Genomic DNA, 144,179 nt, shown 5'->3' with positions numbered 1-144,179 from the left:
GTGCAGTGCTTCCCGGACTACAGTCTAAGAAAAACGATGTATTCTTCTTTGCAGTGTTAAACAGTGCACTGAGAAAATTAGACTTTTCTCGCACTATTAAGTTATTTTTCTAACTGCAAGCAAGATTCAGTACTTTTTTAAAACTGAATCCCTTCTGGATACTTTAATACTTCAATAAATATTTTGAATCACAAAATTGGGAAAATTAGCATACAGCCCAGCCCAAGCTAATCTGATCAGAAGGCCCTTGCTTGGAGAGCCCTGACTAATACTTCCCAGAATCATTGTTCGGCTCCTCCTGATATGAGTAATGTTTGTATAATCCATTTAAAAATCACTACAGCATTATAAGCAAGCAAATGAAATTATAACTGAATAATATTAATCTTGAGCTGAATTTGCTTTGAAAATATGTCTGTGGGGTTAGGATTCTGTGGCCCTAGACCTTCATAGTTTACATAAACTAAAATACTGCAGAGGGCCATATCCATCTGTTCTATTTTCCAACAACCTACAAAATAACATGAATTGCAGAGGAACATTCAAGTCACCTTATCTTTATAACTAAATTGTTGTAAGACCAACCTACCTAATATTGGAATATGTATACACATATACATATGTGTGTGTGTGTGTGCGTGCATACCCAAACACAGAGTACAAAACACAGAACTTTTGAGGTTTAACTTGTACATGAACCCAGACATATTAATTAACAACTTTATAACTCCCTGTAGGGAGGGGCAATTCCTGGGACAGGTTTCCTTAGCAACAGGTTGGAGCAGGGGCAGGTGATCTTGATAGGGTGGAGGAAGGGCTCTGAAGGCATTTCCGTCCCTCAGGGGGCAGTCTCCAACTTCCTGGACTCACTCAAATTGGTCTCCTTGATCCAACTTGACTTGATTTACCTATCTATACTTACTGCCTGTCTAATTCTGGTTTCATTCCCCCTCTAATTTTAGGAACTCCTTATTGCTATAAGGAGAAGGGGCTAGGACCACTCTGGCTACTTCGAGCTGAGAAGGGGTGATGTGAGGTGGGGCAAGCAGTTTAGATGCTGGGTTGGATTGAAGTCGAGTTGGGGAAGAACAGGTTGTAAAGTCATCTGGGGATGGGAGCCTTCATGAGAGATAAACAAAAAGACATGAGTACAAAATAAATGTTGCAGCATCTGGAACATGTCAATGAATATCGTGAAGATGATAGAAGTCAAAAATCTCTCACCAGGAGGTGTGGGGGCTGAGAAGTTGTTCCCATAACAAGGCTGGAGAGGACAAGGCCTATATTTAGGAATGTAACATTGCCATAGTTAGGAAGATGCGTAGGCCTTATACTAACTAAAAACTTTTGACTCTGGTAGTTTCTCTTGATAGTTATCAGGCATTCCTGCCTAAGAATCTCTCTTTTGTAGCCTCCAGTCTTACTTATTCTTGGGGGCTAACACAAGTATATATAAGTATATATAGGCTTTATTTACTTCTCAGAGTGCACCTAGAGTTTTGTTATACTGCAGGTCATTGAAAACAGAGTATAGCACACACATTATTTCAATGGAGAAAGTACATATAGTGTATAGCACTATATGTCTTATGTGCATGCACATATATCATATGTAGACATTTTGAAACATCTATGCAGTTTTCTTAACTATAAAACAAAAAGAATTAGGAAGCCAAGTAAGACAAACTTGATGGACCTTTGGTTGTTGGTCACTTCATAGTTGAAACAAGGTTTAATCACTGACAAACACACAAAAAAATGCTAGTAGTCTCTTCAATCAGTGGTATTGGATCAACCAGATATCCACACACAAAAGACTTAAATTGCTCCCTTATTAAAAATCACTTCAAAATGGATGAAAGTCCTAAGCCTAAGACCTGAGACTATAAAACTACAGGAAGAAAAAGAGGGGAAAGCTCTTAAGCATTGATCTGGGCAAAGATTTTTTGAATGAGACTTCAAAAGAACAGACACCAAAAGCAGAAATAGATATCTTGGACTGCCTCAAATCAAAAAGCATCTGCATAGCCAAGGAAACAATCCACAAAGTGAGGAGACAACCCCCAGACTGGGAGAAAGTGTTTGCCAACTCCTGATAATAGCTATTATCCAAAGTATGTAAGGAACTCAAACAACTCAACAACAGGATAACAACCTGATTTTAAAATGGGCAAAGGATCTGAGCAGAAATACAAATGGTCAATAGATACATGAGGAAAAAAAAATGCTCAACATCACCCACCATTACAGAAACACAAACTAAAATTACCATAACATCTCACACCTGTTAAAATGTCGGTTACCAAAAAAGATAAAATATAACAAGAGTGGTGAGGATATGAGGGGGAAAAAAAGGAATGTGTACACTGTTGATGGAAAATAGCATGGAGAGTCCTCAAAAAGCTGAAAATGGACTCACCGTGTGACCCAGCAACCCCACTACTGCATAAATATCCAAAGGAATTGAAGTCAGTAGGTAAATGAGACATCTGCACTTCCATGTTCATTGCAGCAAGATTTACAGTAGCCAGGATACAGAAGCAACCAAAGTGTGTATCAGCAGAGGACTGGGTAAAGAAAATGTGGAACCTATTTACAAGGGACTACTACACAGCCTTTACAAAAAAAAAGGAAATCCTGTCACTTGTGTCAACGTGGATAAAACCAAAGTCTATTGTCCTAAATGAAATAAGCCAGGAACAAAAGAAAACAAATACTTTATGAGCTCCTTCATAGGGGAACCTAAATAGGTTGATCTCCTAGAGACAGAGAATAGAGAAGGGGTTGTCAGAGCCTATCGACAAGGAAGGGAAAGATATTGATCACAGACATGAGACTAAGGATTTTTTTTTTTTTTTAGTGATCCGTTTGTTTCAATGGATGGTGGCCACTGTTTGCAACCATGTATTGTATATCTCAAAATTGTTGGGCTGGGGTTGTGGCTCAGTGGTAGAGCATTTGTCTAACATGTGTGAGGCACTGGGTTCAATCCTCAGGACCACATACAAATAAATAAATAAAACAAAGTTATAAAAAAGTTGTTAAAAGAATAGATTTTTAATGTGCTCACCACATAAAAATGATAGGTTGGTAAGGTAATGGATATATTAATTAGTTTTATTTAATTTGTCTATAATATATAACTAGATCAAAACACCACATTGTCTTCCCATAAACAAACACAATTATTTTCTGTCAATTAGAAGTTGACTCCTCAGCCTAATAAGAAGACCTATTATCAAAAAGACTAAAGGTAACAAGTGCTGAAGAAGGTGTGGAGAGAAGGGAACACTTCTACACTGTAGGTAAGACTGTAAATTAGTATACCCCTTATGGAAATTTGTAGGGAGGGTCCTCAAAAATCTAAAGTAGCTATACCACTACTAGGTGTATATCCAGAGGAAACAAAATCAATATATCAGAGACTTATCTGCCCCCCATGGTCACTGCAACACTATACACAATAGCCAAGAAACAGGAACAACTTAAGTGTCCATCAACTGATGAATGAATAAATGTGCATACATACAATGGAACACTATTCAACCATAAAACAGAACACCATGAGTGGAACCAGAGAATGTGGAAGCCAGGCACAGACAGACAAGTGCCACATGATCTCATTCACCTGTGGAATCTAAAACAGAAGATTTCATAGAAGTTGAAATAGAACGGTGGTTACCAGAGGCCAGGGAGAAAAGAGGGGAAGGTTAGGGAAAGATAGATCAGTGGGTACTAAGTTACACTTAGATAGATGCAGAAAGTACTGAAGTGCTCTTGTACAGTAGGGTTATAATAGATAATAATAATATATTTAAAAGCAGGATAAAAGAATTTTGAAAGTTTTTACCATAAAAATATTGAAAATATTTGAGAAAATAGATCGGTTTAACCTGATGTAAACATTATAAAGTATATACCTGTATAGAAACATTACATGGTACCATTAACATGTATAATTTTGTTTTTATTTTTCAGTTAAAAATAAATTATAAAATGAAAAATAAATTAATTAGCTTATCTTTAAAAACAGGAAAAGTTACAAAAAATGTAAATATCATTTCCTTAGAATTGAAGAGAAATGGATAATCCCCACATTGAAAAAGCTCTAGTAGATGTTGTACATGGGTTTTTCCAGGACTCCCTGGGCTATGGTCAGCTCTCCAATCTTTCCATAGCACAATTGTGTTCAAGTCACCCTACTTTTCAGGAGCTCCAAAATGTACCCCATAGTCTATGGAGTAAGCTATAAATCCCTAATTTACAATTATTTAAGGAGCTGGATGTCTCGGCTCCATCTATGTTTCCAGTCTTAAAAAGCTAGGATGAGAGAAGTGATTCACATTACCCAACTCTTTATAGATAAGTCATCTCCAAAGGGAGGATAGAGACACAGAGCACTCTGTATGTTCCCAACACATTTCATTTTCCTCCTGGGCACACCAACAACTCTTTCTAAGCCTCTGACATCTCACCAGAGCCATGTGAATAGTTATGGCCTATGGAGTGTGAGCAGATTTAACTTCTTGCTAGGCCTGGTCCCTAAAAGACCCTCCACACTCTGTCCCTCCTCCTCTTCCTGTGATGATGGGAGACCTACATAAGAACAATGACATCCCAAGATGGGTTCCTAAAGCACCTGTATCAGGATTCCATATCCTGTCTCCCCAGCCCTCCAAACCACACAGGACTGTGATATTAGGAAACATTTCATTTGCATTGTTTCATGCCACTGAGTTTCAGGGCTTATTTGTTATTGCAGCATAAACTAGCTTATTCTACGAACACAAGCCAGAAAGTAACTCCATCCTCTTGGACATGAAAAGGCTAAGGTTCCAAAACGTGACCTCCAACGTGCATATGATTAATAATTAGGACCACAAACTCAGATCTTCACTTTCAGATCATTTGAGCTTCCCATTTCCTTCTTCTCCCTTTCCTGCACTCCCAAAGTGATCATTTAGCACAGCTACTCTGAAACCCCAAGGGTTCCTTAAACACCCAGTGCACTTTCCCACCTCCAGCCTGGCCCTGGGTGTTGCTGCTGAGAAGGCTCTTCCCTCTGCATGCCTGGACTCCAGCCTGTCCAGCTCTGCCTCCAAGGGTCTCCACAGAAGTCCTTCCCGTGTCCCCAACAGTTGTTCCTTACCACTGTGCTCACATAGCACTTCATCTTTCCCCTTCTTATTGCTTTTTTAATATCGTGAAAATGCATCTATTCTCTCCCATTAGACCAAAGCCTCCTCAAAAAGGAAGACCATATTTATTCTCTTTGGCACAACCTGCTCTGTGTAGCACTGTATCCCACACGAGATGCTCCTTAAATATTTGCACATACTTTAATTCACATTTTAATACCTTTAGAAATTTTAACATATTTTCTACTTCTTTTAATGATTTTAAATGATCCTGGCCTCAAGACATAGTATGCAAAGTGTCATACTTTCTTGTTTCTTCTTCTTCTTCTTTTTTTAATTGGCCATGCTAGGGATTGAACCCAGGACTTTGTGCATGCTGAACAAGTGTTCTACCACTGAGCTGCACCCCAGGTCCATACCTTCTCTCTTGAAAGTGCTTCTTCAGTGGTAGTAGTTCAAAGACAAAAGAATTGACAAGGACACTATAAGCAATATTGGGTTTCATTGCTTTGCATGTAAGTCACTCAAGAATCATGTCAAATGAATGAACGTGGTGGTGTTACTGTTTAATCTCTCATTAGCAGATACATGGACTTACAGTGAATGTCAATGGAAGTCACTTCTGATAATAATGCAGAGGAATAATATATGCAAAGGATCTTCCGGACATGGTGTCCACTTTGATCTTCCTTTTAAATACAGTACTTTAGTTCTGATTTTTAAAGTACACTTTGAAATCCTCTGATCTTCTCTAATGAGCTACTAGATTATAGAAAGCCTTGCTTCGTGTTTTAGAAAGGAATTCGTGGTGTCTACATTAACCAGAGATGGACTTGGGGAATTTGAATAGTGGAGCATATTTTAACAAGCACTTGTTCTTATTTTATTTTTGTTACCACAAACCAATTTACTTCAGCAATTTTTACCTACTTAAAAAAAAAGTACACAAATTAGAGTATGCCTTTAAAAATGAATTGCTTCTAAATAAACTTTAGATGCAATTAGAATTATGATACTTATTATTGAAGGGCTGTGCCTCCTTCCATTTGGCACTAGTGACAAAGGTTAAAAATGTCCTTCTATAAAATACCACATAATTAAACAAAGCAATTTTGTAATTACCTACTACACAACTGGGTAAATTCCAAGTTTCATAATTATTTTAACCTATATATGATTTACTTGTGCAAAAGAGAAAAGAAGTTCAACATATTAAAAAACACACTTTCTCTTTAGCATAATTTAGCTTTTTTCTCATTTTTCACAATTTGTTCAGCTATTCTGTTTAAAAAAAAAATAACAAATAATAGTTTTCTCCTTCTTGTGTGTCTCTCCTCATCCTGCAGATAAAGCCCTTGAATGTCAGGCTTTCTGTTTGAGCATTGATAAAAACCCAACATGGGAAATGAAACAAAAAGTGGTGTCTGGCGTCTTGAAAACTCAACACAGGCACAGACACACACGCACCCACACACAGACATACAGAGCAACAGGTGCAAGGATAACGCCTAAGGAGAAGCTGAAGGAACTCATTATAATAATCTGATAGAGACAAACGTCTGTAAGAAGCAAATCTCTGTTTCCCAGTAGGATCACATTACAACACTATGTAGGCAAGTTTCCACCATTCCTCCAGTGTTGGATTTCCAAAGACTTCAGTCTAAACTGCACACCATCCCCACATCCTTTCAGAGTACCACGGGAACAGGGGACCCCAAGGTCCAGATAAACATCCAGCAACCTCATTTCCTTTCTGTCACACTAGATGTAGAACATTGCCTGTGAGCAGTTCCTCAGAAGGAATCTACTCTGCACAACCCACACACTTTGAGATGAGGAAGAAAAGAAAAAAAACTTTTTTAAACCATCTTCCAGAATTTCCAGGTCACTGCATGAATTTTAAAATCACAACGATGACCAAGTCCTTTCATCAAATATCCATGATTCACCTGAGGCATTTTGCTGAGTACTAATCCTAATACCTCAGCCAGGTTTCACCTCTGGGGAGTCTCCTTGTTCATTATTAGCCATTTTACTATGGAAGTAGTGCTCTTGCTCTAGGCTCAGACCACTTCTCCACGGTACATTGAGCAAATGTCCCCAGATGCCAGGAAGCTGGATGGAGTTTCCCCAGATGAAAAATCCAAAGTGATGACATCTGTTGAACTTTCATCACTCTTAGCTCTTGAAGTAACATTTCCAGATGATCACTTTTGCCTTCTGGAAAGTTGCGAAACAGAACCTGCTGACCAATGAGTTCCTGGGTCCAAGTCCAATGTCGCTCCAGGACTCACCTCCCAGACTGTGCATTCAGACCGAGGAGGAGCAAAAGTCATGACTCCAGGCAAGGCAGGCTGCATTTGTCCCAGACTCCCCTCTGTCTGAGTTTTGGATTATAAACATAGGATTAAAGTATGATCTCTGCACCCATTGGACATCTAGGGTAAGTTTCAACTAGAAAATAACTTGGAGCAATATGAAAAAGACACACATTTATTCATCACTTAATGTGCCAGACACCTGGCTAGGTATATAAAAATCATCATTTCAAAATTCATCCTGTAATTTTTTTAAGTGTAAGAAAACTAAGTTCTAATAATTTAAGTGACTTCCTCAAGGTCATCCAATAAGGAAGAAGCAAGGTGGCACCTGACTTCAATACCATAGTTTCATAATTTCACCTCCATGGATTTTAAGTTCATGATTTTTAACCTTTAAATCTTATTTTCTTTGCAGAACGGGAATGTTCCCAAGGTCACACAGCTGATAATTGTCAGCTGGATTTCTGGACATAATACATCCCAAAGAAACATTTAATCTTCCTCTGTTGACTTTCTTTTTTCTTCCTCCAGTCTCTTCCTGCTCAAAACTTGGAGATCCTCTTAAGGTCCCCTTTCCTCTCCTCTCTTCTATGCATAAAAAAAAAACCTGGTAATTCCACTTCCAGAATATAACCTCAACCCTTCGCTTCTCTCCAGCTCTGGGCTAACGGCCACAACAAGCAGCCCAGGCAGCAGCCCAGGCTGACTGCGCGCCCTCATCCTTTCTTTCTCAAGTCCTCCAACAGAGATAGGGGAATCTTCTGGAATCCCAGTTAGGCCACATTACCCCTTTTCTAAAACCTTTTATTGACTTTTTTATTCCATTGGGATTACCCCCCAATCATTTTCCCATCTTGTCCCACCCACTATTCATAGTTCCTGTCTTGCCAAAGTACAAAGATCTCTGATTTCAGGGGTTTTGTACATGCTATACCTTCAGGCGAGGGCATTCTCCCTCCAAATATTGAACCATTAAGCTTCAGTGACTTCTTTCCTGGCCCCTCCACTCCACTTAAACTGGGACCCCTCTTGCCCCCTCCTATGGGCTGAATTGTGGTTCCCCCCACCCCAGACTCATATGCTGAATCATATGTTGAAGTCTTAAACCTCAAAGTGATGGTGGCATTTGGAAAGGGGCCTTTGGAAGGTCATTAAGGTTAAACGAAGTAATGAAGCTGGAGCCTTCAGAATGAGGCTACTATAAGATCCTTATAAGGGGAGGCCAGAGGAATGTGTCTCTTTCTCCTTCTCAGCCATAAGTCTATGCCAGAGCCTGACCAACCACCATTACCATCATTGCTAACAATGTTGGCATCGTCTTGATCTCAGAATTACAGCACCCAGAACTGTGAGGGGGAAATAAATTGTCCTTTGAATCACTCATTCCATGGCATTCGTCACGACAGCTCAGCAAGCTAATGCACAGTCTTTGTTTCCTATGTTAGCTAAGATACCAACTAAGTAGCAAGAACAAAGAGATCCAAAGATACAGTGGTTTCAATAAAACACGGAAGCTCCTTCCTCTGCCACATGATAAGCCATTGGTCAGCGATTGTATGGGAAGGTCTGCCACCTTCAGTGCAAGGCTTTCATCTTGGAGGACAAGGCTGTTCTCAGGATTCTCAGCATCTTCCAGCTGGTAGGAAGGCATGAAGGGCCAAGGGAAGGCACCAGCATACCAGAAGTGGCATGAATAATTATATTCATATACCATTGGCCACAACTTTGTCACTTGGACAAACTGCAAGAGTTGTTGGGTGTGTGGTCATGCTCCCAGCTGAGGTAGTCCATCATTAAGATGGACAGAATAGACACAGGTGAAGAAGAAGCAGCCACGTGCTCCCTCATCAAAAGAGGTATTTCATGTAGCAAGCACATACTCATTTGTTCTACGCCTGCTCTCCTGTTGACTGTAAGTTTGACAAGGGAGAAACTAGTCATGTTTGAATCATTGTGATGCTCCCATGCCAAGCACAGTTCCTAAAACATAACACGAAGATTCCTAACTATTGCCTGACTGAGTGAGCAAGCAAGTGTGTTCTTTACGTGTTATACAATCTGGTAAGCCCTACCTCCTCTAAATATACTCCTCAGAGGACAGAACATGTACTGTGCGGGGGGAGATATGTGTGTTTCCTTTCAACCCTGACAATTCCAACACTGCATGCATTCTTCAATGCCCATATCTTCCTTAAAAATTTCATCTGGGGGGATGGGAAGGTAGCACAGTGGTACAGTGCTTGCCTAGCATATGGAAGGCCCTGGGTTCAATCTCTAGTACTGAAAACAAAAATCTCCTCTGGGGCTAACTAACACTGCACTGAAATTTTTTTCTTGGCCAGGTTTCTGTGTCAACCTATGTCAACCTATTTGTCACTACCAATCATTTTCTTTTAGAATTTTGCCTTGTTTTCCCTCTTTTAAATAATATTACTTCTAAACACCTAACCAAACAAGCTAGGTACTTTTGAGACATGGTTTACCATGCCTTCATTATTCCATCACAATTAAACTTTACTCATTGATTCACCCTCTTCCTTCTTTTCATCCAAGAGCTATTGGAATATCTATTTTATGTTCTGTGCTAATCAGCAAGAACACAAAACTATAATATAAGGCCTCTTCCTCAGGAGAGCTCAGAGTCTACTTGTGAGACAGAGCAGCCAATAAGCAATTCAAATGCAATGTAACGGGTGCTATAACCAAGATATGTTCAGAAAATTATGGGAACATAATTATGGAGTACTTGGTTATCTTTTTTTGATCTATGATTATCATCAAATCATCTCAACTTTAAAGATAAGGATGTTGAGAATCAGAGCTAAGGAATTTGTTCAAGGTTAGACAACCAGGAAGTGAAAGGCAATTGACAATTCAATACTGATAACAATCTTTCCCCTCTGCAACGCCCTAATCCAGTTCTATTCTCCTTCAAAGCAAGTACTCTTAAGATGGCATCCAGTTCTGCTGCTTCTTCCCCATGTCCACAAGCACCCAGCTCAGGTCAGGCCTTTACAACATCCTTAACATAATGACCACTCATGCTTTTTTACCTCACTAGGATCCTTGTACACACTACTAGAGGGATACAGTGTGGAGAGGGAATTCCTTTTTATTCTGGTGTTTCCATTATGTGTTACTGCAAACTACTCCAAAACTCCACGGATTAAAACAATGATGTATTACCTGTCATTGCTCTGAGTGTTTGGCGAGCCCCATTGGGTGCCTCTTGCTCAGGATTTTCTGCAGCTGCAGTCAGATGCTGGCAGTAATCATCAGATTACTGGTTCTATTCTTGGGCTAAGATGACTGGAATAACTGGGAGCTGCTCAGATATGGCCACATGTTGAGCTTGGGCTACCTCCCAGCATCAACTCTTGGGGTAGCTGGACTTCTTACATGACCACAGGCTGCTTCCAGAACAAACTCAGTTTTCTTATCTGTAAAATGTTGAACACAATATTCTCTCATTGGGCTGGTGTGAGGATTGAGTGAAATCAATTTTGTAAAGTGTCATGAGCTAGGCAGGGGCTCAGTCCAATTCAGTTTCTTTTCCCATCATGTATCATGCTTACTCAGAAGCAGGAGATAGAATGGACTTTCATAAAAGTTTGTTAAAGGAATGAATGAGTGAAACTGTGCACATCATGGACTTCCAAAGCCATCTTCTTCGGACACATCATGCATTTTGCCTCTCTCCTGGGAATGCAGAGCATCTTCCAATTGCTAAACATAGAACTCAGCACCTCCCACTTTCTGTTGCCCCATCCCCCCCACATTCCCCAGGCAGAACTTTAATATAAAATAGATGACAATGGGTCCATACACACATAAATAAATGGTTAAAAGAATAAACTCGTAAAGGGGAAAATTTCCTTGCTGAATTCCAAATAATTTATGTAGATATTTTACCCTCTGGAGGGTGAGGCATTTTATGCTCCCCCCGCCCACCCTTTCACATAAGGCCACACATAGTAACTTCTGTACAAAAAGTACAGTATGGAAGGGATTTAAAAAAAAAAAAGAGTAACTCTTCAGTAGAGAAACCTGACAAGCATGACTTAAATCAGGCGATCAAGGTGAATATCAACAGCCATATAAGTCATGTTGACAAAATTTCCCATTATGCATGTGTTGAGAATCATATTCCAGCTCTGATTCCCCACTTTCAAAACCTGTCATCCCAATATATTGAGAAAAATATCAGACAGATCCTAGCTGAGGGATGAGTATTTGACCCATCCCTCTCAAAACTGTCAAGGTTATCCAAAACTAGGGAAATCTGAGACATGATAACACCATGCCTGCATAAAGGCCTCCCTCCCAGCCCCCTCTCCATTTCAGTCCTTCTGAGGCCACCAGAGTTAGTGTCACTAAATAGGAGAAGGTGCTTAATGGGTAAATGTTCTTAAAATCACCCACTCAGATAGATTGCAAGCTTGCTTACACTGACAGAAGACTCCTATCCTGACCCCAGCTCACACTTCGTCTGCTTCTTACCCCCATCTTCTGATGTACCTCGTGCTGCAGTCCCGCCAGTTCACCTCTGCATGTCCACAGACATGTCCTGTGTTCTCGTGACTCATGCTTCTGCATGAAGCTCCAATAGGAATGGTCTGGTCTGTGTTCCCTCACAAGATGAGCCACTCACTCCACAAACCTCATCTCAGAAGTTTCTACTCTGGAAACTTCCTTTGACTCTCTCAGGCAGAAATGGCCCATTCCTAGCTAGTGTCATTCATGTTTTGATGAGGCCGATTGCCACAAGAGTAATGTGTGAGGACCACCTAGAGCATCCACACCGTCTGTGTCTATGACACTCTTTCACATGGTGACCCAATTATAGTATGCTGGACATTCCTGTTCATCATGATAACCCTTGGAGACCCTCTGCCCCCTGTGCACCACCACCACCATCAGAACCTACTTTCTCAGATGACTGTATCCCTGGGGGATCAACTAAGGATTGGCCAAGACAATCTAAAGCAAGAAACAGCAGAGTTAGGAAAGAATGGGTACTTTGCACATCAGCCAGAGGCAGGAGCACAGAAGGCAGACCAACTGGTGGTTGTTCCTCTCCTTTTGTATAAAATGCATTTCCTGTGTCATTGATATCTCCTGCTGACTCAGGTTGAAACAGCTGTAGCCATCAAGGGCCAAGGGTAACCATTTGCTTTTCCCAGTGACTACAGTGACCCATCTCTTTCTTGATGACTAAGCAAAGACTTATGGGTTCCAACAGAGAACATGAGAGTGTCCCTGCCCAGTCCTCAAGCACATAGGCTGGTGTCCACTGGATCGACTGGCCTCTCAGAGCTCCTGGAGTCTATGAAATGCTTCCCCAGAATAGACGGCTATCCCATCAGGAACACAGATCCAAAAACGTGAATGAACGACAGACCCGATTACTAGAGGAAATGAGATAAATAAACTTCCTCAAATAAATCATACAGAACCCAACATGTTCACACACATTGCTGTTTAAAAGTGTGCCCCTGATCGCAGAATGCCAAATGAACATCAAAGCCTATCTACATTCATTCACAGATTATTTTTCCAAAGTTCTTTTGTGAAAGAATATATTTTATCACCATAAGGTTATTTCTTTACTTCTGCAAAATCTGTCTAATCCATACAAATTATAAAGCTCCTGAATTTTTTTCTCCTGGTTTTGTGTTTGTTTCTATGAAACACACGAGGACAACGATGAAGATGAGGAGAGAGGGAGACTGGCACCAAATTGTTACACCAGTGCTTGCAATTGGGCTCTACCATACTGGGGCTTCCACCCCATAAGACTGGATCCAAGCCTGTTTTCCATGATCCTGACAATACCAAATGTGGCTCTATACTTGATGTAGAAATTTAATAAATTTTAAAGATTAGGGTCATATATTGTGATTTGCTTAATACAAGTTCATTAAATTTTATATCAAAGTCAAATGAATTTTTCAATGTCAAATAACTAATGTTAATAAACATCAAAACCAGAAAGCCCACATTTTGATGCACACCTTCCCCCACTCCATGCAGTTACACACAGAAGGGCCTCATGCTTGGTTTAAAGCTCAGGTATTGCTATTCTGAAATTCTTAACACTTGTCTTTGAAGTTCGGTTTTATAAGCAGAATCCAAGGGAAAATGAAGCCTACACATGGGCATGTTCTGTCTCTGCTCTTTGCTGTCTCATTTGCATATAGTGGTCATGGTTACACAAAAGCACAGTATTTCAATGGCCCCAAGGTATGTGGACTTCTGGAGTCTCAGATCTGTGACGGAGTAAGTGGGCATGGATATGTTTTCTGTTCAAACCAGAACTTGCTTCAAATGCAGAGAGAAGGTAGTGACATTCGAAGAAAGCTGAACAATCAAGAAATCTGTTGGGTTGAATTGTGTCTCCCCACAGCGCCCAGTATACACGACTCCTACATTGAAGTCCTAACCATCGTATCTCTAAATATAACCTAACTTGCAAAGAGGATCTTTGCAGATGTTAGAAAGGACAAGTTAGGATGAAGTCATACTGGAGTACTGTAAACTCTAACAATATGACTGGTATCCTTATAAAAAGGGGGATTATGGGCACAGTCGCACAGACAGGGAGAATACCAGGTGAAGTTTAGAGTTATGTTGCCACAAGTCAAGAAACTCCCAGAGGCTTGGAAAATCCTTCCCTAGCACCTTCCAAGGGAGCAAGACCCTGCCAACATCCTGATCTCAGAGTTCTAGCCTCCAGAATATTGAGACAACACATTCCTGTTGATTAAGGGAAAAAAAATATGTTTTTTTTTCAATAGGATCTCTATATGAATGTTAGATAGCCATAATGTAAAAAGTGCCTTTTTTATTTCTTTTTTTTTCTCCAAACTGATGATATTTGCATCAGAGTTAGCAGCTGATAACAGAGATTATGAAAATTCTGGCTAAAATTAAAATGCCAAAACTAGATCTTCTGGATAATGAGAAACTGATTGGCTCTATTACTGAATCGGAAATGAAAACAGCAATAGAGAAATTTGCAAGTAACAAGCCTCCCGTGGTGATGAGTACCAGTTGGAATAGGATAAAGCTTTTGAGAGCGAATCAAAGGATCTGTTATGCAGGATTTATGAGGAATATCTACTTAGGAGACCCATGAAAGCACCAGCGCAAGGGCCTTTGTTCTTATAATCTGTCACAAGTACCAGCGTTGGTCCTGTTTGCTTAATTAATTGCACTGGGGGGAAAAAAGCCTTCCAGGTAGTAAGTGAATAGAATAAATTCAAGTTGAGATTGGCGGGGGTTCCTCGCATGGCCGCACTCACAATCTGTGCAAAACTATAATACGTGGAAAGTTACGTGTAAAATTATAATATGTGCAAATTTTCTAATTTAAAAGTGTCAGCAAACAGATTCAAACCTCCCTTCTCTGGCACTTTACAAATTTGCACAGGAAACCTTTATCATGTAGAAAAAGAATATTTACAAAGGCTCTCAAGCAAACTTCATTTCGAGAACTTGAGTAAGTGAAATATAAAGCATGAACCCCTGTGTGCCACCCCATTCACCAGGAAAGAGCTGCTTTCTGGAATAAACACCTGGGATATAGACACCTCTTCACTCCATTTAGTCTGTTGACAAAAGAAGTTTATGTTCCATTCAATAGTGCAGTGATTTAAGGGAAGCCAACCACCCTCGGTAACTTCATTTTGCAGCAGTTGGTTCATCCCCCTTTTTCAATTTACTTTTAAAATGTCACTTCATCAAAACTCACCGGAATTTGCAAGCAAACACTTAACAACAACAAAACAAAAAAAAGAAAAAAGAAAAAAATAGAGAGTAACTGTGCTTAACAGCACTTAGCAAGTGGGAAAGGACTAAAACCCAAGCCTCTTTAGCCAAGGAAAATTTTTTGACAGACAATATTCAAACATGCATTAAAAACATAGCAGTTGATCATTTATTTATTCTCTTTGGTTTTTCACAAACTATAGCCTCATACTACTTGAGTGCAAAGGAAAAGAAAAATTCCATATTATTTCAATCACTTCTGAAATCACCCTCGGAGCCAACACAAATGTACAGCACACAAGCATGCACCTGTGAAGGACTTTTTTATCTTGAGTCCAAGTTTCTGAGCACCAGTTCTGAGCACTATTTGTCTCTGTTGGACCCAAAAATCCTTGATGTAGATGAAGGATTCTGAGCATAGGTTCCAAGACAAGGTTTGCCTGACCAATCGCTTATTTAACCAAAAATATTTTTTTTCCTTTTCTTTTCTTACACATCTTAAGTTTTACTTCCCAGTGAAGTGAGAGGTGACTCTAGCATACTAAAGACAGGCATTAGTCACATCAGGTGCACTTAAGGGTACTGAGCACAAGAATTCTTTAAAACATTAAAAACTTTGTTGTAATATACACTTGACTTATAGACTGATTTTTTGACATTTTCTGACCCTCCGTTGGCATGTGAAATTAATATATCTATTTTTCAAATACTCAAACCAGGCTGACTAAAGATTATTGTAGATTTTTATGATCATAGGACGACATTGTTATTTCAATTTTCCAAAACTATTACAGATTACTGGGAGAGGCCATAACAGAAAACAAATTACTAAGGAAACTATTAACTGTTTGGTGCTTTCAGCTCATCTGGAAATACAAATGTTGTGTGTTCATGAGAATAGGGTAGGCATATTTAGCATGAAATTAATATTCTTTTGAGGTAGTGTTTTGAATTTTTGATTTTGCTTTTGTTTTAGCATGTTGTTAGACTTCCATAAAAACCAATGTCTTTCAAAATTAAGCAATGAGGTCTTTCTAGGGACACACTTCATTTTGAAGGTTGCCTTCCAGAACAATTCATTATTGTTGTGAGCATGACTTCAGCAGATTGGCTGACCCATCTGAGAGGGAGCAGGGCAGGCATAATGGCCAGGAGACGTTGCTCAAAAGGTGGTCAGCTTTTTAAAAACTTCCACAGGGTTTCACTAGAGGAGGGAATGGGACCTGGGCCCCACACCACCCAGAAATATCAGGCTCTAGAGCCTATTGAGCCAAACCCCAAATCTTAGATTTATTCCAAAAATATTCAAATGGGGCTTAAAGCTGACACAGGAGAGCCGTGGTCCAGTGAAAAGTGTCGGGGTGTGCAAAGCGCCTGAGTCTCCAGAAGCAGGCAGCAGGCAGAGGAGAAGACGAGTGAGGTCCATCTGGAAATATGGCAGGAGACCGTCCCATTAATAAGAAAAACAGGCATCCTGTAAGAGGGAGTGAGCAAAAGTGGTGCAGCTCAGAGATACCGCACAGCCCAGCCAGATGTGCACTGTGCTTCAGGTGCACAGTGAGAATCAGGGACAGTGCTGGTATGGGGTAGAGTTCAGCTATTCCAAGGAAGCATCCTCCCAGACTGGCCTAGAGCCACCAGCCAGGGCATGTGAGAGCGTAGGTTCCAGAAAGGAGACCCATATGCAGGGTATAAGAGATGGTGGGCAAGGGCCTGGACTCTGGAGCAGACTGCCCATGTTCTCATCCTGGCTCTGCCCCTTTCTAACTCTGTGACCTTAGGCATGTGGCGCACTCATCTGTGAAATAGGAATAGTCGCAGTATCTATCTTAGAGTCATCGTGAGGATTAAAGGAGTTAATTATTTGTAAGGTGTTTTGCACGCATCTGGCAAAGAGTAAGTATGACTTAAGCGCTTGGTAAACAAAATAGTGGCTGAGGCAATTAAGTATTGGGTCTTCACCAAGAACACCTGCTCTGCATGCAGACTTGAAGGAGCCGAGTTTTCAGCCAAAAAAGACACACACAGGATAGTCTGTGACTATAGACTCTTAAGCTAACAACCTGCTCTAAGGAAGAACTCCAGGCTTGGCTCCAGTATTAACTGTACCGAGTGTCACAGGGTTCCTCCTAAAGGTGGCGCCTGGTCCCCTGCAGAAACAGAAAAAGTCCTTGCTTCAGTGGACAGTTGAGAACAAAGGCAGCAGCTGATGAGTCGGAGGCACAGCCAGGAGCAGGGATGCTCCTCCTCTGGGCTCTGGTTATCCTTGGCCTCTCCGACAAGCCATCTTTCCTTTTTATAGGTTCTTCAAAAAGAAATACAAGGTTATTAAGAACGTTTTTTTAATTCGCAAAGCCCTGATAGTCTTGGGTAACTCTGTCATAACTACTGAGTTATGCATCCTGATTGTATATAAAATAAAGTGTGTATATATGAACAAATGAAAAATGAACTACAATATTCCCTATAATTGCAGCTACAATCACCTAAATGGATCATTAAAAACTTTATAGGAACATACTAGATTGTACTTTGTCTCCAGTTTAAACTTGTGTGGCCCAAGGGTCATCCAACCCCATTCACACAAATAGACAAGCTCATGCTGGATGATTCGCTGGCTAAATTCTGTGGGATTTATACTACAAACTGTTGTCTTCTACTGAAAATAACTAAAAAGAGCATTCTGCTAATTCCATCATAGTGAAATAAACACAAGATGGAAACATGGTGCAGCACAGAATGCTGACTTTTAAATTCAGCCATCCTGATCCATAATATGTCAGAATCAGAGTTTATTAAAAACTAATTACTGCTGTTAACTATTTCATGATAAAATGTTGAACGTTCACAATTTAGACACTATATTTCTCTTCAAAATGCAAATCAATCTTAATGCTTCAGTATATGTTCCCCTGACACCACTATTCTTACCCAAATGTGCCTTTACCTATGAAGGTAACAAACGAGAAGACCCAGATGAAATGTAACTTGTACTAGATGGAAATCATGAGAGTGTATTGCATTTATATGTAATTTCTTTAAAAAAAATAAAATAAACAAAGCATCCTAAAATGTTTTTTAATGAAATAATAAATTTTCTTTAAAAAAAAAAGAAAGTAGAAAATGAAGTCAGGAGAATGAAAAGAAGAAAGATTTCTAAAGAGACTAAGAAAAGGCGTCTGATGTCACAAATTACATTACCTTTCAACACAACTGTGCTCCCTGGTGGGAAGTTCTAAAAGGTTTAGTTTAAATTTTTTAGAAGTTTGTTTCACGTAAGCTTCACCACATATGCCAAATGGTCCATTAAGGGCGTTCCATTACGGCTTAAAGAGCTCCGAGTTAACACAGAGTGCTGCGGCCAGAGATGAAGACGCACAGCTCCATTTCCATTTGAGGTAACTCTGCAAGAAGATATTATCCACAGAACATTTGCTGTGTTAAAGCAAGCATTGATACGATGCCCTCAGAACTTTCCAGATGATTTGGGTGCTTCTGACCCCACTAGACCAAAGTCCATCTGTCTTAACATTTTGGAATGCTAGTCGATTCCCATCCTTCATATACAGGATCTATGTGTGTAAAGTGCACATGGCAAACATGCTCAGAGACCTAAGTTATATCTCTGTGTCTTCATAAGGACTTTGTTCCATATATTTTTGGCCCACACCCCCAAGAACTTCAGTCTTGAGTCTTTGTCAAGCTAGCAGTTTCAGAATTTAAAGTGGGGACCATTCAGACTTCTAAATTATCCTGATCTTGTATTGCTAATCATCCTGCATGTTTCTGTAGTTAAGTATCCTGGAAACATCTCTGCAGCCAGAATTATATAAGTAGCATCTACAAGGTTAGGAAAGAAAATTGATAGCTGCAAGTCATTAATAATGTCCTGGATTTAAGACCCTGGGTGTGTCCTGAGAATGTTCTACCGCATGAGCCCCTGAAGTCTTTTTAGAGTCAATGGTGCAAAAATATCCTGTAGAATCTTGAACAAACGCCATGTGGGAAGAGGGAAACACATGATCTAGAGGGCAAAATGAAAGGTGTATGTCTTAAAGTCTTTATTTCTTGGAGGAAGTTAGCTTACTTCTGGAAAGTAAGGTTGATTCACATTAGTCCTTTCTCTCTCTCTCTTCCCACTCATTCTCTCTCACCTGAAATCACCAGACTCAGCCAGGGATTTTGGAAAGTCAGGCAAGGTAGGATCTGCACATCCATCGTTAAATTTTGCACAGGTAGAGAGGAGTGACGGCTCATTCTGAGGATAAACTACACCCTAAAGTCAAGAATTGCTGTGATGCATTCAAAGACCAGAGAGGGCACCTGCTTTGCCACATCACAGATTTGCACTGGTATTGAGGAAGGAGCTTATGGCCAGATGGCAAATGTTCTTGAGTATGGACCTAAGGAGTTTCAATTTTTCCTGCAGACAATAAGAAGCCATCAAAGGCTCTTTGTATAATGGAATGCCCAGTCCATGAAGGCGTCTCTGAAAGTGCAAAAGAGAGTTGGATGAACAGGGTGAGCCATGGAAACTGGAAAACGGGAAGTGTCAGAACGCCTCTGGGCCAGCCCTCTCCCCTAGGCTCCATAGGATGCTTGATGTCCAAGAGAGTCACAGCAGCAGGGGAAAATGGAACTCCCCGCACTCCCCAGAGCTGAGCCAATCACATCCTGAGGCCCCCAGAGAACCAAGTCCACAGGAAGCCAGCGGTGTGTTCGCCCACTCCTGTTCACTTTCTGAGGAAGTGCGGCTAGATAAGGGAACGCCTTTCTTTTTAGGGAAACGCCTTTCGTTTAACTGATATGAGCTCTTTAGAACCAATAAGCCTCCACCTGGAGCAGAGCCAACTACATATATCTCTATTGCCCTGGTTAAAAGGCCCCAATCTACCATCTACTGAGGCCTTTTATCAAAGAAAATCATCTTCCAGAGCATTCTTCATGCTAGACCCAGCCCTCCTGAAGTTCTCTCCCAACTTCCATGCTAGCCTCTGCCCAAGCACAGCTCAGCTCACCCTGGGCCTCCTGGGCCTCCACCTGTGCTGAGCTCAGCCTGCCTCTCACCGGCTTGTCTCCAGGAGCCACAGTGGCCTTGAGCCACTTTCCTGTTAGGGAGGCTGCCAGAGGAAGCTGCAGAGAGACTTGATCCATGCAGGTCTGAAATGCATTACAAGAAGGAGAAGAGAGAAGAAGACAGCAAGTAAATCCAGAGGCCTGATTTCTGGTGCCAGGTCATGGAGAACAGGCTACCTGGCCATGCATTCCAGAGACAAGTCAACACATAGCCCATTTCTACGCCATCTTATATTCTCAGAAACATGCACAGAATGAAATCTTCAAATGCCTTTATGGTGCTGGTATTTGGTCCTAAGTCTAAAAATTCACAGTAATAATTTACACAAACAAACGACGAGATATAACAGGGAAAAAAGACTTCTTTGTCTCTCTTCTTTCAAAGTGATATAAATTGGGTCATTGACGATAACCTCAGAATGCTGGCTCTTAAGAATTCTTCATGACCAAATCCAGGTTATTCTTATTTCTTTCCTGTAATACAAATTTTGAATTTTTCATATCATAATCTATTTTATAAAATATTTGCATTTTAAATGAAGGTGAGAGAGGCAAAGAACACAAAGAATGAAAATGCTAATGCTTTGTAATAGACATGGGTACTGAGGGACTTGGATCTAATCAGCCACCCACAAAAAATGTTGCCACATGAAAATAAGATTTCCGCATTAGACCCAACCCAAAGTCCTAAAAATAGAGGTTTGTTTTATAGTGATACACAAGGATGTGTTGTAGGAGCTCTGAGTTTGTTCTGTCACTACACATTTAGGAAGCATGTCTTGTAATCCAAAGACTTACTGAAGTTTGAGGGGGCTGCAATTTTGTTTTAAAATTTAAACACCAGCAACAGTTTTTTCTCGCAATAAGTGTGATAAATACAAAACCCTATGGAATCACACAAGAATGGCACTAGGTTCTGAAAATGGAGTCAGGGAAGAAACTTCCTTGGGAGCTGGCTTCCAGTTGGCATGTTGGTAAGGAAGAGGACTTGACCAGGCATGGAAGTGGGCGCTGTAGGGGAAGCTGTCGCAGGCACAGGGGCACAGCACCATGGCTGGTCCTAGGACACACAAGGGACTGTAGGTCATTCCACCCATGAGAATGAGGTTCCAGGAAGCAAGTGGTAAGAAGGTGTTGTGGTTTGGATCCAGAATGTCCCCATGGGCTCCTGTGTTGAAGGCTTGGCCCCCAATACAGAGTGTTCAGAAGTGGGAAGCCATTGGCCTAGGAGTCTAGTCTCATCAATGGACCAAACTACTGATGGATTCGTGGCTGAATGGACTATTGGGAAGTGGTGGAATCCGTAGGAGTTGAGACCTAGATGAAGGGAGTGGGTTCTTGCAGGCATGCCCTTGGGGGTTATATTTTGCTCCTGACCCCTTCCTCTTTCTCTCGGCTTCCCAGCACCATGAAGTGAGGCAGCTCTGCTTCACCTGCCATGATGTTCTGCCTCACCACAAGCCCACAGAAATAGGGCCAAATGACAATCATGGATTGAAACCTCTATAACCATGAGCCAAAATAAGTCTTGCCTCACTTAAGTTGATTTCTTCAAGTATTTTATCACAGTAACAGAAAGCTGACTAACACAGAACAGAAAATAAGATGGCAAAGGCCAAATCACAAAGGACTGTGTGTCCCATTAAGGATCTTGGCTCGTATCTGGAAGGCAATGGGAAACCATGAAGGGGTTTAAAGAGAGAACTGACACCACTGGATTTATAATTAGGAACACTCACTCTGGTGTCAGGCTGGGGATAGTCTGAGCTGGGGCTGGAATGGAAGTGGGAACACTAGGCAGGATAGGGAACATTCCAGAGTGAAAGGACCAAGCCCTCAACTAGGACAGTGGGAGTGGAAATACACAGAAAGAGTGGAAAAAGATGAGAAATAGGTCAACTCAGCAGAGCTGGGCTCCTTCTAGGTGAGGAGACAATCAACGAGTTCGTAACTTTTGATTGTATAATAGGTGAACGGTGAAGCAATTCTCCAAGTTAGTGTGCACGTAGGCAGGAAAAAGTAAATTTAGGTTGGAGGACTGCTGTGGGGGTTATCCAAGTAGAAATGCCTTGGTCTTTGCTAATGTTTAACCTCAAAGACTGACATCCAAACATCTTTATTTCCCTAGTGTCAGAAAATGACGTTATCGTCCACAAAAATAATCCATCTCAGACTTTCAGATATACAATGTTTTCCAGTTACCAACTTTTGGGTTCATGTGTTCTACAAACATATTACTCACATTCAAAGTGCTTTCTGGGTTTTTTTTTTTTTTTTCTGAAAAGATCCATTGCCATACCCTTCTGGAATTTACTGAGAATCCAACTGTTGAGGATTGCTTAACCCAGAGGGGGCTAACTCATCCCCCTCTTCCCTCCTTTGTCTTCTCTGAGGGGCCTCTCCTGTCCACACACCCCTGTCTTAAAGCACAGCCCCCAGAGCTCAGAGCCTGAACTATTTTTTAATAGCATGTAACTTTTAACAAGTACACTTACTAAATCAACTGTTAATTTTTGGTCTCCTTACACTAGCATTTGCAATGTCAACTCAAAGAGGAAAGTGAGGTTTCTCCTTTTTAGTTCCTTAGTTTGGGTTCCTGAGAACCATGCCTGACACCCAACAGCCTGCAATAAACGATTCATTGAATTAATATGAGTGAATAATAAATGGTTTCTTTTTTAATATTTTTTTTAGTTGTAGAAAGACACAGTATATTTACTTTATTTATCTTTATGTGGTGCCGAGGATCGAACCCAGGGCCCCACGTGCCAGTTGAGCCCTCTACCACTGAGCTACAACCCCAGCCCAATAAGTGAATTCTTATTGCTAACAAGAGTTTCCAGAGTTCCCGTCTCGACCAGAAAGACTCAAAGCCACAGGAAGTCACTAGGTAGGTTGGTGGGAACTTTTCCTTCAAACTGTGAACTGAGCCACCTGGATGGGACTCCCCACTCACTAGTGACACTACTAGGTCTCTAGTATCAAGACATTTCTCTCCTTCTTCCTTTCACTCATTTACCCTTTTTTATGCGCACATTTTGAGAAGTCTTTGAACAAAAGGACTCATACATACTACACATTTCACTGCTGACATTGACTCATAAAATTTGAAAAAAAAAAAAAACCTGCATTAATTTTCTTTTATTCTAGACATGATGCCAGGTGGTACAGAGGGTTTTTAAAAGATAAAAAGCCATGGTCCTGTGCTCAAGAACCACACTTTCGAGGTAAGAAGATAGAAAATGACTACAGATGACTGGGTAAGGTCTATCTTTACAAAGGAGGAACATGTGAGCTGAATCTAGAGGACAAGATGCCTTTGGTGAGTGGAATAAGAAAAGAGAAACTTTCAAATTGAAAGAAGAGCAAGAATTAGGACATAGAGGCAGGAAGGGGCAGGGGCCACCTTGGCTTCCTAGTCATCTGCCTGTTTAACTCCAATGCAGTCGAGTAGCTTTGGAAACGTTAGAAATGAACAAACGTAAGAACCATTACAGTCACTTCAGAAACTGAATCAGTGTGATCTGTATTTTGTAACCAGAGATATCAAAAATAGCATAGGGGACGGGGTTTGTTTCCTTTTGGTAATCCAAGGACACTTCTCCCTACTTTCGCTATTCCATCAAGTCACAGTGACTCTTTAACTGACCTCTTGTTCAAAGAAAACTGGAGGAATACGGAGGAAGAGAGGAAGTGCAAAAGGGAAATCTGATAATGGTTCAAACCCCCCGTCCCACGCGCCATTCCCTTGACGCAGTGGTTCTGGGCTTCCATAGGCTCTGGACCCTTGAGAACTGATGAGATTGAAACAGTTTCTCCAGGAAATTGCACACGTGCACTCTTGCTCAGAATCCACCCAGAAACTGTGGTTCTTACCTTTCTACCCATTTCATGTAGACGGGAAGAGGAACTGAGTCTCAAAGGCATAGAAGGGGTTCATCACATGGCCCACACGTCCATGAGCTCCAGGATCAAAACTTCTCCATAGACGGAGAGGCCTTAGAACAGAAAGCCTGGCACCAGAGCGAAGATGAAGAACCAGACATTGCACAAGCACCACGGGGAGCAGCCTTGGCTACTCCTTCATCCCCACCCTTCAGACAATGAGGGGCCTGGGAAGCCTGAACACAGCACTAACAGGAGCCTTCACTGGGCGGGGATACAGTCGTGTGGTCTATGTCTTCAACTCCCTCATCCACAAAATGGGTCTAATGTCAGTCCTCTCCTACCCTCCTCCTGGCATTGCTGTGAGAATCCCGGTCATAGGCTGTCGAGTGCTCACAAATGATAGCTATCCTTGTTATCTGATTCTTGAATAGAGGCCACCTTTAAGGAATCAATAGCTGCTTCTACAACCCACTTCAAGGCGAAAGCTCTTACCTACCACAGTGCCCTAATCATTTCATAGTAAATAGTGTAAAATAAAATAAGCTGCTTCCTCATCAGCCCCCTGAGTATTATCAGATTGATCAAGTAGCGTTTCCACTAAAGGATCATCTGTTTAACCTGGATGAATCAGCAGTGTTATTATTGAGCAAGTAGGTAGGGAAGGCCAGGTGTGCTGGAAGATAACTCAAACAAGCTGGGAGCCTGTTCAGTTCCCCCCTTGAAATGCACTCAACACTCCAAAGTCCCCACCTGAGCTCACCATCCTCACCACCTGCCCAAACGCCTCCCCATCCTGTTTGTGCTCACCATCCAGTGCACCACTGTCCCCGGCTGGCTTTAATTATGCCCACCCCCACTGGCCCCTCCCAGATGCACACATTCTGTTAGTACAAATCTGTCGCTGTTCTGGCTCTTCCCTTTCCACCCATTGATACTGTTTCTGCCTGATCTCTCTTCGGCTCTTGAAGAAGAGATGGCACAATTCCATCTAAATGTGCATTCATGATATTGGGACCGGTTTCTCTACCCGTGAATTAGATCAAGCTTCTTAGTGTGTTGTTAACTCCATGGCAGCCCTACCAAGTTTTATTTTGCAAAATTCCACCAATTACTAACAGAAATGTGCTAAAAAATCCCCCACTGCAATGGTGGGTTTGTCGGTTCTGCCCTGTAGTTATGTCAATTTTGGTTGTTTAAATAGAAGCTGCATTATCAGGGGGTTACAAGGTTAGAATTCATACTCATATTTTCCTCCTGTATTATTCCTTTGATGAAAGTGTGGTATCCTATTCCACCTTAACAATGCTTTTTTGCCATCAGGCCCATGGTGCTGATATTAATATAGTCCAACCAGCCCTCTTTGGGTGAATATTTAGCTCATATATCTTCTTCCACCCTCTCATTTCCAGTCATCCTGTAGATCTGCCCCTTGTAAATTAGAGATAGCCGACTTGGTGTTTATTTTCCCTGTGGGCTGTAAGGAATTTTTAATCTGTTCTGATAATCTCTGGACAACAAGGGATAAATGTGGTGTGCTTCTACTGGTTGTGCCGACTGCTATCTCATTTCATGCTTTCTTTTCATCCATTTCTATGCCTTTTTCCTCCTTCATGCCTCCTGTTGGTTTTATCATGTTCCACTTTGTTCCTTTCCTCTACTTACTTGAAAGTTCTAGATCCTATTTCTATTAGTGTTTCTCGTAGTATTTAGTAGGCTGCTCTCATTTGAGGTTACACAAAAATAGGGCCATGGCAAGGGGTGTAGCTCAGCGGTAGAGTGTAGGCTCGCACGAGCAGAGCCCTGGGTTCCATCCCAGCTCTGAAAAAATAAAACAGGATCATGGTGGGCGGCAGCGATGGGAACATGGTGGGCACCAGCAGAGGAAGAGGTGGAGGTGGTGCACTCCATTCCGAGCCTGGCTCTCCTCATCCTGCAGGGTCTTCCCCATTCTCCCTCAATATGGTAAATTGTGCCATAACAAATAGTCCTTGAGCTATTACTGCCTAACTTACAAAGATATCAAACATCCATTCATTTATTTATTATATAAGAAAAGCCACTGTCGTGGTGATGAGATTATGGCAATGAATGATAAAAAGTTGCAGCTCTCATGGAGTTAGAGTTAGTTCCTACTCCAGTAGGTAGTAAAGGACAGTATATAGACCATCTGATGGAAAGATAGAATGAGGAGAAGGGGAGGGGAAGAGAAAGGAAGAGAAGAAAAGCGGGAAGGAAGGAAGGAAGGACAGACAGCTATGAGTAAGGCTTAGTCAGAAAAATTAAACCAAGGTGATGCCTTGGTGATGGTTGGGGTAAAGAGTTCAGACTTAATGGTCTTACCCTCCTGATGCTGAGCTGAAATCTGACAGATGAGATCTGAGCCCTTCAAAGGCAGGAACAAGAACATCCCAGGTACATGGAGCAATCCGTGCCAAGGCCCCAGCGAGTAAGCATTGCTCTTCCAAAAAGCCCACAGAAGCACGTATGAGTGCAATGCAGTTAGATCCTGGGAGGGAGGTCGGAAACAAGGGCAGAGAAGTAGACATGCACCAGACCATGCAGGGCTTTGTGCACCAGGTGAGCATCCTGAAGCGTATTCCACACGTGCTCAGAAGTCCCGGGAGAGTTTTAAGTAAGAAAGTGCCATCACCTGAATTCTATCTTTACACTATCACGCTGGCTGGGGAACACCTGCACACTGATGGTGGAAATGTAAATTAGGACAGCCCTATAGAAAATAGCTTGGAGTTTCCTCAAAAAGTTAAAAATCAACCCAGTCATTCCACTACTGGATACATATCCGAAGGAAGTAAAATCAGTGTGTCAAAGAGACAGCAGCACTACACTATTCTCAATAGCCAAGAAATGGAAATAATTCAAGTGTCCAACAACTGATGAATGGATAAAGGATAGGGAACAGCGGTGTGTGCACACACCTACACCCAGTGGAATGATAATTCTATCATTTGCAAAAACACAGATGGGACTGGAGATGATTATGTGAAGCAGAATAAGCCAGGCACAGAAAGACAAGGCCCGCATGATCTCACTCTTCCCCAAGGTCACACATGCATGACAGCTGGGATGAGAAACTTCCCCACTACAGCAGACTCTAAAAGAATTAGTCTTGTAGAAATTGAGAGTAGAATGGTCATTACCAGAGGCTGGGGGGGGGGAGAGATGGGGAGAGGTTGATCAGTGGGTCTGAGTGGCAGCTAGAGCCGAGCAAGAAGTAGGGTATAGGGATAACGATAATGAACCGTGTGCTTTTAAAAAGCTATAAGAAAGGATTCTGAAAATTTTCACCATAAAGAAATGCTGAATGTCTGATTAGACAGATAGGCTTAATCTGATTTTGAAATTATACAATGTATTCATGTATCAAGGCATCACATGGTACCCCATTAACATATACAAATTTTTTGTTTTTATGTATCCATCAAAAAATAAATTTTAAAAGTATATCACACTGGCAGATGCATGTTGTAAATACAGAAATTGTTGAGGAGATGCATGTAAAAATAAATTGTGGGCAGTTTCATACTTCCTGTCTGATGCCTTGTCTCCCCTAAAACCACTATCATGGCCACACACCACCCTGCGTCTACTCACCAAGCTCTGGTCTCATGGCACCATCTCGTGGTCAGAATAGGAACTGTTGATTCTGTAGCCTCTGAAATTACCCAGGTCTTTCCAGAATATTCCCCGACAACACAGTCCCTCATCAAATTTATTCAGTCCCTTTAAAAATTATCTTTTTATTCTATTTTCTTATTTTATCTTTGTTTTTCTACATATTAATATAAGATATTTTATTATTTTTTTGCATTATAAATAAAGCAACATTTGCATGAGATGCTAATGGACTAGGTTATAATCTTAAGAGTGATTACTATTAGTCCAAATAGGTTTCATGAAAAAAGGAGTATCGATTTATCTCCCCTTAAAAGCCACTTGCAACACTTCTAGAACATGACGAAGGGGTGCATAAGACAATCCACAAGGCTGCTTTGCCCAGAGGTTTGACGTCAAGCTCAGACTGTGGTCCTAAACGTGTAATCACAACATACCGAGCAGCTGGTGAATGCGGAAAGAACTACAGGGTTTTCTTTTTCCTTAAGAAAGTAGCAATTTGAAGTAGCTTTGTTTCAAAAGGGAAAGCCATTTAGAAGAGGCAATTGGCAATTGCTGAAGCTCGCTCCGGCTACTTGAGATGTATGTACGGAAACTATTGCCTTTTCCAGGATGCTTATGGTCAGATCAGACAACCCCCAACTTTTTCTCAGCTAAAAACAAAACAGCTCTTTTTATATCAATTTAAGCATGTGACACCAAGGCCATCGTGCCCTTCTGAGAGGTTTATTCTACTCACAAATGATACAGGGAGAACTAGTCTTCTCTGGTATTTTCTTGTCCGTCAAATTGAAAAGACCTTAAAAGCAATGCTAACCCACCCCACTTTATTCAGGAAACTTTGACACATTATAGCAAGTCTGTTAAAATTTTATTTCACTGGGCATAAAGATCCCCCACTGCTTTCCTAGGCAAGGCTGAGGCTGTGAATTTTCACCCCAGATGTAATTAGAGTGACTCTTACTTTGGGGATACTTCTGGATTCTTCCACATCAAAGTAAGATCTGGAGAATCAATGGCAAAATTCCTTTTTGGGGGGAAAATTAATTAAGATGTGATTTTCACTAGCTGTGGCGGGCTTTAATGAGACAGGCCTTTGCTCTTGGTAATGACGGTCCCTCTCCCAGCCCTGCTCTGCTGGCGAATTATCCCACTGTGCCTCGTCTCCTGGGCACCCTCTACATGAAATGAGTTAGGGGTCTCGGCCCTCTCCTTAGTAGAGCCTTGTCACAGAATCTTTCTCCACCATCAGCAGCAATTAGCACTAATTGGTACCCTGGGCACCCGTCGAACGGCGAGGTCAGTGATGGAGTGAACAGGCAGAACGAATTACCCTTTTGCCTCTGGAAGTGAACTTATCGGTTGTGTGTGGAGTTGCTCTCATCCTGCTACTTCGGCTGCGCTGAGGAGGTGGATTAAGGAGGAATTTATTCTCTGAGGCTGTCAAACAAGACAACTGAGGAAGGTCAGTCCACTGGCAAAACAAAGGAGCTGAGTTATGGCCACGGGACAGCCATAAATAGGCCTCCATCTTCACCCCCACATTACCTCACCCCTTCCTATCTCTCTCCCCACTTTCAGTTTCTCCCTGTAATATTATAAATCCAATCAAAGCAAGTGCTCCGTCAGCGTTTTTTCTCCCCTTCGCCTGAGAGTGCACACTGTTTATTCTCATTACTGTGAGACCCGGGTCACCCAGTGGCTGCGAATGGATGCTGTCATTTGTCTTTGCATCTCTGTGAATTCATCCTACCTACCTCACAAGAGATGAGGGAGCATCGCAAAGATGCATAAAATAAGACCTGTGCAAAAGTTAGTCCTTGCAGAACATCAATTCTGCTAATTGCCCTCATGTTTATAATCCTGATATCTTTACCGTAGCTGCTTAAGTCAGGGGGTGGAAAAATCCTTGGGAGAGTTATCAAGGAACAATTAATAATCCCTTCCTTCCCTACAAGTAGCCACTCGATGACTTGGTATCACTCACAAGACGACAGAAGGAAAAGGAATGTTGGCGTTCTGCCCCCTTATAAAGCTCACTTCTTCTTCCACTGAATTCTGATGCCAGCGCTTGTCTGAAGGTTGAGCAGAAAGGACTCAAAAAGGAAGTGGGCACTGGCTGACCAGACTCACAGCAAATAAAAAATAGTCTCCGGATATCAGTCAGTGCCCGTCTGTCTTCCTGCAGAGAGCAAAAAGTTTGAAACTCAGTGAAAGCCATTCATTTTCTGCCTTGCATTACTTAGAAATACCTTTCATCCAAGTTTTTAAGTATTCCTGGGGGAGAAGAGAACCTAGAAGTGGTTGACCTAGAAACAATTCAGCCTTACAGAGACGCCGGAGCCCAGACATTAGCCAAAGCCAAGAGGGACCTTTTAGTGCCATTTATAACTAGATCAATATGTCAACTGGTCCTGCCCTCACCTCACTCAAGCTTCTGTCGGAATTGAAAGATTAACTCAGAAACAAAAACTGCCAGAAGAAGCAGCGGCCATAGACAGTGTGAGGGAAGGATCTGTTTCTCAAGGCTTCCTTTTCCTTCTTTGAAGGGTGCAAGACAAGTAGCTGAGTATCTGCTTAAGCTTCCTTTTTATTCTCAAAGACCAGCAAAACGCCTAGCAATAGAAATACTCAACCACCGTTTGTCACATAAAAGAATGGATAAATCACCAAAGAGTCACTTAGAGGCCTAGAAGGAGTAGAATTTATAGAACTCACCCAGTCTACTCCACTCGGCCAAAGGGATGCTCTTTGCGAGCCCAGAGCAAAAGGAAAAGTGTGTACCATTAGCTGAAATGATACACTTTCATCGAGTCAGTTGACAAACATTTACTGACACCTGCGGCATGCCAGGCCCTTGGACACAAGACGAACATTGACTGTCATAAAAGTTTGGCTTAGTTGAAAGGACAGAGATGAGACCAAATACAGACAGAACAATGTGAAAAGGCTGTTTGGGGGTACCCCATGAGTGTGCGGCCGGAGGGTGTGTTTGAGCTGGTCTCCGTAGAGTGACCAGGGAACCTAGACGGGAGGCTCAGAAAGCAGACAGAAGAGCAGGGAGCCCCATGTGAGAGCCCTCGGAGCTTGACAAAGAGAAAGCAGGACAGTGAGAGCCTCCAAAGAGAAATGGAACCAGGTAGAGAAGAAAGGAGGAGAAAGGGAGGAAGGAGAGGAAGAGAAAAATGAGGGGCTGAGTAAGCTGGGATAAGACCGTTTGGCCAGGGCCTGTGGTCCACCTAGAACACAAGCCTGGACTCACCCACAGGCCACAGAGTTGAAGGCAGGGCATGAGCTCACCTGCTCATCTGGGAGGTCGGACTCCACCCTCTGGTCAGCAAGGCAGGGCTCCTTGGATCCCTATTCACGCCTGCCTTTCTGGAAGCTTTGAATGAATGAATGTTTCTAGATAGATACTGTAGGATTTGAGTTGGTTTTTTTTTTTTTTTTAGTTGTAGATGGCCATAATATCTTTATTTATTTTTATGTGGTGCTGAGGATCCAACCCAGTGCCTCACACATGCCAGGCAGGCACTCTACCACTGAGCTACAGTCCCAGCCCGGAGGGTTTGTATTTTAGAAATGGTGTCACACATGGGGAAATGCTAGCCATGGGATACAAAATTTCAGTTTATCTATCAGTTGGATAAAAAGGGATAAGTTCAAAAGATTTACTGTATACAACTATAGTTAATAACAACATATTCTTAAAAATTTCTAAGAGAAAAAATTGCCATGTTCTCACATTAAAAAGAAAAAAAGACACCTACATGAGGGTAATCCTATTTTAGTGAGCTCCATGTAGCCATCCCACAATGTGTACATATTTCAAATCAATCTACTGTACACAATAAATACAGACTATTTTCATTTGCCAATTTAAAAATATTTTACAAATTTGAAAATAGAGCAGATTAGGGAAATGTGTTGGAACAAAATAAAAATAAAGTCAGGGAGACCACTGTTCACTAAAATACTAGATTTGCTGGGCACAATGGCACATGCCTGTAATCCCAGTGACTCGAGAGGCTGAGGCAGAAGGATGACAAGTTCAAGGCTAGTCTCAGCAACTTAATGAGGCCCTAAACAATTTAGCAATACCCTGTCTCAAAATTAAAAAATAAATTAATTAGTTAAATCGGCTGCAAATGTCGTAAAGGGTCCCTGAGTTCCTAGTACAAGAAGAAAAAGAAATCCTTTAAAAAAGTAGATTCAATATTTTTAACTCCAGAAAAGAGACACGTGGCCCTCAAATAGTCTCCAGTATCTCATTGTTTCATTGAACAATTATGTGGTTAAAAGTGTGAGTGGAGATATGTTTCCTGTGTAAGAAAATAACAAGAAACACTTGAATCCTGGCGCCTCACAGAGGTCAAGTATGTGCTTGCAATATTATAATTTCACCAATGTAAATTTCATGCTTTCTGTGCCCTGAGTGTATGAGGAATAAATGCTACGTCGGAATTAAGGATGGAAGTACATTTCAACAATAAAGAAGCTACCCGCTTCTTTCACTTGCAGTCTCAATTTCACCCCACCAAGGAGAGTATGCATTTGGTTTTTTTTTAATGAAAGTCTGAGCTCAGAAACCTGTGCAGCTTCTCAGGCCGAGAAATGAACAATGACAGGCAGGTGAACAGTGCTCTCTGCCCATGTGAGGCTGCTCCCCTCCGCCCTCCCTTGATGATGGCCTTGCAGACTTCTGCCTCCTCCGCCTCAGGCTTCAGGGATCCAGACCTGTACATTATTCATTTTGCCTTTAGCACCCAGAGTGCACACTTTCAAACAGATGGACAGATGGGTGGACATAGCTATGCTAATAGCCACTTCCCCACTGCAAAAACGTACCTGAAAATCACATTTTCCCAAGCTTCCCCTCGGGCATTTTAAACACTCAAACGCAGGTAGACTTTTCAATTTTACACTGAAGTTAGCAAGTACTCTGCTATGCAGGAATTTTAGTCAATTCCAAGAGGAAAAAATAATTCTTAAAAAGTTATAAGCAGCTTAAATACAGTTTTGCACAATAAGCTGTTTCATTTTGGGTTTTAATCTGTATCAAAACTAGACAGTAAAATTTTTATTACTTCCCAACTGGTTCTAGCAAAGGTTTTACTCTATGTTCTTACTTTCTCTTTTCTCTCACAAATCCAGGAAATTAAAGATAAAATGCACATTAACAATGTTTATGTTACAAATGTAAACACAAGGAAGTCTGGGAACATTTTAATAAGGTTCTCATACTCATTTTAATTCATCCATGCTGTGCTCAGGCAAAAACTATATGTTCTTGTACTGCTCTCCATCCATATAGTTTATTGAGGAATAGATATATCTCTGCAAATTCTTGTTTACAAAGAGAATGCTCATTTTTGCCTTTATTGACTTGAATCTGTAACCCAACTAAACTGAATTACCCAGTTATTTCACAAGTCACTTACACAAAGAAAAGAGCTTAATTTTTCTTCTCATACTTCTTAGTAATCCCTATCAGGACAGCCAATCAAATAGACTTCATAATCTCCTAAGGCTCTACAAAAGCTATTTTCTTTTTTCTCTTCAGCTTGCTATCTGAGATCTACCATAGGTGATGAGAAGCATGAGAGAATTTAAATGCTACATGAATTATCCTTGGAATTTGTATTTTTCATCCAAAAAAGAAATGTTCCCAAAGAACTCTCTTGTAAATAGAGACTTTGAAGAAAACAGAGAGGTGCACTAAACTGGGCATCCTGCAGAATGCCTTCCTGAGCAGAAGATGATGCCACCTTCCTACTCAGTTCTGCCTGCACAGGATCTGTTAATGGCAAGCCATTGCCTCTTCTTGTCCCCTGCACAAAACACTTGAAGGATCTAACTCCCAATGCAACAGATTTCTTGATAGCTCATCACAGCCACCTGGTTGTACCGCTGATAGTCTTCTAGAATTCCAAATCAGCTTACCAATGTCATTATGTATTTCTACAGTAAATAAAACAAGAACTCTAACAGCACCTTTTAAAGTCAGTAAAAAGGATGGGAAGCACCAAAATGATTAGCCACAAAAACCTTGAGAATTTATCTTTAAATTGTTAGCAAAGGAAAGGAAAATAAAAAATGTAGCAGTCATTCATTCTATGGAACAACATTCTTTTTCCTAATACAAAATGAAATGCCATACATGCAGATACTGGCCAATATAAAGGAGCCAAGTTACATCTAGCAAAGATTTTTCACTAGGTGACCATTCTTGACAATATTTAGCATTGTGAGAAATAAGTCATGTTAAGGTTTGACATCTATAAGTGCCTGAATTTTCATAAAGAACTTGAAAGAGATTCAATCAGGTTACTATGGTAAGATGATCTATCAAGAGGAATAATTTAAGAGGAATTAAAGTTTTAAAAACAAAAATCTTTTTTAAATTAAAAAAGAAATAAAAATCTTTTCCCAGAAAGACCTGTGCTCTCCTTGATGCCGCTTTGTCAATGGAAACCTGGTGGTAATAGGCATTTGTAACACTGAACACAGACCCTGAGAACAGTAGCTAGGACTCCCACAGATCCTGATAGCCTGACCATAAAAAGAACCAGCAAGAACACCACCTGCCTATAGTGACACCAGAAAATTCCCTGGGGTAAAGAATCCTCTGTCGTTTTTCCTAAGACCAAGCAAGTCTCTGGAGCTCTTAAACAGTCCAGAGTCAACCCTAGTAAGACTAACTATATTCTGCTAACTAGGGAAAGTGGAGCATGCCATTTTGTTCTTAATCTTAAAAATGAAAAAACAAAAGAGAGAGGTACAATATTTTTGCACCTATGTTTTGGTTCATATATGTTTCAATAGTGAAATATAAATAAAGCTTAGGAAATTGAATTTAAATAAAAAGTGGACATAAATATGCCGACTCCAAAGGTCAGTAGAGCTGCTGTTGGCTCTGTGCTATTTTGAAATGATTAGTCTATGTTGAATGCTAAGATTTCTTTTTAAAAGGAAAGTTCCACAGCAAGTTTATTACTGTGACTTAACTTGAGCTTTCTGGAGAGAACATAAATGGTTTTAAGAAAATACTGAATATGGCTTTCAAATTCCCTAAATTAAACTACATACCTCAGAAAAAAATATCTAGTACCAAATATAAAGTTCATTTCCCTTTTGGACCCTTTCAGATGGAGCCAAGTTTAGGTAGGTACCTAAATTTCCCAGATCCTTGTGGATGACAACTCCCTTCTATTTCTTATCTCTTGTATGGGTTTGAGTAATTTCAGAAGTTATCAAAAGGGAAGCATTGGACTCTGAGCTTCTAAAGCAAATAACTGAGTTTGCAGAGGGCAGGAATTTCCACTGGAAATTCCACATTATATTAATCCTGATTGGACCCAGACAGTACACCAAAGCATTCTAATACTATGTTTCCAATGGACAAGTAAAATCCAAATCCTAGAAAGAACACTTCTTGGTTTCTAACCTATCTGTGAAATGTCTGTATTCCATTGCTAAGGTGTTAAACATGTCAGAAGTAATTCTCCCTGTCCTGATGAGACTACCTCCACAGTACTGTCTCAGATTTTGGAGACCACAATTTAAGAGGTGATATTGAATAAATGGAGTACATTCAGAATAACCATCAAGATTCTGAAAGTAATGTCAAATGACAAATGATTTTAAAAGAATTGGAGACATTTATCTCACAGTGGGGGGGGGAAGACTGCCTTATACTTTTCTCATTGCATTTTTATGGAAAATGCTTTTTTATTTTTTGTATAGAAAATACTTACTTTACAAGTTCTGAGAGGAAAAACGGATTTCAGTTCCATGTGTTTTCTCATAATTAGACTATACTTTTTTTTCAGAGATAGGGGTCCCTTCCCTAAAACAATTCCCATTAACCACATGTTAACAATGCTTTTGCACTAAATAAGAGGTTCGGCTCCTGACCTCTAAAGTAGCTTTAAATCCCAGATTCCTAATAGTCTATATATTTGGTTAACACAATGTACTAAAAATTTTTTTTTTGCATCAGAATTCTGAATTATTTCTGGAGCTGAGAGTTTCTTCTAAAGCAACACAATAAGCCAAAAATTATTTGATTTGATGCCAGTAGGAATAATTCCCATTTCCTTACAGATTGGGTTATAGATAGAACCAGGACAGCATGAACTTCAGTATTCGCTTAGGTTAAAAATCCTTCCTTTATCATGTATAACCTGTCATGACTTCAGCCAGTCTTTTAACCTTAATAAGCTTTAATTGCCTCATCTGTAAAATGGGACAATTTAACGCACATATGATACTTTGCTCATAAGATTATTGTAAGGATTAAATGAGTTGATTAATTAAAAAGCCTGGTGAAGTTCTTGGCTCAAAGAAACCCCTAAATATAGAGCAGCTCTTCAAGGACAGCTCATAAGGCCCTGTAATGCCCCCTATGAGGGCCTAGCATGTACCTTTCCCATGCACTGTCACACACACACACAGAGGAGAGGAGGAGGACACCATGTTCATATGCATCATCCACAAGTAAATATGTCAGCATGCACTCAAACACAACTCAACTTGCTTTCTTTTAACTTTTTATTTTATTGGAGATTCTCTGTAATTAAAAGATACAGAGAGAATCCTGGTACCCTTTATCTTTTTAAGTAATTCTACATTTTCATATAATTTAGGCCTTGATGTCTTTTTTTTTTTTTTTTTGGTCCTCTACCAATTTACTGATGCAAGACCTGAAAATAATAAAAGTTATCAAATTGACCTGGCTATGAAGGCACCTAGAGCCAGGGCCAGTATTCTCTCCTGGGACCTTGTGGTCACTCTGGGTTTTTCTCTTTAGCTTGAATTCTTCCTTGCCCGCTCCTGGCCACTGCAAAGCCCCTGTTCTGTGAGGCTGATGACTTGAGCTCTTGGGTGCTGTGGCTCATTGGGCAAAGCGTGCAATTTGTGTTTAACATAGTAATATTCCAATTTCTATTGATTAGATCAATTCATATTCCAGTGCTGAGGGGAGGCAAATGTTTTCTTTCCTCCAAAAACAATTACTCTGTATTGACTGAGCTCCAGGGGAATTGTATCCTAGGATGTGCCTAAGGTTGGTTTCAATACAGTTGGAGTCTCTCATGTGGAAAATTCTCTATTTAGCAATTACATGCAAAGAGAAAACTTGGAATTCATAAGAGGTTCGGTAAATCACAAGCCATGAAGAGTGCAGTAAAAGCCAATGAAAGTCTAGGCATGATTAGTCACATACACCCAACAAATATTTCCTCCCAAATGGCCAATCAACAGAATCACGAGGGAGCTTTTAAAAATACAGATTTAGGCACCAATATGCACCCATCTTCATCCCAAATTGTTCTAGCTCAGTGGTCTGAGGCATTGCTATAGAGCCTCAAGGAGCTTCCGCTATTCAGCCACAGTGAACCAGCACCTTGGCCGTCATCTTGTCAAGCAATGCCTGTGCTCAGATTAGGAGAAAGAAAATACACAACTCTCTTCACCCCCACTTCCAGAACTTCCTGATTTCTGATGTTAAAATTGTTTTCTACAATAATAATGATAAATTCCAATTTTGGAATTACTACACAGAGATGTCTATTGGAGGAATCATTAAGCTATTTCATGAGCAAATATGACTCTAATTCATCCCAAAATTGGAGTGAAAAAATATGGTGCCTACTACCAGAATATTACACTTGTAACAAACAAACAAAAAAAAAGTCTTACTGATGTTAACCATCTTCTAGCTTGTCCAGCAGGGTGAAGGTGGTTAACCATGCTTGCCTAGGTCCACATCTACATGATGAATCAAGGCTTCTTCTTGGGTGAGGTTTTCTCTGTGCCATCACAAATCCTGCTGCAACTACTTGTGTAGATCAGAAACTCCCCTCTAAAAGTATTACACCTGTGGAGAGTTGAAACTCTGGGACTAGGAGCATTAACACATTTTTTTAAATTAAGAGCCTGTCTGAGTATGAGTCTATTACATACTGTAGCAATAAAATCAAGCGTTGCCACTGTCTGTTCTTTAATAGCTTACATGCATTTTATATTCAGAGTCCCCAAGCTAAAATTCCAAGAAATACCCCCTTTAGTCTTAAGCTGTAAAATAATCTCTGCAAGGTTTTTCTCACTTCCTCTTCACTCTAGACTATAGATGACCCCACTTTAAGTGTTAGATTCAAGTGGACATAAATGGCACATAAAATAAAAGGATATAAAATGCAAGTAGAAAGGTTGGCCTCTGATCTGCTTTGTTGAATTTTCCCTGCTGTCTTAGAAGGGATGAAGGCCTCCTGGGTAAGAGTGGTCATTCCAGGAAGAAGAATGCCTTTTAAGCACATGGGTCATCAGATACAGCAGACTAGGCAACTAAAGATAGAGTCCATCAGCCAGATGCAGGTAACACCCTCATGTACAAAATGCCCCAGTCTCACATGACAAGCACTTGGTGGATAGGTGATCTATGAGAAAAATAGGCCTCAAAGTGTGGTTCCCAGCCAGGATCAGCATCCCCTGGAAAGTCGGTAGAAATGCAAATCCTTATGCCCATTCCAGACCCAATGAATCAGAAACTCTGGGCTGTGCCAACTCATGTTTGAACAAAACTTCAGGTGATTCTGATCCGAGTTCAAGGCTGAGAACCTACATGTTCTCCTGGGCTGTAAGATTCAGAACCTCCCTTCCCACCCAGCAATCTCTCCACTGGCTTCCTCTGTCCATCTTCTCCCATTCCACGGCTCTGCCCTCTCCCACCCACTCACACACCCACTCACACTCACTCATTCACAGCCACACACCAGCATGGTATTCAAAGAACAGAAACCAGCCATGATTTTTTTCCTCTCCTTGGAGTATTTATTTCATAACGTGTGCATAGAGCTGAGGTGAGGGGTAGAATTTGAACAATCCCTAATTAAGGAAGATGGCACCATGCATTTATCACATTATACTGTTGTGTATTTACCCCGTACCGCTTTTGATGCATTTGCATATAATCTTTCATAATTCAATTCGCTTGTTGAAATCATTCCTTTTATTTTCACTTGTTTATTCAGACGGGAAAGTTCATTTGGCAGATCACTGGGGCCTCCCAGTGGCCACTGTATGTAATTTCCAACTGGGATTTTATTCTGGGAGCTTTAGGAAATGGTAACCAAATCCTTGGATTTTCACCTGAGAGAAGCATAAAATAGAATCAAAGCAAGAATTTTACCAAGATAGATTATATCAGCTGAAATTTCCCCAGACGTTGGCTTTGTTACCTTGCATCTATCAAATTTGGTATGCAGTGCTTGCTTAGTAGAGATGACAGCGGCTTCAGGTTTTGCAGGTCAAGGTAAAAACCAACCGGGAACACATACAATAAAAATACTATCACAGAGCTAGGGTTCCCTCCTCTCCTCCAGCCCTTGAAGTGGGGACTGCCCAAGGTAGCCTTCACCCCAGATGTCTTCCTTGTGGCCATCAGGTCTTGCCATCGCTCCCCAGAGGCAGTGGGCACCGTGCTCTGACCCTGGCCCTCACTCTGACCTCATGGAAACAACTGAGCCACCCACAATTGCATCAGCAGACACCCATCACCTGTCAGAGGCTCCAGCCAGCATGTGAGGCTTACTCTGCAAATCAGTCTCCCAGAACAAGGTGCCTGTCATTGGAGTAGTGCAGGCTGAGGACACCAAGAGCCATTTCGCTTAGACCAGCACATTGCTTGGCAGGTGCCGTGTCCCTCCAGTCTCACTCTGAGTCCCTCAAATTCTGCCTTGGCCTGGGGAGGCTCTGCTGCCTGAGCTACCGGACTTGCCTTGAAGGACAACTGGAAGGTGGTTTCCAGGAACTGCTTGCTGTCCTCACCTCACCTCAGGACTGAAGTCTGCCGGGCGGCACCGCCTGGTGACAGACCCACACACATCAGCATCATTCACACAGCCTGGTTACAAACAGATCAGATGATGTCTTAAAGTTCAACCCCACCCCTTGGCCTTCTCCGATGAAAAGTCACCCGAGGGCACCCTACCCCTGGTTCACGTCGATATTCCTGAGCCTTCTGTCAAGAGCAGAATGGTGCTGGCTCCATCGGGACACCTCCACACAAGAGGCCCTTTTTTTGTTTACTGCACTGGCTGCTTTGAGATCACCAATATCCTTAAATGTGTTAGTCTAATCTGTGCCCAGTATTCCTTGCAAATACGTATGTAGTTAACTCTTTGGGGGTATATACACATATTTTATAAAGGCAACTATTAAAGATGTGTTGGGTAAGGGGTTCATCCTTCCAGGCCCCCTTGAGAGTATTCCACTTGAACTAATTTGTTCTCAGGAGGCAAACAATGACCACCTTTAGCTCCCAATTAAGTGGAATACAATTCAAATTCAGTATTCTCTTGCAGAACTCAAGTGCAATACCCCAAAAAGAGAACAAGCTTCAGCAGGCCCTGTAGAGGTCAAAGTTCCCATCCTCTCTGTCACAGGTGTGTGACCTTGAGGAGGACACTCCCACAAACCTCCATATCCACATAGGTACATTGCTCTAGGGGTGTTGGGAAATCTCAAAACAGGCTAAAAGCAGGGAGTATCCCATTGATTGTAGTTATTATTCTGGCAAGAGTTAATGGAAGCTGCAATTTTCCCAGCCAGTGGTTCCAACAGGTCACTGTCAGCTGCCTCTAAAGCGTGGTCCATGCTGTTTCTTCCACCCAGAACCCACCCCCCCTTCCTCCTTTGCCAGCTCCAGCTGGCTTCTCCTGGCAGCCTGCACGGTTCCCTGGCTCTGGGTTGGGTTCCCCACCATCAGGACACCCCCACACTTCCCCTACCACACTGGCAACTTCATTGCCTCTGCCCTTGGCACTGAACTCAGAGTCTCCAGGAGAACTGGCACTACCCTTTTCCCTGCCACCCATAGCTCCAGCACCTTGTGGGTTTCAATATATAGTGAATAAATGAATGACAACCACTAGGCAGCTTTCTAAACAATTAAAACTAAAATCCAAAGAAAAAAAGTAGCTATGCTGATTATTTAGCATTCATAATTGAACCTAGGTGTGTTTAACACTGAGCAACATCCTCAGCATATTTTATATTTTACTTTGAGATAGGGCCTTACTAAGTTGCTTAGGATCTAAGCTGCTGAGGCTGGCTTTGAACTCACAATCCTCCTGCCTCAGCCTCCAGAGCCACTGGGATTACAGATGTGCGCCACTGCACTCGGCCAAGTCTCTTTATTTATTTAAAAGTAAGTTGAAATCTGTTCCCAGGAGCTCTAGTACTTTGTTCCCTTCACCCCAAATGCTATGCAGAGTTATTCCTCAACTCTTCTTTTATCCATGATTATGAAATGTGTCTGCCATGTTTGGCATCCTTCTAACCATTAAGTTGCCTATTAGTCAATCAACAAAGCTTTGGTGGGAGAGTGTTAATAATTTACTAGTTGCAAACTGTACATTTACCCTGAACACCAGGTGGGTAGAAACATTACTCATGTTTTTTAATCTAAGAATTTCTCACATTTTTATGGCCTGTCCTTTGGGCTTATTTTTGATGGTTTATGACCAAAAAAACAACCCTTGCCGTTATGATTTATACTCTGCCAACAAAGGAAACAAAAAGAGATAAGAAACCCAAATTAAATCATGGACCAGGTAAGAAAACCCAAATTAAATCATCACACACACACAAAATCCAGTGAAAGCAAGGGGCTGACTCATAATTTAAAATTAAAACAAAGAAAACCATACATGTTAACAGACTTTGGACAAAGAAAATTTCAAAACCTCAACCTCAAAATGTAACACTCACCCCAAATGTGATTTTCAAATGCCCATCTTATATTTGTGACACTATGAAATAACCCCTGGCCATTAAATTATTTTCAATGGCATATCTTAATCTTATTTTGCTTGTACATTTGTTTGAAAAAACAAAAATACTTTTCAATATTGAAAATTGGTATTGATTGGCAGCAGATATTCAGTATTTTTTCTTTCTTACTTTCTTTCTTTTTTCTTTTCTCCTCCTAATGTCATTGATCACAAACTTGACCTGGACATCTGTTTTCATTTTAGTGATCCCTTAGAATTCTTTGATGGCAAGTGTCAGCTCTAAAATTTGATTGGATTTTGGAGAAAGACAATTGCCTTAGAAACAAAGAAATTGGAGAATTGAGAAGCAAGAGTCCTGCCTGTGAGCTTGCCCAATAAAAACACTGTTTGTGATAGAGGCCAAGGGTTAGTTCAATAGAATAAGCAGTCAATAGCATAGGCTCAGCAACCTAAGTACTACAGAGTAACACGCCATCCGTGCAAACACTAATGGAATCCTGAGCAAATGCAGTTAATATAACCTCAGAACTAATTGATGCTAACTAAGGCCACCTAGGACACCCTGTCTAACAAATACTACTATACAATTATTCAGAACACTGTCTTTGATTTCATGTGGAACATGGAAGCAGAGCAAATATTGACATTGGGCTTGCAGGTAATACACTAGGCTTAATTTCACATCACAGACTCAGATGACAAAAGCTATGTGTGGAACTCATTTAGGAGCCACACCAATCTTTGCAAACATGCACTCACAAAATCCCTGTACTTTAAAATTTGTTTTGTCTATATTGCCCCAAATTTTGCAAATGCATTTACCTACTCTGTTCACAATTTTGTTTCCAATTATTGCTTTATAATTTGTTTTAAAATTACACATATTTGACAATTTTTATTTTCTCCATGCACAGATTTCCATGAAAATCAAATTAAAATGAAGTAAGAAGAAGCACACTATATTAATTTTCTCATAGTTTTACCTAAGCTTACTTGCCTGATTTGCTTAATATGACCTGACTTTAATTCTTGTTTAGAACCAATTCCTGGTTTGTTTTCATAGTACATACAAATCTCATCTAGTATCAAAATTCAGCCAAGTGGACATATTTCACTTCTAATGGATATTTGTAAATTATTTATCTGCTTATATGCAAATTAACACTTAAAACCAGTTAGACATAGCCTCTAAAGACAGGGCATTCTCAGAGAACACCAACTTGCAGGAATTTGAGACCTTAGAGAACAAAAGGAATATTCCATTCTATTATGTTTACCCATCTTTTTTTTTTCTTTCACAATAATGTGTTTACACTATTGACTGTAAATCTGTTAGAAAGTTAGTTACCCAAAGCTACCCTTTCATTATCCAAAAAAGAAAAAGAAAAAAGAAAAGACATTTTTTAAAAATTCTGATTGAGCCAGGTACAGTGACTTCTGTAATCCCAGCAGTTTAAGAGGCTGAGATAGGAGAATTACAAGTTCAAGGCCAACCTGGGCAATTTATAAGACCCTGTCACAAAATGAAAAATAAAAAGGGGCTGGGCAAGTGGTTCAGTGGTAAAGTACCCCTGGGTACCAAAAAAAAAAAAAATACTAAAATCTGATCAATAAAAATTGGCTCAAATGAAAGAAGATATATCATTAAATTTTAAGACAGAGATTGTAGTGCAGCACTTAATATCCTAAAGTCAGCTGACACATCTGGGGCACAAAACTCTCCTGGTTACCTGTGTGACATCTTGAGTTGAAGAGAATCACCTGCAGGTTGGTCTGTCTTCTGTGGAGCAATAAGTATTCTGATTTAACCTCTATTACAATTTTGACTATCAGTATGAATATTCTATTGAAAATCCAGAAAGTTACTGCAAGAATTAGACCAAGGTTTTTAATAACATCATCTAACTTCTCAAAAAGCCAGATACAAAGGGGCAAAAGCTCACAATAGAACTCCTTTGGATTGAAGTTAACAAATCAATTGCTATTTGTTAAAAAAAAGAAGGAGAAATTGTAAGATAGAAAAGGTCTATTCAAATTTTATCTTCTGAAATTGAATTACTATAAAATTAACTTGAAAAGTATGGAGAAACTGCAGCAAAAAGAAAAGTAGACAAGTTCTCAGAATGAAGTAAGCAAGGAGGCATGGTGTGGGGGTGGGTGTCCACATGGGCAGGCGAGAGCTATAAACAGAATGAAACAATGGATGGGAATGTCACATTTGACAGACTGACACACAGAGAAAGAGGAACTCAAAGGACCCTATGGCTGGTTGAGTCCTCATGCTGTCTTTAAGAGGACATTTTATCTGTTCTACCTAAAAACACTACTTAGTGATATTCTAACAGCCGTTTTTCTCCTGTATTTACCTACTCCATTCACAATTTTGTTTCCAATCATTGCCTTCTAATTTGTTTTAAAAATGCACATATTTGACAATTTTTATTTTGTTCTGGCTGAGGCATCCCCAGTACTCAGGCCCCAATGACTCTGAGCAACTCTGAGGAACCCTGGAACTCTGCTGGCCACTTCTAAAACCAGCATGGATTCAATCCCTGGTATGTATAAATAAACAAACAAACAAATAAATAAAATTCATGTTTTCCAGAGCCCATGGATACTAACTCAACTGTGGAGGGGGCAGAATCTCAAAATACAACAAAACAAAATCCCCAAATCCCCCTGTCTGATCTCTTACTGTGTCAAACCTCAGGACTCAGTCCATCTTATTCTCTCTGGCTCTCTGAAGGAGCTTTACAAACCCCCAGCTGATGCTGCTGCACTGATGTCCAGTGGCTCAGACCAAGGACGGCGGTCAGCCTGACCGTCTCCCTCACGCTCCACGCTCTACTTGGCAAGAAGCCCTGCTGGCTCCAGCTTCCAAACGCATCTAGAAATGACTACTTTCCATCCCATGCAGATTCCTTGTTGCCAGCTGCCACTCTCTGGATGGCTGCCACAGCCTCCCAGCTGGTCCTCTGTCCCTACATTCCAGGTTCAAAACATCAGCCAGAGTGGCTGCTATGGTTTGGATCTTCCATGTCCCCCCAAAGCTCCAGGGTCGAAGGCTTGGTCCCCAATGCAGCAGTGTTCAGAAGTGGGGTCTTAGTTGATTGATCATGAGGGCTCTGACCTCACTGGTGGGTTAGTCCCTGGGTGAATTCATAACTTAATGGCATGTTGGGAGATAAAGAAAACTTTTGGAGACAGGACCCAGTTGGAGGAAGAAGGTCACTGAGGGCATACCCCTGAAGGGGATACTGGAACCTCAGCCTCTTTTTCTCTCTCTCATTCTACTTCACAGCCACCACGAAGTGAACAGCTCTGTCCTACCATGCATCCTCCACTGTGATGTCTGGCCTCAGGCCCAAAGTGATGGAGCCAAGTGACTGTAGGCTAAAATCTCTGAAACCATGAACCAAAATTAATCTTTCCTCCTGTAAGTCCATTGATCTCAGGTATTTTGTCACAGAAAACAGGGAAGCTGACCGTGGTCCTTACACAAAATAACATTATTTACTATTCGACTTAAAACCCTCCAGTGATTTTCCGTGTAGCCAGAGAGGAAAGAAGTCAAAGTTCTTTCAGTGACCAGTAACCTGAAAGCTCGTGGTGGACACTGTGACATGCTGCCCAGATCCTCTTCAGAATGACTGATTACCCAGCTGCTGGAAGTGCTGTTGGCAGACAGTCCACAGCTGTCACCATCTTCAAGAATGGCCACAGCTGAAGAGGGGCTCACCCAAGGTCATGCAGTCTTCCAAGGACAGCCATATCCATGACTGAGCCATGTGACACTCTCAAGGCCTGGGCACCTTGTCCCATTCGGGACTGTCCCAGAGGCCACTTGAGGTCCGGCACTCATGTCCTACTTCCTTCTGCTCCTTCCCGTAGGCCTTCAGCCCAACGGCATAGCCTAATAGGGGACCTGCAGCCTTCCCTCCCTCTCAGAGCCTCTGTGTGAAGAACACAGCCTGCAGCAAAGGCAGCCCATGGTCTGGCTCCCCCAGTGCCCCTCTGACTTCAGGGCTCATCAGTCTCCTGTGCTTGCTCATCAAGTCCAGCCTCTGAGGTGTCCTCCAGGATTGGCACCCTTCTGCCATCAGGCCCCGGCATGGTTCTCCCTCTGCCTCCAACACACTGTCCTCCTTCCTTCCAGTGCTACTCAGATGGCACCTTCTACATAAGCCTACACCGACCCACGGGCTAGGGAGCAGGAGAAGTGTTTCAAGCAGGAACTGTTTTTTTTCTCAAGTATTGGCTTATCCTTCTGGGTACACATTTCCTTTTGAATAAATGACTTTGGTTATATAAGAAAGAGTTTGACAATTGCTGTTTTAAATACATGATGACAGCGCAATGGTTAGGAACACAGGCTTCAGGCTCAAACTGAGCCTGACTTGAATGTCCCAGTACCATACTCCACAGACACCACCTGGGCCTCTTGGCCTTCTTTCTTTATCTGTGAAGCAGGGGTAATGATATTATAGTCCTCCTCAGAATGGTTCTGAGTTTAAGTGACCTCATGTGAGTAGCAGACTGTGAAAACAACAAAGATCCATGTAAATATGAGGAGATATGGAGGTGGTCCTAAGAAACCCCACCACCAAAAACTCCCCTGGAGCATACCTGCACCCTGGCTTGCAAATCAGGGTCCCAGGAAATCGTCTTCTCAGCTTTGCTCAACCCTGAGCTGATAACTTTCATCAGAGTAGAGAGGACTGATCCCAATGAGCAGTGTCACCCCAAGGACACAGAGACAGCCTAAATGCTCAGGTCAGAGCAATGGAAGGAAGAAAACTTTTCAATTCATCACATGGACAGTATCTTGACATCTATGCTTATGCTAACTGGGGACACAGCAGAGTAGTTGCCAACCAATTCCAGGTGATTACGTGGAACAAAGCCCTAATTTTTTGCTGTTTTGCACTGACTTTAATTACTTCTGAGTTTAATCTTTACGGCCCAATGTAGAAAAAAATACTCAAGATTTCAAATATCTAAGTCTATATATGTTTGTTCATCAGAAGAGCTTCAAACTGTAAAACCAGCCATATGTCTGGTTGAGATTAGAGGCCTAAACCTTTTCATGTATTTTCAACACGAAGATTTTATATTTGCTTGTTTTAATGAAACAAATTAATTTTACTTGGCTTAAAAATAAAACAATAATTCCTCCAAAACCTCAACTATTCTTTGTGCTTTCATTCATTTTTTTATTTAGTAGCATGAAACATCTTTGCCCACAACCTCAAATCCATAGGCTGATTTCAGAGGTTATGCTGGAAGCCCAAGCAAGCAGAGGAGACAGAATACCTCTAAGCTTGATCTAATGTGAACCATAAAAGTCTATCATTTTCCATTACATTATGGATTTATTTGCAGACCCCTCCTTTGTCACTTTCTTTATTTCTATGGAGAGAATCCTTTAGGCCAATGGCTAGAAGGATGAACAACAATGTCCATTTTAGCGATATCATTAAAACTATCATTTTGTAATTATACATTAAAATGTTTACAACATTTATTGAAAATGATAAGAATAATAATGCTAGAGGAATGAGGAGAGCTGACAATGAACACACAGAGACTTTGCCAAAAGTCCCTGTTACCATATGATTGTGGCTCTTAGTGCTAGTGGAGATATTGGAGGAGCAGGTTACCCCAACCCTACAGCTGCATCTCTTGTATGCAAAATCCCTGCCTGGGGTAAGGCGAATTTGGTAAGCTATCCCCTATTCTCATAGGAGAGTGTGTGTGTGTGTGTGTGTGTGTGTGTGTGTGTGTGTGTGTGAGAGAGAGAGAGAGAGAGAGAGAGAGAGAGAGAAAGAGAGAGTGTGTGTATACTGTACATTTCCCTTTGGGAAAGTAGTGGTGCAAGAGATCATTCAGGTCTTCTTTAGAGTAATAATCTGCTAGAAATCACCTGAACACTTCCATGTCTTCATTAGAGGATATTATGCATTCCTTCGATTTTTTTTCACAGCTTTATACAACTTAATATTCAGACTAGGGAAGCTGGAAACTTCCTCCAGATCAAACAGCTCCTTAAATCTATCTACAAATTTATTTTCTTTTTCCAACCTGAACTTCATGGCCCAGAGGACAATGGTCGTTTCTTTGCACAGATGGTCAAAGGTAAGGAGGAGGTCTTCTAGGAACGGGTGGGCGTAGACAACATCCGCTGCCAGGACATAGTCAAAACTACTGGAGGCCCTGGGGAAGTTTCTATCTAAAGCTACTCCCCAGGAGAGTTCCTTAACCTGAGGCAAATGCTTGCATTTCATTTTGGTGTTGCAGGAAATATTATACTGCAGGTTTCCAAGTAACTCAGGTAAGTCTGTCGCAGTCACACGAGCACCTGTAAAACAAAAGATTGGAATTAGAAAAAGTAATTCTATGGATAGGGTCCCACTATCAGCTGACAAGCTGACTCGAACTCTGCTATTCTGCTTAATTGCTAGTCCCAAAGAAAAGTCTGGCCAGCACATATTGAAAGATGATCCCTTTCAGAATGGATGCTAAGGTGGCCTCTGTCCATGATATTCTTACACACCATGGAACTTTTCTGTTCTCCTAGTTTTTTGTCTCAGTTGTTGTTGTTTTCTATTTATGTACTACATGTTAGGAGAAAAATAACTGAAAGAGATATTCAAAATCTTTAGTGCCCTGATTAGAATAATCTAAAGTCATGGATGAAAGAGAAATAAGTTCTTCCCTAAAAGATCTCTGGGCTTCAGTCATGTGAGTCCAAGTGGGTGCAAATAACATTTCCTGCAGGTATTCAGGAAATGCTCAGGTCAGAGCAATGGAGGGAAGAAAACTTTTCAATGCATCACATGGACAGTATCTTGACATCTATGCTTATGCTAAGTTTTCAACTCGACTCCATCACAAGTGTAAATCTTCCCATCATGACCTGTCTAAAACCTATCCATAACATAAATGTGATGATCATAAAGTCAAAGATCATAGATGCAGGAAAAATGTTTAGATTAGAGGGATAGAAAGAATTCCCAAGTTATAAGTATACAGCAGCGATCATTTTCAGGCAGGAATTTGGTAGGAACAAATTTATAGAAATTTCATTCTTAAAGAGAACTTTTAACAGTATCAGACCTGAAAATAATCTAAATAAAATTAAGGATGGCTAAAACAACAGCATCAGACAAGCACAGGCCGGAATACGAAACGGGAAAGCAATGCTGGAAGAGGTCGCTCAGAGAAATGATAATCCATCCCTTAGCCACAATGTCAAGTTTCTCTTAACACTGATCAGGAATGTTTTGTAAAAAGTATAAAAATGGGAGGGAAATATACACATCACTGGCAAAATCACAGAAAGATGAACCTCCACATTCTAGTGTGTATGAAATCGGTCATTTTCAACAAATATTTTTAAATCTCAAGATCGGGAACATGCCCTGCCAATGCTAAGTATAAACTACCTGTTAATTTTGAGAACTTTGTGTCTAGAGAGATAAGCACCACCGCTCTGAGAATACTGACTAAACAAGACCTCCATCTTTTGATGTTTGTTCCAAGTTAGACAAACTCACTGAAGGGATCAGTTCTTCTTAATAAAACAAATGAGTTCCCAAAACACAAATTCTGTCTCTGTACCTGGAGGCTTTCAGTATAAATCAAATAGTGTCTCTGACTCTACCCATACCAAATGGAACAGTGACTTTGGAAAGCACTGTGGACGGAGCTATTCCTTTAAAATACCTGGGAGAACTTCAAGGGTCTTACTCCTCTCCAGTGTTTAGAAAGTTGTAAATTACTAAATCTCAAATTCCTCTCAAGACTGTAGAGTGGCAGGTGTGCACTTCTGAAGATCAAGGAAATCAAGCAGATTTGGGTAGTGCACCTCAGAGAAGGCAGCTAAATTAAGGCGATGAAATAGGTAACAACAAAGAAAGACTGAACTGAAACAGGTTCTGGCAAACATGGAGATGATCACACACGTTCAGTGGGGAAGCCGCTGTTGAGAGAAGGAGGGTCATAAAAGAATGGAAGTGACCTGAGAAAATAAATCCAAACCCCTAAAAATAGAAGCAGATGTGTGACTGTTACATGATTTCCAATATCCCTCTCTATTCTAACAGGCACTTTTCATAAAAGCATAGGACTTCAAAACCCAAAAGGAATCTACAGCTACCTAAGAACATTGAAATAATGCTAAAATCTAAAGAACATCAAAATCAGCATCAATAAACCATGTAAGCCTGTTTCACAGTCTGTTCTAATAATCAGGATGATGAACTGAACCTCCACTTAGGTGTGCTTCAGCTAAGGCTTGTGGGTTAGTGCCCCATGGGAGAATTACCACAAATTCAGGAATGAAATGGTCAAGAGACATAAGGATTGGTACAGTTTATTGATGAAGTCCATTTAAACAATTAAGGTTACAAAGAGACTCAGGTCATATAGCACACTGGAGAGTAAGGACTACTTATTTTGGATCATTAAATTTTCATTCCCACATTCAATCAAAAATACCTACTTACCCAGTAAACTTGCCACAATGGAGACCAACCCTGTTCCAGCTCCAATTTCAATCACGTTTTTATCAACCATATTATACTGCTTTGCATTTGTTTCCAGGAAATAGCATAAAACAAGTGCCTACAAAAATCAAATTAAAAAGTTGGTGCTTGGCAAGTAGTAACAAAGAGCAAGATGAAACTCCAGTAGGTAAATGTGTCACTGATGTTACAGGTGAGTATCCCCATGTGAGTAGGAGAGCATCTGTGGCTGTTCATAGGCCTCATTCCAGGAAATCATCACAGAATTACATCCCCAATATGTTTAACATTTTGTCTAAAAATAGTCTTTGGGGATTATTGGGAGGAAAGAGAAATAACTAAAAGTACAGAGTTTAGTTGCTTAAGTTGGGTCACGTTTCAAGGAAGTAACTAGTAATAATACCAGTTATTTTTAGAATGTGGGCAGGGCAGGCTGCAGTGGAGGGTCTGTGTCCTTCATGCTCAGTCGTTGAAGGAGTGGGTGCCCTTTGAGAATATTCTGCATGTTAGACTCATACAGATGTCACTATAATTGTTTAACCCAAATGGAGCCAGTAAAATGGGAAATAAAAACATTAACTCTTCTAAACTCTACAGTCATAAAAAACTGAAGGAGTAAACAATGTTTTTATGTGTCTCACAAATTTTGATAAAGTTAGAAATAGAATTAATTAGTGGAAATGACTTCCCAATTGCATGATAGTTCTAAGTTTTAGTGCTGTGTGAGGTCACATAGTAGCATTATACAACCTGTTTCCTTCTTCCATGTAAAACACATCAGTGAACCAAACTGACTGGAAAACAATTGAATGTAGCAAATTTTGTGTGAAATTATACCGAGGGCCAAACAACAGCACCGTAACAGTCCATCGCTTCAGTAATCCGAATCTCATGACCAACAAAACGAAAGGCTTCCCAGGAAATGCTTGTTACCAGAGTTGGGATAAAACATCTCGCCATGATCTCTGAGACCACCTGCTTGTCGTCATGGTCTTCTCTGGCCTCTGCAAGGAAATCAAAGAGGTAGTAGGTATCTTAGAAACCCAAGACAGAAGAGAAGCAGCTAATGGAAATGCAGCATTTCCTAGCCTCAGATACTTTCAAATATTCACTGACCTTAGATGAAACTAAAAAGTAAGGTCTACTGTCAAATACTTCATAATGTAAGTTAACATTCACACATCAGGGTGTCCGTGTTTTTCTGTTTTCTAGACGTCACACTATCCATTTCTGCAACGCTAAATGCAACACAGAGTGACTGACATACTACTTAAGCAATATGTTGGGCAAGGAGTACAACTTAGAGGTAGTATGCTTGCCTAAAATGTGCAAGAGGAAGGAAAGAAGGAAGGATGGAAGGAAAGAAGAAAGGGAAGGAGGGAGGGAGGAGGAAGGAAGAAAGGAAGGAAGTTTCCAAGGACCACCAATCAGTTCTTCCTGAACAAGAGAAGACTTTGATGGGATATAAGATCCTACCTTTTTGTAGAGTCTACGCAGAATGATTACAGGTGTTTTAGTGATATATAATAGGCTGTCCTATTTAACTTGCTTTTAACCAGATAAAAGATATGTTGCAATACCACCCAACAATATGCCCTAATATTATTTTTTATATATTTATTTTTTAGTTTTCAGTGGACACAACATCTTTATTTTTATGTGGTACTGAGGATCGAACCCAACGCTCTGCACATGCCAGGTGAGTGCGCTACTGATTGAGCCACATCCCCAGCCCTATTTTTTTATTTTTATATTATCATTTTGGGGCACTCATGGAATGCTGGCATCTACAATCTTACTTATGGTTAATAAGTAACATTTAACTACTAATTATTGAGTATATAACTTAACATGCTAGAACCTGCTATATGTTATAATAATATTGCACTTAATTTTGTTGTTGTTGTTCTGGGGATTGAACCCAGGAGCACTTAACCACTGAGCCACATCCCCAGCCTGTTTTATTGTTTATTTTGAGGCAGGGTCTCACTAAGATTCTTAGGGACTCACTAAGTTGCTGAGGTTGGCTTTGAACTTATGATCCTCCTGCCTCAGCCTCCTGAGCCTCTGGGATTACAAGTGTGCACCACCACGCCTGGCTGCCCTTAATCTTTGCAACAACTGTACGGTACACACTATTAGTTTCACTTTCACTGATAACAAAGCTAAGACTCAGAGAATCATGTTAACTTGACCAGGCCCACACAGGGTATAAATTAAAGAGCCAAAATTTGAGCTCCGTTTGTGGTTGCTCCAGAGCCTCCTTTCTACAGTTTTAAAAAGCTGTGATATAATGTGTGTTTTTTTTAATCTATTTGTCTCTAAGAGTTTACAAACTTAAGTAAAATGTGAAAGAGAAATCTATATCAAATGACGATGGGAAGCAATATGTATAAAGTGCTTTGCATATTGCCTGCTACATGGTGTCTAAAAATTACTACTACCAATATCATTATTATTATTTTGAAAGTATAGCAAAGTGTATTAGAAGAGAAAGAAGAGGGGCTCCTCAAGGGAGAGAACAGGTCCTCTCACAGAAGAGACATAAAGTATGATCATTATTTTTGTAACTGTTACTATTTTGATCATGAAATTCAGACAGAACAAGATCACCAGTTAATCAAACCCTGGATGGTGTGGCACAGACTTGAAAACTCAGCAGTTCAGTAGTGCTGTGGCTGAGGTGCTTGGAGTGGTTTTATGAAAGAAGTTTGTCTTTGGTCAACATGGTTCTAACATGACTTCCATTGATAGAGAAGCTGTTTCTCTCTCACACCGGCCCTTAAAATCCACTGCTCCTTCTAGTATTTTCTGCTCTCTCAACTCTTGCCATCCACCTCCCCTTCCCCAGCACTCATGAAGTCAGGCTTAGTTTTCTCTGGAAGAGAAGATGGAAAATAAAGACCAACTGTGAATATAAGGAGGAAACAGCATGAAAAGACAAATCCAACCAAAAAACAGTTTTGAATTCCTAAGTAGGAAGAGATGAGGCAGCAAAGTCTCATTGTAACCACTTTGGCCAGAGTAATCTTTGTTCCTGGGTTAGCCCATTCACTCACTCTGGAACTCTGTGCTGAAGGCCTGGTGTACACCTGCCGCAGTCTGAGTGGTGGAAATACGGTAGCTGGCCAGAAGATGTGGTCACTCCCCTCAGAAACACTGGAAAGACAGACTTAATTCCTCTACACCTCAACAATGCATGTGCTATCTCAGGGCATCAGAGATTGGATTTAATAATGTGAGTTATAATAAAGGTGAACATAAAGCCCATATTCTGGTAGAGTTTAGCAGTACTGTTTGGGGTGGAGGCAGATATAATAGAGATGTAGGATTAACTGGGCCTAAGCTCAATATGAGTCAAAAGTATAAAACCAGTATCAATAAAAATTTGAACACTAAGGTCATGTTAAGAATATAATTTCTAAAATGAGGGCAGTAAAGGCTCTGTTCTATTTCATGCTGGTCAGATCATACTGTTAGTCCCATATGCTGCAGAAGTCTCACTATACTGGAATGCCAAGAAACTGGAGGAACCGGGAGGTGAGACATCTTGAAACTCAGCCATAGGAGGACAATTTGAAGAGACAGATCTGCTCCTCAAAAATAGTAAAGACCTGAGGGAACACAAGAGTTGCTACAACTTTAAAAAACTAATAAATAGAAGAATTGGGGGTGGGTATGCGCGTGTCAGAACCATGTGTTTCCCAAAAGAACTCCCGCTTAGCTACAGCCCATAGGAAGGGGCTTGTCCATCACCCGATTCTCCCACTATCACACTGACCCTCAGTAGAGATGCAACAAAAATAGCAAGATGAAAAATTGGTATTCTTCAGCAAGAGCCACCCCTTCTAATATATTCCACTGTACTTCTCCTTAAATAACTGCATGAATTCGCATTCAGAAGAGCTCCAAGAACCAAATAATACTGGTAATATGTTTTATTTGAACTTTAACTTTCATTCCACTACATGCACTTGGCTTGCTAAGAATGAAGGAGTGGGGGAGGAGGTTTGCTGTGGTGGCTCTTTAGGGAAAAGCAGAGAACATTAATTGCTTCCTTGACCTTTAGCTCAGAGTGTCCTCCTGGGCCTCCTTGCCTGCTCCTTGTAAATGCAGCACTCCTTTGACAAGTCACCTAAGGTACCAGGGATTAATAGATGTTAGAGTACACCAAATCCCAGGAGCATCTCCTAAAGTTCCAGCCTTTGATACAGAAACTTTGTCAGTGAATATTTACTGGTACAATTTGACACCTCTGACTTTGCACGTTCTTTTAAAGGTTAGTTGGCCAGATTAGTGCTGCTGTCTAACAAGTCGGTGATAACAAATGAATTCCTGGCTTTTGACTGTCTTTCTGAATATACTGAGCTAGTCCTTTCTTTTTGATAATGACTACATCTTTGTCCTCATGTGGAAATGAAATTTTTAAAATATACATGAGTATATTGTTATAATTGACAATTACACTCCCAAGACAAAGGACCTTGAAAAATATTTCGTGAAACAACTACAGCCACTATTAATTGCATATACACTAAAAAAAGAACAACTTTGTCTAACACATATGGCAATTCAAAACTAGTAATAAAACTATGATGATCTTGTATCATATAGAAATCATTATCAGTTTGAATAAAATTTAATTGATAATGTTTTATATTAATATTCTGTTTTGCATTTAAATGTTATATGACTACTATAGGCATTACATAAGAAGTAACCCTCATAAAATTAGCTTAATTTACATCACAAAGCCAAAATATGCTGAATATGGCTGCTTAAAACAATTTGTTAAAAGAGGAACAAGATCTTTCTAAGAGCCACACTGATAAAATAATCAAGTTTCTTTTTAAATGACTGATGAAGCTTAAAACAAAATTTCTTTATGACAATAAAAAATCACAATAATGTCTAGATGTAATATGTGAGATTTTAAAAGGAAACATACATCTCTCTATGATTATTTCCATCTTAAAACACAGGCTGTTCTTACCCTGCGTGAACTTCTACCTAAAGGTCTTGAGGTAATAGTTGTAATATAGTAGTAATTTTTTATGTAAATGAAGACACCTGTAATATTAAGTTCTAGTAATGACACCATCTACTTCCAGGTTGATAACAAGAATCTCTCACCTAGAATCTAATGGGAAGAGCAGTATCCTACACAGGCATCCTGGAGCAGCCTCCTTGCGACAGAAGGGAGGGATCTATACCCCAAAGGTAATTTACAAAGCACACATTCCTCAAGCTGCATTGTTTACTGAATACGGGATTTAGTGTTTAAAAGATTTGTGAATTAGCAGATAGTGTTTGGTTCTTAATTAATATCAGAAGAGCAATTTCCTCAAAAAGTTAATAACATTGTCATATATTGGAATTCTAGAAGCATTTTTGGACAATTTTCCCACATATATTCTCTCCTTATTTTCTAGCACTGGGACAAAAAACTAAAACTGGGTAACCTTACACAAAAGAGTAGATCTTGACTTTCCTGGGTGAAAGCCCCCAAATTCCTCATGTCTTCATCTTTAGATGAAAGCTATCTACCTATCTTAGAGTATTATTTTCTTGATGAATTTAATATTGAAACATAACCATCAAAAGATCTTAAATAAAACATAATCAAGACACAGTATTATAATTATGTTGCTATCTTGGGCTTATCTATTTTAATGCTTTTTCATACAAAAAAAATTCTAATACCATTTTCCTGCTATTAAATCTTTGCTGATTTAAAATTTACCAGGTGGCTCTTGTTCTCCTGAGAACTAAAGGGATTTCAAGTATGAAGTGAAAATTAGCAATATTCTTCCACACTATGAAGACTATTCTCCTGAGAAAAATTCAGTGGTGAATTGATTTTGGTGCTGGATTATAGCAAGCCTTCCAAAATAGCAACTCTGTCTACAGTCCTCTCTTTTATATCTTTAAGGTCAGTAAGAACAATAATAAATGAAGGGTCAGAGCACAGAAATACACTAAATAAAAAAGGAGAAAAACAGCAACTTTTTAATAGCAATGACAAGTGAATTCGAGCTTCCATTTGCAGGCTGTCATGAGAAAGTGTCAGCAAAATATCAAGTCAAGCTACTCTCCTAAATGAAAGCAACTGTCATTCAACCGAATCTTCTCTTCAAAGAGGAATGTCATGTGCTTTTTAGAAATGCCTACGGATTTTTTTAAGATGTTAAAGATATTTTCAGATAAATAAATGGGCACAGGCTAATCTGAAATGTACAATTGTGAATGTCTCAGTGATGTCGATATCTTGAGCCCTTATATTGAAATGGGTTCCTGAGAAGAGTCCACAGATATATTCTATCTGCTGGTGCACTGAGTTTCAAGAATTTAGAGTCTAGTTGAGTAGACATATTATGTCTTCACAGAAGAAGAAAATTCCTCTTTTATTGAGACTGCTCAGGATGCAAGTAGAAAACAAAGAAGAACCTCAGTTCGTTGTACTCAAAGTTCACTCCTTGAATCATGAAAGGGAAAGATTCAATTTCACTGTCAGTGGAGTTTGGGAAGTCTTGGAAAGCCCTTCTCTAAAGGCTATAGAAGTACCCAAGTTGGTGGGATCAGGAGAAGCAACCTTGAGGAGGAGACATTTGTGCTCAGGGAGCTATGAAAAGATCAAGGTGCACCTGGGATCATTGTGAGAAATGAGCCTGAAGAAGCTGAGACCAGACTTGTTGCAGTGTTGATCCTTGTTCTATAAGGGAAGGAGGAGCCAGGAACTGATGTGATCAGATGTGCTGCTCAAGAACTACCTCTGTTATGCCTTAGATGTGAGGTGTACCCCAAAAGTTCATGTGTGAGAAAATGCAAGAAGATTTAGAGGTGAAATTATAACCTATTCAGTGCATTCATCTCCTGATAGGGATTAACAGGGTGGTAACTGTAGACAGGCATGGTACGGCTGGAGGAGGTGGCCATGGGCCATGGGGTGGGGGCTGCCTTTGGGGTTGATATTTTGTGAGCTGAGTTTAATCTCTCTCTGCTTCCTGGTGCTTTTCACCTTCATGCTCCTCTGACATGTGTTACCTCAGGCCAAGATAAATGGAGTTGGCCATCTAAGGACTGAGACCTCCGAAATGATGAGCCCCAAATAAAGTTTTCCTCCTCTAAAGTGATTCTTGTCAGGTACTTTCATCACATCGGTGAAGAAGCTGACTGAAACAATCTCTGGCAGCAGTGGCTGTGGGACTGGTGAGGTCAGAAGCTAATGACAAGCCCGTTGCAAAGGCCCAGTTGACGGGAGTCTGATGAAGGCAGCAGACAGAGTCAAGGGCCGAGTCCCACCGCTGTCCTTTAAGCAGCACATGCCTCCTCTTGGGAACAACAACTGGCACCCAAACCTGACATTCAAGCCAGAGTTTTGAAGACATCTGAGGCAGACTGAGGCAGTAAACTTGAGTTATTTTTGTTAAACATGTGAAAAATTGGTTGTTTTTTAGCTGATACTTATTCGGGTTACTTTTTAAATATTTAAAATGTGTTAATGAGTGATGCTCACTTTAATAATGCTATGGTACCCCAACTATAATATCACATATTTTACCTCACACTAGTTTGGTAGGTTTCATAAACAGAGATAGAATTACTCAGGTAAACTTTTTTATTTGTGCAGTAAGGCTAATATTATTCATAAAAGCATATTACTCATTAATCCAACTCCGTAAAGATTTATGAAAGTCCTCGGGAGAGAGTTTCATGGGATACCCTGAGTAGGATGTCATACTAGGCCTGAAGGGAGTCAACTGGCTGTTGACCAGAAATATAAGACCATCTCTAATGAGCAAGCCTAAGTCCAACCAACAGCCTTGGTTATAGTTAATTCATTTATTCACTCATTTATTGAGCACCTGGGCACCATGACCATGAAGACAGACCAACATGTAAGCGCTGTAACAGAGGCTCAACCAGATAATTCAAAAATTCAAAGTTCCACTTCTCAGGAGCTCAGCAAAGAATTACCTGAACCTTCATGATTATGGGTTTGCCAGGCAAGTAAGACATGTCTTAAGAGGAGACGTGTCTCACATAGGGAACAATATGTGTCAGCCCACTGGCGAAAGGTCTCTTGATCAGTTTTACAATTCGAGGAACTCTGAGAATATATGAGGTAAGTGGAGGGGTCAGTAGCACAAGATAAGACACTTACACCATGCTTAGAAGTTTTGATTCTATCCTACAGGAAATAATGAGACACTGAATAATTTTAAGCAGAAGCCTAATGTGGCAAGGTTTGAATTTTAAAAAGATCATGCAAGCCACAGTGTGAAAAAGGAACTAGAGAGGGTGAAGAAAGTTAGTCCGGAGTGAGATAGCCAATTAAAGGCAGTTAACAACACTGGAGAGAAGAAATGATAAAGATCAGAATCAAAGCAATTGATGCTGGGAATGGAGGAGGAAGAGTAGGAGCACTCATGGAGGAGGGCTGTAATGGGGAAGGGCATGAAGGAGAGGGAGAAGGCTCCTGGGTAGCCAGGAAAGTGATTCTGCCACACACTGAGGCAGGAAATACACTGAGGGGAAAATCTGCACAGGAAACCCACAGTTAAGGCATAGTCATCTGTGATAAGATGTGCTGGCCATCGAGGGCAGCCACTCAGATGAAGGGAACCTGCTATCAGGAGCTCAGTTGCCAACAGTGCCGCCCCCTGTGTCTTTGGCTCCTTGAGAGCTTCCTCCCCCTGCGGCTGCCTACCAAAGCCAGCTCATCCCATGTTGGACGCCCCTTCAGTGGTCACCTTCAGCTCAGGGACATCCCTTGCCCACCTGAGATGACTCAGAACTGTTGGAAGCTCTTCCTCCCCTTCTTAGGTGTAGGACCTAAGCTGAGATCTGAGAATTCTGCCTACTTCTGCTCCTTGCTTCTTTATCTCCCACAAACATTTCCCCAAATAAAGTCTTTGCATATTTAATCCCATTTGGGCATTACTTCTGAAAAGACCCAAACTGACTCAAGGCAGTCTAATAAGCAACTGGAGTGATCTGAGTTGCTATGCACCAGAACCCCTAAGTCTGGGGAAGGACAGTCTCCTCCATGGCTGCAGACTCTCAGGAAGCCGTTTTTAGAAAACTATGCTACATGTGCTAAAGCTAGAGGAGGCTGCAGCAAGCGTGGGACACGTGGCATTGTTAATGTGGATGAGGTTTTAGACAGATTATAATTCCGCATCAGAAACATGTAGAAAGGAATTGCCAGCACGCGCGTTTTAATCTGTGTATAAATGAGTGACATTTTATAGTTCTTGAATCTTCGTGCTGGTGTTGAAATACAAGCTAGGAGTTCGCTCCACCCTTTCCAAGTAAGAGATACTAAGTATAAAAGAGCTGGAGTAGGACATATCAATAGCCCCTGGTGCCCGAGAACGCCGTGTTCCCCTTCTGGTTAGAGCCTTTGCCAGCAACACAACGCCTGGCTCTGCTCTAACAGCACACCCTTAATCCCCGAGCTCTGTGCTTTTGAACATATTTTTAAAGCTTTAATTGGCTATACAGATGATTATGGGGTGTGTTTGTTCATGTTGTAAAATATTTTAATACTACTTCTGTCTCAACCTTACCTTGAACTTCTTCCACTTCCTTTGTAATTTGCCAAATTATCATAAGCACAGTTGAAACCAAGAATTGTTACTAATGGTAATGATAATGATGTAATTTTATTCATAAACCACACAGAAATTGTATCTTTACTCAAATTATCTAAATGGCTGGATTCTCTAAGTGATTACAACTTAAATGTTTAGGTTTGCAAGAATCGCTACAGGAAAACCTGGTGTTTAAGCCAGGTAGGCTGCCAACCCTGGGCACGCACCCAACTCACTCAGCCTGAAGACACGCTCACCTAAGTAGAAGCCACCTGGTGTGGCCAAAAAAGGGAAAAGCAGGATGACAATTCTTAGAAAGCGCCACACCATGATAGACCAGGAGGGAGAGAAAGAAAGAAGCAAGATGATTTTATTTGTTTTGAATTGCTCAACAAAAAGTAATTGTTCTAGTCTCTGTCAAGAATATCTACAAGTCTACACTTTTAATCTAGAGATAATGGAGTACTTATATTGTGAAAACCACACAGGTTCACACTTCATACGTAAGACTATGTGAAACTTGCAGGACAATTTAAATAATTACACTGATGGCAGAACTCAAACTTAAATTCTACATCCAGAGGTCAAATTACATTAACACATACTTCATATTTAAGACCATGTAGTAATGGTGGGCTAATTTCAAATAACTACACTGGTTGTAGAACTCAAATTCTTTTTACATCTAGAGGTCAAATTACATGATGTATTTGCCTCTAATTAATAGTCAGAGGGATGGTCCATAAACACGTGTTACAGATGTTTTTATAGCCTAGATTCATCATTCATCCAAGCATTAGTAAAATCTTCAGTTTTTTCCATAAAACTATTTAGATCTCTCTTGAAAGCTTCTTATCTAAAATAACTTACAAATCACAAACATGCATTTCATGTATGGTATTGGGTAAAAATAAAATTTTCCATCTTTACAGATAAAAACTCTAAATATATAGTAAGTAAGTTCTAACTACTTAGTAACTCTATATATTTTATTTATTGTCTGCCAAAATTATCTCAAACATATCCCCAGGATCCTAGGTATTATAACAGTAGGCATAAAAAATTACTGGAGATATCTCAGGTTAGCAAACACAAGCTGAGACATAACATGCAGTAAATCAATGGCCTAGCTCCCTTCAAGACATGGATGAACACTGCAAAAGGAATATTTTATATTCTACTAATTATTTGCCTTCTTAGAATTGATCAAATGGTGAAAGAAACAAAATTATTTACCTTCTTGAACTTCTGGCTCCATCAAGTGATCAATCAATGGATGGCTATATATTGATGTTTTCTTGATCATTTCTTGAAAACTAGGCAAGTAATAAAATGTCAAATGGTATTAATGAAGTAAAAATATGTACCGAGCATACTCATGCTTACCTACTTAAGTTTAACTTCAAATATAGTTGAGGGAATATTAAAGCACCACATAATAAAAAAGCATGATTTAATCAAGACCAACTCAACACTACCTAGTACAAATCAAAACTGGAACAAAAAGGCTTCAGAGTCAGGACTTCTATAAGCTACTAGAGAAAGAACGTGTTCCTCACCAGAGACAAACAGCTGCCTCAGAGAGGCACATCATACTGCCTGGTAAGACAGCAAGGCCAAAATTTAAGAGATGACTAAAACATCGGGAAGAAATGGGTTTTGCTTGGTGCATTGAAAACCATACTATTAATCTAAAATAAAGCATCCTAGCAACCAGTGCAGAGTTCATTTGTTCCCATCTGTGCGTCATTAGCACTTCCTCAGTGTCAAACAGCACCAGGGCCAGATGATCGTCCTGGAAGCTTCTACCATCTATGCACACCATCCCAGAAGACATATAAGATTGAATAAATCAAAGTATTTCATGCCTCTCAAGTGGAGCAGATAATCAGAATTAGCTCAAATGAGCCATTACTCAAACCTCACTAAAGTTTGATTGGTATCATAGAAGCTATCACTGTACTACCATAAATTAGTAAAACACTTTCTTCCAAGGATCCCAAACTACTTATAAGTCACATTTCTTCACAGCATGCCTCAGTAAATTAGAAGCCAAATTATTTTCCCTAGAGTTTACAAACAAGGTCACAGCTCAAATAATAGCAAGACATATGTTTTGTTCCCAATTTAATCTCTTCCATTAAAGAAAGCAGTCTTCATTACACCTGTCCACATGAAAGCCAGTATTTATTAAATGTTAAGCCTAGACACACCTAAATGACTTAGCCAAGTTTACAGAAGGTTAAAAAGTATCATCCACAACTTCTGTTTTGCTGCCGAGTCCTCTGGTAGAGCCTGAAAGGCTTGCACCAAAGCAGAGTTTACTACTGTACACACTGGCAGTGGGGCAGTGCAGAAGGATTAGGATCCCGACAGCTGCAGCTTCCTCGCCTCTGGTTACACAGCAGTGAGGCTGGATACCCTTCTGAAGGGGCTGAATAGCAGAATGACTGCGGTCCATGAAAGAGCTAAAACCAATAGCTAGATGCAAACCACTCCCATGAGTAAGCAAAGATTGCACGGAGGCAGCAATCCAGTTCTCCCACGTCAATGTCAAGGCTTATTCTAATACTCCACGGCTATCATGTCCTGTGAAATGGAGGCCGCATAATTTTCATATCACCAGTCTGTCTGGGTGTGAGCAGTGTTTTCAGAATCCAACTGCATCAGAATTTACACAGCACTGCTCTGTGCCCAGGAATCAAAGCACCCCAACTCCTTCCTATTTGGGTGGAATGGCAAGCTAAGGGTGTGTTCATCTCTGTACTTACACAGGTGCACTATGTACCTATAGGCATGCATAAACATTCCCCTGTCTCTGAAAAGATCCCCTTGATACAAGTTACTTGAAGCAACAAAGCCAAGCAATATTGCAAAGTTAAACTTAGGAATGCAAGAAACACTTGACATTCCATGACTTACACAGAGCTAACCAAGGTCACTCTGATGTACCAGGCAGGCCTGCACTTCAGGAGGCTCCATTTAGTTATTCCTAACAATAATTAGCTGGTGATTTTGACCATATACTTAGCATGTTCCCTGGCTTTCTCATCTACTAAATAGGGATATAAAAGGCATATAATATACATATTTGTTGGTGAATATTATAGGTAAAAACATTCTAGAAAGTCTAAAATCCTAACCAATACAAACTAGTATTCATAGGCAGTTAATTTTGGGTAAAGGACACTCTTTTTGACTATTTTTAAAGCAAGAATAAAGAATTATTTAAAGTATAAAATTATGACTTTTTTCAAAGAGCTGTTTGAAAGATGATGCAATCCTTGGTGCTAGATTTCTTCAGAAGCAGAATCCCTAAATCAATCATCTTAGCCAACTGTTAGACATAATCATTTCAATTATACAGAACTGTTTAAAAAGCAGAGACACAGAGATTTCTGCCTCTGGCTGTATGTACCTAGAGCAGACCTCTCCTTCCTTAGGAACCAGAAAAGCAGGTTTTCAAATACAAACACACACATGCTCACGTGCTCCAGTTAGACAGCATCCAGCTGTCCCGGCAACAAGAACTCCAGGCACTGATCACCGGTGAAGAGAAAGAGGCTGAGTAGCCCAAGAGGAAACAATGGACCCAACTCAGCTTCAGGGAACCTCACAGAAGTGGGCAGACAAAAGAACAGCTGGCAAGGCATCCAGGCACTGAGGGCCTGGATCCCAAAGAAGAGACAGGGAAGCAGCCTGACATTCCTCACTGACCTTGCACTCACAGCAATGAGTAATTGTGCTGTTTAGGGCATGAGGCCAATTTTCCAAGCATGACAAGGCAAAAAGCAGAACAAAGTTCAGAAGAGAATCACCAGGCTTTCAGCTGGTACTCCTGGAGAACCTTTTAGGAATAAGGACTGAGCAGTAAAGACTGAAAACCAGACTCGAGTCCACTTTGTCCTGACATGACGTGATCAGCCCTGCTGCCTGGCAGAATACCTCTGGGATCCCTGGTTGCAGGGGAGGGGGGTCAGAACAGCCACAGTTTCTCATTCAGAAATTTTTTCAGTCAAAATTCACCAAGCACATCAACAGACAATAGAAATAAACTCACAGGTGACCCAGATAATGGAATTATTTGATATAGGCTTCAAAGCAACTGTTTATGATGATCAAAAAACATACAAGGGAAACTATACCAAAGAATTAGAATATATTTAAAAAGAGTCTACTAGAAAGAAAGGAAAAATAACAATACATGAAAAAAATTCAATGTATGGGTTTGACAGCAAATGTAGATAAAGCTGAAGAAAACATTAATAACCTAGAAGATAATTTTATAGAAAAGATGGTATCATTTAGATGTAATACGTAATCAACTTGCTCTGAATAATGATAAATTGGCTTTGCTGCTGATTATTTTCAACAGGCAACCTATTTTTATAAGTAAAACAAAACCCTGGAATTTTGAGTTAGATTTGAGTTCAGGTAAAAAATCTTTTTTTTTTTTTTTTTTTTTTAAAGAGAGAGAATTTTTTTAATATTTATTTTTTAGTTTTTGGCAGACACAACATCTTTGGTTGTATGTGGTGCTGAGGATCGAACCCGGGCCACATGCATGCCAAGCGAGCGCGCTACCGCTTGAGCCACATCCCCAGCCCCAGGTAAAAAAATCTTACTGACTAGATGGGTGGCTTTTATAGTCAGTTAATGTCTCTAAACTGTCTATTCCTTTGTAAAAGAATATCCTTTGGTCACACGGTTAAACTGAAAAAGAGGATATACTATCAAAGGGTTCTATAAATATAATTTTCAGCATGTTTCTCATGGTCCTGAATATCCATTTTCTTCTTCTTCCTAGGCACAGACCAGGTATAAATCACATTTCTGAGCATGTCTAAGTATGGCCAAATGCTCAGTTCAGGTCAATGAAATGGAAGAAAAGTGATTTTTCCATTCACCCTTAATGTAAGACATTCTGCTTGTCCTGGATTTGGTTCTTTCCCCTTCCAGGAGGGTGAAAAATTGATGCAGTGGTCACAGTCTATTCAAGCAAGACACCCCAGAGGATGGTAACCTGGGCTCTGAATAACTCAAAAGACAACAACTTCCTTTATTGACATGTGGACAGTAGAGTAAGAGAAGGAAGCTCCAGCTCACCTAGACCATGTATAGGAAGGTCTCTGTTACAGTGACAGACTTTATATCAGCTAACACAATGGAAAATAAACTTGAATTATCTATTAAAGCCAACAAAATTAAAATATTTAGCACTGTTCTACCCACATGTATATGCAAAAACTCCCAATTACCAGTACCTTTGAAAATGATATGAAAACATATTCCTGTCCTCACTGAAGTGTTCTGCTTCAAATACCTCTAGAGCAAAGAGGCATTAAGAAATGACTTGAGTTTATTGTGTAGATGTCATTGTCAATGTGAGAAGGAAGCTGCTAGAGAAGACTGAGAGAAGCAGAAGCCATATTTGAAATTAAGAAGAAACAATGAGCATAGAAAAGTAACAGCTGAAGTCCAAGTATGGAGAAGTTTGGTTGAACAGTAAACAAAGGACACCCTAAAATCCTGAGGACTCATTGAAAAGTATCTGTTTGTATCTTATTTTCTTTGGTGAAGATTTTCAATTTGAAGGCCAAATGGTGGAAACAAGGATTAAGATGGAAATATGAAAGATACCAGAAGGATTATGAACTTGGGAAGGCACATCTGAAGGTACCCTAGACTCAAAGTAGCAGGCAGTACTATCCGTACATTGTTAGTACTAAGCAATCAGGAATCCACGAGTAGCTCTTGCTGGAGATCTCCGCCTAGTAATCCTAAAGTAACCTAGGCTGACCGCTGGACAAAGAGCTGTGCCAACAGTAGTCAACACCTAAAGTGGACCCACCTACACTGGCTTGATGAACCCCTGAGCCACCCAATTTATTTACAGAGAAGTCAGCTTCTGACAACTGAAGTAGTGTGAAAGCAAACATTTCGGTGCAGAGGTTCCCATCATTAATGCTCACAGGAAGAACGAAGGCCTCAGTCAGGTTTGGTAATTAATTGCTAAAACCACAGCAATCATGTTCTTCAAATGTGCTCCAGCAGGGAGGGTCCCTCCTGCCATCATTTTAAGAAGAGCTTGAGGGAGAACAGCAAGCAGTGGGAGCAGGAATCGATTTCCTTCCTGGAGCTGCCACTGTTTATTCCTAGACTGTACAGGTGTCTTTCTTCTCACCTGGGTATGAGCCAGAGGGGGCGTTCTGAGAGGGGCGCTGGTCGTGTGGACCCTTGGTTCTCTTTTTCCTTCTGAGGTCAGAGAGCACCAGACAGTGTAAGACACGGAATCAGGAAGAGAGAAAGTCAGAGGGCAGGGGACAAACGGGACCCGGACAATCTTTACAAACCACACACTGGAGACAAGACTGTGCCGACACTTTTAATTTCATCGTGTCCCTCGCAGCCAGAGAAGGCGGACTCTGAATCAGGTTTTCCTGGCTCTTGCCCTGCCACGTCTCGGCTTCCCTTTTCTCCTCCCAAACACGGGCCTGGCCGTCACCAGGGCGGCCCTGGCGCTGCGGCCGCGGTGCCCCTCGTCCTCGCTGGAGCTGCTGGAGCTCACCGCGGCCTCCGGCACCGGGGCGCGGGGGTCCCTTGGCCGCTCTCCCCCAGCTCCTCTCCGGTGCACGCTGCTCGGCGGAGAACCCCCGGCGTCCTCACCCGACGAGGCGCCGGACTCCGAGAGGCCGCTCACCCCCAGAAACCCCCCGCATCCCGCGGGGCCTCCAGACTCCGACAGCCTCCTCTTGAGGCTCGAGGCCTCCGGCGGTTCCTCGGGGAGGCTCCTCTTCGGGGCGCCGCCCTGGGCCTGGCCCCGCACCTCGCCCTCGCCCTCCACCGGGCTGGCCGCCGCTTCCCTTTCCTTCCTCAGCATGCACGTGACGGCCCGGTGCAGCCGCTGGCTCTTCATGCGTTTGGCATCCTGCTTCTCCTGCTGAGCCAGCCTGAAGAAAGAGTCGATCCGGAGCTGGGTCTAGAATAGAATCACATGCCAATCAGACACATCTCCACACCCTATCAACAAGCTCCGCCTTGACTGCTCACGTTGGATTCCCACTTCAGAGAAGGCTAATTTACATCTTCCAATTAATGACAGTGGATCTCAGTGATGTCTAAATGACACTGGAAGCAATATCTGCACTCACTCTGTCGACTAAGTCCTCTGTCCACATCTCCAGCAACAAATCTCTTCTGAGATACTCAAAAACCATCATCTTCTCCAGCAATAAAGTTTCATTGGGCTTGTTTCTAAGTCCTACGTCTCCTTCTCCTTAAAACATTATATAATCATATAGTACCTCCAGGAGGCAAGCTCACAGGACATACTAAGAGCTGTAAAAAGTATTCACGCCCTGGGAAGATACTCTTTAAAAATACTTACATGTGAGGAAAGTTTTAGGCTTAATGTCCATCACAACATTATTTACACTTTACAAGTTTAGAAAAATAAACTTAAATATTAAGTTCAATAGTGTGAAAGGAGAAAGTTCTACAACAAAATGTGTCTCCAGCGAGGAGCAACCAGTCAGTGAGAAACAGCATCACTCTCAGCAGAGAAAGGTCTTCCAACAAACAAGAGGGATCCCCTGGAAATGCTCTTTACATCAGTTTTGCTTATTTTTTTTTTTCCAAAATTGACCAAACTTAATGGAAATTCACTCAATTATCTTAAAAGATATTTTTTTCATTTCTGCTAAACAGTGGATTTGAGAGTGTGCTTTGTGGATTGCTTCAGTGGTGGGCAAAGACTTGCTTTAAGTGAGCAAGAACACATGGACAGAGCAAGACCCACTCACCTGCCCAGAGGAAAGGGTGCTTCAAGGCCTCTCCTCCTCCAGATCCTCTCTTACTGATATGCTATATGACTGAGCTTCTACTATAAAGATCTATATAAAAATCATAAATCAAGAAGTGCTTATAATTGAGAAATCCTAATGACCAGAACTGTTCTGGATTGGACATTTCCTAAGCTTTTAAAAAATGACAATAACACCAAGAGGGTAATATTTTTAATCAGAAATGCTTAGTGTGAAATTGATTATTGTTTTTTTTTCAAAATCAGAATGAACATGAAAGGCCATCACAGTCCATCACTAAGAGAGAGATTTTGAAGTAAAGACTAAGTCTGATTATTCTTTTTCTATTTTCCTCTGTTCTTTACCTAAAATGATTGGCAGCTGTTGAAGAACAGCTAGTTAACTCTTTGGGTATGCATCATAAATGTATGTTGCGTACCCAAAGAGTTAACTAGCTGTTCTTAAACAGTTGCCAATCAAAGCCCTACTAAGTTCACCCTTCAGTGTGAAATCAGGGAAAGAGCCACCTGATTACCTGCTGGACATCCAGTTGCTTTAATACCGGAAATAGAGATTCGTCCGTTTTAGTCCTGTTCCATCCAAAATACCGCTGACAAAATATGCAGGCAGTTAAGATTATAAATGCTTTCAGAGGTACTTAACAAGTGATAAATAAAAGATCCAAAGAACTGACCCTTTATTCCCTTCCAAAAGATTTTCATATTTTAAATATTAATGATAAAAAGGTAACAAATTATTCCAACATGATCATCTTGCAGTATGTTCTTTTCAATTCTGTAAAGCAGAAGAAACTCCACCCTCATTTTAGGACATCAGCCTTTTGACTATGAAAAGTCTGACTTAGAATAAAATGTTTCAGATATCTTGTCTATGAAAGAAAAAAAATAAACTGTAGCTAGATTAATTCTACTGTAACATTTTAAACATCAACTGAAATACTTAAATTTAAGTATACAAAATAGAAAACCAGCAATAAAAAGGACAAAATTATTTGGGGCTGGGATGCAGCTCCGTGGCAGAAAGAGCACTTGCCCAGCACTCGTGAGGCCCCAGGTTCAAGCCCAGCACCACACACACACACAAAATCATCATCATCTTTCCTACTTTTTCAAAATAAATAGTACTTAAGTATGTGTTCATGTCCAAGAATGCTATCGTGGCTTATCTGAGAGAAGATCCTCTTTAATACTGAGAGGGAAAAAGGAACTAAAAGGAGGGTTTCAAGTGAATGTGATATCAGGGAAAAATGATCCCAGTTCCTGTTCAAAAGTTTAACAAGCCTCACTAGGGCTCAATGTCCCTTATGTTTGCAGAGATTCAAGGATACTCTCTAATTTTGTCAAGATCCGGTTTCCCCCACAGAAAGGAGCCCTTTGAGTCATCCACCACAGGTCTGAGGTAGGCATCCGCAACCGCTGGGTTAGGGAAACCAGGTGTGAGTTGCAATTTCCGTAGTTTTTTCTTCACTTTGGTGTCATAAGGATTGGGTCTTATCTTCTTATTTTTTTGAGCTTCATGCCACCACTCTCTATAAGGTAAAGAAAATATTTATAAAGTAATGAGACAGCGCAGTGCATACACTGGGGTAAAGAACTGAAGGTAGAGTTCAGAAATGGAAAAATCAAATCCTAACTCCAGTGCAAAGTGAATGATGTATAGAACACTCATTGTATTGCTTTCAGTATTATTAACCACGAGGAATAGTGATAGGGAACATTTATTAAATGATGTCTCTGTACTTGGTACTGTTCAATATTTTATCTACCCAATAATCAACCATACAAGCCGAGTCCTATCATCAGCCTCACCTAAAGAAGAAACTGAACTCAGAAAGAAGAAACTTGCTCAAGATTTGTAGTTGGAAGTGAAAAGCCTCTCCCAGAGCCTTCATGCATAATTACACTAACACACAATTTCTCCAGGTCTCCTTCTCGGTAGTAAAATGAAGCAACGTATCTGCATTTTCACCTCTAACAAAATGCATTGATGAATACAAGAGTATTCAATAAAAGGTGAAAATGCCAAGAACATGATAAATTTTATAGTTGAAAAACATAAGTCAACAAAAAGCATCCTATCATTTCTTTTCCCAGAGGGGAACATATAATGGGAAAAGGTCAACAGATATTAAAAATAATAAATAATAATACAAAATATTACTTTCTTGTGTGTTAAGCAATGTTCTAAGCAAAGATATGGCTATTTTTTCTTTATATTTTATCCATTTTTCAATTTTTTCCATTCTAATACTCATCTATTATTTCTTGAACTCATCCATTGTAGTTAAAGAAAGCCACATTTTTTTTTTTTACATTCTTTCCATAAAAATGTGGGACTGGGGGAGGTTCTGAGGAATTAAATTTATTGAATTATACGCATGTATGAAAATTCTACAATAAAGCCCAATATTCTGTATAATTAATATGTACCTATGAAAAGAAAGAAAGAAGTGGGGCCAGACGCTCTGGGACTGGCTGGCCAGGGTAACAGACAGGAAGTAACACTGTGCGGGGCTAGGAGGATATCCTTTCCACTTTCCTCTTCCTGCCTCTTGGAACATTTGCTCTTGGAAGCAGCCACCAGGCTTTGAGGAAGCCAGTCTCACGAGCAGGTCCAGATGGAGTGGGTGCAAAGCCCCACCCACAGCTTTGTCTGGACTCCCAGTGACAGTAAGACCACCTGGTCAACGTGTGTGTCAGCCATTTAAACAGATCCTTGAGCCCAGATGAGCTGTTCAAACAACATGGAGCAGAAACAAAACACACCCAGGAAGCTGACTAAACCTTAGATTCATGAGCAAAATCAATGACTTCTGCCATTTGAAGCCCCTGAGATTACAAGGTAGTTTGTACTGCAACAGCAGAACACCAGGAAAAATAAACAGCATAAAGTTAAAAACATAAAAATAACCCTCACCAATCCATGGACTCAATGGAACATACCTGTCCCCTGACTCACAAAAAAGCAAAACCAAAACCAAAAAACACTGCTTCTCCCACTTACTGGTGTTGGGAACTAATTCATGGAGTGGTATCAGCCTGCGTTCCACCTCATGACACACGAGTGCCATCTATTGTTGAAAAGACTAACTGCAGTCTTCGTTGAATCAAAACACACACACACACACACACACACACAAATAATTAATAATAATCGTCATCTATCTTCATCACTTTTATAACACTGTTTCCGAGGGTGTCCTAGGGAAATGCCCACGAGCCTGCCACCACTGCTTCACTTTTGAATTTTCATCATGACTGCCAGATAGGAGAATGTGCTCAGCACACTGGGCTCATGGAGCCAAAAAGACCACTACTCCTTAAACAAGAGGGCCAGACACTTAACATCTAGGACGAACTGTGGCATCTGTCAATCAGAGTGGCTGTGGGAGAAGAGCAGGGCGTAGTGACACCTGTGACGAAACTGAAGGACTGGTGTGTAGGACGGAAGCAGCTGCTGCTCCAGCTCAGCTGCTGTGGGACGATTAGGGAACCATCTCCCCAAAGAGAAGCTAAATTTTCTTGTGAAATCGCCCCAGATTCAAATGTTGGTAGCCAGTTCAAAAATTGAGGCTCTATTAAAGTACACAGAGAGTAGGCCAAACCAGAATCAGTTGACTACACACGGCCTGCTGGCCCAGAATAGCTCCACTTTAAAGAATGATTGACTAGCCAGGGTCTGGTTAGGAGATGATGAGAACAGAAAAGCATGGTCGCACACTCAGCTCCACTGGCCTCCCACCACTCCTCCTCATTAACTCTGCACCATCCTAAACCTCTGAGTCAGGCAGGGACCAGGCTGCTCCCATCTTGTCTTTAAGCAGCTAGATCAAAGAGAGAAACTGCTAAAGCTGACTCTAAGTATATAACACAGTTTCAACCTGGTTTAAAAAAGTAATTACAATGTACGTTGAGTATAATGTGCATAGAAAAGTTTAAAATATATAAAGCAAAATATTTAAAGTAGGTCCTTTTGAATCCACACTTTACAAATTGTTATGTATTTATTTCATTTGTATAATAAAGTTACTTGGCATTTTTTTCCAAGTTATTTACCTATCATGATATATGAGTGACCTAGTAACTTAACCCTGGTACATAAATTTCATCAACAATAAGAAAAATATGGGAAGAGAGATAAAGAAAGCATTAATAAGATACACTGGTGTGTGTGGTAAGTCTGAATATAGGCCAGCAGTCAGTACTACAATTTCTTATTTCATCCAGTGACTCTGATCACTGGTTCTCCAGACCAGAACATCCCACATTTTCCAACCACAGGACAGAGGAGATATAACTGTAGAGAATACAAAATCAAATTGCTACCAAGGCCAGAAGATGCCATCACGTCTTGTGATTATGCTAAACACCACAGAACTAGTCACTTCAGGGGTGACTTTTATGGTGTGTGCAAACTGTCTCTTCTTTCTTTTTTTTTTTTCTTCTTTTGCAGTGCTGGGGCCCCATGCGTGCTAGTCAAATGCTCTACCGCTGAGCTATAGCCCCAAGAAAGAACTACTTTCACAGATGTGCTGATGACTCTTACCATCTCAGAGTCACCAGAACTAATAGCTGAACGGCACGACTCTGGGCTCTAGACCAAATGAGATTCCACAACTGGACATACCACAGAATTCACAAGGAGAGGAACAGGACAGCCACCTGGAGGCCTCAGAACACTGAACACACAGTGCAAGCACCTTTGATCCTCACACCCCAAGGGCACGGGAAGCCCCTCGGGCAGTGACTTGCTCATCCTTCATATCCCCAAGGCCTGCAGCATCTAACGATTCAATAAATACTTGAATGGACAAAATGGCTTGTACACTCCTCCCCTGGGACCAGGAGAAGCCTGGTGCCACTCAAGAAGGAAACTGACTCTGATCTCATGAGGACTCCAGGGGATCAACGGGCACCTCGTGCTAGTCTCTCAGTCCACAGTGATCTGTGACAGCTCATGACTTGAGAAAAAGTTCCATTTGCTAGAATGGGTATTTATACAAACATCTGAACTAAAGAACTGTAGAAAGAACTTACGAGAATTTTAGGAGAGGTTCCAGGCCACGTCCAGGGAATTCATTGAGAATCTCCATGGCTGTCACACAGCCTACAGTCGGTATTCCTTCAGTGTAATCACTTCCAAGCAAATAGGCCAAGTTTATTAATTTGTTCCGGTCTAATCCTACAAGAGTAGCAATCTTAATTTAAATATTTATTTTATAACATTTATAAACATAATCACATAAATTACATAATTTACATAAATGTTATATAAATGTTACATACACACACATATACACACACACTCAACAGCCAAAGATATCTCCTTTTATTATCTGAAATAGATTTTTTAAAATGGCATTCTGTTCAGATTTTTAAAGTTTCTCTGTTCTCACAGCTTCAAATTCCGTCTACAAGCTAACCTTTGAATTTAACTATCTAGCTTGGCTGTCTCTGAACCACAGTTGCAAATATTCAACTACAAACTCTGTATCTCCACTTGGGGATCCCATGGGCATATCAAATTTGACACATTCCAGCCTGAACTCTCCCCTCTCCCAGTTCCACTCCTCTTCCTAGTCTCCCTCATCCTGTTGATGGTGGGTCCACACCACAGGCTGCTTGGTACCTTGTTCCTCTCCTCTCCCCTCCCACACCAGCTGGTCCACACTCCCTCCTCCAACATACCACAACGGCCTTGACCCAGGTCTCTCCATACTCTCCTACCACAGAAACTCTTCCCACTCCTGCTAGCCTCCTGGGAGGGGACTTGTGCCTCAGGGCCTCTGCACTTGCTAGTCCCTTTGAGCACTTATCACCAAGTGCTCCTCTAAAGCACTTGCAGGTCTCCTTCAGGCCCCTAAGGCTACCTATAAATACAATTTCTCCAAACTGTCAATAACTTATACATTTGCTCATTATCTGTTTCTCCTACTAGACTGCTTCATTCCATCTCCCTATCAAGAATAATTGGCATTCAGGGATCACTTGATGTGGTATTTGCAGAAAGAGTAACCAATATCAGGAACACCAGCGTGGGCCATGGGCAGGAGTCACTCCACCCGATTCCTCTCTCCTACCCTGGTTCACTCTGGAGAGCTAATGACTAGTCAACTAACCAGGTCAGATGATTAAGCTCAGAAAAAAACTAAACATACCAGGACTTTGATTGAAGTCCAGTTTGCAAAATTCTATTTCTCCACTTAAGTAAAAGATCTCTTATATGAAAACTTGTATGCACCTAACCATTTCCATTAAGGCATCAAATTAGTTCCCTGGAAAGAAAACAATGCATAAGGCAAATAGCAAAGGTAAATTTCAGAAATCTACTCTGAGGTCTTACCTAATTGGTTGTGAAAGTCCACATATTGGTAGTATTCTACATATTTGTTTTTATTGAAAAAGTTCTTATAGACATGCCGTGCTCCAAACAGCCAGATGTCACTATCATCGGTGATGGTTCCAGAAGTCTGGTCGGTGAGGTCCAAGATGGCACACTGCGCCTCTGCCTCCATGGGAGCCTCGATGTAGGGAATGCCAAACAGGCGCAGGAGCTCCTGCAATCAGACACAACAGCCCTGGGGAAATGCACCCAGGCTGCAGCCAGAGGAAGCAGTGCAACCACACGCCATCCAGCCTTCCCTGGGGTCTAAGGAAGGGATGCGGATGCCCCAGCCAAGGAACACACCTGGCTTTCCAGGAACATCTGTCCCGTCACAGTGGCAGCTATCCGCTCTTGCTGCTGCTTCTGAGCTTTGAGTGAATTCTGTTGTGCTAAGAGGTTGCTCTCCAGGGTTTCCAGCTCCTCCTATAGAATCATTTTTCATTTGCAGATAATTATATTAATAATCCAATTAAGTTCATTTGTTACAAAAAGCCTGCATTTAGTCTGACTGAAAATATCAACAACCTTCTTCTCTTCATGAAGCATTCCACATAGATTTCTGAGCAAGACTATAATACCTGAGCTCCCTCACTAAGTCACAAGAAAAGCAGAGTCTATCCCAGACAGTAATCTAGATAGAAAAGAAGTCATCAACAAGAAGATTCATTGCAATCAGCTAATAAATTTTCATCCAACAACTCTTAAAACTCAAAAGCTACTGAGGTCAGCTTCTTAGCAATAAGTTGAAACATGCTGCATTATTACCAAGTTGATATCTTGCCATTCATCCAGGGAGTCCTCTGCTTGCTTTTCAGCTTCTTTGCGTGGGTCAGTATCAGAGTCCTCGCCTTCCGAGTTGTCCTGTAGGAGGCTCTGGGTGCCACCAGGGGCTTCTTCCTCCTCAGTTCCTCTTGGCTCCTCTTCACTTTGTTCAGAGGGAGGTTCAGAAGCTTCAAGTTCATCATCACTTGTCACATTCTGCACTTCAATGAAGCTTCCTGTACCAAAATAACAGGGTCACTTTATCTGCAACCGGAACATGGAAATTATCCTGAAACCATCAACACCTTTCTGAAGAACCCTGAAAAATGTTGTCTCCAAAGAGAAAATCTGAGTTTAGTAGAATACATGCAATTAATGTTACGGTTAAACAAACTCAATCACAAATGCATGTAACTTCAAAACAAGCCTTTTCAATTAGATAGACTTGTCTTTGAAGGTAGAAATCAAACTCTAAGATTTGCATATTAGATTAATCAACTGCTATATGTCCTAAGTTAACTAATATTGTTTTTAAAATTCAAAAGGAGTCTGGGGTTGTGTCAGTGGTAGAGCACTTGCCTAGCATGTGTGAGGCACTGGGTTCGATCCCCAGCACCACATAAAAAATAAATAAACAAGATAAAGGTATAAAAAATATTTTTTAAAAAAATTCAAAAAGAAAAATTATCAAGTATAGATTGTTAAATATGACTTTATGTCATTTCACTATGAAAAGAGTAAATAAAGCTGAAAGAATCCTGGGTAATACTCAGAGAAATAGTTCTTTCTCTTCCACATTCCTTTCCTCTTCTCTTGTTATTTTTTCTTAATAAATATACATTGGTTCCATTCCTTGCTTTCAGGGGAGGGGGCTTGCACGTATTTGTGTGAGGAAACAATCAGGACAGAGAGGACCAGACCGGGGAGGAGCCAGAGGTAAGAGGAGATCATTATAGATAAAGAAAGAAATAGCAGATAGGTAAATATATTGAAGATAATGGGAGGAAGTTTCTCACTGTTAAGAAAATGATAGGGGCATGAGGCACTGGGTTCGATAACCAGCACCACATAAAAATAAACTAACAAAAAATGTCCATCTACAACTAAAAAAATATTTTAAAAAAAGAAAATTATAAAGACAGGGGAGGTTAGAATAAACCCTGGATGTTGGGAATTACAGATATCAGTGTGAACACCTGGATCTTAATACAAAGATAGACCCAGAAATAAATATAGATGTGTGCACACATGCATCTGTGTATGTATACGTAAATGTAGCTCCAGGCTCTGATACTGAGGGAAACAGTGAGCACTTTGAACCTGGCCATGCTTTCTAAACATCATGCTCCCTGAAAGAAGGAGTCTTTGGTGAGAAGATCAGGGTCAGGGCATGAGTGCAACACAGGCCTGGAACATCTAGGCCAGAAAGTAAGGAAATGCTCAAAATGTGAGGGGGGATTGTAGAAAGCCACAGGAGCCAGACTGAAGAGGCCCCACTGGCCAAAGCTGGGACAACTCAAGCAAAAAAATAAACTGTCAGAGTATCAGATTGTAATTCACTGAATAAAGCCAGAATCCAGGAGGCCACACAGAAAAAAATTAAAAATAAATGAGGGCGTAGAGACAGATCTTCCTTATAGTAGGATGCCCACTGATAAATATACAAGGAATGAGGCAGTTAGAAAGCCCCATTTGGTAACTATCATAGCTACAATTTACACAGATAAAGTTATCAATGGATACAAAAACAAGTGTCGACACGTGTGTTCAGGTGCACTGGACTTATTAATCTCAGCTGGGAAACCATGAGTTTAGAATGTAGAGGTCCAATAGACACCAGGACACAAGATGAGAGTGTATGTGTACGAAGATCTTCGTCATGCAGGGTTTGGTTTATAAAGTTACGTGAACACTAAACTGGCAAAAAGAGGGTCATTGCTCCTGCAGGGAAGTATGTGCATCTATATGAACATGTTGCACATAAACTTTGGTCCTACTAAACAACCCATCTTGGCAGATTACCTTTTCTCCATTTTACAACGAGGAACGAGGTTCAGAAGTGTTGGGTGGCTTCCCCGAGGTGGCCCTACTCACAAGTTCTGAAGTTGGGATGCAAACCCCAATGCTGCAGCTGCTTCTACTACACTGCCACCCCACTGTTCCCACCCTCTGGCCTTCTCTGCAGGAGCGCCGAATCAAGGCAGACCTCATTGGGGGATAGTGTGGCAATAGAAATCCCCACACCCTGCAATGTTGGCAAACGACACTAAGTACTGACTCTAGAGTTACAAATAATTAAGTACTGACTCTAGAGCTACAAATAATTTTATACAAATGTAGCATCTACACATAATGAGCACCAGCAGCATATAAGTGCATACAGAAATAGACACATATATCATATCCATGGGGAGAAAGCCTAACAACAGTGGCAGACAAAGTAAGAAATGATAAAACAAATACAAAGTGCTTGTCACTGAGGTACTGGCAAAGGAGCCTGAGAGCTAAAGGAAAAGCCCAGCTCTGCCTTCTCCCTCTAGGGCACTACCCCCACTTTATAGCCAACAATGATGGAGCTTTGCAAAGCAGGACGGATGAGGACGCAGTCCCAGCTGTGAGTCCCTACAAAGTCATTTCACCTCTTTCTGGTTTCTCATCTGTAAAAAGTGGGAACGGGGCTACGCTAAGGAGCCTCTCAGCTCCCACCCCACCTCTGCCGCTTGGAAATAGCACAGCGCTTACCATCAGATTCACTTTCTTCAGACTCCATCTCCACTGGTTCCAAGGAATTCAAGACTGACACTAGCTCCTGGCCCGCGGGTGTAGTTATCTCGAATTCCTGGGAGGTTTCTGGGAAATCCTCACGCTCTGCAGCATTTACGGGCACGGCATTTTCTAGGTTACCTACTGCCTCTGAAGGGACACTTACTATGTCCCTCCTTTCTTGTAAAGTGCTGATGCCAGCGACCTCAGAGGGCTTTGCTCCAGCTTCTCTTTCATCATCGCTTGACAAAGCAGAATCATATCCACTCTGGGAAGGGCCAGGACCTGCCCGCAGCTCGAGCTCCTCAGCATGTGCTTCGCTCCTGGGTTCAGAAGCTGTGCTTGTGGGAGGTGTCTGTGTCAGTTCCTGTCCCAGGGGGAGCCCAGGCCTGTCACTGTGTGGAAGGGGACCCTTCCTAGCCTTATCTGTGGACTCACTATTCATCTGAGAGACTCCCTTCTCCGTGTGAGTGAGTGGCATGTGTTCTTCTGGAACGTCAGACTTACTGTCTTGACTAACCACAGTGCTCAACAAATGAGCCGAGTCTGTCAGCTCCTCTCCACTGCCAGGGCTGGCCCCGGGCTCCTCTAGGAAGTGCACGTTGGCTGGAGGGGGGCCCGAGGTGAGCAGCCCTGCTCCCCCTTCTCTCACTTTAGGCCCTTCAGCATGCTCTTTGCCGGGGCTGTCTCTAAGCAGCGTCCTCACTCCTGGCCCTCCTGCCTGCATGCTGTCCCCGGCACTCACTCCCACATTTTCATCATCATCAAGAGCTCTCTGAATGGCCAAGAGGGTCCGTGGTGATACGGAGCCTTGGTCTGGAGCAGCACCCCTCTTGCTGTGCTGCTTTGGGGCTCCACTCTCAGGCTCCTCTTCGGAGCTACTGCCCAGCATGGCTGCTTGCAGAGCTAGCAGTGTTCTTGGAGAAGGAGGGGTGGCATCAGGTTCTTTCTTTGGCTTTGGGTTTTCACAGGGAGATGACTTCATGTCAAAAGAAATGTTGTCCATTTTGCTGGAAGAAGGAAGAGACTCCAAACCCACATCTTCCACTTTCTTAGCTTGAACACCTTAAGAAAAAGTAAAACACTTCTCACCACATAGTTCACAGTGTGACCATATACTTCTAGAAAGATGAACGAGACATCATTGGTTCCCATAAATGAAGTTACAATTTTTGCTAAGCAGCAATTAATTTTTAGCTAATAGATTAGTTAATCAGCAAATTAGTTAATTTTAAACTGGGTTGGCTTTGGGTTCATTCATTTATAGCTGCATAAGCAAGACCTCACCATCATTATCCAAGACCGGTAGTTTACTGAACTCAGAACCATTACATACCTTTTATCAAGATGTAGTGTGAAGTGTCCTCAGAGACCACTCTCCTCGATTCTACCTCCTTCAGAAAACCCCCTTCTTCTTCATACTGCTTCTGGATCTGTCCTGAGTGCTGTTGATTCATTTCTTTCTGGACATTTTCTATGTGCTGGTTTAGATAGTTTTTTTTAAGCAAGCCTTTGAGTTGGTACTGGGAAAAGTCATTGGACTCCTAGAGGCAAAATTAACAAATAAAATTTCCGTTTTACATTTAATACAGACACTATTCCACCTTTTCCCCCAAAAGGGGACAAAGAATAATTGCCCGTTTTAATTAGTGGTAGTTTCATATTATATAAACACATTGGTTTATTTTACAATATTGTAACATATTTAAAAATAAAAACTGACACTAGGACAGACTATAACTGCCTTTAAAAAATAATCTTTAAAACAAAAGAATTAAGCAAAAAAATATAGAAATTTTGGGTACTGTCACAATTTAATCAAAAATATTTATTGAGTATACACATAACAATCTTGGTCATGGCTTAACACATAATCTAGAATGCAAGTGCCCAACACTGTCCTTGGCCCATAGAAGACATACACCATAAGGCACAGCAATCACAGTTATTGAGAGTAATAGTAAAATTTACAAAGCTTTCCTGTAAAGAGCATTCTTCTATACACTTTGATATAAACCATCTCAATTTTTTCTCACAACCACCCTATGAGACATTATTTCCCTTCTGCAAATGAGGTTAAGTAACTTGCCCAGAGGCACATGGCTAATAAGTAGTAGATATGGGATCCAAAGCAGACAGATTTACAAAATTGAGCTACTACTATTACTATTAGTACTACTGCTCACCCTCACAACTAGCATCAACATCACCTTTACACAACATACAGGTGATACAAAACCCGGAAGACTCAGAACATCTCTGTTCCATCAAAATGAGAGATGGGACAAGCTGCTATTCCACACCACCTTTCAGTACTGCACCCGAGACGCTGCCCTAAGGAGGAGAGGAGGAGCAGGTAAGGAAGAACTGCGTCCTATTTCCTCAAGTACTACGGAGATCCTGTACATGAAATAAAATGCCTGATACACACAAGGGGCCCAAATATTTTTCCCTGAAATAAAAATCAATTTAGTTCTGTACACCCAAAGACCCAAGCATCTCATTTCTTGGCACCTCAGTACTTTCCCATCTTCACATCCCACATGGGAAAACAGAAGAAAGTGAAAGGAAAAGAAACATATCCTGCCCTTTTCCTACTTTTCATGTCAATTGAAGAAGTACTCAAAATCTGCAGAAAACTTTTTTTAAAAAAATTACTATGTCCCTCAGTAGGGATAATGTCACAAGATTTGCTTCTGTCCTGCAGTGGGCAAAAGAAGAACTATGGAATTGTAACTAATGCCCATTTCACCTCTGCATTGCTTCAAATAATGTTGTTCTTTGCTTGGTGAATTCATTTTTTTCCCTCAGAGATAATGTTTAATCTCATCAATTTTGCATTCTATGCCAGATAGATATTCAGGTTACATACTTAGAGAATGTACTTTCCATTAAGAGTATAAAACAAGATTATTGGTTGCAATTTACAAAGAGAAGGTAACTGTGAGAATTTACTAATCTTTCCTTCATCATTAAATATACATGTTCTTAAACAACAAAAATACTTCTGTTTTATGCTAAAACTATGGATTGAGTCACAACTGTGCAAACAGTTATAATGGATTGTGACATTTACTTTAAGATGGAAAATTTATAACACAGATGTTACTCTCAGACTCCAAACTAGCATTAGAATGGACTTCTAAACTTAATGTAACTGTTTCCCCTTAATATGTTAATTACAGAATATTTGAAGAAGCTCAAATGACAAAGGAAAAAACAATTGCCTATTGTGTCACTGCCCAGGGACAATGTCACGACAGCCTGTTGCATTTCCTTCCTGTCCTTTCCAACTCTATTACCAGAAATTAACATATAATTTCAGTATTGCTTATCAAATTTCTCTTCTTTCTAATAAAAAGTTCTGCTGATGTTTTTCTATTCTAAATATTAACATACTACTGTATACTAATATCTTTGTCACCTCTGGCATTGCTTCAAACAATGTTCTTCTCCGCTTGGTAAATTCTTTCATATCTGTCAAGATTTCATGCTTTACTTCCGGGGGTAGGCTGGTGAAGTCCTCAGACTCAATATCTATTGAGTGAGGATTATGGAAGAACTCTTCCTGAAAAGAGTAAAATGTAACACAATGAAATTTACATTTCATACACTTAGTTCAATTCACTGTTATATTCAAATGAATGTAGTTATCAAAGAATGTTATCTGCTTTACTATGAAACTTGAGAATATGTTCATTTTAAAAACTTTTATACACAGTATGACTTGAATTTATAAAAACATTATTCATTAAAATATGTGCAGTGAGAATGTTAAAACAAATCCAGATTCATTGACATTCTTGTCTAATTCTCTTCTTAAATAGGCACTGGCCCTAGGAACTGACTTCTAACTAATAGAAAGTGGTAGAAAGATACTATATAACTTCCAAAGCTTGGTTAGAAAGACAGCGAAGTTCCTGCCTGGAACATTTTTTTTTTGGGGGGGGGGGGGAATGCTTGTCCTTGGAACACAGCTACCATGCTGGGAAAAAGCCCAGGCCGTGTGGAGGCCACACATAGGTGTTCTGGTGGCCAGCCTCAGTGAGGTCTATCTGACAGCCAGCGTCAACAACTGGACATACAAGTCCAGCCCTGGCTGTAGACTGACCTTTACCTACGTGGTGGGCTCCAAGAGAACAGTACCTAAATGAGCAGATCAACACCCAGACCAAGACAGAATGTGAAAATGCCCACTTCTATACCAAATTACAGATAACAGATAACTAGAAAGTAGGCAGACATGCACACAAACAAGTGCATATACACACGTACATTTGGTGCATACTCGCTCACCCAAATACAAAGACAGGTATTCAACCAGATGGGGTGGGGAACGTGATCTACAATATACCAAAATGTTACTCCAAGTTAGTCCAGATGGTATGCTTTCTATATTCTACACAGGCACGTATTACTATTTATTGATTGGTCATTTGATTGGCTATAAAGAAAATAGCTATTTTGGACAAACAGATATATATAATGGCAATTCCATACATGTGTATATGGGCGAGTTTGTATTTATACACACACATAAATGCACAAATATGTACATATATGCATATAAATACACACAATAAAAAGGGAATCTGTATTTACTTACTTTTTTCAGGGACTTTGATTAATATACAATAACTACTCAATAGTATTTTCATGTTACTCATTTCAAATAACAAAATACATTCTGAATTTCAGAATTATTTAAATACCTGTAATGCTTGTTTCTGATCCATTCTTTCTTGCCACTCTTTTTCATCTTCTTCTTCTGAACTGAAAGTCAAACACATATTTACAAAACCTAAGATCATTTTGAAGCCTAAAGATTTACTGAGTGCAAGATGCTGCAACATCTTGGGCAACAGCAAATAAGCCACCAAGACCTGGGCGCCAGGGGCCGCCATGTCTGGTGGGGAGCACAGGTAGTCGGCAACCACAACATGACCTCAAGCCTGCTCCGTGAGGGAAGGGCAGGCTGCTGAAGGTGCCCCCAGGAGAGTCATCTCAGTCCCATCTGGGGAGCCGTGAAAACTGTCCACGTCTCCTAAATTACACTGGCTGGATTCAGCCACTAGTAAATGTGGTGTCCAGTTGTGGGGTACAGAGAGATTCATGGAGGGAAGTTTTCCAGACAGAAGAACTAAGCTTTAGAACTATCTAAAAACAAGAGAAAGAAAGCCTGCCTGTGGCCAGTGTGACGACCAGAAGATGAAGCTGGAGCAGTGTGGTTAAGGGTTGACGTTTATCCTCAAGAAATAGACAGAAGTGCTTTAAGTAAGGAAATGACCTGGGCTCAGCCCCTGCTGCCTTGTCTCTTGGGAATGGGGGCTAAGGAGTAAAATAAGCCACAAGACTACTAGTCCTCCACCTACACACCAAACACAGAAGCTGCAGGAGGCGAACAGGCTACCAGAAGAGGAGGGGCTCACAGAGAGCACTGAAAGGCACAGTCCCAGAACACAGGCCAGCAGGACAAGTGATCTGACCTCAGGGCTGAGAAGCGAGCACACCAAAGTGCACAGTGCCCCCTGGACTGAGCAGCAAGGGTGTGACATGTGGTGTCTCAGCACATGGTGAGAGACAAAGCAGTGGCGAGAGCGCATCAAGCAAAGTGTAAGAGAACCAAAATGCTTTCTTCCAACTTATAAATCCAGTGCTAGCAAAGGCTCTTCAGTATGCAAAAGAGCAACAGATCTCCAAAGCACAGAGACAAGTCAGAAAATGACAAACCTGGATTTTGGAACACATTCTGAAGGGTATAGAGAAGGTTCACTAATAAATCCCCACATGCCTTATCATGTAGGTAAAACATAAAGTTTTACTATCTCAATACCACAATCACTGAAGTAATATTCTTAAATAATTAAATACTTACCTATGTTTTTCTTCCTCTTGTAAAGGTGGCAAAACGTAGATGTCATCCTCTCTTCGAACTTGTGTAAGACTGGGTAATGCTTCATTTCTGAAAAGTAAACATAACTCTGTAAACAGAGAACATATAAAAACGTATTTTGAGTTGGTCATCTTCCCACACTGCCCCCCAAGCCTGCTCAAAGGCAGGGGCTCTCCCCCTCCTGGCGGGCTCTCCAGCATGGGGGGGAGCTAAATACAGCCCAGAGGAAAGAAGGAGACTCACAGGGGCTCTTCAGCCTTGGCCACAGCCCACCCACAGTCAGAAGATGGAGCTTTATCAAGAACCAAGTCGGGCTAGGCGGGCAGCTCTGTGACAGAGCACTTGCCCAGCACGTGAGGGGCCTGGAGCTCAACCCCCCGCACCACAAAATCAATGAATGAATGAATGAATGAAATGTAAGCCCTGCTGCCCTCCCAGCCCTTGCTCATTAGCAATGCTGATTCTCCTGGAAGGGGAAGGCTCACCAATTCAAACTCTCAGAACCAAGGACATTCTACTTATCCCTCTCATTTCACTCTCTATTTTCTGTTGAGAATTAAAGTTAGAGAATGAGAACCCTAGGAAAGCAATACAAAAGTGAAACATTTTTAATTAATCTCCCAAATCACTGTAATTCCCCTCTTGCCTTTTGCTGCGGAAGGCGGTTTTGATAGCCTGTCTTTTCAAAAATGTTTTCAGAAGCTTCTCTGTAGTTTTTCTGGAGTCACTGGTGGCCAAATCCTTCCTCTGCCTTCTTTTTGCCTATGAAAAGCAAGGACATAAGATTCGACACAGAGTTATCAGTCTATTAAGAACATTTCTGTGATTTTTTTTTCCCCATAAAATTTGGCTTGTCTGAGTTTTGAGATGACAGCTGTTCCAGTGTCTCCTCCAGTGAGCACCCTCAGGTTTCCGCTACATGAAGGGCACCCAGAGCTTCCACCTATTACTTATATAGTATATTGGGGGAATTATTTGTTACTTTCAGGCTCTTTTAAATGTCTTTTAATATGGCCCAAGAAGCCTAAAACTTGATATGTAATCAAATAATGTTTCCCAAAATGAATGACAACAGGCTGGGGATGTGGCTCAAGTGGTAGCGCGCTCGCCTGGCATGCGTGCGGCTCCGGTTCAATCCTCAGCACCACATGCAAACAAAGATGTTGTGTCTGCCAAGAACTAAGAAAAAAATAAATAAATGTTAAAATTCTCTCTCTCTCTGTCCCCCTCTCTCTCTCACTCTCTCCTTAAATAAATAAATAAATAAATAAATAAATAAAATAAAATGCTGTTATGCCAGAAACAATTTTCGATATTACTTTTTTATAAAAATGCATTACTTGTATGTAACTCTGCCCCTCAACATCCAAGATTCTGTCAGAAGAAATCCTAAAATGTACAGAAACATCTTAAAAGGAAAATCCAACTAGGGATAAATGAAACAATCTCTGTGCTTATGGTTGAAATAGGCAAGAATAGCAAAGATATCCTCTTTTCCTTTCTAATCTTTCCAAAAAAGGACTTGACACAGAGTATGGCAAACTAAAACATTCAGGTCTAGACATGTACACAGAGTTAACAAATGTGCTCAAGCATTATGAATTTATGAATCCTCACTTCTACTCTATATCCTCACTTGGATAATAATTTGTCTGACATGATTATAAACTGATGAGCTGGCATTTTCTACATATAAAAGTCATATAAATTATTATTATTATTATTTGGATTGCTTGAAATTTTTTTAAACTACTTTCAGAACAATAAGGAAAATCATTGTCAATCTTTTACATCAGGCCCAAATTCCTCCCTGGATAATCCACTTCATCACCACCTTCAACCACACCACACTGGGGCCTCCTGAGAGCCGACCCACCTCTAAAAGAAGGCGTGGTACCAATCTCACTTCCAGGGAAATCTTAAACAGGTTTTCCCTGGTAGCATAGTGGGAATAAATGTGGAATACCTAAACAGATACTCTAAAGATAAAACTCTCAAGTTCAAGAATTCTAGTAGTTCTAGTTAAATTTTATCATCCTACCATGATGTACTATAATAAACTGTCTTTAAAAAAGAAAAACTTGCTTGTTTGTTAAAGATGAATTTTAAAATGTAGTTGAAATTAAACTGGTTATGTGTCAAATTAAGTCTTGGTATTTCTAAAAAGAAAATAAAATTAGAAGATACTTACCAAAGTCTGCTTCTTCAACAGTGGAGCATCCCCATCGAACACAAAAATAGGGCGAATTCGAAAAAATAAGAGTTTGCAGAGCCGATGAAACAAAGTGAGAAGATGGGCATTCTCTATGGCGTTCCCATGGCGATCCCGGGCTCCTTTAAGCGCCTGGTTGAGCCAAATGCTGATATCTGAGAGGATTGTTAAAGGAAAGCGTTCTGGAATGTCCTCCTCATCCTCACAAATTCAGCCTCCTATACCTGGTAATACCAAGCACTGAACACCAAGATCACCACTCATCTGAGATTTTAAAACGCCTGGCTCTACGAGATCTCACAAGAACACTTAACGTTTACTTCGATCTATTACTACATACTTAATTTTTATACCATTCAAAGACAGACATGTTTTTAAAAAAGAGAAATTATATCCTTTCTGATTCAATTATATATGTCAAGATCATTGTACTATCATGTGTAACTAAGTAAAACAAATTAAAAAAAAAGAATTCCATTTCCAGGCACTCATCCTCAGGAAGCATCATGGCTTAACAAGATTCATTTGCAAGGATGCTTGTATATAGCAAGGAAAATGCGAAGAGCAATTCAAAAGCTTTCCAACAGTTTTTTTAAAAAAAAGAGTTCTTTTTAAAATCGTGACATATGGATCTGCTAAAATACCAAGGAGCTCTTAAAAATGGAAACTGAAGAAGCATGTTTAGTGACAAGAAAGACAGTTACAAATACTACTACAGGAAATGTACAGGTAACAAAAATATATGCACTATGATCCCATTTACAATACCTGTAACGTTAAACATAAAAATCTAGAAAGTCACTCACCAAAATATTAAATAGCAGCTATTGTGGCTAAAACCAAGGGTAATTTACTTTTTCTTCTTGGAGATTTCATTTAAATTTTCCAACAAATGTGCCTTTAAAAAAATTTTTTTTTTAGTTGTAGATGAACACAATACTTTTTTTATTTATATGTGATGCTAAGGATCAAACCCAGGGCTTCACACGTTAGGTGAGCGCTCTACCACTGAGCCACAACCCCACCCTCACAAATGCACCTTTGAAAATGCACTTTGTACTTGTCCATAGAGTGGCCCAGCACCCTGCCGGCCGCCTGCCTGCTCTCACTCTCTAGGCCAGCTGTCCACCTCACCATGGAGGAGCCTTCTTTGACCTTTCCTAGGCCTTCTTCCCTCTTGTGTGCACCACTCTGCAGGCCACCTCGGCCACACATCACATGCTACCCACATGCATCTGGCTTTCCTAACCACACACCAGACACCTAGGTGGCACCACTACCTGATGCCTCACAGACATTTCCAGCTGAATTCCATGTGTCCACTGGGCCACTGAGGCCCCTTCCTCGGTGACTGCCACTCCTATTCACCAGAGAGAACTCCAGGTGTCCTCCCAAGTACTCCTCCAACCATTGACAGATTCTACCAATCCCACCTTCTAGTGCACCTTCAAAGTGCATTTGGATCTCAGCAACAACAATTAAAGCCCCCCGAGGCTCCCCATTGCCTTTAGGATCCAAAGTTCTCCCCATGACCTACAAAAGGCCTGAATCTGGCCTCTGCTCATTTCTCCCATCACATTTTAAGCCACTAAGCTCCTTCCTACCTCAAGGGCCTTCTCACATACTCTTTCCTCTTCCTCTGAGTTTCCCCTTCTTGTTTTGTTACCATCTACTGAGGTCTCAGTCTACAAGTCCCCTCCCCAGCCTAGATTAAGACCTCCTGTTACACATCCCTATTTAAAAATGCATTATTATGTGGCAGAAATTCTTCTATGCAGCACTGGACAGTTTCTGCCCTTATGGAGTTTACAATGTAGTGGAGGAAAGCAGAGCCTATGAGCGCCACACTCATCTAAAGCACGCTTCTGTGCACTACACTCCCTTCCACACAGCCTATCAGAGTGACAATAAGTATCTACTATTAAATGAGCTGAGCAGTTTAGTATTTAAGTGAATGTACAGGGCCTAACTTTTACAACCATAAAAAAAAAAAAAAAACCTTAGGCTCATCAACAAATTACCTAACTAAATGCTATGCAACAAAACAGCTAGTGCCCAGCACACCATGGTTTTATTTATTCCTGTAACATCAGTGCTGCCGTGGGCTGGGCATACACAAGGCTCTAGGGAGATGCATCAAGTGATACAGTTGTGAAGAAAACAGATGTGGTCCCTATCTCTGAGAAACTTAAATCCAAACAAGGGACACAGACAAATAAATAAATAATGGACATGTAACAACTTGGGTTGTGGGTGAGCACCAAGGAAGAAACAGAGCAGAACAAATGGACATGAGTGACCAGGGCTGAGGGTTAGGATTAGAGAAGGCTTCTGAAGAAGACACAGAGACCTGAACGGAGGAGAGAACAGGCCAAACACAATGCCCTAGGACCAAAGCCACTTAAATACCCAAGGCCCACACGGCAGAAGGGATGGTGGGACTGATGTGCAAGCATCACAAACAGCCACTGGATCTCGCTGGGGAACACGAGAATGAACTCCAGGGAAACCAGTTAAATTAGCTGTGACAGCTCACCGGGACAGCAGGCAGCTGGGGCAGAGACCATGGGAAGTGGTCAGGCCTAGACTCATCTTGGAGGCAGGACTCAGTGATGTCTTAGAGCCACACTGTACTGAATAACTATGTCTGCTTGCTACACTGTTGTACGGAATTACCTGTCTGCATAGTAAGTTTATTCTCAACTTTATGATCAGACAAAATCTAATTTCAGACTATTGACTCTCATTCATGCTCTTAAAACTGGATATGAAGCTTTTGAAATATAGATTACTAAACTCCATATGCCTAAAATACTGAATCATAGAGACTAGATGGGGTTTTTTTGTACTTTTAAATTTATCAAGGATAGTGTCAATCCTCAGCCAGTGTTAAGAGCTTCAGCTGGAAATTCTTAGAGAAGAAATACATAGAATCAGACAAGCTGAAAATATTTGCATAACTTGACTTGTCTAATTTCAGAAAGCTATGTCAGGCAAAATTAAACTTCTCCAAGGAGTAGAAAAGTTAAGATCTATAGCAAATCCCAAAATCATTTCATGTTAAAAACCCAAAGAACCAATAACATTTAAAAAGAACAACAATTTTTAAAATGTCCTTAGTTATAGAGTTAGGTGAGTTAATTTTGAAGTAATCCCAATTAGTATGCATAGCATAGATTGTAGTAACTTCATAATACACTTACATGCACTTTGCAAATATTAAGGTCCACAATAAAAAAGAAAAAAAAATTAAACTGCTGATTGTATATTATTTAACAGCCATTTAAATCACATAAATAAACCAGACATTCAACTATTCAGATGGTTCAAAACCACTTTATTTAGAGACCCAAGAACAAACTACGAACCTGGTATAATTGAGAATAAGTTCTTTATTAACAAAAAATAAATAAAATATATATATCTCAGATGTCTGAATTATTCTGAAGATAAAGAAAAATCAATTATACAAGCTATCAAGTACTGTATATGAGGTTATCATTGTAACTAAGCTGACAGTCCTCTTTAGCTAAATGATTAGTTCTTCAAAAGAGCCTAAAATAAAAATGACTTCATATTCCAAATGGGCCTCTTTGAGCCATCTGCAAACATATAATCTAAATTACATGGTTTACCTTTCCTTCCTTTGATGTCCTACAAAATTAGAAATGTGACCTTGGTGTTTCATATCAGTAGTTCTAGAAAATCTTAATCTTTTAAAAGGATTTAACTATAAAATGACCTAAATCTTTGCTGACGTTTTAAGCAAAAGTGAAAACCATCACTTTTGGTGACAGTGAAAACCATCTTTTCATCCACTGACAGGCCATCTTCAGAATGCAATTATACCGAGAGACCACTGGGGGGCAGCAGAGCGCGGCTGCTTTAAAACAAAAAACTTCCTTCTCCCCAACTCGAGGGACCCTGAACCAAAGCTTTTAGGCTGAGCACTCAATGCGGATGTATTTAAATATTATCCACGAGGGAAAACGTGGTAATTATCTCGTTATGTTCTTAAAATCATCAGTGTTCCTCTTCACACAATGGCTTCTTCCCGGCCCTCCACGAGGACACTGGTCTGAGGTCTCCGCGGCTCCGGGGAGGGAACAGGGAGGGGATCAAGGCCACACTACGGAGCGAACACAGGGCCCAAATCTTAAAACCAGCATCACGTTTTCATAGTGGAAAAAAAAAATTCCAAAGACACGAAATCAGCCAAATATGCACACAAGCCACTGTCCTAACAGGTCAGTCACGGGGAGTGGGGGGGGAAGGATTCTCTGCGCACTTTCCCAAAACTTTCCCAAAGTTGAAACAGGAATTCCTGCTTCCAAAAGCCACGACTTAAGGAGCTGCCGATTCAAAAGAAAAGGGTCAGACCACCTGGTCGCACAAGCCTCCTCCTTAAGTCGCGCGGACGGAACTAGACTCACAAGAGGAGAAGACGCGAAGGGGTGGGGTGCGCCATGCCCACCTCCCACCCACGACACAGAAACTTCCGTGATCTGCAGAAACTTCGCCAAGTTCACCCGCACTTGGCACAAGAGCCACCGAGAGCGAAGGATACCCACAGCGAGGACTTTCCCCTCCAGGGCCTCGGGGCTGACCTGCCGCCCCGAGCACTCCAGCAGCTTCCAGAGCCCCTGGACTCCCATGGGGCAGGCGCGTCCGGGGTCGGCCTTCTACTCCAGCTCTTCTACAAGTCAGGTGACGCCACCTCCCGGAACCCAGGGAGCCAGCTGCCACTCAGGAGCGGAAAACCAGACGAAAGCCCACGTTTCCCGGGGAACTGGCCTGAGAGCGCACCAGAAAGGGGAACCCACGCCAGAACACTTCCTGGCGGCTGACACCTCCTCCCGGAAGAGAGCGGTCGGGGAACGTTTCGCGTTGGCGTAGAGCAGGGCCTTGACTTGTCAGGGCTTTATCCCAAATGTTTGCATTCCGATGGAAGACCGGGGTAGGCGACCAGAGACGACGTGACAAACGACAGAAGGCATAACTCGGATTCTGCTAGCTTTGCTTGGGTGGGTCTGTAATTTCACAAGAAATGGTGCCTTCTCAGCTTCCTTCTCACAGAATGCGTGGGGCGGAAGTCCCGCCCTCGTCCATGACGTCAATTCACTGCGTCCACTGCACTCCGGAAGCGAGGGAGCGTTTCCGCCCCAGTGTTTGGGTCTAGGTGCTCTCTTGGATGCCACGGTCATCAAATGTGGCCACAAAACTGTTTTTGCGGGTGGCGACTTTATGTGATTTTTCAGCACCCGTTTCTCCCCCAGTGAGCCTCCACATTCTGATTGTGCAGAATCCATGTGGTTGTGGTGTTTGGGGGCAGGATTTGTACAATAGCGTGTAGTAACTAGAGAAAAGTAGTAGAGTTCAAAGCTTCACCCAGCGTCTTAAACTTAGAATTCCACTGTTTGTGGCCAGAAATGGCAAGAAATGAATTGGCCGAGTAGCTCCAAGAAAGTCTGGCGCTCCAGCCCTCAGGCCAACATTCAAATCATGACTATACCTCATTAATAAGTTGCTGAGATTGTATTTGTTAAGAATTTTTATCTAAAGATGTACACACAGCATAAAAGTGAAGCTAGATTTACAGATAGGTAGTTAGTGTAGTTAGGTCAATATGGAGAATGAAGGCCATATTGAGAATAGAGTCCAGGAAAAGGGGTATTGAGAATGTCCCCAAGGCCCAGAGCCCATCTCAAGGAAATGTTAATGAAGCAGCTCCCAGCAAACACGGAGATGCTAATCCAAAAGTCCTTCCTACCCATAGTACTTCAGCCCTCCTGTCTCCGGCCTGGGAAAGCTGAAACACCTTAGCTATGAAAAGGGGAAGACATCACCCTTCCACAGATTCCACCTCTTGGGTTCCCTTCTTCCTGCGGGAAGAAGTCTTTTCTGCTGTCCTTTAATAAAGCTTTTATGGGGCTGGGGATGTGGCTCAAGTGGTAGTGCATTCGCCTAGCATGCATGAGGCACTGGGTTCGATTCTCAGCACCACATAAAAATAAAGATATTGTATCCACCAAAAACTTAAAAAATATATATATAAAATAAAAATAAAGCTTTTACTTTACACTCTAAACTTGCCTTGGCGTGCTTCTCTGGTGTTATACTTCAGCACTGGGGAAGCAAGGATTCATCACCAGTAAACAGCGTAACAGAAGCAGCCTTGTAGACTTGGAGAGGATAAAAGGTGATATGTGCAATGCTTTTAGCACTAGCTATCAAGTGAGAGTATTATCGTTCGCATTTGTTCAAATTTAAGTGATGTATTGAGATTCTAATCCAGTGAAAAAAGTTGGTTTAAAAGAGCAGGTAATTTCCTAAAAATATCAGAAACCAGTTTTTAGCAAAACCATTTGTGTTCAAACTTAGTTCATAGTAGCCATGTTAAGTTGACTTACAATTTTCCATCAGGAATAAACTTACAAAGTGCTTTTCACATTTCCTCCGTGGGTAAAGTAGTACCCAGAAATTGTTCAGAGTTTTTTTTTTTTTAACTGAGGGTAGTATAATTACATATTTAATTTTTGCCCCCAAACCACAGAAGACTATTAACTTAATGAAACCAAGAACTATCATACTGACTTTCACCCCCCACTTCTACTCATAGTAGGCATTCATAAATGCTGCCTAAATGACCTCTCAAGTCCCTGGTCTAAAACTCTCCATCCTTGCACCCTGTAGAAAAATATTTCCTAGAGGTCAGGCAAATGTTAGTTCAGATCTCATGTAAGCCATGTAAAAACTGTGATATGGGCTGAATTGTCCTACAAAATACATATGTTGAAGCCCTAACCTCCAGTACATCAAAATGTAGCACTATTTTAAGATCAGATCTTTAAAGGGTAATTGTTAAAATGAGAGTATTTGGGACTTGGTGGATCACTCAGTGGTAGAGCACTTGCTTAGCAAGTACAAGGCCCTAAGTTTGATCACCAGCATCATTGAAAAATAAGAGGTGAATGAAGCCTTTATGTTAACCCTTATCAAATTTGATGCTCTAGAGGGATACCCTTCACACACACACACACACACACACACACACACACACACACACACACGAAAAGCCAATGAACACAGTAAGGTGGTGGTCTACAAGTTGAAGAAAGGCTTGAGAAGACACCAAACCTGCCAAGAACTTGTCTTGGACTTCTAGACTCCACAAGCGTGATAAAACAAGTTTCTATTTTTTAAACCACACAATCTGTGGTATTTTTCTATGGTAGCTGTAGCATACCAAGACACTCTGTTGTGCTAGACAGGTTTCTTCACTCATGACCGCCTCAGTTCCTGCCAGCAAAATGGGAGTGCTATAACTTTTTTAGGATAGTTTTGAGATCACAGTTCTAAAGTGAAACGCCTAGGAGGTAATGGCACTCAAACTAGTTTTTGAGCAAATGACTGGCAGGGTGAAAATGCTGCATGTGAAGTTAAATTAAAGAATCTAACAGATCCTGGAGCACCTGATTGAGCTCCTGCAGCGTCTGAGAGAAGGCAAGTTGGGAAGAATTGTAGCTGCTGCATCAGCTTGGCCTAATGATAGGGTGTAGCTCTGTAACAATAGCAGTCTGAAAAGGAATAGTTATAGGATTTGATCTAAATCAGCTTTGTTTCTGGCTAAGAGCTAAATAAAAACAATTAGCCAGTGTGGCCATTTGAGTGCTATAAGTGCTTTTAACATCAAAGCAATGCTCTTGAGTATGAAATGCTTTTGAAGGAATAGCAACTAAGGGACATATATTGGGTTTACAAAGAATTAGTTCTTTCAGATGCTGTTGAAAAGGCTCTCTATAAAGAATCTAAATAGTAAAACAGACATATTTTAGAATAATAATAGTAAGCACTTAAATAGTATTTCCTATCCATAAGGCACTGTTTTAAACATGGCACGTATCAGGTTATTCATTCTTCCAAATCATTATTCCATTTACCAATGAAGAAATAAGCACAAAAAAATTAATCTTAATGTGCCCCAAGGCAATATATCTGGTAAGTGCAAAAACCAGTATGTAAACCTTCATTGCATCTATGGAAACTCATATGAGTTGACCAAGAAATAAAATAGAGTAGGAATGTTACTAGTTTTCAAAGAGAAGTGTACAATAGATCTCCCATTGCCAACAATCTTTGGTAAAACTATGCCACAATACCTAAGCCTCACTGTGCTCCAAATAACTGCCAGACTTGTAAACCAAGTTATTAAGTGATCACATGTATCAAGACTATTATAAAAATTATTGATTAGTATCAGACTGCATAAACTCTAATTTCCTAGGCATCACCTTGTTCTTTAATGTCTTCTTTTACTTTCCATTTTTCTCCTTTCTTCTCCTCTTTGCTCTTTCAACCTACCTCTTCTCTAAAATATTCAGTTGAACTATATGAAAGAGCCTATATTCAACCATGTTTGAAAAATTATACTTTCACTTGGTTCAAGTAATATAAGAATCACATTTTCCATTTTTCTATTATAAAGTCATCTAGACATCTAAAATTATAGTCATCATAATGCATATTATTTCATTGATTACAAAAGTAATAAGATTCAGGATGGTTTCCTATAACACACTAGTTAGGCAGAACAAATTATCATGTACATTAAAGTTATAAGGGTATTCTTTTATCTAAAACAAAAGTTTGATAACACATGATTAAAAGTAGAAAACAAAATTTTATTTGATGAAAACCCTTTAAAAGTTCCAGTATGAAGTAACAAAATCAACAACCTACAAATCTTTCAGTCCTTTGCATTTCAAGCAAAATATTCTCTTCAGAAAAATGACCATTTCATAATATATATCCCTTTCTGTAGGCTAGACATGTGTATGTGGACAAATGGATATAAAATTCAAGAGAAAAAAAATGAAACTATTTTAAAAATAAAAGTCGGAACCCTCTCCTTGAGGTGTATTGCAATGTGGTTACCAACATATCCAGCACCTTGTAATCACCAAGCTACTGTTGTAAGTCCTGGAACAAACCCCTGAAATGAAAGAACAAGAGATCCTAGTTGTTTGTGAGTCACAGGTTGGCAGCAGAAGAACTGACAGCAACTAGAGAGGAGCTCAAATACATGAAATCCACACTTCCAAAATATTTAACTCACTTCAAAAAGATAATTGGATCAAAAAAAGAAACAGCTCCGAGTTTAGAATGTGGAGAGTGCCCTCTGAGTGACCTGGGCATTCTTGATGCATCTTCAAAGCCATTATTAACATACGATGCCATTCCAGGGACCAGTCAAGTATCAGAAAATCTTCCTGCAAGGTACCTTGGGTACAGAAACTTCAGATGCCACTGTTCTTCTATTCTATCACTAAGCCAGGTTTATTCTAGACTTACAGAAGTCTTCAAAACCTAAGGTTCTTGTCAATATTTGATACTAACAGTCAGGAAAGTCAAGAAGGAATCAATTCACTAAGTCACCCTTTACACCAATAGAAAAAGACCAGGTTTTTTGAGTCTTTCCTCTTTTGCCTCTTTATTGAGAATCCTGAGACAGTTAATCAGGAGACAAATGAGGCAAGCAAAATACTGCTATTAGTGAAAGAAGTACTGGACTCAAAATAATTTTAAATGAGTTTTAACCATGAGCAAAACCTAGAAATTGGCAGCCCCCATTTTTTAAGGGTAGACAAATGCTTTACGTCTTCATCTTAGGAATAAAACTATCTGTAACAAATTATCTAGGGATCGAGTCATAAATCACTTCATGCTTAAGTATTTCAAATCTTGATGCTGTTAAGTGAATTTGTGTTTCTGTTTAGAAATAGTTGTAAATTTTGGGATTTTATGAAACTTTTTGTCCAGATTGTTTACATACTCTTAATTTTAAAAGGGCAGTAATCTGTGCTTATCTGCTTATACATCTGAAATCGCCCATGATAATCATATATAAGCTTATTTACTAAGAACTACAAGGTTATGCTTTGTACCACAAGACCTGTTCTATTAATGTAGACGTTGCAATCTTCCACTATATTACTGCAGTCCTGTAGGTAAGCTGTGTGGATGACACCATGTGGAGAGCCCAGCAGGGTCACTCATCCCCATCATAGTCGCTGTAGCCCTGGTAGCCACTGTTCCTTCTCTCATGGATGCTGGACATCTTTTTCCATGATGAGTCCTGATGGAAACTAGCACTGAAGGACCGGCCCAGACGCCCATGCTGCTTCTTGGAGATATTGTCTTCACTCTCAGATTTGGCGATGCCCTGGACATGTGCTGGAGGTTGTGAGTCTTGTCTGATGGTTCCAAATGGAAAGTTCCAAAGCCCAAATCTTTGCCAATGAAGTCTCTGGAATGCTATGAGGCAGTGCAAATTCCCCCCAACCTGAAAAGAGAAAAAAAAAAGGCAGGTCAAGAAAATATAGAAAAGTAAATTATAAAAATTTTGGGGTCCCAATGGACCCCCTTTTTTGTTTGTTGTTGTTTTGCCCTTACACATTCCTAAAAACAGTACTTCTCTGGTCAGACATCAGAGCACACTATCCTATGCATCATTCCTGACACTGTCTTTACAAAACAAAGCCCACAGGAGCCAAAACACCTCTCCCACCCCAGGTGCCTCTCTACACACACTGTCGCTGCCTCTTCTGCCTAATTCAAACACCAAGATCATCCGTCTTCCTCTCCCACTCTTCGTGTGCTCTTACATTATAGGATTACATCAGATATGTTTACGCAAATCCACACTGCAATCTACTTTTCTCTGAGAGCTTCCCCCTCAGCCTTGTTGAACACATGGCTCTGACCCATGATCATAATTAATTTGGTCCTAGTTCAGCCAAGATGATGGAACTAGACCAAGGCAGGTCAGTCTCAGTCTAGACTGGTCATCTGAAAGGGAGACATGAATTGAAAGATGATGATCTTCAAGAAATAATCAGAGGAAATGAGAGCTAAGAAAACTACGACCTCCATAAGAGTGACTACTAGCTCCGTGGGTCCTGCTATCATTCCTATACTGAGTAACATTCCCTGGTGACCCCAGGCTCTTCTCTGTCCTTGAGTTGTAAACACAGCCCTAGATCTTTAAGATAATTTTCTGTCCAATATGGTCTGAACTAACTTTCTATTATTTACCACCTAAAGAATGCTGAGTTAAAACACTGCATTTTGGTTATTTGGAAAAATGCCTTCAAATGCAATAGTGTTTTTCTTACCTTCTTTGTTTTTCGAAACTGCAGCCCTCTCTCTAAATGCCGAATATCTAGGTATTCTGGATTTTGAGTGTTTAGATCGGTAACAATATCCGCCCATCTATAGTTGAAAAGAAAGAATACAACACAGCTTTCTTTAGAACCATAATATTCTTTCACAAGATCAAGTAACTACAATATCAACAAAACAATAATTGGCAATATTTCTTGTCAGCATTGTTTCATATACTAAGCTTTAAAAACTTCCTGTTTTATGACAATTGTGTTTATCCATGTCAGCATATTAGATAACAACCTTCAGGCGAAGGCAGGAACATGTCTTATTTCTTTGGAATTATAATCAACTTTTTTTGAAATGGAGTCTTGCCATGTTGCCCAGTCTGGCCTCAAGGCACAGGCCATATGCCTGGCTAAATTTTTTAAAGAATTAAAAGATAACATTTCTCCATTAATAAACAACACGATTGTGCAGAAAATCCAAGAGCCTTACAGAACAATTCCTAAAGTTAATAAGTGAACTTGTTAAATATATAAGATTCAAGGTCTACATAGGAAAATCAGTTATTTATTTGTATAGGACCAGCAAATAATGACAAAATTAACTTTTAAAAAGTTAATTTACAATAGCATCAAAAAATATAGAACACTTGGGAAGCAATTTAACAAATGATACCTATGACTATTAAAAATTACACAACGCTGCTGAGAGAAATTAAAGTTTAAGTAGAGATATTCCACGTTCACAGATTGGAAGATTTCATATTGTTAAGATGTCAGTTCTCCTCAAACTAAACTATGAATTCTATGGATTTTATCCTAATCAAAATCTCAACAAGTTTTTTAAGTAGGAATCAACAAATTCTGAAATTTTTATAGAATAATATAGGTTCTAGATATGTTTCATAAATGAAGAAGCAGACACAGAAGAATTTTGTATCATTTCATTTATATGAAATTTAAGAAGAGGCCAGGAAAAAAATATGATGAAGAGATCTCAACTCAGGTTGCCTGTGGGAACAGACAGGAATAGAAAATGAGGGAACTTTCTATAACAATGAAAATGGACCACGCCTCCATGGGGTGATAAACTTATCATAACTCATCTGATTTACACAATTGAGGTCCATGCTTTTTATGACATCTAAATCTTATCTCCACTAAAGAAGAAAAAAAACAGGAAAGTCAACATACTTTTTACAGTGGATGGCAGGATGTTTTCTACTTGATTCTCCAATTAAGATCCAATATTCTACTTCCTGTGGTGAGAGAGGACCCCTGCTAAATATAAAACACATTTATGGTAAGCGTAATAAATGTCATTCACCCCCTCAAGTACACTGCCTCAACTATATATCAAAGGGTCTGTTAAAATGCATTTATAAATGGCGTTCATTAATCTAGAACGGATATTAGGTTTTAAGCTTGGGCAAACTTCTGAAGGCCATTAAAGACAACCTACAAATTAAATGTAAGCCTTAATTCCCTACTCAAAATCTAGGGTTCAAAGATTTTATATATCATCTTCAAATCCTAGAAGGAAAAAAAATGTCCTAGCCTGCTACAAGCATTCTTCAATCTCTCTTCTCCTCTCACAATGCAACCAAGAAATTTCAACAGGTGCGATAAAATTACAAGCCTAAAACAAAGATGCACTAATGCAACTTTAACTACACTGATTTCCTAGACATATCCCTGGAAATTCTAACTCAAACAGGTCTGGAATGGTCTTTCTTTAATAAAAGAAAGAAGCAAATATAACCATTAAGGTAATATAGTTCCTGACATTAGAAATAACAATGGGCTCTGAGTTTCCCTGCAACCAAGACAAAGGGAGAACCCTGATATACTGCATGTTTTTCAGGTGAAGAAGGGAAGATAAAATCCCATGGTTTTCACTTGAAGATGGAAGATGCTTTTCACTTTACTGAGCTGTAGCAATCCTCTTAATACATTGTTCATGTGGGACACTGGATGAGGAAACAGAGATACAGTATGGAAAGTCTTTTGGAACTATTTTAAAAGAGACATAAGAGTGAGTCTTCAAATGACTTTCTCTTATAATGGCTATACAACAGTAAAATGGATATGTGTTAAACTAAGATTAAATACAATTCTGCAAAAAAGCTATATATAATCTTTAAAGAACAGTCTAAGTTTTCAATTTCTAGGATGCCACAGTCTGGCTGGGCACAATTCACGAGCCACTTGTCAAGCAGAAACTAACTTTATTTTTAGAACACATGCCACACCACAGGAGCTCTTCAGGAATTCCCTCAGAGCCCAACTGCCACCACTGGCTTCCCATGAGCCTCTCAATCCCCCACTCCTCCTGCTCCTGAGGGGATTGGCTAGGTCGCTTGGGCGGAGCCAAAAGAGTCCCCCAATGAGCAGCTCCGTGGTCTGAAGGGCTGGGAAATAGCCCAATGAGCATCACCGCAGAGGAGCCAATCAGCTGGCAGCTGGAAGTGTGCTGGGGCCACGGTGAGCCAATCAGCTGGAAGTTTGCTGGGGCCCCTTCAGCTGTGGCTCTCAACACTAGGAGACCTACAATATTTTTTAATATTCCTTAAAACACTTTCTACAACACAATTTTCCTGTCAAAGTACCCAGATAAAATTCACAAATGCTTACCTGAAGGCCTTATTCGCTTTAACGGGAGTTGCTTCAAAGCCAATTGGACAAAAATAATGATTTTGGCAATGATAGATATAAGCCAGTGACTCATCTTTCAATCCACGCGTTAACTTCAACAAGGCTCCTGAAGCTACCAAAACAGAACCAAACACACTGAGGGCCCATAAAGCAGTGGTCATGCTTTATACAATGGACTAGTTAGGACCAAAAGACAGAAAAGACATTGCTTGGAACACACTGACATTGCTGGGGGGAATGAGAAGATATTGAAAGGTACAAAAAGATTAATGAATTTATTTTCAGTTTCACTTTTTAAGATTGAAATTCAGGCACATTGAATAGAAGAGTATGTCTTTGCTTACCCAAACCTAATAATACACAAAGTTGTCTATGAGATTGAATTCCTATATAAAACCCAGTAACTTGTGCCTACAGCAATGATCTCAACTTTTCTGGTTGTGCACATCTATCACTCAAAATTCTGAATTATCACGCCCAGTTTAATCACATTTGTTCATCCACTGCATACATACACTTTTATACTAATGAGACAAAAAGTTAAATCTTTAATTTAGATTAAAATTAAGATATATATTCTAATATGGCTGTAGTATGTTCATCCCAGATTAAAGACCACAGATATGTGTGTGTATATATATATATATATATATATATACACACACACACCTATACATATATAGATAGATAGATAGATAGATAAAAATAGATTCCAGGTAATTAGTAGGCTCCAAAAATGCCTACTTCCCCCAACAGCACACTTTCTTTCTCCACATCTTCCTTCAAAAGTTACAGACAAAGTTGTTCTTGTAACAACTCAGTCAGGCTGGAGCATGACAACAACCTCTTCTAACCATTCTTCCTCCTCTATTTCCCATAACTATAAGAGTTGTCAAGCAATTTTAAAAGCATTACCATAAGAAACAAGTTTTTACCAGCACTCAGTACCCAAAGCCATTAACTGAGGCTTCATTAACTTGCATTCCTGGAAGAAATTAAATTATTCATTAACAAATAGCCCATTAAAACTGGAAATCCTAAAAATAGTAGATAAAAGCTTGCAAATTACAGTTACAATGATCGATTTTCTGGGCCCTGAAATAGCTGAAGACCACTAAAAACAGCAGGCCAATGACTAGAGAGAGGAGCAAGAGGTCTGCTTCCCACATCTCCTCTGCCCATGAAGACAATAACGTTTCTGGCTTAAATTCTTTCTCCAAAGTTGTTTCTTCTTCTTCCTCTTTTTTTTTTTTTTGCAAGGGGGGGGGGAGTTCTAGGGATTAAACCCAGAGTCTCCCATGCTCTACAAGTGCCCTACTACGGAACCACATCCCCAGTCCCCAAAGCTTCATCTGGACCTTCTGTATAGATTTCTACCACCAGGGCATCCCTACACAGCTAAGGGATCTTTTCTACCACAATCACTATCTCATAATGACAAATGATAGTCAGTTTTTTGTGGGTTTCGCTTGTATATCCCTGATGATCTAAAGACTGATACCCGTGGACAGCTCTAAATGAAGAATTTTAAGAACTGAAGTTCAGAAAAGAGGCAACATTTCATTTCCAAAACTGAACTTGACTGTAGATAGGTTTCAGGATAGTATATAAATCTAAATGTGTGGATTTAGCCATCTTATCAGCTCAATAATTATAAAAGACATTTATACACACAACTGACTTAGAAAAAGTCCTAAAATCATTTTAAGTCTTTTTAAGGTTGCAAAACTGATAAAAAGTTTTCCAAAATAATTTAAATGTTTTTCAAAAGAACTTTCAGTAAAATTTTTTTTCCAGTGGAAATCTTTATGTATTTCATACTTTCCTTCTTTCTTAATTCAAATGTAATACAAAAGTTCAGTGATTGTGAATAGCAATACTTTAATGTCCTAAAATGTATTCAAGATGTCATGAGCAAAAAAAAAAAAAAAAAGTCATGAGCAAATGAGGTAGGTAAGAAAGTCTGCTATCCTTAATACTCACATCATTTTGTCTGCTGATGTGACGTACTTTTCTGGAAGATGGGAGGTGGTTTTTCTCCTCTGCAGTGATGTTTATGGGCTTATTATCATATATGATATGTTGAATATCTACCTACATGATGTAATATGTTAGAATGTTGATGAGTTTACGACACTCAGGGATGTTTTTCTTCTTACTTCAAGGTACGTGACATCATTCTGTGTGGCTTAAGTTAGAGATCAGTAAACCTTTCCTTCTAGGGCCACCTAGTAAACTCCTTAGGCTTACAGGTCACAGGCACTATTCACACAACTCAGCTCTGCCACTGTGGCCTGAGAGCAGCATGGGCATGTGTGAGACAATGGATAAAGCTGCGTTCCAATAAAACTTTATTGAAACATCAGGCCCTGTGAGCAGGGGCAGTAGTTTGCCAACCTCATGCCAACAAATTTGGATCAGCAATTTTCAAACTTTTCTTAAGATGCAGCCCCTTCTTCAAAGAAAATTTACATGGCAGACTAGTCCATTAAAGGAATAAAAGCAGAGCTGCTAAGGAAAAAAAAAAAAAACTGGGAGGCCTCAAGGTGCCACCCTCTCCCCTACCAGTCCAGAATCCCCAGGACACAACTAAACACAGTTTGAAATGATAGTATTTCCTACAAATGGAAAGCCATGTTCTTGATAAAGAGGCTGGATACCAACTCTTAGGAAGGCTACATCAGTGGTTCTCAAAGCTGAGAATGAAGGGCTTGACAAATGACACACTGCTGGTGCCACCCTTGGAGCAGCTGAGCCAGCAGGTCCGTGGTGGAGACCTAGAAATCTGCATTTCTAACAAGTTAGCAGGTGACACCGATGTTGGTCCAGAAATCATAGTTTGAGAGTCACCGGTCTAAAGTTAAGAGGAAGTTTTAATTTAACTCAATTCATGAGCACCTTATAAATATACCAGATACTGCGAGGAAACGATAGGGAAGGTGACACAAGTAACTTTAATAGAAGGGAGAATACAACAGGACTACAAAACAGATATAGAATTCAAAGGAGAAAGTGCACATCGGGTTTGAGGAATCAAGAAGATGTGGCATTCAAGATGGAACTTAATGAGGTGGCAGGATTTCAACAACCCACATAGAGGAAAGGGTGGGAGGAGAAAACAAAACCACAGGAGTGGGAAACATGTGTCAGGGAACAGCAAGTCTCCTGGTTTAGAACAGAAGGTACAATAGTAGAAAGAAGCCTACCGTAGGACACCCCCACAATTTCAGGACAAAGCCAGAAAAAGATCACCCTCTGAAACAAAAGACAGTAAATACAGTATTTAATACATTACAGTCTTCATCCAAGAGAGTGCTTCTGTGAATGAGAAGGCATGAATGTGTTAGTGACACGAGCCAAACCCAGAACAAAGTTCAGACTAGACCTGTATATTATCTAAAAAAATCTGGAACTTAAGTGACCAGCAAACAGAGTCATGAACTTACAGAGGAGAGAGAAGAGATTAAAACTATAGGAATTAACAGGTTTGCTGTACCATCAAGATAAGCCAGTGTTGAGCTGCCAACAAGAGAATTCATGTCCGGGAGGTAGAATGAGTCTCACCTTAGTGCATTAACATCTGACATTTTTAAGATTTGTTTAATATGAGCTTGTCATAGAGAGCCTGATCAGCTCTACAAAATCCCAGCAAACTCTAAAAGAATTTATTAGAATGTATTTTTACAATATAAAAGATAAGAGATTCTGGAACTGTGATCAGTTATTCAGTAGCATCCCATCATCCTGCAAGGGCCTCACCCTCTTGAGAGCTCTAAATACCACAGGTACACATGGGACAGCAGTGGAAGGCCAATCTGCATCAATTTGGAAAGATACCAGGGGTTTGTGCCACAGGCAGGCACCCAAGACATGCTAGGGAGGAAAGGGAAGTAAGCACTGCATGGTGAGGAGATTTATCTGGAATTGTGTTTATTATGAATTGGAGAAAACCGGTGGACAAGGAAAATGGATATTAATGCACTTTCCCCTTGGGGTATGCAGGGATGCTCAGCGAAATGGAGTTCCGGCCATGGGTAGGATATGTGTGGGTTATGTCAGGATGAGGAAGAGGTTGGTATTCTCTGTTAGGCAAAGTCATGACCTGCAATACCCACTGGAAAAAGTAGACATCTGAACAAAAGTCAAACTTCCAAGCCAGCTGATAAAAAAAAAATGAATCTGGACTTCCCTGGTATAAATTATTGTGGTTAAGCCAAGCTATCTGAATGGATGGCTAATAGTGAGACTAATTACACCTCTGAAAAAAATACTTCAACTCACATTAGCAGTTAAATTTTATCAAAATCTCTACACTTCACTTTTATTCCATGAGTACGTTCAGTTTACTGAGGGCCCACTGGAAATGAACGTGTACTCAAGCACAAGGGAATTATTGTCAAAGAAGCAGAGTACCAGGAAAACTCAAGCCCAAAGTGAAAAGTATCCATAAAAAATAATTTAAACATAAAAAGAAGAAACATTTCAGGTTATATTTTAAAAGCAAGCAGCACCAACTGACAAAGATTTTCACTACTGAATATTTAAGACACAATCAAGAAAAGCCTATCTCTGTAATTATTTATTCTACAGTGAGAGAAATCAGAAAAAAAAAAATGCTTGTACTATGGAGCCTCATTCCTCCCTGAATACAATCAGAAGCTGTAGGGAACATGTTCAAGGTCATGCATCACACATGGAATCAGAGGGCTATACAGGACCATCCCTATGGACAAGGAGCCAAACACTCAGATTGACAAGATTAACTATAAGATAGCATATACCAAATGCCAGATGACAGATGCAAATACTTAGCTCTGTAAGAGTTAAGAGGAATTCAGGCTAAAGTGGCCCGATGGTTCAGGGCTTCTGTGGGACCAGTGACAGTGTGAAACTCTCTCAGGAAGACCAGAGAGTTTCAGGGCAGTAAGCAGATTAATTAACCTTCAGGAAATGCACATAGAAAAGGTAACAGGAACAATTCAAGTGTTCTAAAATGAAAAGGAAAATAGGAATAAAAGTGGGAAAATATTTTACTAAAACTTAAAGAAATTTTCAGAAACCACCCCTGATCCTCACCTCCCTGCCAAAAAAAAAAAAAAAAAGGAAATTGGGTAGTTTATCCCATTCCTCAAATGAAATGAAAAGAGACTAGATGTATGTTGGAGGAAGTTTAAACACACAAGTTAAAATAATCAGTGCAACCCAGTACCACACATCCTGCACATCCAAGATTGTTAAGATAACTGGACAGCATGTCCATCAAATCATTACACTTAAATTTGTCATGAAGAACTTGGGATGTTCCAGACTACTGGAAAATTTCTAAAAGCATACAACTTCAAAATACTTATAAGTGAGAATTTCTAATAAAATATGGTATAAAATCTTAAAGTTGTCCAGAACATTTGGTCAAAACTCTTATAAAATACCAGAATAGCAGTTCCTTGGGGAATCAACTTTATCCAGGGCCCTTTTAGTATGTTATTAATTAAGGTTTATATTTTCTTCCTTTGAGAATTTGATTAAATTTAATATGACTCATGTTTCCCCCATACCCAGAGCTTCTTTGCTATCCTATGTTCTTTCATATTCTAGTTTTTCTGAGTGTTCATGATTCCCTTGATTCTCCTTAATTTCACTGACCCATCTTTTCATTCATTCTCCCACTCCATCTTGATGCTGCCAAAAGCTGTGAAAACCTCTGATGAAATCCTCTTATGATCAGCAGCCCAAAAGGCAAGCACATGAAAGGAGTAAGGGTCCTTATCCAGTGTCTCCCAGGATCCTACTCAGACCACAGCCTTGGGACACAGCCCAGGAAGTGTACAGCATGATTTTCCTTGCATCCTACGCGTATGTGTGACATGCCCCTCACTGATTATTTCTACTCCTACCTTTTGGTCCATGCTCCATTAAGGAAGATACATAGAGTCCCATGAAACAGTTTAGAAGTGATTTTGAGAGGTTTTAACCTTTTTCTGAACACTTATTACACAGAAGGCAATGTCCAGGGCACTGCTAAATTTAAATTTCAGGCTTTAGAAAAAAGATAACAACTAGCCGTCTGAAAAACTTCCAAGGAAGATTCAAAGAGACAGCAGAAGGATACCAGATGGGCGGGGCTAGCACTTGAGTGCAGATGCTGAGGTGTTGGGGAGGGAGGGGAGGGAGAGCAGGCTAGAGCCAGAAGAAGGGTTGCTGAAGAAAGAGGAAGCTAAGTATCTCCTTCCTATGTCAGGACAAAGAGCACTTCCAAAGGAAGAAGGCCAGATTTTTGGATGAAGAAAAAGCAAAACTCTCTTCTAGAAGCTTCCTGGCTCCATCTCCTGAGTTCCTCCTGCCTCACTGCATCATTCTAGGATTTATTAAATTTACTGCTTATGAGCAACAAAGTATCAGGATGGTAATGCATAAATGATAAGAACATGGATTTTGGCCTCAAGGAAGCTCAGGCTTTTTTGGAAGAAACTATTTTTTTTTATATTTATTTAGTTAGTTAGTTAGTTTTCGGTGGGCACAACACCTTTATTTTTTATTTTTATGTGGTGCTGAGGATCGAACCCAGTGCCCCGCACTTGCCAGGCAAGCGTGCTACCGCTTGAGCTACATCCCCAGACCTGGAAGAAAGAACATTTTTTAAGAACAATCTAGGCATGGAACAAAAGTTCTATCAGAGGCACACACAGAAAACATATTCTGGGGGATGGAGGGATTTGATCTCGTCTCGCAAGCAGAAGAAACAGTCCTTATCGAACTTGAGTCCAGGATGAGCAGCTAAATAGCAATCTGTCAAAGTAAGAAAACACTGCATTCCATGTGTTGCACAACAGGCCTTTCCATAAGCAGGGTGCAAAGAGCTAACCACGATCTGTACTTTGTGAAGAAGAGGGTAAGAGAGAGAAGCCCGACAAAGCCCCGCAAAGAGACTGGCAAGAGAGCTGCCAGTCCCTCAAGTGTCAGGTGGCGGTATATAGGCATCATCAGTTAAGGTCAGGATTGGCAAGCTCCCACCCACAGGCCAAATCAAGACTGCAGCCTGCAGCCTATTTTGAATAGTCAGGAAGCTCAATGAATCAGGGGCTTTCGAATGAAAACTATGATAGGAAAAAAAATTTAAAACACTCAAACTCAATGGACAGTATCAAAAGCAAACCAGACAAATGAACAACCTGGAAAATATATCCTTTTAAACTTTTTAATTGCCTTATTCATTACTGAGAAGGATGTGTTAATAGTCTGCCTAGAAATTTAAAAAAAAAATTGACACAACATTTCAAGCTGTCTTTTCCACAGGGACAGACAAGCCCCAGGTGAATGCACAGAACTCAGTTATAATAGAAGCTAGTGCTTTGTGGAGTCCTCACTCCACACAATACAAGGTGCTCAGTGAGTCACAAATAGGTCCCCTTTTATCTTCACCATGCCCGATAGAGTGAGTACAAATACCAAAAGACAAAAGGTTTACACAAGGACACAGTAAGTTACTTTTTTCAAGGTCACAAAGGAGCATGCATAGAAACCAACACATACTCTCCAAGTTGCCCACTTCATAACCAACTTGATAAACCCCACAGAGGTGAACAGAAATGCACCTTACTCAGTGTTCAGTCCCTGACCTTGGTAAACCATACACCTCTATTGATAACAGCTCTCTCCTAACCAATCCTTGAGCCCTCTTCTTAACCAGTCTCAACCTTGGGGTTTGTGTCCAGTTTTTGCAAGAATCTTGTTAAGGCAGCTTAAATAGAATCTTCCACTCTTGGTAGTTGATCAAGCTCCTTATCACCCCATCCTTGATGTCTAAGCCCTTGGTCTACATTAAGCAGGGAGACTGATATGCTGTTTTGATAAGAATCCTCCTAACCTTGAAGTCTCCTCTTAGTAACTGACCCTTGACTGTGAGTTCCCAGCTGTCTTTGTTGTCTTTGGATTGAGTCCAATCTCTCTTCCCTAGTGTAATAGCCTACTGCAACAATCGAGAGTTGTCTTCCTTCCATTTCACAACTGTCAGAGTCATTTTTCTTTAACATGAAATTACATTTATCAGATTTGTAAAATCAAAAGATTAATGTATAGTTTTCAAATGGACATTGTTCAATAATACAAATAGCTTAATTAGTGGCTAACTAATCTTTAAAATCAAGTCCACTTTTTTCTCTGTTGTAACCAAGACATTTTTATAATAGAGCTTTGTCACTTTCACAGTCTGTTGTCCTGTTGTTATCATGCAGGTCTGGCATCAGATATTCTTAAATCCTTTCATTCCCTTATAAGAAAAGGAACTGCAATTCTATGCTTATTCCCAAAGGTATTTCACTAGCACACACATGCACATAGCCTGGACCCAGATAACACAAACAGTGTGTCACAGTCGTGTTTATGGTAGATCTTAAAGTTCTAAAAGTTCTACATGCAAATATCAGAAAAGGTAAACATTCAACTGAATATTGAAGAGTCCCCTACAGATTACTATCATGATTTTCCATTTGGATAAACAGATATGAAAGTGACAGATTGTATTGAGGATTTACATAATGTGCCATGAATCAAATAGCCAATCTTTGAATTGGACGCTTAAGCAGGTGTGTGTGTGTGTGTGTGTACACACACATATGTTCATAAATCTTGTATATGTTCACCTACCTGTTTCTCCAGCTGTTTTGTTCTTCCCATGAGGCTTATATAGAACATAGGAGCATCCTTTTACATGGAAGTGGTCATTAATTTGTCTAAACCATCTGAAAATAACAAGAAAATTTGCTTATAGCACCAATTCTTTAACAAGGAAGGCCATTGTTTGAATTCTAGAGAAATTCAAGCCAAACCCAAGCTCAACATATCTATGACCGGTCAGAGACTAGCATCAAAGTACATGGTTTAACACACACCTACAGTATCAGTACATTGCAGAACTAGAAACAACGGATTGCTTCGAAGTAGTACTTTGTACCTCATGAGTGTTGTGTTTCCGGTGAAAGGGCCAAACCTGATATCTTCAAATGGGGGTTGAAAGCCCAAAATATGTAAAGCCTCTTCTTGGGTAATAGGTGGAAGACTATAAGAGAAACACCGCCTTTCATTTTACAGTTCCAATCACACACAAAGATCTGTCTCAATGTTAATACATATGTCTGGCTTGCACATAGTTTAGCACTATTCTTTGTTTTTATTTTATTGAAGATATGCATATGTTTTAAGTTAAAAGATTAATAATATGATTCAGCAGTTTTTTCTTAATTTATGAAAAACCTATCCCACCTTCTATTAGAGAACCAACACCAAACCACTTTCAAATTTGGAATTGGAGAAACCAATAAAGTGGCATACTTACCTTCCAGCTCCCATTGTGCTATATAAGAAATTCCAACAAGAAATTAATGAGGAGATGCCACATGAAGTCTTATATTGTGGTCGGCTTATGCAGTACCTGAAAAAATAAAAGATCACTTTCTTCATTTGAATAAATATGAAAAAAAATAACAGAAATATTCATCTAATGATGAATTAAAGTGTTAATATAAAGAAAGTTTTGATCACTGAAAGCAATATAAAACCTTTATTCATTTAAAATATTTTTGTACTTATTAAACATTATAAATGCATAATAAAAAATCATCTATTTTAATAAGGATAGCTAATATGACTATTAAAATGAATACTATCCAAACTAATGGAAAAATAGATGATATGTGAATTTAGATATCAGCTACTCAATTTCAGCTTGAATGCCTAGCGGAGCAGCAACTGCAATTATTTGCAACCTCTGAAATACTGGAGAAACAGGGCAAAGCATTGTCCCCCACATTTCAAGTTTACAGGGAGATTCTTCAACTCAAACTAAAAGACATCCATTTATCACCCACTGTGTCCTGGACAAGAATCCATTGAGCAGAACTGTCACAGAGGATTTTAAAAATGAAACACAAAACCCTTACATGGTACAATTCAGTTGTGTAACCCAGACAATTTTCCAAGCAGTCAAGTTTCAAGGGAAATGATAAAGACTCACATGGACATAAGGAAAAGAAACAGACTACAGGATTCAGTTTTAAAGAAGAAATAAGGTTAGCTTTCAAATGATGTTTTCCTAACTAATGAAGGTACTAATGAGTGGCCAAAGTAAAAAAGAAAAACAAGCCTTATTGTTGTAATTACAGTTTTACTCTTACCTGGAAAAAAGAAAAACTTTATACATATGTGTATTTGTATGTATATGTTTGTACATGAATTTATAATGCAGATATGTACACAAATCAGCAATGACCCTCAAATATATAGATCGAACTGTGAAACTTAAGACCCTGAGATACAAAAACTAATCACAGTCATTTGCTATAATATGCTAAGTTTTATGGGTTTAACAGTGTCCCCTAAAAAGATAAGCCTAACTCCTGATATCTATGAATGCAACCTTATTTGGAAAGAGGGTCTTTGCAGATATATTCAAGTTAATGATGTGAGGACATATTGAAGAAGAGTACACCCTTAATTCAATGGCTGGTGACTTCTAAGAAGGAAAAAAAAACAGATAGGTATGAAGAAACAGATGCATGGGGGAAAAGGTTGAAGTTCCACACAAATTTTAGGATTTCTTTTTCCATTTCTAAAAAAAATGCCTTTGATATTTTCATTGGAATGGCACTAAACCTGTAGATCCCTTTGGGAATTACAGCCATTTTAATGATAATTGAGCCTTCCAATCCATGAACATGAGATTGCTTTCCATTTACTTGTGTCTTTAGTTTATTTCAGTAATGTTTTGTAACTTTCAGTGAAGAAGTCTTTTACATCCTTGGTTGAGTCTAGGCTTAATTATGTAATCACTTTTGATACTATTGTAAAAGGGATTATTTTCTTAATTTCCCATATGCGTTGTTCACTAGTATATAGAAGTATAACTGATTTTTATGTGTTGATTTTGTAGTATATAACTTTGATGAACTTGTTTATTAGTTATAACAGTAATATTTTATGGAATCTTGAGTTGTCTACTTATAAAATCATGTCATCTGCTTGATAATTTTACTTTTTCTGTTCTGTTGTACTTTTCCTTTTCTTGCTTAATTTTTCTGGCTAGGACTTCCAGTACTATTTTGAATATAAGTAGTGATATTGGGCATCCTTGCCTTCTTCCTAATCTCAGAAGAAAAACTTTTTTTGTTTTTTATCTTGAGTACATTACCTGTAGGCTTTTCGAATATGGCCATCATTTTGTCGAGGTAGTTTCCTTCTAGTATGTTAAGTGTTTTTATAATGAAAATAATTTGAATGTTATTAAATGCCTTTTCTGTGTCAGTGAGTCATAAGAGCTTTGTCTGTACTTCTATTAATATGGGGTATTAGATTGATTGATTTTTTAAATAAAAATGCATAGATGAATTTATTGCTCACTGTAAAGGAGGGCTATGCTAGTCAGACAGTCTGTCCAAGAACAGCCAACTTATACACTGGTTGATTTTTATACGTTGAACCTTCCTTATATTCCAAGAGTAAGTCTCACCTGGTCATGGAGTATGATTTTTTTAATGTGCTGTTGAATCTGGATTTCTAATTTTTTGGTAAGGATTTTTGAATCAATATTCTTCAAGAATATCCATCTGTATATTTCTTTTCTTATAGTATCTTTGATTGATCTTGGTATCAGGGTAATTGGCCTCATAAAATGAACTTATAAGTATTCTTTCCTCTTTAAATTGTTGAAAGAGTTTGAGAGAAGGCTTGGTGTTAATTTGAGTCTTTCTCCAGTTTCTAATAATCAAGAGGGTCATGGTATCCTTACATCTAAAAATACAGGTGGTCTGTGTTCCACTCTTGAAATCACTATCTTCTCCATAATTAACTAGGATCTACAACTGGAAGTTAGGCAGTAAGATGATAAAGTGGTGGTTGTCAGTGTCTTCCTCTGCATTTCTGCCATGTTAAACTGAATATCCACAAAAAAAGAAAAGAAAAGAAAAGAAAAAACTCTGCAGATTCTCCCAACATTATTGCTTTCATCCCTTGACCAAAGGCTCACTGGATGGTTTAGGGGGACCATCACATTTAAGGAGACCTGCATTGCTTGAGGTCTGCAGTAGTCTGTGCTGCTCTGAGTCCTCCTTGTTGATCCAGTATGCACAGGACATGGTAAGAACATTTTAGATGCTATGGTTCAGGGATGTTGCTATTTCTTTGTTCTAAAGAAGATGGAGCTTTCCTCCTGGATTTCATTTTGCTGCTGCTGCTATTATTCATGGGTTTCCAGAAAGAAATAGAGTTTTTTTTTAAAGCCTATACTTACTCTGTCATATTGAAATCCGCCCCCCCGCCACTTCCATCTTAAACACTTCACAAATCTTGGGCATCCTAAGGCATCTCATCAAGCTAGTTTTCCTCCTCAGACATTTGACCCTCCTGAGGTTCAAAGTGACCTCTAATTCACTGGAATACCATTGATTTTTTTTAGTGAAAATAAGAAGGCCACCAGAAAGCATATCCACCATTTGCTATTGTCCTTATTCAAAGTAATCAATATGAGAATAAATTTGAATGTAAGAAATTTTTGTGAACAAAAATTTGTGGTCCACCCCGATGAAGCACTAGCAACTTATTCATTTATTGACTTTTTCTTTTTTCTATTGTGAACAATCCTGCCTCAACCTTTGGGATTATTTTACAAATCCAATAATACACGGTGTTTTATATGTCACAGAATTTATCTTTACAAATATTTGGAAGTATTATATTCCTACAAATTCTTTCTTGTAATACCACGTATGGCCTAAAGCATAAAAAATTTAATATTTTTTTTAAAAGACAGAGGGCAAGGAAAGTTTCCCTTAAAATTTTTCACACTTCTTCATCAATCCAAACTTATTAACTGGTCTTATTCTTCACCAGGTTAAAATTTTTAACAACACTTTACTATCTTTTATAGGCTTTCCTATTCCAACCCTAATCTTGCAATACTCTTAGTGGGAAATAGACCTAGAATTATTCCCCTCAAGGCATTTCTCCCATCTGTCCTTCCTAGTCTGTCTTTGTGGCCTCACATGTTATAACATTAACATTTAATTACACATACTTGTTATTAAAACAAATCATAAGTCTAAAAGGCTGGAAGCAAAAATGTACAAAGCCATTCTTCAAAGAAGTCTGAATTAATTTTTTATTTTTGTGTTTCTTCTCCAATACATACTACATATTAACTACTCCCAGATTATCTCTGTAAAATGTGCTTTCATTAAGAAATCTTCAATGGTTTATCTCTACCTTAGGAAAAAAAATCTATGGACTAGGTGTGAAGACATTTTCAGACAAATCTTGGAACTGAATTCAGCCTAGGATTTATATGTTAAAGAAATATTGCTAATTTTATTAGATCTGAGAGTAGTACCTGGTTACATAAAAACCATTTTTTAGAGATGATACTTAGGCATGTTATGTAAAATATGATTGATTTCAGTCATTTACTTTAAAAATTCTTCAGCAAAGAAAAACTAGGCATATAACTATATCAAAATATGACCATTTAGATAACCATAATGTGGAATTACACAGATGATTCTTTTTAGTTATACATGACAGTAGAATCCATTTTGACATAATTATAAAAGCATGTAATATATCTTATTCTAATTCAGGGCCCAGTACCTCTTCTTTCACATAGATTATTCTAATAACCAGGAGAGTCTGGGAAATATGGGCATGGCTCATAATTAATCTACTCCAAAAATTTGTAATACACGTTGAATATTTATAAATCCTGGATATAATCTGAGAACTAGAAATATTTATCACATATGCTTTATTAACTTATAATACCAAAGTTACTGCCAAAATATGTATTTTAAAAATTGAAAAGTAAAAATTGTAATGACAGCAGTACCATCGTCTGAGGTCTAATACTTTCCGCTGTTTAATGTCCTCAAGAGGAGAATGCTGAGGACATTCCCTCTGATGTCTTCCTTTTTTCTCAGAAGTTTTTTTCTTGGAAACTTGTTTCTTTGCATTGCCTAGAATACAAAGAATAAAATAAACAAACTGCTTGGAATGAATTAAGCTGCCATGGTAAAAATTACATGTCAAAATTTAAAAGTGAGCTAGTGATACAGTTCAGTTGGTAGAGTGCTTGCCTTGCATGCACAAGGCCCTCGGTTCAATCCTCAGCACCATAAAAAAAAAAAAAAAAAAAAAAAGCAACTACCATTAGCTCTAAACATGACATTTGCAAACACAATGAAGTAATACATGTATTTTCAAGAATAGTTCTCATGAAGAGAAAGCAAGACAGAAAAAAAAAATTATTTGATCAACCATGGTTGCTGTCTCTGATCAAGTTCTTACATTGCAAATCCAGAGCTAGTCACTTAGCTGGTGAAGAATCAATCACAATCTTTAGCTACATCTAGAAAATCAAGTTATCAACAGGAAACTATTGAACTAGACCATTTCCAGAAAATAAATTCCTTCCATAAAACAGTAAAACCACATTAATGTAAATTTGTTAAAAAGCAAAAGTGCTGTATGCAGTAATGTGATTATGGATGCTTAAAAATCCCTCGAGGCCTTCAGAGACACAAATGAATGGCAAATGATGCACATGCGCATTATTAAAATTTAACATTAGCACCAGGAACCAAAATGGTAGAAAAAGTCTCCTTTCCCTATGCATGCACATACATACGTATGCATGTATACACACAAACACATGCAAATGTGCACATACACCTCCCCAGAGACAGACAACCAACAGTGGTTTCCTACAGGGGAAGGGAGAATTATCAGCTGGACAAAGGGAGGCAAATGTGAAAATTTACCTGTTTAATTTTTATTCTTTTTAATCTCTGAACCATGCTAATCGATTTTTCGGTCACAAAATTATATAAATTAAAATATTAGCAATGTCCAAACTCATTTTGTTAAAATGCTATTAATATTTCAGGCAACTACACTCAGATACTTTAAATACATTCATAAAATTAACTGAAGGTCAGTTAAGGTTGGGAATATAGCTCAGTAAGTAGGGTGCTTGCCTTGCATGCACAAGGCACTGGGTTCAATCCCCAGCACCACACACACACACACACACACACACACAAAAAAAAAAAAAAAAAAAAAAAAAAGAACCTTAACTGAAGGCTATAAAACAGATTATATAGATACATTCCTAGAAAACAAACATGGCCAGGGAATTGCATTATTCATTCAAAATGCCTACCACAGCCAGGTGTGGTGGCACACACCTATAATTCCAGCCATTCCGGAGGATCACAAGTTCAAGGCCAACGTGGGCAACTTAGTGAGACCCTATCTCAAAATAAAAAATAAAAAGGTCTAGGTCTTTTAGGATGTTGTTCAGTGATAAAACACCCCTGAGTCCAATCCCCGGTACTGAAAAAAAGAAATTATTCACACACACACAACTTTTCTCAAAGTTCCTACAATGCAACCCTGTGACACCCAGAACAAGATGGAACTCAGAAACTATTGTAACATATGTAATATCTGTAAAGTGTCAGAATAAGGAAGACTGTACAATCAAGAAGCAATTCCCCCCTTTGTTTAAATTATTCTTAGTCTTCACAGGGAACATCGTATTTTTCACAGAGCTGAGCAACCACCAGCAAACATGAGCTAAAACCCATTGTGCCAACTTTCTCTCACTGATCAAATGGACAGTAAAGAGCCAGAAGACAGAAAAATGGCTTTCTACCATTTCCTGAAATATCTTCACTGCCTAATAATGACTGAATTCCCTTGACAGTTTTCCTAGCCACTTAGTTTCACAGCTAACAAAACATGGAAATCTGTGACCACAGCAGGCCATGGAAGGGTCTCTTCTCCCACTTTCCCCCAAGGACTGCAGGAACCTGTCTTCTGTGCACTTCTGGTTTAATCCTGAGTCAGGGAAACTATGCCTGCCCCCAATAAAAACCAGAATCCTCTTAAAATTAAGAAAGTAATTTATTGGGGGGAAATGAGATAGCCAAGCAGGCTCTCAGCCTTATGCAGTTAACAGATGCACCCGAACATTAGGAGTTAAAAATTGGACCAATCTTTGAGGCCATAAAATTAAGATAACTCACCAGGAGAAGGGAGGTTGGGAAGACAGCTCAGCCTTCTGACATCATGTTGTCAACAGTAATACCAAGAAGCCACAGCCAGACAAGGTCACTAAAATCAAACCCACTGAGACCAGACAATAGTCTTCCCTGTCCTGAAAAAAAATATTAGGGACTTTCCCAGATGACAAGGAGCAACATCAGGGGGTGAGGGGCAAATGCATGCACAGAACAGTCACTGAGGTTACCCACAGCCACCTTTACTTCTTTGGCATGGCACACCCCAATGTGAGACGGAAGATGGTAATGAGATATGTGCTGCGTGAAAAGGGCAGGTTGAAGAAGAGACAGGCCCAGCTAAAACCCTGTAGAGGTGATGGCATCAAGAGACTGGGACCCTGCCTACACTGCAGACGCCATAAAAATTCTACAACTCGGGCTGGGATTGTGGCTCAGCAGTAGAGTGCTTGCCTAGCAAGTGCAAGGCCCTGGGTTCGATCCTCAGCACCATATAGAAATAAATAAAATAAAGGTATTATGTCCAACTACAATTAAAAAATAAATATTTTTTTTTAAATTCTATAACTCTTGTATTTTGCTTTAGCCATCCTCACTCTCTCATCAGCACTGCCTCCTTTCTGGGTCAAGAAGAAGCCTCCACTGAAGAGCCTCATTCCTTTTACACATGTGCATGGCCTGATTCTTCCGGTAGAGAGCATAAGAACTCATTGAGCCCATGGGTCCTGTAGACAAAAGGAATCCACATCAAAGTGGAAGTTGGGATGGGAACAGAAAAGAGCAGCCTCTGAACACTTCTGTCTCCCCATCATATCAATTCAGTCACCTTTGCCCACTGCCCCTTGTCATCCCCATACCCTTTCTTCCCTTGCTCATCCTACCCACAACACACCATGTAGCCCCATCACCAATGTACACACACACACACACACACACACACACACACACACACTACACTGGCTTTTAGAAAAAGGTGTAAAGCTAGCATATAAAAAAGAAAATGCATCATCATTTTTACCTGAAGGAGCATAAGAGAGTTCTGAGCCATTACCATCAATGGAAAGTGGGAAGGGGCGGGCAGAAAAAAGAGGAGCCGCAAAGAAAGGGAGGCCTAGATTGTGTGTATAAACTGGGGCCAAATCTTGGGCTGACCCCTGAAGCATGCATGCATAGAGCAAGCCCCAAGCAAAACAGCTGAGGCTAAAAGGACTGAACTGAGAACGAAGCTGTCCCCAAAAAATAGAATTTACAGTTTTGGTTCAACCAAATTTATTGCTTGCTGTTACAAAAACTCAGCAGGTATTAGACTTACACATTGAGATCTATGAAATGTTCTGGTAATAAAGGACAAGATAGCAAACCTTTGCAGGCAAGAAAGAAAAGCTAAAAAGAAGTATAAATTCTAAAACTAAAATAAAAGAATGGAAAAAGACATCTACGTAAACACTAATCCAAAGAAAGCTGCAACATTTATATCGATATCAAACACACTGGCTTTCAGAACAACAAATACTGCCAGGGATGATGAGACATTTCATAATGATAAAAGGGGCCAGTTCATGAAGAAGGGATAAAGCTCATAAAGTTATGTGTATGCATCTAATATAAGCTTCAAATCACAGTTTTTAAAAATCTACAGAATGAACAGGAGAGTGGAGAGCAGCAGGAATCTATCTCCCCATATGGACAATTACACCCACAAATCTATTGTGATTATCTGGATACTCTGGAGTCTACAAAAAGGATGGTGACTTCCAGGAAAAGGCTTGCAGAGTAAATTGTTGATGGTTCTAGTCAATTTCAGCTCACAGCAAGGTACTGACTACCCAGCCCCAGGTCAGGGACAGGCAAGAATGCAAGTGGTCCTGAGCATCTTCCAGGCAGTTTGAGGAAGCCAGGCTGGGCACCACAGGGACTATGTCCTACAAAATTTGGGGATATGGGGCTGGAGATATGGCTAAAGTGGTAGCGCCCTCGCCTGGCATGTGTACAGCCCGGGTTCGATCCTCAGCACCACATACCAACAAAGATGTTGTGTCCGCCGAGAACTAAAAATAAATATTAAAAAATTCTCTCTCTCTCTCTCTCCCTTTCTCTCTCCTCTCTCACTCTCTCTTTAAAAAAAAAATGGGGATATGTGTTTTAATTGCTGGTTGCTGCTTGTGGTCTTAGAAGCACAGATGCATGGAGCGGGGCAACTACTCCTTTACCCCACTCCCACTACAGCTCTCCCCCTCCAGATGATGAAACGTCCTAATGCTTTTTGTGTCATTTTTTTTTCCTTTTTAAAATTCTCCTTCACTTTTCTTTTTTATCCTTTTTGGCAACCAAACCTTTAAGTTCTAGGATATTCAAAAGCAACAACATACATAGGGTAATTTAGAAAGTCACTATGCATACCCAGAGAAGGACGAGGGTTTTAAAAAAGATCTCAGAAGCCCTTAAGTTTAGACCTCAGTCTGATAAGCAGCACAGATACAGCCTACAGCAATCAAAAACAAAAACAAGTCAACAAGCCCTAGCAGAGAGAATAATCTGATTTCCAGATTATTAGATTACATTTGTAAGTCCAGTTTCCAACAGAAATATGAAATCACAAGACACACAAAGAAACAGGGAAATATGGCTCATTCAAAGGAAAAAATATATATATGTATATGCATATATATGTATATATCTCACACACACACACACACACACACACACACACACACACACACCCCATCTTTGCAAAAGGCCAGAAGGCAATCTGGCTACACAAAGACTTTAAAACCACTGTCTTAAAGACGCTTAAAGAATTAAAGAGAGACATTACATATATATTAACAAATGGAAATAACAATAAAGAGACAGTAAACCCAAAAAGAAGCCAAAAAGAAATTCTTCAGCTGAATAATAACAATAACGAATGAAGAATTGACTAGAGGGATTCAATAGCAGATTTGAGCAGGCAGAAGAAAAAATTAGTGGACTTGAACATACAAAACAACTGAAAATATTGAAAATTCAGAGGAACAGAAAAAGAAAGATTGAAGAAAAAGCTGAGGACACCATCACGTGGACCAACCTATGCATTATGGTGGTTCCAAAGGAGAGGAGAGAAAGAAAGGGGAAGAGATTATCCAAAATAAATAACGGCTGAAAATTTCCCAAACTTGATGAAAGATATGAATATAAACATTCCAGAATCTCAGTGACTCCAAGAGAAATGAACCCCAAAAGACCCCACTCCAAAACACATTATAAGCAAACTGTTGAAAGATAGACAAAGAATCTTGAAAACAGCAGGAGGGAAGCAACTTATCACCAACAAGGCATCCCCAAGAAGAATACCAACAGATTTCTCATCAGAAATTTTGAAGGCCAAAAGGCAGCAGACTGATGTATTCAAAGTGCTAAAAGAAGGAAGGATATCAACCAAGACTCCTAAGACTAGCAATACCGTCCTTCAAAAGTGAAGGAACAATTAAGACATTCTCTTTTTTTTTTTAATTTTTTTTTTATTGGTTGTTCACAACATTACAAAGCTCTTGACATATCATATTTCATACATTAGATTGAAGTGGGTTATGAACTCCCAATTTTACCCCAAATGCAGATTGCAGAATCACGTCGGTTACACATCCACAATTTTACATAATGCCCAATTAGTAATTGTTGTATTCTGCTACCTTTCCTATCCTCTACTATCCCCCCTCCCCTCCCCTCCCATCTTCTCTCTCTACCCCATCTACTGTAATTCATTACTCTCCTTGTTTATTTTCCCATTCCCCTCACAACCTCTTATATGTAATTTTGTATAGCAATGAGGGTCTCCCTTCATTTCCATGCAATTTCCCTTTACTCTTCCTTTCCCTCCCATCTCATGACTCAATTAAGACATTCTCTAACAAAAACTGGGGAAGTTCATTACCAGTAGATCTGCCCTGCAAGGAATGCTACAGGGAGTCCTGTAGGTTGAAATGAAAGGACACTAGACAGAAACTCAAAGCAATGGGAAGAAATAAAGATCTCAGTGAATGTACTTACATGAACATCTATTAAATTATTAGTTTATCCTTGGTTTGCAACTCCACTTCCTATGCTCCACATGACTTAAGAGACTAATACATTTTTTAAAAACTATTATTCATTTCAAAGTTTATTTTTATGTGGTACTGAGGGGCTGGGACTGTGGCTCAGCGGTAGAGCACTTGCCTAGCATGGGCAAGCCCTGGGTTCCATCCTCAGCACCACATAAAAATGAATAAATTAAATAAAGATATTGTGTCCAGTTACAACTAAAAAATAAATATTAAAAAAGCTAGTATTATTAATTTGATTTGTAACTTCACATTTTTTCTACATTATTTAAGAGGTTAATGCATCAAAATATTAGTTTATGTTCTAGAAAACACTACATATAAAGACGCAATGGTGTACCATCAATAACCTCAAGAGTGTGAGGGTAAAGCTTATAGGAACAGAATTTTTTAATGTTACTGAATTTAAGATGGTAAAAGTTCATACTGGATTGTTACAATATTAGGATGTTCCATGTAATACCCATAGACACCACCAAGAAAGTGCCTATGGAATACACATATATAAATAAAAGGAAGTAAAAAAGATTTAAAACATTGCAATACAAAAAGTAACAAAAAGCAAGACAGTAATGCAGAAAATGGGGGAAACAAAGCTGTAAGGCAGGTAGAAAACAAATAGCTCAAAGAAGTGAAGTCCTTCCTTATCATTATTTACCTTATATGCAAATGAACCAACTGCTCTGATCAAAAGACAGAGAGTGGTTGGGCTGGGGATGTGGCTCAAGTGGTACTGCGTTCACCTGGGGGCGCTGGGTTGGATCCTCAGTACCACATAAAAATAAAATAAAGATGTTGTGTCCACCAAAAACTGAAATTTAATTAATTCTCTCTCTCTCTCTCTCTCTCTCTCTCTCTCTCTCTCTCTCTCTCTCTCTCTCATTCTCTCTTTAAAAAAAAAAGAGAGTGGAAGAATGGATTTAAGGAAGCAGATCTAACTGTAGGTTCTCCATTCACTTCATTAGAGACACAAACTGGCTGACAGGGGAAGAATGGAAAAGGTATTCCAAGTAAATATTAAGCAGAAGAGAGCAGGGTGGCCACAAATAAGAGTCCCCAAAGACAAACACTGTACCACTGCACTTACACGCTGTTCCCAGAGTCATCAGATTCAGAGACAGAGTGGAATGGTGGTTGCCAGGTGTTGAGGAAAGAGGGAAGGGGGAGACATTTTTAGTGGTACTGAGTTTCAGGTTGGCAAGACGAAAAGAGACCTGGGATGGAGAGAGGGAATCACTGACAATAATAAACATACTTAGTGCCATGGAATTGTACACATAAAAAATGGCTAAGACGGTAAATTTAATGTCATTTGCTGTTTACTGCCACTTTAAAAAGTATTATTTTTAAAAGAAATTCAATGGTGAAAAGATGACCCAACCATTGTTAGGGATTATCAGCAACCCCCTTTCAGCAATGGACAGAATAAAACAAGAATTAGAGACAAAAGATGCAAACACATCCAAATACTGACCTAATCAATATTGATAGATACACCCAATAATTGCTGAGTGCATTTTTTCAAGAGCACATGGTATATTCACCAAGATAGGTCATATGTTGGCATTGTAATGGTTAATTTGAATTGTCAACTTGATTGGATTAAGAGATGTCCAGGATTAAGAGATTTACTGGCATGTCAATGAGGGTCTGTCTAAGAGTCATTGGCATGTGGGATAGCCAACTGAAATGGAGACCCTACTTAAGTGAGGGCAGCACCATCCAATAGGATGATGGCTTGGATGGAATAAAAGTTGGAAGAACAAGGAAACAGTAGCACAGCAAATTCTTCTTTAAGAGGTTCTTAATTGCTACTGCAATCACCTGAAGGTATCAGACTCTGCTTCCAAAGCGGACTCTGCCACTGATTCTCCAGAAACCTTCAGTCTCATACTAGGGTAGCACTGTTGAACCCTCCTGTTCTGAGGCTTCAGCCTCTTGGACTGCACAGCTACTGGTTCTTCCAGCTCTTCAGCCCGAAGACAGCCATTGTGGACTATCCAGCTTCTGGTCACATAAGCCAACCTAATAAATCCCCTTTTATAATTATCCTTCCTGTTGATTCTGTTCCTGTAGAGAACCCTGATTAATATAGTCACAAAACCATATTGTCTTCTGTCCACCATAGTATTACATTAGAAATCACTATTTAGGAAAAAAAAACAACCCAAATATCTGGAAGTGAAACAGCACATGTCTAAGTAATGCATGTCTTAAAAAAGAACTGCAAAGTAAATTAGAAAATACTTTAAATTAAATAATAATAATAAAGGGTATCAAAGTCTGTGGACTGCAGCTAAAGCAGCACTTGAGAACAACCCCAAGCATTACATGCATAGGGCAGAAAGTCTCCCATCCGTGATCTAAGCTTCCATCTTAAGTCAGAAAATGAAGAGCAAAGTAAGGAGAAGAAAGGAGACAATACATCAGAAATTGATGAAATAAAATATATAACCAAGAAAATAAACAAACTAAAAACTGGCTGTTCAAAAAGATGAAAAACTGGTGAATTCCTAGTTAGGCTTTACAGGCAAAAAGAAAAATGTCCATCATCAAGAGTAAAGAGCAGTTGTCACTGAAGACCGTGCCCTTAACAGAGATGAGGAGACGGTGGTATTAGATAGGATGGCCAGCCTAATAGCTTCACAAACTAACAGGAATTCAGAAGAGCCTGGAAGCCAAACACAAATCCAAGTTCTACCTCCTGATAATGTGCAACTTTTAGCAACGAACTTGTTCCTGCTAAACCTAATTCTTCATCTATAAAATAAGGATAACAGTGTCTATCTCACAAAATTCATATATTACCATGAGTTCAGAATTGAAAAGCATTAGGACCCACCACAGGACCACTCAGCTGTGATTGTGAAAAGATGTGCACTGCACTATAAGTGAACAGCATCCTCCTAAGTTGTATGGTACACAGCCTATTCAGTGGTACCTGGAGACCTCACTGGGGACTCAAAACACTTTAACAACAAAAGATATAAGGTTATTATATAATGAAAAGAAAACCAAATGTTTTCTAGTTTAGGAACTATGACTTCATGTCTGTGTGAAACTACAAAATAATAATCGCATCATTCTAGTTACATCATTAACCATGTCTAAGTTACTGTGTACTTATCTGTAATACCTGTGGTTAAAATATTCTTTTGATATTCAAAGCAAAATGCATTTCCATTGGCAACGCATAAATGAACTAACTGACCTATGTCCAAGGTTACTTTATTTTAACCACAATGACAGACAAGATGATAGCAATGTTTCTTGGTCATTGTTATAAAAGGAAAACATGCCAGGCACAGGCACACACTTATAATCCCAGCAACTCGGGAGGCTGAGTCAGGAAGATCGAGAGTTCAAAGCTAGCCTCAGCAAAATCGAGGTGTTTAGCAACTGAGACCTAAAATACAAAATAGGGCTGGGGATGTGACTCAGTGGCCAAGTGTCCCTGAGTTCCCAAGTACCAAAAAAATAAATAAAAAATTTTTTAAAAGGAAAACATGTTTAATGACAGGACTAAACAAAACACAGTGTTGGTTTTCTCATTGTTTGCACATATGAACATCAGGATCCCTTCTTACCTGATTTGTGTTTCAAATTTGTAGTCACCCCGTCAAATTCTGATTTATCGATTTCCCATGCGAGAGGTAGCTTGCCCAGACTGTTGGATAAGTTTTCCAAACTATTGTCTTCATTATAGATTATCTCTGATGTACTAGTCGGGATACCGATGTACCTTGATGAATTGTTTCCAGAAGATAACGAGGTACTATCAGGGAGGCAAGAAGAGCGGGCTGGATTGGGGGTTTTATAGATTGAGGTTGCCTGGTTGAGAAAGGCATAGTCTGAACAGATGGCATAAATTTTCTCCCGAGTATGAGTCACAGGACAACTCCATGGATAATGCCCATCTCCTCTGGGACCCAAGGGTGCTCCCGAGGCACTTGTGCAGAAAGATCTGACAGCACCTTGTAGATTTTCTTCTGGAGACTTCCTCTCAGATTTGTGTCCACCATTTCCAGAATCATTGGACCTTTCGGTTTCCACAACGTTAGGCATTGAATGCAACTGTGAAAGTTTCTATTACTAGGAAGAAGTTGCAACCCTTTCTGTTTCTTGAAAAACAACTTTGACAGTTACTTACAGCATTCTGTAAAATCTTGAGAGCCGTGGAATGGGATCCTAAGGAAAGAGGGAGGAGAAAGAGTGATCAACAACCCGCGTGACACTAAAAATTCTATTAGGTATTATTCGTATGCCTTCGTTCAATCCATTTGGATTTTCCAATGGCCATATGCCTAGAGTTAGGATCAGTAGCCATCCATATTATTTTTAAAATTAGCCTAAAATAAAAGATTAGAAAAATACAAATACCCTAGTTAAAAAAAAAAAATGGACTGAGTATCTGAATAGTCACTTCTCCAAAGAGGAATGTCCAAGGAGCACATGAAAAGATGTGCAGCATCTCTAGCCACCACAGAAATACAAATCAAAAGTGTAAGGAGGTACTAACTTAAGAGTCGGCTGCCTATAACCAAATGACAGGTGATAACCAGCACTGACAAGGATGTAAAGAAACTGGAGCCCTCACACACTGACAGAAATGTAGATGGTCCGGTCGATTTGGGAAAAAGATCTTCAGGCATTTAAATGGAGTTACCATGTGGTATCAAGTTCATTCCTAGGTACACACCCAAGTGAAAACACATCCACATGTTAACAGCAGCGTTACTCACAATAGCCAAAAAGAGGAAATGAACCAGATGCCCATCAAGTGACTTATGGTCAGTAGTATATCCAGCAATAAAAGCAATAAAAGAAGTACTGATCCACGATGCAACATGAATGAAATTTAAAAGCATTATACCAAGTGAAAGAAGACAACCACAAAGAAAAAGATACTGCATGACTCCTTTTATATAGTTTTAGCACAGACAGGTCTACAGGGACAGAATGCAGCTTAGTGGCTGTGTACAGCTGGAGGGTTGGGTGAAGGGGTTTTTGGAATAATGAAAATATTTAATAAATGATTGGCGGTGAATATACAACTTTGTGAATATATTAAAATATACTAAAAGCCATTGACGTTTACCCTTTAATGGGTGAATTGGATGGTGTGCGAATTATATCTCAACAAAGCTATCTAAAAAAATAGTGCTTTGGGCAAGATTGTTGAAAAAGTATACAGGCAACAAAGAGATATGATGTTAATGGTCATGGATCTAAATCCACAAATAATATAGAATTTTAATTTTTAAGGTTCTTCACCTGACCAAAAACAACAGTTCCAATCAGGTGTCACAACCTTCTGAATCATCTCAGAAAGGCTAAATTTCATGACCAACCTGATTCTTTTGAGGAAGAAAACAGAAAAGTTTAAATAGCACCCGAGGGCACTCAAAGCAGCTAAAGATTCATATAAAAGGAAGTCTTTAATGACTCAAACCTTCCCAGGTAATGTGGGAGACACCGTGAAGCCACCGTGAAGACACCGTGGGCAGAGAGTGCAGATTTCTCTGGGTTCTAGGGATGGAGCAGCACATAAGAGATTCAATCCACTGCGGGGGACCAGTTGGACTCTCTACAGTTAATCTCTCTCCCCTCTGCTTACATTAAAAATTAGAAACAAAAATAATTTTCATAAGTTACAGAGAAATGATTATATAAAAAGTCATACAAACACTGAATGACATAAGTCTATAACGAAGCCTGCAATGATGGATATAATTCACACAGAGCCTCTAGCTTCTCCTGATCCCTGAGCAGAAACTGGAGAGAAATAGCAATTTCTTCATGGAGTTTAGGGAAACAGATTCCATGTGAGGAGAACTCCATATGTGCTAGATGGGATGCAGTTTCTTTTATTTCTAAGGAATGCTTTCTTTCTGCCCATACCTTCAGGGAGGGCTTTTCAGTAGTCTGCAGTTTATATTTGTGCGCAAGATTGGTTTGAGAGGTGCTGCACCCCAAAACATGGAACCTGCAGAGTTTCATTTTGGAAACATCCTTTTTTTTTTTTTTTTTGATAAAGAAATTTTAAGAGCAGGTGTATCCTATCTCCAGACAGAAGCATTTAAGCTTTCTGCTTCTTCCTCTTTTTATGGTGTTGGAAGTTGCAAAGGAAAGCTGAGCCTGAGGTTTACCAACCCAATTCTGGTCTCAGAGATGTCCTAGAGTAATATTTTCTACTTCCTATCTGTCATCCTCATGCCCTTTTTGAAAAGCTAATGTGGAGAATTGGGTCTGTGGGGTTGTGTGGCTAGGCTGGATTAGGTGAGGAAGAGACCAAGTGTCACATGTAGAGCAAAGGACAGAGGCCACTGATGCTGGTTGGGTGGGAGGAGATGGAGATGTCTCACGCACTGCCCTTTCTATATCACCATCTCAAGCTTAGCTGTACTTTGTCACAGCTTCTTCCTCACTTAAATGAAATTTTGCTGGTGGGTCCGGTTCTCTGTATGGCAGTATGGTGATTTTATGAAGTACGCTCATTCGGAACATATATAGTAGATATTTGGATCAAAAATACAGGCAAAAGGAAATTAAAAGTCGGGGTTGAGCTTCCAGAAAGCTACAGCCAGAAAAGAATAAAACACTTCATTAATAAATCACAACAGTCTGGCTTCATATGTGTTAGGGGTTTATTTGCTCTTAAATAATGGTCACTGAACAAGAATGTGCTCTTTGGATGCAATTTTACAAAAAGAAAAAAGAAAGAAAAAGAGGAGGAGGAAAAGATCGTGGTCAACATGAAGATGTGTTTTACATTGTCACTAAAAACCAAGGGTATCAAAACCTTCTCACTTGAACCACTGTTTATATGTAAATTTATCTGCGAAAATTTTATGTACTATTTATAGGTTTTACTATTTGAGTAAAATATATTGCAGAAAAAAACACAAAGTACCAAAAGATATCACACAGAAAATGAAACTTATCTAAAGTGCATGACCCAAACCCACACTAGTGTTTATTTTCTTTCCACATTGTACTGATCCATGTCTACTCTCCACTGCAAGCCAGAGGGGTTTTACCATTGTGTCCTGAGAACTTTGCTCAGATCTTGGCTTTCTTACAGTGAACTAAGCACAATTTTTTGCTGATAACAGAATCATTACAGACATCTATTGTTGTATTATGCTGTAATTACAGCCTTGGGAAATACTGGACATACTTCAGTATCTAGAGGGGCAGAGTGTCCCTCCACTTAGCCTGCAGCTGTCATGGTTCTCACATGTTGGATCTCCCTTTGTCTCATTTATAAACCATCCCCAATTCCATGCTCACTCCTAGCTCCCCAGCTCACATGGTTTCTAATCTGACCTGTACCCACACATTAGAAAACAAACTTTGCTACACATTATGATCATAGAACTTCCCTGCCTAAAACCCTCTGCTCTAGGAACAAAAGGCCAACTCCCCATCTGGCCACAGATCTATTACTTTAGCTCTTCCTCACAACTCCCCCCCCCCACCAGCCACCTCCATACTTCTTTTTGGTTCTCTGTGGTGCTTTCCCCTCCCACATACCCTCCTTTATTAATTTCCATTGATCTTTCAAATGTCCATACAGGTCACTTTCTGGGGAAGCTTTTTTTGCTCCTCAAACTAGGCCAGATCACCCACTACATATTGGGGTAGTAGGTTTCCTGCACAGGTCTTCCCAGGTGTAACTATACATTAGTGCGAGAGTATATGCTTTTATGTGTGTGTGTGTTTTCATATGATAAAGGTCTGCCTAATGCAAGCCTGGTTCCTGACTGTTGTATCCCCAGAACGTAATAGCTGTAGAAGTCTGGTTCAACATATATGTTTGGAGTGCCTACATCCACCAGGCATTACTGTAAGCCTTCATTTTGATGGAGGTGCCCTCATCCAAATATGTGAGGCATAGATGTATTAAGACTTACTAATAAGAATGACTGCAGGATCTAATGATTTATTCATAATATCATGTCACAAGCAACAGAAATGTTTAATTGTATGCCAAGCAAAATTTAATGAAATGGCAAGCTGTGAATGCATCCGAAGGATAATGATTTGTAAGAGCCATGGGAACACTGTTCTTAAAATAAACATACCGTTTGTACAGCCAATATTCATTGATCAGGTTATATTCCTTTCAAGTTATATTTTAAATCCGTGTTCTTCAGTATCAAGTTTACTCGAGAACTAAACATCCCTAAAATCTCCTCCGTAAAGCCTTCCATGTACGACGACTATGATCTATATATACCCTGTATGGAAGGCAACTGGGACGCAGGGGCAGTTAAGGGACTTACTGAGGGTTGAACGTGCCCAAGGGCCAGACCAGAAGGGCCGAGACCCAGCCTTGTCTCTCCTTCCCACCTGGTGCCTTCCCCACCGCTGCAGCCCGGCGATCACACCCCGCCTCCCCACGCAGAGGCCGGCGGCCTACGAAAGGATACCGGGACTCCTTGCGCCCGCGCCGGACGGAGCCAGGCTCCCGGAGAGACCGCGCGTGTTCCGCCGCCTCCTGTGCGACGCTCGCAGCTCGGCGGGGCTGGGAGAACGCTGGGACCACGGCGACGGTCACGCAGGCCGGTGCTCGCCGCGCAGAGCCGGTGTGTGCAGAGGCAGCGCGGTGCGCCAGTGCCACCGCCCTCCCGCGGCGGCCACCGCCCGCGCGCCCCGCGCACCTACCGAGGCCGGGCGGCCCGGGTCTCCGCACCCGCGGAGGACGGCACAGGCCTCCTCGCCTCCAGGCTCCCTCCTCCCTGGCTCCGGAGCCGGAAGACGTGGTTTGCCGCAAGGGGGAGCGCGCGGAGGCCCGAACTGACCGTCACGAACCTGTCCGGGGACCCTAGGACTTTGGGACTAAAGATTCCGGGGCGGATGGGAAGCGGACAGTTACTGCCCCCGGGCGAACAGCCGAGCCCCCGGGTTCCGGATGTGAATGGGAGTTTCTGTTCCTAAGGACAATAGCGAAAAACAGAAGAACCCCCTGCCCTGGTCCCCAACCAGACCCGCCTGGGCGCATTGAGCCACCGGCCCATTTGGGTTTTCGGGTAGCTCAGAAGGGTCCAGGGAGGGAGACAGGCAGAGGGGGCGGCGCCCGGTTTCCAGCTGATCCTGAGGCCTCCCTGGTCGCGCACCCGCCACCACTTTGGCGGCCCTGGCCCGGTGCGGGCGCGCAGCGGGAGGGGACCGCCATCTCGAGCTGGGTGCCCCGGGTCCTGCCGAGCGTGGCGTGGAGACCAGAGCTGAATAGGGGTTACCGGTGTCTATTGGGCACTTCCATATTGAGCTCTGTTCCCGAGAGGACTCGTCCTTTCTACCCCTGGTGCTTCTCTCTCCCTCTGCGACCCTACTCCTTCCAGGAAGGACAGGCACCAATGCAGTCCATTCGGACGCGACAGGACTCCGGAGAGGCTAGACCTCTCTCAGCCAGGGAGGCGATGAAGGCTCCTAGAGCGTTCAGGCGGCAGCAGGCCCCGCCGTTGTACCCCGAGTAGCCCCGGGGAGTGCCAGGTGTGCGGGGCGCACTGCTGGAGGTCACCTCGGCTCCTGCCCACTCCCCCGTGTACCTCTGGTCAGTGCAGCCGGGTTGGGTCGCTGCGGCACTGGTGGAGCCCCGCGCCGGACCTGGTTCACAGCAGCCAGCGCGCCGCCAGCGATGCGCCTCGCGTTACCCTGGGGCTGGTGTCTCTGGTCCCATCGGAGCGCGCCAGGACAGCACTTTGGACTGCGACGGCCGGCCACAGGTCGTCAGACATCAGTGACAACACCTTCCTTTCACCCCTTCTTTTATATCTAACCTTTGCACGTGCTGAGGATGTGGTGACCAAAGAAATTAAAAATCTTAGCTGTGACTCCAGACCCTTGTGCGCCTCTATTGGACATCTGTAGTGTTTATCTGTTCCATGAAAGCCACGACCAAAAAGTAAAATGTGGATGAGAGTTGGTTTAAAAAAAAAAAAAAAAGCGGGGGAGGAGGGAGGAAGGGGGAGAAAAGGAAGAAAGAAAGAACCTGGCAGGATTTCCGCTAGTCCTGCCGCGAACTACATATCCCAGGGAGCCTGGGGGGCCGGGCCGCGTGTCCACTCTGCCATCCACTTGGAGAAGCCCTTACTCAGCCTGGCCCCGCGCGCAGGCCAATCCTCTCGCCTTGTATCTTAGCTGGAACCTGGAACGGATTCGCCCCCCAAATGATGCTCCAACAGCAAAAATAGCACAAGTTTATAGTTGTCCCAAGAAAGAGACGCAGCGCGGTTCTTGCCGGTCTCAGCGGAACGACTGGCATCCTTTACCTGGACATGCCAGCGCTTCGGTTGTGACTTTGTGGGGACGTGGAGAGTCCAGCAAGCGCCTGCCGTGCACATTAAAGGACAATTTCTGGAGCCGCGTTAGCCGCCGCGACCCACCAACGTGCCGCTGCCCAGGTCTCCGCTGGTGTCGTCCCCTTCTTACACGTCTGCATTTATCCGTGGATCATCTCGAGAGTCCGACTTGTAAATGTTCAGCATTTTGCTGTTTTACTGCTTTTTTCTGGGGACGGTTCCAGCACTTGCCGAGACCGGCGGAGAGAGGCGACTGAGCCCAGAGAAGAGCGAAATATGGGGACCTGGACTAAGAGCAGATGTCGTCCTTCCTGCCCGCTATTTCTATATTCAGGCGGTGGATACATCAGGGGATAAGTAAGTCAAGAAACCACTCTTCAACTATTCGGGATTGCGTTAAGACTTTTTGTTTCTTCCTTTGTTTCTCATCCACCCCAAAACTCGCTTCTCCACAGCAGTTTTACTCCAGGATATTTGGATGCTATGCACATCTGGATTCCCCTTCCCAGTCAACTTTTCTCTGTAGCTTTAGAAATAATTAAGAATTGCAATATGTAATATAATAATAGCTCTTCTCTTAACTGTTTTGATAAGTATTCCCGCATTATCAGGGCAAAACAAAGCTCCTACTCTTTGCTAGAAATGCTATTTCGAACTACTTTTTGCATAAACTGTTGTAAGGAATTAAGTTCTGTTGTTAGAAATTTGATTGGCTTCAGCTTTCTGTGGTGCTGCCCTAGAGTTTCAGGTAGACATGGGCAGGTAAGCATGTTTTAAAACCCAAGAAGAAAAACTAACTACTATCTAACATTTTAGAATTTAGAGGAAAAGTTTGGCAGTACAAAACTCCTATATGAGTGTAAAAGAAATCTGTTTCATTCCAATGAACTCTATACTTTAAACTTATATTTATGTATATTTTATAAAAAATATATTAGGAATAAAATATTTTCCAGGGGTTAGGAGTGTAGCTCAATGGTAGAGCGCTCACGTATCATGTGTGAGGCTCAGGGTTCAAACCCCAGAACTGGGGGGGGGGCGCGATTTTTCCATGGAAAAAGAAGGCTGTAAATTTTGTCATTTGGCTATAAATAGTACAGTTGGAGAAACAAATACCACCTCATCTCCAAGAGCACTCACTCCACAAACACTTTTATTTACAAAGATGGTATACTACCTACCTTGCTTTTGCCCACACCTGGGCATGATTTATAATTCTGATATTTTTTAAGAATCACTGAGAGTTATTTTTCAAAGTAAGGTCATCTTTGTAGGCACACCATTTGATCATAGATTTTCTGATGTGACAGACATGAAATAAATAGCAGACTGATACTGTTATCTATAGAATTATAAATATTTGCATGCTTTCACACATCAGTAATCTTAACATATCCCTTTGTCAATGTCTAATGAAACTTTTAAAAATTATTTTTGGTTGTAGATGGACATAATACCTTTATTTTGTTTAGTTTTTTCTTTTAATGTGGTGCTAGGAATTGAACCCTGTGCCTCACATGTGCTAGGCAAGCACTCTACCACTGAGCCACAACCCCAGCCCTAATGAAACTTATATGTTATTTGCATCATTGTCTTCCTCTTTATTTTTTAAATTGTTGATCTATCATATTCATTCTGGCACTGAAAGCATAAAAGAGAAGAAGCAAGCATGTTAGAGGAAGAATGTGGAGAACAGAAAAAGTTTACTGACTGAAGAGCATAATCATTGGTTGCTTATTCCTTAAAATAATATCTGTATCTCATTGTTCTTCACATCACAGATTCACATCTTCTCCAGGTGAAAAGGTGTTCCAGGTTAAAATCTCAGCACCAGATGAGCAATTCACAAGAGTTGGAGTCCAGGTTTTAGACCGGAAGGATGGATCCTTCATAGTGAGATACAGAATGTATGCAAGCTACAAAAATCTGAAGGTAGAAGTTAAATTCCAAGGTCAACATGTAGCCAAATCTCCATATATTTTAAAAGGTAATTTGGAACAGAGTAATATAACAATAGTACTGAACACAATAATACATGTCATTCTATCTACAAGACAACTTGGTGTATTTTTTTTTTTCACTGAAAGACAAAAAATGTGTCCTATCTGAAAGATAAGGTCGGAGTCTTGGTAAAAGAGAGAAATTCAAGATATGAGTAGAAATTGTAGTTTGCTAAAGAGCAAGGAACATAATTAGAGAATTTGCTGTCTGAAAACATAATATTAGCAAGAATAATCAAGCTATATATATATGATCCTATATGCTATTTTGTTAATTGGAGATAGAAGATGTTATGTAACTGATAAGAGTTATTGAAACTTAATAGACCACTTTAGGAAGGAAGATGGCTTAATGCAGAGAGTGGGGGTTGACTATTGTTTTTTGTCATTGTTCCAATGCCATTTTTCCAGGAAAATTTTCTGGTGGTTTGTAATATAAGATGAGATCTGTTACCAAGGCCATTCCCTCTCAGAGGAGGCAGGACCCCAAAACACTGGGGAAGCATTGTATATAACAAAAACATCCCAAGAAAGGTAACGTTTCTTTAAATGTCTAGGTTCCTTTCCTGCCTCCCTTCAGGACCATGTGGTACCCAATAACCTGCTAAACCTAAAGAAAAGGTACTGAGGGCTGGCTTGTGGCTCAGCGGAAGAACGCTTGCCTAGCAAGTGTGAGGCACTGGGTTCAATCCCTGGCACCACATAAAAATAAAATAAAGGTACTGTGCCCATCTACAACCAAAAAAAGTGGGAGTCTGAGGATTACAGAAAGTAATGACAGTAAAAATCCATTCAGATTCTGCTACATGATGTCAGTATTATTTCTATAAATGTGTAATTAACTCATCATAATATTAATGAAATATTAATATTATGCTTTGAGGATTACCTTTGCAACTTTGTATTTCTTTTTTTCTTTTTTTTTTTTTTTTTTTGAAGAATAGCAGAGGTTCTTTGTTTACTTTTGTTGTTTTTGATGATGTTTTGCCTATTGAGAAAAGTACTTTAGAAACTTTAGGAACTCATTTGTATAACAGATCATTGAAATATTAATTCTTATGATTTTTGTCCTTCACCAAAGCAGGTGTCTTCCTCTAATATTCTTTTATTAATGTTTGGAGATTCTTCGGTACTCCAAACATAAAGAGCAACCAACTGTAATATCCACTGTAGAGGACACATTAGAACCCATCAGCTTTCTTTTGAACTTGTATAAAATAGACTTGAACATGAAGATGTCACGAGAGTTCATGTTGAAGAGCTGTCGGGAAGAACACCGACTTGTTCAGAAGGCCCCAATGTAATAAAAGTGTATTTCTTTTAAAATATGTTTTCAATCCATATGCCTTCCTACTTCACTAGTCAAAATTCAAGAAGCCTGCATTTTGGGTATTTGTTACATGTGTCAAATACTGAGTAAAATATTCCCTCTTGTACCTTGTTTTTTGTGTGTAAATAGGGCCGGTTTACCATGAGAACTGTGACTGTCCTTTGGAGGACAGTGCAGCCTGGTTACAGAAAATGAACTGCCCAGGAACCATTGCTCAGATTCAGAAAGATCTGGCACATTTCCCCACTGTTGATCCAGAAAAGATTGCAGTAGAAATCCCAAAAAGATTTGGACAGAGGCAGAGCTTGTGTCACTACACCTTAAAGAATAACAAGGTACAACACATGATTGAGGTTTGCTGGATTTCCTGATTCTGTTTTGTTTTGACCATTTGGGCTACAATTTGCTAAACAGTCCTATTGAACATCATCCTCGTAGCAATCATTGTGACAAGCTTTTCCTCAATCAAGTCTGACAGTACTTTTAGACTAATGTAAGAAATGTTAAATTCTCTTTTAGGTTTACATCAAGACTCATGGTGAGCATGTAGGTTTTAGAATTTTCATGGATGCCATACTACTTTCTTTGACAAGAAAGGTAACTATATCTTTTCTCTGAGTCATCATAAGCAATTATAATCCAGCTTTCATTAAATAATTTTTCAAAATGAAACTAATAACTGGGCTGGGGTTGTGGCTCAGTGGCAGAGCCCTTGCCTCGCAAGCACCACATCAAAATAAATAAATAAAATAAAAGGTATTGTGTCCATCTACAACTAAAAAAATATTTAAAAAAAAACACTAATAACAATACCAGGATGTTCTATTCTAGAGTCTTTAGTAGAATGATATTCTGAAATGTTTTATAGGCTGCCTGAGTTAGTTTTCAAGACTGCTCTTGCAAAGTGCGGGAGGCTGAGTGCCTTAAACAACACTTTATTCTCTCGTGGTTCTGGAGCTCAGAAGTCCAAAATCAGAATGCTAGCAGGGCCACACTCCCTCTGAGATTGTGAGGACATTCTTCCCTACCTCTGGCTGGCTCTGGTGGCCTCAGTCCTTGGTGTTCCCTGGTGTGCATCACTCTGCTCTCTCCTCTCTCCACGTGCCCCTGGCCTTCCTGTGTCTGTCTCTCTTGTCTCTTTTCGTAGGAACATCAGTCATTTTAGATTGATGGACGACCCTCCTCCAGTGTGACCTCATCTTAACTAATTACATCTGCAACGACTCACTTTCCAAATCAGGTCATTCTTATATACTGAGATTTAGAACTTAAGGATATTTTTTAGGGGAATAGTTAGACTCGTATCAATGCCTTACAGAGGAAAGAAAATGCCTGTGGTAAAATGATTTGATACTAAACCCACTTCAAGTCCAAAGAAGATTACCCCTTTTCTGAATCCTGTTCCTTGTCATAATGTGCTTTAATAGGAGCTAGTGGAGTATTTCAACAATACTGTTAAAATGGCTGATATGAAAAATTATACCTTTTTTTACCAATTGTGTATTTATGTAAAAATCTATTACAACATTTACTTATTGAATCATTTGTGCATATCTTGATTGATTGAATTACTCATGGAAAACCATACTTTTCTTCTCAAGATTGCAAAGCCTATGCAGTCAGTGAATCCTAAATATAGTAGTACTTAGTACCAGTATTATGCCTCCTTTAGGCTAAGACATTTAGATTGCTGGCAAATATTTCTTGCTTATCTGTGTCCATGAGAAAAATAAGAATTTTCTTCAGGATTCCAATTTCTCAAGATGCTTCTCAGACAGGACCCACACAATTCCTACCTAAACAAATAAATAGGTGTACCTATTCAAGAAAAGCATCTTGAGAAATTGGAGTCCTGAAAAAAATTCTTATTTTCTTGTTTTGCAAATACCCCCAAGCATTTTCCTTGGCTAATAAAGCAGGTTCTTTCAGCATGTTCACAACATTTGTTAGTCAGGGATGCATAGCTTGGAAGCTCCTGTATTGGCCTTTGAGTTGGACTTCCTGAATTCAAGTCCTGTCCCTACCACCCACCTGGTCTAAAACAGAACCATCTGGCTAGAGTCCCAAGTGCTCTAAAAAGAATTCTTACAATTGTTTTCTAATAATTCTCTTGTTTTAGCATCTCTTGGCAGCTTTAGAACAAAGATTACCTTTGCCACCTTGTCCTCTTTAGTGAGTCTGTTGGCCAATTTAGATGTCACAGAAAGGAAACTTAGAATGCTTATCCATGTGACCATATTTGGAAAAGTTACCCACTATTCAAGCTAAAGTCATGATGGCCCAAAGCTTATAAGGTTGGCCTTTCATTTGGTGCAATTGCTAATTTTAATTGATGAACATGAGGTAGTATGCAATGCAAGAACTGCCAATAAGCACTTTGTTTTCTTTTTCCTAGGTGAAGATGCCAGATGTAGAGTTTTTTGTAAATCTTGGAGATTGGCCTTTGGAAAAAAAGAAGTCCAGCTCAAACATCCATCCCATCTTTTCCTGGTGCGGCTCCACAGATTCCAAGGATATCGTGATGCCCACCTATGACCTGACGGACTCTGTTCTAGAAACCATGGGCCGGTGAGAGTCGGGTGGGGTTGACCCAGCCTGGGTGTGCTCTCCTGGGTGAGTTCTTTCCTCCTGCCTCTGTGGTGTGAAGATTTGGGAGGGAGCCACACTGCCCTTTCTGTGTTCCAGAGTAAGTCTGGATATGATGTCTGTGCAAGCCAACACGGGGCCTCCCTGGGAGAGGAAGAACTCCACCGCCCTCTGGAGAGGGCGAGACAGCCGCCAGGAGAGACTGGAGCTGGTGAAGCTCAGCAGGAAGCACCCAGAACTCATCGACGCCGCCTTCACCAACTTTTTCTTCTTTAAACACGACGAGAGCCTGTACGGTCCCATTGTGAAACACATCTCTTTTTTTGATTTCTTCAAGGTATGACATCTGTAGTGACCTATCCTTTCTGCATTCCCAGTTTTTGTGTAAATAGCACTTTGGGAAAGGGGAATCGAAGCCTGTAAATCACAGGGGAGGAGAGAAATGGGTTTGAACAGCCTGCCTCTGCTCTCGTCACCCAACCCTGACATGGAATTATGCACGAGGGAGCTGGGAGCCTGAGTAGAGATCTAAGTTTCCCCCCAGCTAGCCCTTAAGATAAGCACATGTCAGCTCAAATCCTTTTTTTATTAATAAGTTTATGTCAGTCATTTTACAAGGACTTCTCAAAACCAGAGCACGGCAGCACTATTAAAGAAGATAAAAACCAGGTGTCTCTTATCAGGCCTTCTGGTGAGGAGTGACTTGAAATGCTGATGTTCTGCCTGGGAATTCTGGAATGGCTTTTCTCATCCAGAATGTGGATTACTCCTGTTTCCCAGGAAGTCATACTTTTTCTAACAGCTCCTTTCCTCAGTGCACAGCGCCCTGCTCCCTAGATCATGGAGGGGAAGAGGAGTGTCTGTAGTCCCCTGGGGTAGAGACAGAGATGGCAAAAGGTAGTCAGCCATCCTCCTGTAGGGAAGGACAAGTGATGAGTGAACTGTCTGCTCCAGAGACAGCCAGATTTTCCTTTGATGGGTTACATGGAGGTAGGTAGACCCAGATAATGCTGCGTGTTGAATTGTCATTGTTTTTTCATTGACGTATCTCAAAGAAAGGAATGATCACAACTAGAGAGCAAGATGAGCCACTCCTCCTTAGACAGCTGTCACAGCATGCCTTGGCTTTTTCCTGCCTGTGGAATTTCTATAACTTAAGGCTATTGATGACCACAGCTCTGTGGATATTTTTACTCATACATGTTCTTGCCCTGGAGCTTGTTAATTTCCTTGAGACATTTGGGTGGCCCATCTGGTGTTTCAAAAGTATGGCTAGCATGGCACAGAACGTGCCATCGTTAGGTACTTATGCCATCCATAAAGAAGTAGAGGAATGACAAAGTTGCAAGTCTACTTTTTTTTTAATGTTGTAGTCTTTTATTTCATTGGCTTCTTCAATTTAGATTTGTTTCTCTCTTTGTGAAATTCAGGACCATATCAAAATAAACATTTGTCTATAGGTGAGCATGTTGTGTAATCAAAATTACCAAATGGCAAAGGCATAGGGCAAAATCTGGCCCCTGCTTTTGCGATTGTATCTCTAAATGGCAGATTGATGTGTGGAAGGCGGAGAGGGAAAAAAAAAGAATGGAAAATGGGAATTCAGTGGAGGTTCTTGTACTCTACTGCTGTTTTGCAGCATAAGTATCAAATAAATATCGACGGCACTGTGGCGGCATATCGCCTGCCCTACCTGCTGGTGGGCGACAGTGTCGTACTGAAGCAGGACTCGATCTACTATGAACACTTCTACAATGAGCTGCAGCCCTGGAAACACTACATTCCAGTTAAAAGCAACCTCAGTGATCTGCTGGAAAAACTGAAATGGGCAAAAGACCATGATGAAGAGGTAAGGTCGGTCTCCTGGAAGGTTTACCTCCACTGTGCCAGATGTCACTGGTAGGTTTGCAACGTCTTGGGCCTGGAGAGTGCTCAGCGTATGCTCAGATACAAAAACGGGAAGCTGCCTGCCCAGGAGTGGTACAGTAGCTCCCTGGAGCAAACACAGCCCTTGATCTTAGATAACTGTCCACTCTGCATGTGAAATGAAAGCTAAGCCTCAACCAGATTATGTTTTCTCTTTTGGTAAGCATTGTCTCTGGAGATACCAGTTCTGCCCTCACAAGTAATGTCAAAATTAAGATGGCCAGTCTGGTGGCAAGAGATGTCACTAACCTTTGTGGAGAAAAATGAGGAATTATAGGAATTAGCTTCAGGCTAATGGCTGAAAACTGTGAAGGTAGTGCACTAATATAGCTGCACCTTGCATTCTCTTTAGGAACTCACTGTTCCTTTGCTTGCTGTATATCTTCTCTCTCCATGAGAGACTTAACTCTAGGAAGCACAATACGACTTCTCAGACTTTCAAGTCTTGAAAACCTCCCTTTAGTTTTGAACAGATAAAGTCTGTTAAACATCCCTTTGTCACATGAGAACCCCCAGGGCTATGCTTCCTGCTGTGGTCTCACTGTATGTGCTCTGTAGTTTGGGTTGCATATGTCTGCATAGGAAAAAAATGCTTCATGAAAGTTTTGTTGTTTTTTTTTTTTTAATTCCCAAGGCAAAGAAAATAGCAAAAGCCGGACAAGAATTTGCAAGAAATAACCTCATGGGTGATGACATATTCTGTTATTATTTTAAACTTTTCCAGGTTAGTATTTTCCAAGAAAATAACTTAACAACTGGACATGTAGAGAGGAAATAATATTTCACTCACTTAATTTCTAAAACTATATTAATATAATGTACCTTTTAACAATTTCTAGAAGTATATTAATATAAGGAGATTCACGTACCTCTTTGGGTGAAAATCGGGACAAATACTAAGTAGTAATAATACATAGTTGAAAAAAATGAAGCTTAGCTGATGGAAAATATTACAACATCAAGTGAAAGAACAAACATTAGAACTATGTGGCATATGATTAGGAAACTGGCAGAGTTACCATACATGGTTTGTATTTTCTCTTTGTATTATGTTGCTGCTGCCTTGTCACTTCTTTGTGTAAACAGCTTAAAGTATGTGTTTGGGCCTCTTGTCATGACCCCCCGTTGGGCCAGGAATTCTCTTGGAAATTATTTCCACAGACTTAAGCATTTAGGGATTATAGTCAAAGCATATCTGACAATTTCAAAGGCTCATTAGAAAAATAATACAGCAGTAAAGATGTCATTTGCTAATAATAGCATTAGATCTAGATTAAGCTTTCTATCTGAGAATTGTACATATTGAGCCCCATACTGTAGGCTCTGCTGCAAAGCAAAGTTGATCTGTATCTGATCTGAACTGGCCCCTCCTGTTCTGAAATCTTCCCTATGAGATGATGAAGCAATATAGAAGAAAAACTATTTAAAATGAATGAACTGGGGGGATTCAATCTGAATATCCAAAGATCCACTGGGTGGTGTTAACATCAGTGTTTCGCATGGTGCCTGCCCCAGGGTGAGAATCAGTGAAGAGGATATTGATTGAGGCCAGGGCAAGCCATGGAGGGGCAGGTAGAAGTCTGTCCTCAGATTCTTATTCTAGGGCAGATCATGTGCAAAATTGTTTTCACTTTAAGGCAGAAGGTGGTTTAAGAAAAAAAAAAAGTCATATAAATTAGGAATAGAATAGTGGCCATTTAGGAACAGACAGCCAGAGTTTAAAGAACTTTGGGACTCACACTTTGTTGTTGGGCATTTTGGGGATTACAAGGGACTCTGCACATCAAATTTTTACATATACATGTGAGTAAAGTGAATCTTGGTCTACAAATTCCACTGTGTCTTATTTGGTGAATGCACTTAAAGTGTTGCCTAAGGGATGTTTTTCTATTGTCACTCATCAGGAATATGCCAACTTACAAGTGAGCGAGCCCCAGATCCGAGAGGGCATGGAGAGGGTAGAACCACAGACCGAAGATGACCTCTTTCCTTGTACATGCCATAGGAAAAAGGTAACAGAACAGACCCTGTGGCCAGCATCAATGTAAGAGTTAGGGTTGATCCAAGTTTACACCCATCCCTCTAGTCATTCAATCAGGCAACAAACAGTTGAATTCCTCTTGAAGCCTCCAAGCAACTTAGTCTACTAGGAAGATGGTTATAGTAGATAATAACATTGTACAAGAAAATGTGCAGTTAAGTGAGGAGCCAAAATAGCTCTGGCAAAGCTGAGCAAAGCCTTTTTCAACGTGAGAATTGAGATCACATAGCATTTGAACAGATGTTTGCAGTTTGAAAAGTATTTTCACATGGATCATCTGATGCCCTCATCTCCCCATGTGATGGGTTTGGCAGAGGTCTTCATTCCATTGCAGAGATGAAAAAAATATTCAACCATAAGTATTCATGCTACAGTATTTAAAAACAATCTCTGTTGATGCCACTACATGATGACCTCATTTGCAAAGTTCAGATTCACATATGGACTTGTAAGGCTTGAAAAGATAGAAGTCATACAGTGATTGTCTTTTGTTTTTTGGTTAACAAAACTGAGCCCATAGAGGAATTTAGCTCAAAATGATCGAGCAAAACAAAACTATCTCATGATCAAATAATGCATTTTTGTACATGGAGGCATAGTGTTGTTTTGATTATAGTTGAATTTTTGTTGGGAGGAATATAAATTACAGTTTTCTGCATTGCTTATATGTTTGTGTGTGTGTAAATATGCTGGCTAGACATTATTTTAAGCAAAATCATTTTGTTTCTGAATGCACAAAGTCAAAGTTGTGGTTTTATAACCCAAAATGGGAAGGGAGACTTGGCATTGGTTATGTCAGCCTCTCAAAGATGCTTAAAAGCAATAAGGTGACAACTGGCCCCAGTGATGTGACAGAACCAGCTCATGTGAGCTCACCACCTATTGGTATCCAGGAATTTCACACACTAGTTAAATTTTTGCTACCTTGGAATCATTCTTTGGGGGAGTGCTTGTACCATGACAGTCAGCATACCTTTTGGTTTTGTTTTCGGAGAACTGATTTACCACTAGCTCACTGACCCTCAAGTGGTACAGAATCAGTGGTGACCTCTGTCAAGGCCAGGAAATCACTTCAAGTCAATGTGGCACAGGAATTGCAAATCAAAAGGTTCTCCTTACCAAATTTGTGATTTAGGGTTATGACATTTCCCACTTTGGCTCCAGTGGAGACTGTAATGTTCAATTTTTATCTGTGAGTGAGAGGAGGTACCAATCAGTATCTTCCACTGATTAGTGGAAATTAGTGACAGGATCATAGCTTTGTTCATATTTTGTTCTTTGTCTACGCCAGCCCTTCACTGATTCTGTTCTTCACACAAGACCTTTACAGTAGCACAGACCCGTGGAAGTTTGGGTTCCCCACCAGTAGCCCTGTGAAACACAGTGTGATTTGCACTGGGGATGATTCTGATCCTCTGGAAATAGTTCTGGGTCCTAAAATTGTGGAGCAGAAACTTGGTTTTTTTCTTCCTCTCCCCTTTAGGGGAGAATAAATAATTGATTCATAAAAACTTCTTGATGGCTCTTAATATGTTGCTTCTTCATTGCAGACCAAAGATGAACTCTGATATGCAAAAATACCTTTCCTTCAAATAATGGTGCTCTGAAGACTCTTCTCAGCAGAAAAGAAGAATATTTTTTTAAGTATTAATTCCCCAATATAAAATCTGCTGTGAGATTATGTGCATTATGAAGATTTTTCTACTATACATCATTCCCATGACTGTCCTTTAAAGCACATTTTTAGAATTTTGTAATAAATGCATCTTTTATTTTAAAGGCCCTTGCTGTGCTATCCTTAGCTGTATCAGGACCAAGAACAGAAAGAGAGAGGGTGGGCTTGACTCAGCAGCCTTGGCGCCTCCCTGTCTTCACCTACAGGACCAAGCAACAGACCTGTCTCCTTTAAACCACTGCTCTTTTGGAAATTCACTCACTCACAGCAAAACTAATCCTAACTAATGTGTCACACAAGGCCTGTCTTAATCTGACCTCTCCCACTTCCTAATGCTACCTGATACCTGATAAAACCATTCCTCTCCCTCTTCTGTCAATGCCTGTTTCCCTACTGCCCTGGTATTTGCTTTTCCCTTGGTCTGGAATGGCAGGACCCACTCTTCTTTGTCCAGCGTTGACATCCATCAGTATTCCCAAGGTCACTAAGCCAGTGCCCTGTGTTATCTTCTGTATTCGTTTTCTTGGGCTGCCTCAGCAAACCTCCATAAACTTGGTGACTCAAATCAACAAAAATTTTTTTCTCTAGAGGCCAGTTCTGGAGGCCAGAAGTCTGAATTCAGGGCGCCAGCTTCCTTCTGGAGGCTCTGAGGAACAATCCCTCCCAACAACTTCCTTCTAACTGGTGGCAGCTGGCAGTTCTTAGAGTGGCACTCACCACTGCCTCTGTGTGTCTGTTTTCCCCTTTTCTGTCATTGTAAAGATGTCTGTCATTAGACTTAACACCCATACTAAATCCAGGATGATCTCATCTCAAGAATTTTCATATTTGCAAAGACTTCTTTCTAAATGGGGTCACATTTCATAGGCACAGAGGTTAGGATCTGGACATATTTGGGGAGGCCATTCTTCAACATCTCCTAAGAACATTTTCTTGAAATCAGGAACAACATGAGAATTCCCACTCACACACACCTAACATAGTGCAGGAGGTGTAAGCCAACAGTACTGTCCAGAAAAAGAGAGTACAAGAATTAAAAAATAACAAAGACAGTTGGCATTAAAAGCTGATGAAACACTATAGTACACACAAAATGCAGACAAATCTGGACAAATAGTTAGAATTAACAAGAAAATTCAATTGCATTACAATAGACCAGCTAGTAACATAAAATTAAATAAAAAGACATAAAATACAACTTAATAATAGTTTTTTTTAATATTTTTTTTTTTTTAGTTTTAGGTGGACACAATATCTTTATTTTGTTTTTATATGGTGCTGAGAATCGAACCCAGTGCCTCACGCACGCTGGGTGAGCACGCTACCACTTGAGCCACATCCCCAGCCCCTTAATAATAGTTTTAAAGACCATGCAGTACTTATTTGAAGAATTAAGTGTAACAAAAATAAATAAGACAATTTTTGAAAACAATTTAAATTGAAAGATATATATTGATAGCCAGGCAAAATTAATATAAATGTTAATTCTTTCCTATATAGAATCAATGTAATCCTAATAAAAAATTTGTGCTGCCCGTTTTTTTCTTTCTTTATTTTTTTAAAGAGAAATAAATCTTTATTTGGTTTAAATGACTATATTTTGAGGATTTTTGTTCCAGAAATTTACACTGCACTATAATACAAAACCTAACTGTCCACCAAAAAAGCACTGATAAATAAGCTTTAGTATATTTATACACTACTGGGAGTTAAAAGGAAAAGTTAGAGGGCTCTCTTTGTAGCTCCATGGAAGAGTGCTTACCTAGCATGCACAAGGTCCTAGATTTAATCCTCAGCAACACACACACACACACACAGCGCTGCCCGTTTTTTTTTTTTAATTTTAGTTGTAAATGGACACAATACCTTTACTTTATTTATTTATTTTTATGTGGTGCTGAGGATCGAACCCAGTGCCTCAGATGTGTGAGGCAAGTACTCTACCACTGAGCCACAACCTCAGCCCTGCCCTGCCCACTTTGTGTGAAACTTTACCAATTTCTATATATTCATGTGCCTGTAAAAACCAATCGTTCTTCAGGAAGAATGAATTGGGAGAACTTCCCATATATATATATATAGAGAGAGAGAGAGAGAGAGAGAGAACGCAAGATGTCTTATAATGCTAGAATATTTAAGACCTTGTGATATTGGTACACAAATAGAAATAAAAAACCAGAACAATACTGGAATGTTGAGGCATAAACGGGCCCCTGTTTATGTGGACACTCAGTCTAGCCTGGAGAACCCAGATGTTGGAGAAAGAGTGTGCTTTTCACTGAAGGGAGCTGGGGTGACTGGATTTTCACATGTGGAAGAACACTTGGGTCTAGCACATACTACACCAAAGATGAGTTCCATGGGCTGAGGTGCAGCTCAGTGGGAGAGCACTTGCCTAGCATGTGTGAGGCCCTGAGTTGGATCCCTTGTACCACAAGAATAAATAAACAAAGAACAATTCCACAAGATTAGTGACAAAAGGCAAGACAGAATATTTTTTAAAACTGGCATAGAGGATGTCTCCTCATCTAACAGTACAAACTTCAGCAGCTGAAGTAGTCAAATATTTTTTTTTTCACTTTGTGACTCTAATAAATAAAGTCAGTCTTTGGATTGTTTCTAAAATATAGCAAGTCTCAAAGTTTCTGGAACATATGTTTCTCATTATACAACTCTTTCGTCAGCCCCTTTGTTTTGAGAGAGATGCCATTACAATCTATCACAGTGACACCACCACAATTGGCCCGTGTGTTCCCTAGTGACACATT

At 40.3% G+C, this 144,179-nt stretch overlaps 4 protein-coding genes across 21 annotated transcripts; 1 reads left to right on the top strand and 3 right to left on the bottom strand.

Annotated features, from left to right (window-relative positions):
* Positions 1 to 38,819: 38,819 nt before the first annotated feature.
* On the bottom strand, positions 38,820 to 66,083 carry LOC101967703 (putative methyltransferase-like protein 21E). Of its 12 annotated transcripts, none has more exons than XM_078016316.1 (7): positions 63,232 to 63,865; positions 60,980 to 61,059; positions 50,985 to 51,151; positions 50,130 to 50,247; positions 46,249 to 47,980; positions 39,067 to 46,158; positions 38,820 to 38,977 (listed from the first exon to the last, which is right to left on the bottom strand). In XM_078016316.1, the coding sequence occupies exons 1-5, from the start codon at positions 63,249 to 63,251 to the stop codon at positions 47,577 to 47,579; spliced, it is 789 nt and encodes a 262-aa protein (XP_077872442.1). In that variant the 5' UTR covers positions 63,252 to 63,865; the 3' UTR covers positions 38,820 to 38,977; positions 39,067 to 46,158; positions 46,249 to 47,576. The 12 variants fall into 12 exon arrangements, with proteins under 12 accessions (XP_077872442.1, XP_077872443.1, XP_077872445.1 ...); XM_078016317.1 differs by having other exon boundaries at positions 39,606 to 46,158; XM_078016319.1 differs by having other exon boundaries at positions 39,606 to 39,691.
* A 31-nt stretch (positions 66,084 to 66,114) lies between these two features.
* On the bottom strand, positions 66,115 to 90,669 carry Ercc5 (ERCC excision repair 5, endonuclease). Of its 2 annotated transcripts, none has more exons than XM_005317001.5 (15): positions 90,148 to 90,669; positions 85,560 to 85,735; positions 84,015 to 84,130; positions 83,351 to 83,437; positions 82,188 to 82,248; positions 80,900 to 81,043; positions 78,812 to 79,019; positions 77,455 to 78,540; positions 74,716 to 74,948; positions 74,254 to 74,373; positions 73,909 to 74,122; positions 72,603 to 72,747; positions 68,894 to 69,094; positions 68,081 to 68,165; positions 66,115 to 66,722 (listed from the first exon to the last, which is right to left on the bottom strand). In XM_005317001.5, exons 1-15 carry the CDS (start codon positions 90,233 to 90,235, stop codon positions 66,174 to 66,176), a joined length of 3,513 nt encoding a protein of 1,170 aa, XP_005317058.2. In that variant the 5' UTR covers positions 90,236 to 90,669; the 3' UTR covers positions 66,115 to 66,173. The 2 variants fall into 2 exon arrangements, with proteins under 2 accessions (XP_005317058.2, XP_013216128.1); XM_013360674.4 differs by having other exon boundaries at positions 66,608 to 66,722; positions 68,081 to 68,155.
* Positions 90,670 to 94,240: 3,571 nt separating this feature from the next.
* Bivm (basic, immunoglobulin-like variable motif containing) lies at positions 94,241 to 129,504 on the bottom strand. Of its 6 annotated transcripts, XM_021729653.3 has the most exons (11): positions 127,982 to 128,117; positions 127,634 to 127,804; positions 123,134 to 123,734; positions 113,271 to 113,397; positions 108,735 to 108,830; positions 108,354 to 108,458; positions 108,047 to 108,141; positions 99,383 to 99,515; positions 97,943 to 98,029; positions 96,755 to 96,851; positions 94,241 to 95,922 (listed from the first exon to the last, which is right to left on the bottom strand). In XM_021729653.3, exons 3-11 carry the CDS (start codon positions 123,609 to 123,611, stop codon positions 95,629 to 95,631), a joined length of 1,512 nt encoding a protein of 503 aa, XP_021585328.2. In that variant the 5' UTR covers positions 123,612 to 123,734; positions 127,634 to 127,804; positions 127,982 to 128,117; the 3' UTR covers positions 94,241 to 95,628. The 6 variants fall into 6 exon arrangements, with proteins under 6 accessions (XP_021585328.2, XP_013216141.2, XP_013216147.2 ...); XM_013360687.4 differs by lacking the exons at positions 127,634 to 127,804; positions 127,982 to 128,117 and adding an exon at positions 129,101 to 129,504; XM_013360693.4 differs by lacking the exons at positions 127,634 to 127,804; positions 127,982 to 128,117 and adding an exon at positions 129,101 to 129,504 and having other exon boundaries at positions 97,943 to 98,026.
* Positions 129,505 to 129,616: 112 nt separating this feature from the next.
* Poglut2 (protein O-glucosyltransferase 2) lies at positions 129,617 to 141,515 on the top strand. The gene is made up of 10 exons (XM_005317002.4): positions 129,617 to 130,210; positions 131,635 to 131,840; positions 133,313 to 133,518; positions 133,703 to 133,780; positions 135,579 to 135,751; positions 135,869 to 136,106; positions 137,409 to 137,618; positions 138,330 to 138,419; positions 139,600 to 139,707; positions 141,287 to 141,515. The coding sequence occupies exons 1-10, from the start codon at positions 130,029 to 130,031 to the stop codon at positions 141,302 to 141,304; spliced, it is 1,509 nt and encodes a 502-aa protein (XP_005317059.2). The 5' UTR covers positions 129,617 to 130,028; the 3' UTR covers positions 141,305 to 141,515.
* The last annotated feature ends 2,664 nt before the right edge of the window (positions 141,516 to 144,179 follow it).

This window comes from Ictidomys tridecemlineatus, chromosome 6, assembly GCF_052094955.1.
Source record: "Ictidomys tridecemlineatus isolate mIctTri1 chromosome 6, mIctTri1.hap1, whole genome shotgun sequence".
NCBI lineage: Eukaryota > Metazoa > Chordata > Mammalia > Rodentia > Sciuridae > Ictidomys > Ictidomys tridecemlineatus.
The sequence above is the reverse complement of the archived record's forward strand: the minus strand, read 5'-3'. Positions and strand labels throughout refer to the sequence as shown.

Excerpts from the sequence above, each read along its gene's own strand:
- Bivm (XM_013360687.4), bottom strand. The coding sequence starts at position 123,611 with ATGCCTAACGTTGTGGAAACCGAAAGGTCCAATGATTCTGGAAATGGT. Across the intron at positions 96,852-97,942 it reads CCTGCCATCCACTGTAAAAA|ATGGGCGGATATTGTTACCG; the intron begins GTATGTTGACTT and ends TTTCAACTATAG. Across the intron at positions 95,923-96,754 it reads AGTTTCGAAAAACAAAGAAG|GTTGGGGGGAATTTGCACTG; the intron begins GTAAGAAAAACA and ends TTCTCTTTTCAG.
- Poglut2 (XM_005317002.4), top strand. The coding sequence starts at position 130,029 with ATGTTCAGCATTTTGCTGTTTTACTGCTTTTTTCTGGGGACGGTTCCA. Across the intron at positions 137,619-138,329 it reads CAAAAGACCATGATGAAGAG|GCAAAGAAAATAGCAAAAGC; the intron begins GTAAGGTCGGTC and ends TTAATTCCCAAG. Across the intron at positions 138,420-139,599 it reads ATTATTTTAAACTTTTCCAG|GAATATGCCAACTTACAAGT; the intron begins GTTAGTATTTTC and ends GTCACTCATCAG.
- LOC101967703 (XM_078016315.1), bottom strand. The coding sequence starts at position 63,251 with ATGCTGTCTAACTGGAGCAC. Across the intron at positions 61,060-63,231 it reads ATGCTGTCTAACTGGAGCAC|TTTTCAAGAAATGATCAAGA; the intron begins GTGAGCATGTGT and ends TTACTTGCCTAG. Across the intron at positions 51,152-60,979 it reads GGAGCCAGAAGTTCAAGAAG|AGGCCAGAGAAGACCATGAC; the intron begins GTAAATAATTTT and ends ATTTCCTTGCAG.
- Ercc5 (XM_005317001.5), bottom strand. The coding sequence starts at position 90,235 with ATGGGAGTCCAGGGGCTCTGGAAGCTGCTGGAGTGCTCGGGGCGGCAG. Across the intron at positions 82,249-83,350 it reads CAAGAGGAAGAAAAACATAG|TTCAGAAGAAGAAGATGAAA; the intron begins GTAAGTATTTAA and ends TTTGACTTTCAG. Across the intron at positions 74,949-77,454 it reads TGAAGAAAGTGAATCTGATG|GAAGCTTCATTGAAGTGCAG; the intron begins GTAAGCGCTGTG and ends ATTTTGGTACAG.